Genomic DNA, 144,179 nt, shown 5'->3' with positions numbered 1-144,179 from the left:
AATAATGCATCGGAAAAGAGATACTCGGAACCCCAAAGAAAATCCTCTCGTTTCCGTAGAAACCTATCTCGATTTAGAAGGACAATGCAGGGAATCCAGAGTATTTCATATGGACGCAAATTGTGTGTTAATTCGTCAATGTGAAGGAGCGAGGGATGCAGTGAAGGAGGAATAATGCATCGGAAAATAGATACTCGGAACCCCAAAGAAAATCCTATCGTTTCCTTAGAAACGTATCTCGATTTAGAAGGACAATGCAGGGAATCCAGAGTATTTCATTTGGACACAAATTGTGTGTTAATTCGTCAATGTGAGGGAGCGAGGGATGCAGTAAAGGAGGAATAATGCATCGGAAAAGAGATACTCGGAACCCCAAAGAAAATCCTATCGTTTCCGTAGAAACGTATCTCGATTTAGAAGGACAATGCAGGGAATCCAGAGTATTTCATATGGACCCAAATTGCGTGTTAATTCGTCAATGTGAGGGAGCGAGGGATGCAGTAAAGGAGGAATAATGCATCGCAAAAGAGATACTCGGAACCCCAAAAAAAATCCTATCGTTTCCGTAGAAACGTATCTCGATTTAGAAGGACAATGCAGGGAATCCAGAGTATTTCATATGGACGCAAATTGTGTGTTAATTCGTCAATGTGAGGGAGCGAGGGATGCAGTGAATGGGGAATAATGCATCGGAAAAGAGATACTCGGAACCCCAAAGAAAATCCTATCGTTTCCGTAGAAATGTATCTCGATTTAGAAGGACAATGCAGGGAATCCAGATTATTCCATATGGACGCAAATTCTGTGTTAATTCGTCAATGTGAGGTAGCGAGGGATGCAGTAAAGGAGGAATAATGCATCGGATAAGCGATACACGGAACCCCACAGAAAATCCTATCGTTTACGTAGAAACGTATCTCGATTTATGAGGACAGTACAGGGAATCTAGAGTATTTCATATGGTCGCAAATTGTGTGTTAATTCGTCAATGTGAGGGAGCGAGAAATGCAGTAAAGGAGGAATAATGCATTGGAAAAGAGATACTCGGAACCCCAAAGAAAATCCTATCGTTTCCGTAGAAACGTATCTCGATTTAGAAGGACAATGCAGGGAATCCAGAGTATATCATATGGACGCAAATTGTGTGTTAATTCGTCAATGTGAGGGAGCGAGGGATGCAGTAAAGGAGGAATAATGCATCGGAAAAGAGATACTCGACTCCCAAAAGAAAATCCTATCGTTTCCGTAGAAACGTATCTCGATTTAGAAGGACAATGCAGGGAATCCAGAGTGTATCATATGGACGCAAATTGTGTGTTAATTCGTCAATGTGAGGGAGCGAGGGATGCGGTAAAGGATGAATAATGCATCGCAAAAGAGATACTCGGAACCCCAAAGAAAATCCTATCGTTTCCGTAGAAACGAATCCCGATTTAGAAGGTCAATGCAGGGAATCCAGAGAATTTCATATGGACGTAAATTGTGTGTTAATTTGTCAATGTGAGGGAGCGAGGTATGCAGCAAAGGAGGAATAATGCATCAGAAAAGAGATACTCGGAACTCCAAAGAAAATCCTATCGTTTCCGTAGAAACATATCTCGATTTAGAAGGACAATGCAGGGAATCCAGAGTATTTCATATGGACGCAAATTGTATGTTAATTCGTCAATGTGAGGGAGCGAGGGATGCAGTAAAGGAGGAATAATGCATCGGAAAAGAGATACTCGGAACCCCAAAGAAAATCCTATCGTTTCCGTAGAAACGTATCTCGATTTAGAAGGACAATGCAGGGAATCCAGATTATATCAAATGGACGCAAATTGTGTGTTAATTCGTCAATGTGAGGGAGCGAGGGATGCAGTGAATGGGGAATAATGCATCGGAAAAGAGATACTCGGAACCCCAAAGAAAATCCTATCGTTTCCGTAGAAATGTATCTCGATTTAGAAGGACAATGCAGGGAATCCAGATTATTCCATATGGACGCAAATTCTGTGTTAATTCGTCAATGTGAGGTAGCGAGGGATGCAGTAAAGGAGGAATAATGCATCGGATAAGCGATACACGGAACCCCACAGAAAATCCTATCGTTTACGTAGAAACGTATCTCGATTTATGAGGACAGTACAGGGAATCTAGAGTATTTCATATGGTCGCAAATTGTGTGTTAATTCGTCAATGTGAGGGAGCGAGAAATGCAGTAAAGGAGGAATAATGCATTGGAAAAGAGATACTCGGAACCCCAAAGAAAATCCTATCGTTTCCGTAGAAACGTATCTCGATTTAGAAGGACAATGCAGGGAATCCAGAGTATATCATATGGACGCAAATTGTGTGTTAATTCGTCAATGTGAGGGAGCGAGGGATGCAGTAAAGGAGGAATAATGCATCGGAAAAGAGATACTCGACTCCCAAAAGAAAATCCTATCGTTTCCGTAGAAACGTATCTCGATTTAGAAGGACAATGCAGGGAATCCAGAGTGTATCATATGGACGCAAATTGTGTGTTAATTCGTCAATGTGAGGGAGCGAGGGATGCGGTAAAGGATGAATAATGCATCGCAAAAGAGATACTCGGAACCCCAAAGAAAATCCTATCGTTTCCGTAGAAACGAATCCCGATTTAGAAGGTCAATGCAGGGAATCCAGAGAATTTCATATGGACGTAAATTGTGTGTTAATTTGTCAATGTGAGGGAGCGAGGTATGCAGCAAAGGAGGAATAATGCATCAGAAAAGAGATACTCGGAACTCCAAAGAAAATCCTATCGTTTCCGTAGAAACATATCTCGATTTAGAAGGACAATGCAGGGAATCCAGAGTATTTCATATGGACGCAAATTGTATGTTAATTCGTCAATGTGAGGGAGCGAGGGATGCAGTAAAGGAGGAATAATGCATCGGAAAAGAGATACTCGGAACCCCAAAGAAAATCCTATCGTTTCCGTAGAAACGTATCTCGATTTAGAAGGACAATGCAGGGAATCCAGATTATATCAAATGGACGCAAATTGTGTGTTAATTCGTAAATGTGAGGGAGCGAGGGATGCAGTAAAGGAGGAATAATGCATCGGAAAAGAGATACTCGGAACCCCAAGGAAAATCCTATCGTTTCCGTAGAAACATATCTCGATTTAGAAGGACAATGCAGGGAATCCAGAGTATTTCATATGGACGCAAATTGTGTGTTAATTCGTCAATGTGAGTTAGCGAGGGATGCAGTAAAGGAGGAATAATGCATCAGAAAAGAGATACTCGGAACCCCAAAGAAAATCCTATCGTTTCCGTAGAAACGTATCTTGATTTAGAAGGACAATGCAGGGAACCCAGAGTATTTCATATGGACGCAATTTGTGTGTTAATTCGGCAATGTGAGGGAGCGAGGGATGCAGTAAAGGAGGTATAATGCATCGGAAAAGAGATACTCGGAACCCCAAAGAAAATCCTGTCGTTTCCGTAGAAACGAATCCCGATTTACAAGGACAGTGCAGGGAATCCAGAGTATTTCATATGGACGCAAATTGTGTGTTAATTCGTCAATGTGAGGGAGCGAGGGATGCAGTAAAGGATGAATAATGCATCGGAAAAGAGATACTCGGAACCCCAAAGAAAATCCTATCGTTTCCGTAGAAACGTATCTCGATTTAGAAGGACAATGCAGGGAATCCAGAGTATTTCATATGGACGCAAATTGTGTGTTAATTCGTCAATGTGAGGGAGCGAGGGATGCAGTGAATGGGGAATAATGCATCGGAAAAGAGATACTCGGAACCCCAAAGAAAATCCTATCGTTTCCGTAGAAATGTATCTCGATTTAGAAGGACAATGCAGGGAATCCAGATTATTCCATATGGACGCAAATTCTGTGTTAATTCGTCAATGTGAGGTAGCGAGGGATGCAGTAAAGGAGGAATAATGCATCGGATAAGCGATACACGGAACCCCACAGAAAATCCTATCGTTTACGTAGAAACGTATCTCGATTTATGAGGACAGTACAGGGAATCTAGAGTATTTCATATGGTCGCAAATTGTGTGTTAATTCGTCAATGTGAGGGAGCGAGAAATGCAGTAAAGGAGGAATAATGCATTGGAAAAGAGATACTCGGAACCCCAAAGAAAATCCTATCGTTTCCGTAGAAACGTATCTCGATTTAGAAGGACAATGCAGGGAATCCAGAGTATATCATATGGACGCAAATTGTGTGTTAATTCGTCAATGTGAGGGAGCGAGGGATGCAGTAAAGGAGGAATAATGCATCGGAAAAGAGATACTCGACTCCCAAAAGAAAATCCTATCGTTTCCGTAGAAACGTATCTCGATTTAGAAGGACAATGCAGGGAATCCAGAGTGTATCATATGGACGCAAATTGTGTGTTAATTCGTCAATGTGAGGGAGCGAGGGATGCGGTAAAGGATGAATAATGCATCGCAAAAGAGATACTCGGAACCCCAAAGAAAATCCTATCGTTTCCGTAGAAACGAATCCCGATTTAGAAGGTCAATGCAGGGAATCCAGAGAATTTCATATGGACGTAAATTGTGTGTTAATTTGTCAATGTGAGGGAGCGAGGTATGCAGCAAAGGAGGAATAATGCATCAGAAAAGAGATACTCGGAACTCCAAAGAAAATCCTATCGTTTCCGTAGAAACATATCTCGATTTAGAAGGACAATGCAGGGAATCCAGAGTATTTCATATGGACGCAAATTGTATGTTAATTCGTCAATGTGAGGGAGCGAGGGATGCAGTAAAGGAGGAATAATGCATCGGAAAAGAGATACTCGGAACCCCAAAGAAAATCCTATCGTTTCCGTAGAAACGTATCTCGATTTAGAAGGACAATGCAGGGAATCCAGATTATATCAAATGGACGCAAATTGTGTGTTAATTCGTCAATGTGAGGGAGCGAGGGATGCAGTGAATGGGGAATAATGCATCGGAAAAGAGATACTCGGAACCCCAAAGAAAATCCTATCGTTTCCGTAGAAATGTATCTCGATTTAGAAGGACAATGCAGGGAATCCAGATTATTCCATATGGACGCAAATTCTGTGTTAATTCGTCAATGTGAGGTAGCGAGGGATGCAGTAAAGGAGGAATAATGCATCGGATAAGCGATACACGGAACCCCACAGAAAATCCTATCGTTTACGTAGAAACGTATCTCGATTTATGAGGACAGTACAGGGAATCTAGAGTATTTCATATGGTCGCAAATTGTGTGTTAATTCGTCAATGTGAGGGAGCGAGAAATGCAGTAAAGGAGGAATAATGCATTGGAAAAGAGATACTCGGAACCCCAAAGAAAATCCTATCGTTTCCGTAGAAACGTATCTCGATTTAGAAGGACAATGCAGGGAATCCAGAGTATATCATATGGACGCAAATTGTGTGTTAATTCGTCAATGTGAGGGAGCGAGGGATGCAGTAAAGGAGGAATAATGCATCGGAAAAGAGATACTCGACTCCCAAAAGAAAATCCTATCGTTTCCGTAGAAACGTATCTCGATTTAGAAGGACAATGCAGGGAATCCAGAGTGTATCATATGGACGCAAATTGTGTGTTAATTCGTCAATGTGAGGGAGCGAGGGATGCGGTAAAGGATGAATAATGCATCGCAAAAGAGATACTCGGAACCCCAAAGAAAATCCTATCGTTTCCGTAGAAACGAATCCCGATTTAGAAGGTCAATGCAGGGAATCCAGAGAATTTCATATGGACGTAAATTGTGTGTTAATTTGTCAATGTGAGGGAGCGAGGTATGCAGCAAAGGAGGAATAATGCATCAGAAAAGAGATACTCGGAACTCCAAAGAAAATCCTATCGTTTCCGTAGAAACATATCTCGATTTAGAAGGACAATGCAGGGAATCCAGAGTATTTCATATGGACGCAAATTGTATGTTAATTCGTCAATGTGAGGGAGCGAGGGATGCAGTAAAGGAGGAATAATGCATCGGAAAAGAGATACTCGGAACCCCAAAGAAAATCCTATCGTTTCCGTAGAAACGTATCTCGATTTAGAAGGACAATGCAGGGAATCCAGATTATATCAAATGGACGCAAATTGTGTGTTAATTCGTAAATGTGAGGGAGCGAGGGATGCAGTAAAGGAGGAATAATGCATCGGAAAAGAGATACTCGGAACCCCAAGGAAAATCCTATCGTTTCCGTAGAAACATATCTCGATTTAGAAGGACAATGCAGGGAATCCAGAGTATTTCATATGGACGCAAATTGTGTGTTAATTCGTCAATGTGAGTTAGCGAGGGATGCAGTAAAGGAGGAATAATGCATCAGAAAAGAGATACTCGGAACCCCAAAGAAAATCCTATCGTTTCCGTAGAAACGTATCTTGATTTAGAAGGACAATGCAGGGAACCCAGAGTATTTCATATGGACGCAATTTGTGTGTTAATTCGGCAATGTGAGGGAGCGAGGGATGCAGTAAAGGAGGTATAATGCATCGGAAAAGAGATACTCGGAACCCCAAAGAAAATCCTGTCGTTTCCGTAGAAACGAATCCCGATTTACAAGGACAGTGCAGGGAATCCAGAGTATTTCATATGGACGCAAATTGTGTGTTAATTCGTCAATGTGAGGGAGCGAGGGATGCAGTAAAGGATGAATAATGCATCGGAAAAGAGATACTCGGAACCCCAAAGAAAATCCTATCGTTTCCGTAGAAACGTATCTCGATTTAGAAGGACAATGCAGGGAATCCAGAGTATTTCATATGGACGCAAATTGTGTGTTAATTCGTCAATGTGAGGGAGCGAGGGATGCAGTAAAGGAGGAATAATGCATCGGAAAAGAGATACTCGGAACCCCAGAGAAAATCTATCGTTTCTGTAGAAACGTATCTCGATTTAGAAAGATAAGGCAGGGAACCCAGAGTATTTCATATGGACGCAATTTGTGTGTTAATTCGGCAATGTGAGGGAGCGAGGGATGCAGTAAAGGAGGAATAATGCATCGGAAAAGAGATACTCGGAACCCCAAAGAAAATCCTGTCGTTTCCGTCGAAACGAATCCCGATTTAGAAGGACAATGCAGGGAATCCAGAGTATTTCATATGGATGCAAATTGTGTGTTAATTCGTCAATGTGAGGGAGCGAGGGATGCAGTAAAGGAGGAATAATGCATCGGAAAGGAGATACTCGGAACCCCAAAGAAAATCCTATCGTTTCCGTAGAAACGTATCTCGATTTAGAAGGACAATGCAGGGATTCCAGAGTATTTCATATGGACGCAAATTGTGTGTTCATTCGTCAATGTGAGTTAGCGAGGGATGCAGTAAAGGAGGAATAATGAATCGGAAAAGAGTTACTCGGAACCCCAAAGAAAATCCTATCGTTTCCGTAGAAACGTATCTCGATTTAGAAGGTCAATGCAGGGAATCCAGAGTATTTCATATGGACGCAAATTGTGTGTTAATTCGTCAATGTGAGGGAGCGAGGGATGCAGTAAAGGAGGAATAATGCATCGGAAAAGAGATACTCGGGACCCCATAGAAAATCCTTTCGTTTCCGTAGAAACGTATCTCGATTTAGAAGGACAATGCAGGGAATCCAGAGTATTTCATATGGACACAAATTGTGTGTTAATTCGTCAATGTGAGGGAGCGAGGAATGCAGTAAAGGAGGAATAATGCATCGGAAAAGAGATACTCTTAACCCCAAAGAAAATCCTATCTTATCCGTAGAAACGTATCTCGATTTAGATGGACAATGCAGGGATTCCAGAGTATTTCATATGGACGCAAATTGTGTGTTCATTCGTCAATGTGAGTTAGCGAGGGATGCAGTAAAGGAGGAATAATGAATCGGAAAAGAGTTACTCGGAACCCCAAAGAAAATCCTATCGTTTCCGTAGAAACGTATCTCGATTTAGAAGGTCAATGCAGGGAATCCAGAGTATTTCATATGGACGCAAATTGTGTGTTAATTCGTCAATGTGAGGGAGCGAGGGATGCAGTAAAGGAGGAATAATGCATCGGAAAAGAGATACTCGGAACCCCAAAGAAAATCCTATCGTTTCCATAGAAACGTATCTCGATTTAGAAGGACAATGCAGGGTATCCAGAGTATTTCATATGGACGCAATTTGTGTGTTAATTCGTCAATGTGAGGGAGCGAGGGATGCAGTAAAGGAGGAATAATGCATCGGAAAAGAGATACTCGGAACCCCAAAGAAAATCCTATCGTTTCCGTAGAAACGAATCCCGATTTAGAAGGACAATGCAGGGAACCCAGAGTATTTCATTAGTCGCAAATTGTGTGTTAATTCGTCAATGTAAGGGAGCGAGGGATGCAGTAAAGGAGGAATAATGCATCGGAAAAGAGATACTCGGAACCCCAAAGAAAATCCTATCGTTTCCGTAGAAACGAATCCCGATTTAGAAGGACAATGCAGGGAATCCAGAGAATTTCATATGGACGTAAATTGTGTGTTAATTGTTCAATGTGAGGGAGCGAGGGATGCCGTCAAGGAGGAATAATGCATCGGAAAAGAGATACTCGGAACCCCAAATAAAATCCTATCGTTACCGTAGAAACGAATCCCGATTTAGAAGGACAATGCAGGGAACCCAGAGTATTTCATTAGACGCAATTTGTGTGTTAATTCGTCAATGTGAGGGAGCGAGGGATGCAGTAAAGGAGGAATAATGCATCGGAAAAGAGATACTCTGAACCCCAAAGGAAATCCTACCGTTTCCATAGAAACGTATCTCGATTTAGAAGGACATGCAGGGAATGCAGAGTATTTCATATGGACGCAAATTGTGTGTTAATTCGTCAATGTGAGGGAGCGAGGGATGCAGTAAAGGAGGAATAATGCATCGGAAAAGAGATACTCGGAACCCCAAACCAAATCCTATCGTTTCCGTAGAAACGTATCTCGATTTAGAAGGACAATGCAGGGAATCCAGAGTATTTCATATGGACGCAAATTGTGTGTTAATTCGTCAATGTGAGGGAGCGAGGGATGCAGTAAAGGAGGAATAATGCATCGGAAAAGAGATACTCGGAACCCCAAAGAAAATCCTCTCGTTTCCGTAGAAACCTATCTCGATTTAGAAGGACAATGCAGGGAATCCAGAGTATTTCATATGGACGCAAATTGTGTGTTAATTCGTCAATGTGAAGGAGCGAGGGATGCAGTGAAGGAGGAATAATGCATCGGAAAATAGATACTCGGAACCCCAAAGAAAATCCTATCGTTTCCGTAGAAACGTATCTCGATTTAGAAGGACAATGCAGGGAATCCAGAGTATTTCATTTGGACACAAATTGTGTGTTAATTCGTCAATGTGAGGGAGCGAGGGATGCAGTAAAGGAGGAATAATGCATCGGAAAAGAGATACTCGGAACCCCAAAGAAAATCCTATCGTTTCCGTAGAAACGTATCTCGATTTAGTAGGACAATGCAGGGAATCCAGAGTATTTCATATGGACCCAAATTGCGTGTTAATTCGTCAATGTGAGGGAGCGAGGGATGCAGTAAAGGAGGAATAATGCATCGCAAAAGAGATACTCGGAACCCCAAAAAAAATCCTATCGTTTCCGTAGAAACGTATCTCGATTTAGAAGGACAATGCAGGGAATCCAGAGTATTTCATATGGACGCAAATTGTGTGTTAATTCGTCAATGTGAGGGAGCGAGGGATGCAGTGAATGGGGAATAATGCATCGGAAAAGAGATACTCGGAACCCCAAAGAAAATCCTATCGTTTCCGTAGAAATGTATCTCGATTTAGAAGGACAATGCAGGGAATCCAGATTATTCCATATGGACGCAAATTCTGTGTTAATTCGTCAATGTGAGGGAGCGAGGGATGCAGTAAAGGAGGAATAATGCATCGGATAAGCGATACACGGAACCCCACAGAAAATCCTATCGTTTACGTAGAAACGTATCTCGATTTATGAGGACAGTACAGGGAATCTAGAGTATTTCATATGGTCGCAAATTGTGTGTTAATTCGTCAATGTGAGGGAGCGAGAAATGCAGTAAAGGAGGAATAATGCATTGGAAAAGAGATACTCGGAACCCCAAAGAAAATCCTATCGTTTCCGTAGAAACGTATCTCGATTTAGAAGGACAATGCAGGGAATCCAGAGTATATCATATGGACGCAAATTGTGTGTTAATTCGTCAATGTGAGGGAGCGAGGGATGCAGTAAAGGAGGAATAATGCATCGGAAAAGAGAAACTCGACTCCCAAAAGAAAATCCTATCGTTTCCGTAGAAACGTATCTCGATTTAGAAGGACAATGCAGGGAATCCAGAGTGTATCATATGGACGCAAATTGTGTGTTAATTCGTCAATGTGAGGGAGCGAGGGATGCGGTAAAGGATGAATAATGCATCGCAAAAGAGATACTCGGAACCCCAAAGAAAATCCTATCGTTTCCGTAGAAACGAATCCCGATTTAGAAGGACAATGCAGGGAATCCAGAGAATTTCATATGGACGTAAATTGTGTGTTAATTTGTCAATGTGAGGGAGCGAGGTATGCAGCAAAGGAGGAATAATGCATCAGAAAAGAGATACTCGGAACTCCAAAGAAAATCCTATCGTTTCCGTAGAAACATATCTCGATTTAGAAGGACAATGCAGGGAATCCAGAGTATTTCATATGGACACAAATTGTATGTTAATTCGTCAATGTGAGGGAGCGAGGAATGCAGTAAAGGGGGAATAATGCATCGGAAAAGAGATACTCTTAACCCCAAAGAAAATCCTATCTTATCCGTAGAAACGTATCTCGATTTAGATGGACATTGCAGGGAATCCAGAGTATTTCATATGGACGCAAATTGTGTGTTAATTCGTCAATGTGAGGGAGCGAGGGATGCAGTAAAGGAGGAATAATGCATCGGAAAAGAGATACTCGGAACCCCAAAGAAAATCCTATCGTTTCCGTAGAAACGTATCCCGATTTAGAAGGACAATGCAGGGAATCCAGAGAATTTCATATGGACGCAAATTGTGTGTTAATTTGTCAATGTGAGGGAGCGAGGTATGCAGCAATGGAGGAATATTGCATCGGAAAAGAGATACTCGGAACCCCAAAGAAAATCCTATCGTTTCCGTAGAAACATATCTCGATTTAGAAGGACAATGCAGGGAATCCAGAGTATTTCATATGGACGCAAATTGTGTGTTAATTGTTCAATGTGAGGGAGCGAGGGATGCAGTAAAGGAGGAATAATGCATCGGAAAAGAGATACTCGGAACCCCAAAGAAAATCCTATTGTTTCCGTAGAAACGAATCCCGATTTAGAAGGACAATGCAGGGAATCCAGAGTATTTCATATGGACGCAAATTGCGTGTTAATTCGTCAATGTGAGGGAGCGAGGGATGCTGTAAAGGAGGAATAATGCATCGGAAAAGAGATACTCGGAATCCCAAAGAAAATCCTATCGTTTCCGTAGAAACGTATTTCGATTTAGAAGAACAATGCAGGGAATCCAGAGTATTTCATATGGACGCAAATTGTGTGTTAATTCGTCAATGTGAGGGAGCGAGGGATGCAATAAAGGTGGAATAATGCATCGGAAAAGAGATACTCGGAACCCCAAAGAAAATCCTATCGTTTCCGTAGAAACGTATCTCGATTTAGAAGGACAATGCAGGGAACCCAGAGTATTCCATATGGACGCAAATTGTGTGTTAATTCGTCAATGTGAGGGAGCGAGGGATGCAGTAAAGGAGGAATAATGCATCGGATAAGCGATACACGGAACCCCAAAGAAAATCCTATCGTTTACGTAGAAACGTATCTCGATTTAGAAGGACAATACAGGGAATCCAGAGTATTTCAAATGGTCGCAAATTGTGTGTTAATTCGTCAATGTGAGGGAGCGAGAAATGCAGTAAAGGAGGAATAATGCATTGGAAAAGAGATACTCGGAACCCCAAAGAAAATCCTATCGTTTCCGTAGAAACGTATCTCGATTTAGAAGGACAATGCAGGGAATCCAGAGTATATCATATGGACTCAAATTGTGTGTTAATTCGTCAATGTGAGGGAGCGAGGGATGCAGTAAGGGAGGAATAATGCATCGGAAAAGAGATACTCGACTCCCAAAAGAAAATCCTCTCGTTTCCGTAGAAACGTATTTCGATTTAGAAGGACAATGCAGGGAATCCAGAGTATATCATATGGACGCAAATTGTGTGTTAATTCGTCAATGCGAGGGAGCGAGGGATGCAGTAAAGGAGGAATAATGCATCAGAAAAGTGATACTCGACTCCCAAAAGAAAATCCTATCGTTTCCGTAGAAACGTATCTCGATTTAGAAGGACAATGCAGGGAATCCAGAGTATTTCATATGGACGCAAATTGAGTGTTAATTCGTCAATGTGAGGGAGCGAGGGATGCGGTAAAGGAGGACTAATGGATCGGAAAAGAGATACTCGGAACCCCAAAGAAAATCCTATCGTTTCCGTAGAAACGAATCCCGATTTAGAAGGACAATGCAGGGAATCCAGAGAATTTCATATGGACGCAAATTGTGTGTTAATTTGTCAATGTGAGGGAGCGAGGTATGCAGCAAAGGAGGAATAATGCATCAGAAAAGAGATACTCGGAACCCCAAAGAAAATCCTATCGTTTCCGTAGAAACATATCTCGATTTAGATGGACAATGCAGGGAATCCAGAGTATTTCATATGGACGCAAATTGTGTGTTAATTGGCCAATGTGAGGGAGCGAGGGATGCAGTAAAGGAGGAATAATGTATCGGAAAAGAGATACTTGGAACCCCAAAGAAAATCCTCTCGTATCCGTAGAAACGTATCTCGATTTAGAAGGACAATGCAGGGAACCAGAGTATTTCATATGGACGCAATTTGTGTGTCAACTCGTCAATGTGAGGGAGCGAGGGATGCAGTAAAGGAGGAATAATGCATCGGAAAAGAGATACTCGGAATCCCAAAGAAAATCCTACCGTTTCCATAGAAACGTATCTCGATTTAGAAGGACAATGCAGGGAATCCAGAGTATTTCATATGGACGCAAATTGTGTGTTAATTCGTCAATGTGAGGGAGCGAGGGATGCAGTAAAGGAGGAATAATCCATCGGAAAAGAGATACTCGGAACCCCAAAGAAAATCCTATCGTTTCCGCAGAAACGTATCTCGATTTAGAAGGACAATGCAGGGAATACAGAGTATTTCATATGGACGCAAATTGTGTGTTAATTCGTCAATGTGAGGGAGCGAGGGATGCAGTAAAGAAGGAATAATGCATCGGAAAAGAGATACTCGGAACCCCAAAGAAAATCCTCTCGTTTCCGTAGAAACGTATCTCGATTTAGAAGGACAATGCAGGGAATCCAGAGTATTTCATATGGACGCAAATTGTGTGTTAATTCGTCAATGTGAGGGAGCGAGGGATGCAGTGAAGGAGGAATAATGCATCGCAAAAGAGATACTCGGAACCGCAAAGAAAATCCTATCGTTTCGGTAGAAACATATCTCGATGTAGAAGGACAATGCAGGGAATCCAGAGTATTTCATATGGACGCAAATTGTGTGTTAATTCGTCAATGTGAGGGAGCGAGGGTTTCAGTAAAGGAGGAATAATGCATCGGAAAAGAGATACTCGGAACCCCAAAGAAAATCCTATCGTTTCCGTAGAAACGTATCTCGATTTAGAAGGACAATGCAGGGAATCCAGAGTATTTCATATGGACGTAAATTGTTGTTAATTCATCAATGTGAGGGAGCGGGGGATGCAGTAAAGGAGGAAAAATGCATTGGAAAAGAGATACTTGGAACCCCAAAGAAAATCCTATCGTTTCCGTAGAAACGTATCTCGATTTAGAAGGACAATGCAGGGAATCCAGAGTATTTCATATGGACGCAAATTGTCTGTTAATTCGGCAATGTGAGGGAGCGAGGGATGCAGTAAAGGAGGAATAATGCATCGGATAAGCGATACACGGAACCTCAAAGAAAATCCTATCGTTTACGTAGAAACGTATCTCGATTTATAAGGACAATGCAGGGAATCCAGAGTATTTCATATGGTCGCAAATTGTGTGTTAATTCGTCAATGTGAGGGAGCGAGAAATGCAGTAAAGTAGGAATAATGCATCGGAAAAGAGATACTCGGAAACCCAAAGAAAATCCTATCGTTTCTGTAGAAAGGTATCTCGATTTAGAAGGACAATGCAAGGAACCCAGAGTATTTCATATGGACGCAATTTGTGTGTTAATTCGGCAATGTGAGGGAGCGAGGGATGCAGTAAAGGAGGAATAATGCATCGGAAAAGAGATACTCGGAACCCCAAAGAAAATCTATCGTTTCTGTAGAAACGTATCTCGATTTAGAAAGATAAGGCATGGAATCCAGAGTATTTCATATGGACGCAATTTGTGTGTTAATTCGTCGATGTGAGGGAACGAGGGATGCAGTAAAGGAGGAATAATGCATCGGAAAAGAGATACTCGGAACCCCAAAGAAAATCCTATCGTTTCCGTAGACACGTATCTCGAATTAGAAGGACAATGCAGCGAATCCAGAGTATTTCATATGGACGCAAATTGTGTGTTAATTCGTCAATGTGAGTTAGCGAGGGATGCGGGAAAGGAGGAATAATGCATCGGAAAACAGATACTCGGAACCCCAAAGAAAATCCTATCGTTTCCGTAGAAACGAATCCCGATTTAGAAGGACAATGCATGGAACCCAGAGTATTTCATATGGAAGCAATTTGTGTGTTAATTCGTCAATGTGATTGAGCGAGGGATGCAGTAAAGGAGGAATAATGCATCGGAAAAGAGATACTGGGAACCCCAAAGAAAATCCTATCGTTTCCATAGAAACGTATCTCGATTTAGAAGGACAATGCAGGGAATCCAGAGTATTTCATATGGACGCAAATTGTGTGTTAATTTGTCAATGTGAGGGAGCGAGGGATGCAGTAAAGGAGGAATAATGCATCGGGAAAGAGATACTCGGAACCCCAAAGAAAATCCTATCGTTTCCGTAGAAACGTATCTCGATTTAGAAGGACAATGCAGGGAATCCAGAGTATTTCATATGGACGCAAATTGTGTGTTAATTCGTCAATGTGAGGGAGCGAGGGATGCAGTAAAGGAGGAATAATGCATCGGAAAAGAGATACTCGGAACCCCAAAGAAAATCCTATCGTTTCCGTAGAAACGAATCCCGATTTAGAAGGACAATGCAGGGAACCCAGAGTATTTCATTAGTCGCAATATGTGTGTTAATTCGTCAATGTGAGGGAGCGAGGGATGCAGTAAAGGAGGAATAATGCATCGGAAAAGAGATACTCGGAACCCCAAAGAAAATCCTATCGTTTCCGTAGAAACGAATCCCGATTTAGAAGGACAATGCAGGGAATCCAGAGAATTTCATATGGACGCAAATTGTGTGTTAATTGTTCAATGTGAGGGAGCGAGGGATGCCGTAAAGGAGGAATAATGCATGGGAAAAGAGATACTCGGAACCCCAAAGTAAATCCTATCGTTACTGTAGAAACGAATCCCGATTTAGAAGGACAATGCAGGGAACGCAGAGTATTTCATTAGACGCAATTTGTGTGTTAATTCGTCAATGTGAGAGAGCGCGGGATGCAGTAAAGGAGGAATAATGCATCGGAAAAGAGATACTCTGAACCCCAAAGGAAATCCTATCGTTTCCATACAAACGTATCTCGATTTAGAAGGACATGCAGGGAATGCAGAGTATTTCATATGGACGCAAATTGTGTGTTAATTCGTCAATGTGAGGGAGCGAGGGATGCAGTAAAGGAGGAATATGCATCGGAAAAGAGATACTCGGAACCCCAAACAAAATCCTATCGTTTCCGTAGAAACGTATCTCGATTTAGAAGGACAATGCAGGGAATCCAGAGTATTTCATATGGACGCAAATTGTGTGTCAATTCGTCAATGTGAGGGAGCGAGGGATGCAGTAAAGGAGGAATAATGCATCGGAAAAGAGATACTCGGAACCCCAAAGAAAATCCTATCGTTTCCGTAGAAACGAATCCCGATTTAGAAGGACAATGCAGGGAATCCAGAGAATTTTATATGGACGCAAATTGTGTGTTAATTGTTCAATGTAGGGAGCGAGGGATGCCGTAAAGGAGGAATAATGCATCGGAAAAGAGATACTCGGAACCCCAAAGAAAATCCTATCGTTTCCGTAGAAACGTATCTCGATTTAGGAGGACAATGCAGGGAATCCAGAGTATTTCATATGGACCCAAATTGCGTGTTAATTCGTCAATGTGAGGGAGCGAGGGATGCAGTAAAGGAGGAATAATGCATCGGAAAAGAGATACTCGGAACCCCAAAGAAAATCCTATCGTTTCCGTAGAAACGTATCTCGATTTAGAAGGACAATGCAGGGAATACAGAGTATTTCATATGGACGCAAATTGTGTGTTAATTCGTCAATGTGAGGGAGCGAGGGATGCAGTGAAGGGGGAATAATGCATCGGAAAAGAGATACTCGGAACCCCAAAGAAAATCCTATCGTTTCCGTAGAAATGTATCTCGATTTAGAAGGACAATGCAGGGAATCCAGATTATTCCATATGGACGCAAATTGTGTGTTAATTCGTCAATGTGAGGGAGCGAGTGATGCAGTAAAGGAGGAAAAATGCATCGGATAAGCGATACACGGAACCCCAAAGGAAATCCTATCGTTTACGTAGAAACGTATCTCGATTTAGGAGGACAGTACAGGGAATCCAGAGTATTTCATATGGTCGCAAATTGTGTATTAATTCGTCAATGTGAGGGAGCGAGAAATGCAGTAAAGGAGGAATAATGCATTGGAAAAGAGATACTCGGAACCTCAAAGAAAATCCTATCGTTTCCTTGGAAACGTATCTCGATTTAGAAGGACAATGCAGGGAATCCAGAGTATATCATATGGACGCAAATTGTGTGTTAATTCGTCAATGTGAGGGAGCGAGGGATGCGGTAAAGGATGAATAATGCATCGGAAAAGAGATACTCGGAACCCCAAAGAAAATCCTATCGTTTCCGTAGAAACGAATCCCGATTTAGAAGGACAATGCAGGGAATCCAGAGAATTTCATATGGACGTAAATTGTGTGTTAATTTGTCAATGTGAGGGAGCGAGGTATGCAGCAAAGGAGGAATAATGCATCAGAAAAGAGATACTCGGAACTCCAAAGAAAATCCTGTCGTTTCCGTAGAAACATATCTCGATTTAGAAGGACAATGCAGGGAATCCAGAGTATTTCATATGGACACAAATTGTGTGTTAATTCGTCAATGTGAGGGAGCGAGGAATGCAGTAAAGGAGGAATAATGCATCGGAAAAGAGATACTCTTAACCCCAAAGAAAATCCTACTTATCCGTAGAAACGTATCTCGATTTAGATGGACATTGCAGTGAATCCAGAGTATTTCATATGGACGCAAATTGTGTGTTAATTCGTCAATGTGAGGGAGCGAGGGATGCAGTAAAGGAGGAATAATTCATCGGAAAAGAGATACTCGGAACTCCAAAGAAAATCCTATCGTTTCCATAGAAACGTAACTCGATTTAGAAGGACAATGCAGGGAATCCAGAGTATTTCATATGGACGCAAATTGTGTGTTAATTCGTCAATGTGAGGGAGCCAGGGATGCAGTAAAGGAGGAATAATGCATCGGAAAACAGATACTCGGAACACCAAAGAAAATCCTATCGTTTCCGTAGAAACGTATCCCGATTTAGAAGGACAATGCAGGGAATCCAGAGAATTTCATATGGACGCAAATTGTGTGTTAATTTGTCAATGTGAGGGAGCGAGGTATGCAGCAAAAGAGGAATATTGCATCAGAAAAGAGATACTCGGAACCCCAAAGAAAACCCTATCGTTTCCGTAGAAACATATCTCGATTTAGAAGGACAATGCAGGGAATCCAGAGTATTTCATATGGACGCAAATTGTGTGTTAATTGTTCAATGTGAGTGAGCGAGGGTTGCCGTAAAGGAGGAATAATGCATCGGAAAAGAGATACTCGGAACCCCAAACCAAATCCTATTGTTTCCGTAGAAACGAATCCCGATTTAGAAGGACAATGCAGGGAAACCAGAGTATTTCATTAGACGCAATTTGTGTGTTAATTCGTCAATGTGAGGGAGCGAGGGATGCAGTAAAGGAGGAATAATGCATCGGAAAAGAGATACTCGGAACCCCAAAGGAAATCCTATCGTTTCCATAGAAACGTATCTCGATTTAGAAGGACATGCAGGGAATCCAGAGTATTTCATATGGACGCAAATTGTGTGTTAATTCGTCAATGTGGGGGATCGAGGGATACAGTAAAGGAGGAATAATGCATCGGAAAAGAGATACTCGGAACCCCAAAGAAAATCCTATCGTTTCCGTAGAAACGTATCTCGTTTTAGAAGGACAATGCAGGGAATCCAGAGTATTTCATATGGACGCAAATTTTGTGTTAATTCGTCAATGTGAGGGAGCGAGGGATGCAGTAAAGGAGGAATAATGCATCGGAAAAGAGATACTCGGAACCCCAAAGAAAATCCTCTCGTTTCCGTAGAAACGTATCTCGATTTAGAAGGACAATGCAGGGAATCCAGAGTATTTCATATGGACGCAAATTGTGTGTTAATTCGTCAATGTGAAGGAGCGAGGGATGCAGTGAAGGAGGAATAATGCATCGGAAAAGAGATACTCGGAACCCCAAAGAAAATCCTATCGTTTCCGTAGAAACGTATCTCGATTTAGAAGGACAATGCAGGGAATCCAGAGTATTTCATATGGACGCAAATTGTGTGTTAATTCGTCAATGTGAGGGAGCGAGGGATGCAGTAAAGGAGGAATAATGCATCGGAAAAGAGATACTCGGAACCCCAAAGAAAATCCTATCGTTTCCGTAGAAACGTATCTCGATTTACAAGGACAATGCAGGGAATCCAGAGTATTTCATATGGACGCAAATTGCGTGTTAATTCGTCAATGTGGGGGAGCGAGGGATACAGTAAAGGAGGAATAATGCATCGGAAAAGAGATACTCGGAACCCCAAAGAAAATCCTATCGTTTCCGTAGAAACGTATCTCGTTTTAGAAGGACAATGCAGGGAATCCAGAGTATTTCATATGGACGCAAATTGTGTGTTAATTCGTCAATATGAGGGAGCGAGGGATGCAGTAAAGGAGGAATAATGCATCGGAAAAGATATACTCGGAACCCCAAAGAAAATCCTCTCGTTTCCGTAGAAACGTATCTCGATTTAGAAGGACAATGCCGGGAATCCAGAGTATTTCATATGGACGCAAATTGTGTGTTAATTCGTCAATGTGAAGGAGCGAGGGATGCAGTGAAGGAGGAATAATGCATCGGAAAAGAGATACTCGGAACCCCAAAGAAAATCCTATCGTTTCCGTAGAAACGTATCTCGATTTAGAAGGACAATGCAGGGAATCCTGAGTATATCATATGGACGCAAATTGTGTGTTAATTCGTCAATGTGAGGGAGCGAGGGATGCAGTAAAGGAGGAATAATGCATCGGAAAAGAGATACTCGGAACCCCAAAGATAATCCTATCGTTTCCGTAGAAACGTATCTCGATTTACAAGGACAATGCAGGGAATCCAGAGTATTTCATATGGACGCAAATTGCGTGTTAATTCGTCAATGTGAGGGAGCGAGGGATGCAGTAAAGGAGGAATAATGCATCGGAAAAGAGATACTCGGAACCCCAAAGAAAATCCTATCGTTTCCGTAGAAGCGTATCTCGATTTAGAAGGACAATGCAGGGAACCCAAAGTATTCCATATGGACGCAAATTGAGTGTTAATTCGTCAATGTGAGGCAGCGAGGGATGCAGTAAAGGAGGAATAATGCATCGGATAAGCGATACACGGAACCCCAAAGAAAATCCTATCGTTTACGTAGAAACGTATCTCGATTTAGAAGGACAATACAGGGAATCCAGAGTATTTCAAATGGTCGCAAATTGTGTGTTAATTCGTCAATGTGAGGGAGCGAGAAATGCAGTAAAGGAGGAATAATGCATTGGAAAAGAGATACTCGGAACCCCAAAGAAAATCCTATCGTTTCCGTAGAATCGTATCTCGATTTAGAAGGACAATGCAGGGAATCCAGAGTATATCATATGGACGCAAATTGTGTGTTAATTCGTCATTGTGAGGGAGCGAGGGATGCAGTAAGGGAGGAATAATGCATCGGAAAAGAGATACTCGACTCCCAAAAGAAAATCCTATCGTTTCCGTAGAAACGTATCTCGAATTTGAATTACAATGCAGGGAATCCAGAGTATATCATATGGACGCAATTTGTGTGTTAATTCGTCAATGTGAGGGAGCGAGGGATGCAGTAAAGGAGGAATAATGCATCGGAAAAGAGATACTCGACTCCCAAAAGAAAATCCTATCGTTTCCGTAGAAACGTATCTCGATTTAGAAGGACAATGCAGGGAATCCAGAGTATTTCATATGGACGCAAATTGAGTGTTAATTCGTCAATGTGAGGGAGCGAGGGATGCGGTAAAGGAGGAATAATGCATCGGAAAAGAGATACTCGGAACCCCAAAGAAAATCCTATCGTTTCCGTAGAAACGAATTCCGATTTAGAAGGACAATGCAGGGAATCCAGAGAATTTCATATGGACGCAAATTGTGTGTTAATTTGTCAATGTGAGGGAGCGAGGTATGCAGCAAAGGAGGAATAATGCATCAGAAAAGAGATACTCGGAACCCCAAAGAAAATCCTATCGTTTCCGTAGAAACATATCTCGATTTAGATGGACAATGCAGGGAATCCAGAGTATTTCATATGGACGCAAATTGTGTGTTAATTGGCCAATGTGAGGGAGCGAGGGATGCAGTAAAGGAGGAATAATGTATCGGAAAAGAGATACTTGGAACCCCAAAGAAAATCATATCGTTTCCTTAGAAACGTATCTCGATTTAGAAGGACAATGCAGGGAATCCAGAGTATTTCATATGGACGCTAATTGTGTGTTAATTCGTCAATGTGAGGGAGCGAGTGATGCAGTAAAGGAGGAAAAATGCATCGGATAAGCGATACACGGAACCCCAAAGGAAATCCTATCGTTTACGTAGAAACGTATCTCGATTTAGGAGGACAGTACAGGGAATCCAGAGTATTTCATATGGTCGCAAATTGTGTATTAATTCGTCAATGTGAGGGAGCGAGAAATGCAGTAAAGGAGGAATAATGCATTGGAAAATAGATACTCGGAACCTCAAAGAAAATCCTATCGTTTCCGTAGAAACGTATCTCGATTTAGAAGGACAATGCAGGGAATCCAGAGTATATCATATGGACGCAAATTGTGTGTTAATTCGTCAATGTGAGGGAGCGAGGGATGCGGTAAAGGATGAATAATGCATCGGAAAAGAGATACTCGGTACCCCAAAGAAAATCCTATCGTTTCCGTAGAAACGAATCCCGATTTAGAAGGACAATGCAGGGAATCCAGAGAATTTCATATGGACGTAAATTGTGTGTTAATTTGTCAATGTGAGGGAGCGAGGTATGCAGCAAAGGAGGAATAATGCATCAGAAAAGAGATACTCGGAACTCCAAAGAAAATCCTGTCGTTTCCGTAGAAACATATCTCGATTTAGAAGGACAATGCAGGGAATACAGAGTATTTCATATGGACACAAATTGTGTGTTAATTCGTCAATGTGAGGGAGCGAGGAATGCAGTAAAGGAGGAATAATGCATCGGAAAAGAGATACTCTTAACCCCAAAGAAAATCCTACTTATCCGTAGAAACGTATCTCGATTTAGATGGACATAGCAGGGAATCCAGAGTATTTCATATGGACGCAAATTGTGTGTTAATTCGTCAATGTGAGGGAGCGAGGGATGCAGTAAAGGAGGAATAATTCATCGGAAAAGAGATACTCGGAACCCCAAAGAAAATCCTATCGTTTCCATAGAAACGTAACTCGATTTAGAAGGACAATGCAGGGAATCCAGAGTATTTCATATGGACGCAAATTGTGTGTTAATTCGTCAATGTGAGGGAGCCAGGGATGCAGTAAAGGAGGAATAATGCATCGGAAAACAGATACTCGGAACACCAAAGAAAATCCTATCGTTTCCGTAGAAACGTATCCCGATTTAGAAGGACAATGCAGGGAATCCAGAGAATTTCATATGGACGCAAATTGTGTGTTAATTTGTCAATGTGAGGGAGCGAGGTATGCAGCAAAGGAGGAATATTGCATCAGAAAAGAGATACTCGGAACCCCAAAGAAAATCCTATCGTTTCCGTAGAAACATATCTCGATTTAGAAGGACAATGCAGGGAATCCAGAGTATTTCATATGGACGCAAATTGTGTGTTAATTGTTCAATGTGAGTGAGGGAGGGTTGCCGTAAAGGAGGAATAATGCATCGGAAAAGAGATACTCGGAACCCCAAAGAAAATCCTATTGTTTCCGTAGAAACGAATCCCGATTTAGAAGGACAATGCAGGGAAACCAGAGTATTTCATTAGACGCAATTTGTGTGTTAATTCGTCAATGTGAGGGAGCGAGGGATGCAGTAAAGGAGGAATAATGCATCGGAAAAGAGATACTCGGAACCCCAAAGGAATTCCTATCGTTTCGATAGAAACGTATCTCGATTTAGAAGGACATGCAGGGAATCCAGAGTATTTCATATGGACGCAAATTGTGTGTTAATTCGTCAATGTGGGGGATCGAGGGATACAGTAAAGGAGGAATAATGCATCGGAAAAGAGATACTCGGAACCCCAAAGAAAATCCTATCGTTTCCGTAGAAACGTATCTCGTTTTAGAAGGACAATGCAGGGAATCCAGAGTATTTCATATGGACGCAAATTGTGTGTTAATTCGTCAATGTGAGGGAGCGAGGGATGCAGTAAAGGAGGAATAATGCATCGGAAAAGAGATACTCGGAACCCCAAAGAAAATCCTCTCGTTTCCGTAGAAACGTATCTCGATTTAGAAGGACAATGCAGGGAATCCAGAGTATTTCATATGGACGCAAATTGTGTGTTAATTCGTCAATGTGAAGGAGCGAGGGATGCAGTGAAGGAGGAATAATGCATCGGAAAAGAGATACTCGGAACCCCAAAGACAATCCTATCGTTTCCGTAGAAACGTATCTCGATTTAGAAGGACAATGCAGGGAATCCAGAGTATTTCATATGGACGCAAATTGTGTGTTAATTCGTCAATGTGAGGGAGCGAGGGATGCAGTAAAGGAGGAATAATGCATCGGAAAAGAGATACTCGGAACCCCAAAGAAAATCCTATCGTTTCTGTAGAAACGTATCTCGATTTACAAGGACAATGCAGGGAATCCAGAGTATTTCATATGGACGCAAATTGCGTGTTAATTCGTCAATGTGGGGGAGCGAGGGATACAGTAAAGGAGGAATAATGCATCGGAAAAGAGATACTCGGAACCCCAAAGAAAATCCTATTGTTTCCGTAGAAACGTATCTCGTTTTAGAAGGACAATGCAGGGAATCCAGAGTATTTCATATGGACGCAAATTGTGTGTTAATTCGTCAATATGAGGGAGCGAGGGATGCAGTAAAGGAGGAATAATGCATCGGAAAAGATATACTCGGAACCCCAAAGAAAATCCTCTCGTTTCCGTAGAAACGTATCTCGATTTAGAAGGACAATGCAGGGAATCCAGAGTATTTCATATGGACGCAAATTGTGTGTTAATTCGTCAATGTGAAGGAGCGAGGGATGCAGTGAAGGAGGAATAATGCATCGGAAAAGAGATACTCGGAACCCCAAAGAAAATCCTATCGTTTCCGTAGAAACGTATCTCGATTTAGAAGGACAATGCAGGGAATCCTGAGTATATCATATGGACGCAAATTGTGTGTTAATTCGTCAATGTGAGGGAGCGAGGGATGCAGTAAAGGAGGAATAATGCATCGGAAAATAGATACTCGGAACCCCAAAGAAAATCCTATCGTTTCCGTAGAAGCGTATCTCGATTTAGAAGGACAATGCAGGGAACCCAAAGTATTCCATATGGACGCAAATTGAGTGTTAATTCTTCAATGTGAGGCAGCGAGGGATGCAGTAAAGGAGGAATAATGCATCGGATAAGCGATACACGGAACCCCAAAGAAAATCCTATCGTTTACGTAGAAACGTATCTCGATTTAGAAGGACAATACAGGGAATCCAGAGTATTTCAAATGGTCGCAAATTGTGTGTTAATTCGTCAATGTGAGGGAGCGAGAAATGCAGTAAAGGAGTAATAATGCATTGGAAAAGAGATACTCGGAACCCCAAAGAAAATCCTATCGTTTCCGTAGAAACGTATCTCGATTTAGAAGGACAATGCAGGGAATCCAGAGTATATCATATGGACGCAAATTGTGTGTTAATTCGTCAATGTGAGGGAGCGAGGGATGCAGTAAGGGAGGAATAATGCGTCGGAAAAGAGATACTCGACTCCCAAAAGAAAATCCTATCGTTTCCGTAGAAACGTATCTCGAATTTGAATTACAATGCAGGGAATCCAGAGTATATCATATGGACCCAATTTGTGTGTTAATTCGTCAATGTGAGGGAGCGAGGGATGCAGTAAAGGAGGAATAATGCATCGGAAAAGAGATACTCGACTCCCAAAAGAAAATCCTATCGTTTCCGTAGAAACGTATCTCGATTTAGAAGGACAATGCAGGGAATCCAGAGTATTTCATATGGACGCAAATTGAGTGTTAATTCGTCAATGTGAGGGAGCGAGGGATGCGGTAAAGGAGGAATAATGCATCGGAAAAGAGATACTCGGAACCCCAAAGAAAATCCTATCGTTTCCGTAGAAACGAATTCCGATTTAGAAGGACAATGCAGGGAATCCAGAGAATTTCATATGGACGCAAATTGTGTGTTAATTTGTCAATGTGAGGGAGCGAGGTATGCAGCAAAGGAGGAATAATGCATCAGAAAAGAGATACTCGGAACCCCAAAGAAAATCCTATCGTTTCCGTAGAAACATATCTCGATTTAGATGGACAATGCAGGGAATCCAGAGTATTTCATATGGACGCAAATTGTGTGTTAATTGGCCAATGTGAGGGAGCGAGGGATGCAGTAAAGGAGGAATAATGTATCGGAAAAGAGATACTTGGAACCCCAAAGAAAATCATATCGTTTCCTTAGAAACGTATCTCGATTTAGAAGGACAATGCAGGGAATCCAGAGTATTTCATATGGACGCTAATTGTGTGTTAATTCGTCAATGTGAGGGAGCGAGTGATGCAGTAAAGGAGGAAAAATGCATCGGATAAGCGATACACGGAACCCCAAAGGAAATCCTATCGTTTACGTAGAAACGTACCTCGATTTAGGAGGACAGTACAGGGAATCCAGAGTATTTCATATGGTCGCAAATTGTGTATTAATTCGTCAATGTGAGGGAGCGAGAAATGCAGTAAAGGAGGAATAATGCATTGGAAAATAGATACTCGGAACCTCAAAGAAAATCCTATCGTTTCCGTAGAAACGTATCTCGATTTAGAAGGACAATGCAGGGAATCCAGAGTATATCATATGGACGCAAATTGTGTGTTAATTCGTCAATGTGAGGGAGCGAGGGATGCGGTAAAGGATGAATAATGCATCGGAAAAGAGATACTCGGAACCCCAAAGAAAATCCTATCGTTTCCGTAGAAACGAATCCCGATTTAGAAGGACAATGCAGGGAATCCAGAGAATTTCATATGGACGTAAATTGTGTGTTAATTTGTCAATGTGAGGGAGCGAGGTATGCAGCAAAGGAGGAATAATGCATCAGAAAAGAGATACTCGGAACTCCAAAGAAAATCCTGTCGTTTCCGTAGAAACATATCTCGATTTAGAAGGACAATGCAGGGAATCCAGAGTATTTCATATGGACACAAATTGTGTGTTAATTCGTCAATGTGAGGGAGCGAGGAATGCAGTAAAGGAGGAATAATGCATCGGAAAAGAGATACTCTTAACCCCAAAGAAAATCCTACTTATCCGTAGAAACGTATCTCGATTTAGATGGACATAGCAGGGAATCCAGAGTATTTCATATGGACGCAAATTGTGTGTTAATTCGTCAATGTGAGGGAGCGAGGGATGCAGTAAAGGAGGAATAATTCATCGGAAAAGAGATACTCGGAACCCCATAGAAAATCCTATCGTTTCCATAGAAACGTAACTCGATTTAGAAGGACAATGCAGGGAATCCAGAGTATTTCATATGGACGCAAATTGTGTGTTAATTCGTCAATGTGAGGGAGCCAGGGATGCAGTAAAGGAGGAATAATGCATCGGAAAACAGATACTCGGAACACCAAAGAAAATCCTATCGTTTCCGTAGAAACGTATCCCGATTTAGAAGGACAATGCAGGGAATCCAGAGAATTTCATATGGACGCAAATTGTGTGTTAATTTGTCAATGTGAGGGAGCGAGGTATGCAGCAAAGGAGGAATATTGCATCAGAAAAGAGATACTCGGAACCCCAAAGAAAATCCTATCGTTTCCGTAGAAACATATCTCGATTTAGAAGGACAATGCAGGGAATCCAGAGTATTTCATATGGACGCAAATTGTGTGTTAATTGTTCAATGTGAGTGAGCGAGGGTTGCCGTAAAGGAGGAATAATGCATCGGAAAAGAGATACTCGGAACCCCAAAGAAAATCCTATTGTTTCCGTAGAAACGAATCCCGATTTAGAAGGACAATGCAGGGAAACCAGAGTATTTCATTAGACGCAATTTGTGTGTTAATTCGTCAATGTGAGGGAGCGAGGGATGCAGTAAAGGAGGAATAATGCATCGGAAAAGAGATACTCGGAACCCCAAAGGAATTCCTATCGTTTCGATAGAAACGTATCTCGATTTAGAAGGACATGCAGGGAATCCAGAGTATTTCATATGGACGCAAATTGTGTGTTAATTCGTCAATGTGGGGGATCGAGGGATACAGTAAAGGAGGAATAATGCATCGGAAAAGAGATACTCGGAACCCCAAAGAAAATCCTATCGTTTCCGTAGAAACGTATCTCGTTTTAGAAGGACAATGCAGGGAATCCAGAGTATTTCATATGGACGCAAATTGTGTGTTAATTCGTCAATGTGAGGGAGCGAGGGATGCAGTAAAGGAGGAATAATGCATCGGAAAAGAGATACTCGGAACCCCAAAGAAAATCCTCTCGTTTCCGTAGAAACGTATCTCGATTTAGAAGGACAATGCAGGGAATCCAGAGTATTTCATATGGACGCAAATTGTGTGTTAATTCGTCAATGTGAAGGAGCGAGGGATGCAGTGAAGGAGGAATAATGCATCGGAAAAGAGATACTCGGAACCCCAAAGACAATCCTATCGTTTCCGTAGAAACGTATCTCGATTTAGAAGGACAATGCAGGGAATCCAGAGTATTTCATATGGACGCAAATTGTGTGTTAATTCGTCAATGTGAGGGAGCGAGGGATGCAGTAAAGGAGGAATAATGCATCGGAAAAGAGATACTCGGAACCCCAAAGAAAATCCTATCGTTTCTGTAGAAACGTATCTCGATTTACAAGGACAATGCAGGGAATCCAGAGTATTTCATATGGACGCAAATTGCGTGTTAATTCGTCAATGTGGGGGAGCGAGGGATACAGTAAAGGAGGAATAATGCATCGGAAAAGAGATACTCGGAACCCCAAAGAAAATCCTATTGTTTCCGTAGAAACGTATCTCGTTTTAGAAGGACAATGCAGGGAATCCAGAGTATTTCATATGGACGCAAATTGTGTGTTAATTCGTCAATATGAGGGAGCGAGGGATGCAGTAAAGGAGGAATAATGCATCGGAAAAGATATACTCGGAACCCCAAAGAAAATCCTCTCGTTTCCGTAGAAACGTATCTCGATTTAGAAGGACAATGCAGGGAATCCAGAGTATTTCATATGGACGCAAATTGTGTGTTAATTCGTCAATGTGAAGGAGCGAGGGATGCAGTGAAGGAGGAATAATGCATCGGAAAAGAGATACTCGGAACCCCAAAGAAAATCCTATCGTTTCCGTAGAAACGTATCTCGATTTAGAAGGACAATGCAGGGAATCCTGAGTATATCATATGGACGCAAATTGTGTGTTAATTCGTCAATGTGAGGGAGCGAGGGATGCAGTAAAGGAGGAATAATGCATCGGAAAAGAGATACTCGGAACCCCAAAGAAAATCCTATCGTTTCCGTAGAAGCGTATCTCGATTTAGAAGGACAATGCAGGGAACCCAAAGTATTCCATATGGACGCAAATTGAGTGTTAATTCTTCAATGTGAGGCAGCGAGGGATGCAGTAAAGGAGGAATAATGCATCGGATAAGCGATACACGGAACCCCAAAGAAAATCCTATCGTTTACGTAGAAACGTATCTCGATTTAGAAGGACAATACAGGGAATCCAGAGTATTTCAAATGGTCGCAAATTGTGTGTTAATTCGTCAATGTGAGGGAGCGAGAAATGCAGTAAAGGAGTAATAATGCATTGGAAAAGAGATACTCGGAACCCCAAAGAAAATCCTATCGTTTCCGTAGAAACGTATCTCGATTTAGAAGGACAATGCAGGGAATCCAGAGTATATCATATGGACGCAAATTGTGTGTTAATTCGTCAATGTGAGGGAGCGAGGGATGCAGTAAGGGAGGAATAATGCGTCGGAAAAGAGATACTCGACTCCCAAAAGAAAATCCTATCGTTTCCGTAGAAACGTATCTCGAATTTGAATTACAATGCAGGGAATCCAGAGTATATCATATGGACCCAATTTGTGTGTTAATTCGTCAATGTGAGGGAGCGAGGGATGCAGTAAAGGAGGAATAATGCATCGGAAAAGAGATACTCGACTCCCAAAAGAAAATCCTATCGTTTCCGTAGAAACGTATCTCGATTTAGAAGGACAATGCAGGGAATCCAGAGTATTTCATATGGACGCAAATTGAGTGTTAATTCGTCAATGTGAGGGAGCGAGGGATGCGGTAAAGGAGGAATAATGCATCGGAAAAGAGATACTCGGAACCCCAAAGAAAATCCTATCGTTTCCGTAGAAACGAATTCCGATTTAGAAGGACAATGCAGGGAATCCAGAGAATTTCATATGGACGCAAATTGTGTGTTAATTTGTCAATGTGAGGGAGCGAGGTATGCAGCAAAGGAGGAATAATGCATCAGAAAAGAGATACTCGGAACCCCAAAGAAAATCCTATCGTTTCCGTAGAAACATATCTCGATTTAGATGGACAATGCAGGGAATCCAGAGTATTTCATATGGACGCAAATTGTGTGTTAATTGGCCAATGTGAGGGAGCGAGGGATGCAGTAAAGGAGGAATAATGTATCGGAAAAGAGATACTTGGAACCCCAAAGAAAATCATATCGTTTCCTTAGAAACGTATCTCGATTTAGGAGGACAGTACAGGGAATCCAGAGTATTTCATATGGTCGCAAATTGTGTATTAATTCGTCAATGTGAGGGAGCGAGAAATGCAGTAAAGGAGGAATAATGCATTGGAAAAGAGATACTCGGAACCTCAAAGAAAATCCTATCGTTTCCGTAGAAACGTATCTCGATTTAGAAGGACAATGCAGGGAATCCAGAGTATATCATATGGACGCAAATTGTGTGTTAATTCGTCAATGTGAGGGAGCGAGGGATGCGGTAAAGGATGAATAATGCATCGGAAAAGAGATACTCGGAACCCCAAAGAAAATCCTATCGTTTCCGTAGAAACGAATCCCGATTTAGAAGGACAATGCAGGGAATCCAGAGAATTTCATATGGACGTAAATTGTGTGTTAATTTGTCAATGTGAGGGAGCGAGGTATGCAGCAAAGGAGGAATAATGCATCAGAAAAGAGATACTCGGAACTCCAAAGAAAATCCTGTCGTTTCCGTAGAAACATATCTCGATTTAGAAGGACAATGCAGGGAATCCAGAGTATTTCATATGGCCACAAATTGTGTGTTAATTCGTCAATGTGAGGGAGCGAGGAATGCAGTAAAGGAGGAATAATGCATCGGAAAAGAGATACTCTTAACCCCAAAGAAAATCCTACTTATCCGTAGAAACGTATCTCGATTTAGATGGACATTGCAGGGAATCCAGAGTATTTCATATGGACGCAAATTGTGTGTTAATTCGTCAATGTGAGGGAGCGAGGGATGCAGTAAAGGAGGAATAATTCATCGGAAAAGAGATACTCGGAACCCCAAAGAAAATCCTATCGTTTCCATAGAAACGTAACTCGATTTAGAAGGACAATGCAGGGAATCCAGAGTATTTCATATGGACGCAAATTGTGTGTTAATTCGTCAATGTGAGGGAGCCAGGGATGCAGTAAAGGAGGAATAATGCATCGGAAAACAGATACTCGGAACACCAAAGAAAATCCTATCGTTTCCGTAGAAACGTATCCCGATTTAGAAGGACAATGCAGGGAATCCAGAGAATTTCATATGGACGCAAATTGTGTGTTAATTTGTCAATGTGAGGGAGCGAGGTATGCAGCAAAGGAGGAATATTGCATCAGAAAAGAGATACTCGGAACCCCAAAGAAAATCCTATCGTTTCCGTAGAGACATATCTCGATTTAGAAGGACAATGCAGGGAATCCAGAGTATTTCATATGGACGCAAATTGTGTGTTAATTGTTCAATGTGAGGGAGCGAGGGTTGCCGTAAAGGAGGAATAATGCATCGGAAAAGAGATACTCGGAACCCCAAAGAAAATCCTATTGTTTCCGTAGAAACGAATCCCGATTTAGAAGGACAATGCAGGGAAACCAGAGTATTTCATTAGACGCAATTTGTGTGTTAATTCGTCAATGTGAGGGAGCGAGGGATGCAGTAAAGGAGGAATAATGCATCGGAAAAGAGATACTCGGAACCCCAAAGGAAATCCTATCGTTTCCATAGAAACGTATCTCGATTTAGAAGGACATGCAGGGAATCCAGAGTATTTCATATGGACGCAAATTGTGTGTTCATTCGTCAATGTGGGGGATCGAGGGATACAGTAAAGGAGGAATAATGCATCGGAAAAGAGATACTCGGAACCCCAAAGAAAATCCTATCGTTTCCGTAGAAACGTATCTCGTTTTAGAAAGACAATGCAGGGAATCCAGAGTATTTCATATGGACGCAAATTGTGTGTTAATTCGTCAATGTGAGGGAGCGAGGGATGCAGTAAAGGAGGAATAATGCATCGGAAAAGAGATACTCGGAACCCCAAAGAAAATCCTCTCGTTTCCGTAGAAACGTATCTCGATTTAGAAGGACAATGCAGGGAATCCTGAGTATATCATATGGACGCAAATTGTGTGTTAATTCGTCAATGTGAGGGAGCGAGGGATGCAGTAAAGGAGGAATAATGCATCGGAAAAGAGATACTCGGAACCCCAAAGATAATCCTATCGTTTCCGTAGAAACGTATCTCGATTTACAAGGACAATGCAGGGAATCCAGAGTATTTCATATGGACGCAAATTGCGTGTTAATTCGTCAATGTGAGGGAGCGAGGGATGCAGTAAAGGAGGAATAATGCATCGGAAAAGAGATACTAGGAATCCCAAAGAAAATCCTATCGTTTCCGTAGAAACGTATTTCGATTTAGAAGGACAATGCAGGGAATCCAGAGTATTTCATATGGACGCAAATTGTGGGTTAATTCGTCAATGTGAGGGAGCGAGGGATGCAATAAAGGGGGAATAATGCATCGGAAAAGAGATACTCGGAACCCCAAAGAAAATCCTATCGTTTCCGTAGAAGCGTATCTCGATTTAGAAGGACAATGCAGGGAACCCAAAGTATTCCATATGGACGCAAATTGAGTGTTAATTCGTCAATGTGAGGGAGCGAGGGATGCAGTAAAGGAGGAATAATGCATCGGATAAGCGATACACGGAACCCCAAAGAAAATCCTATCGTTTACGTAGAAACGTATCTCGATCTAGAAGGACAATACAGGGAATCCAGAGTATTTCAAATGGTCGCAAATTGTGTGTTAATTCGTCAATGTGAGGGAGCGAGAAATGCAGTAAAGGAGGAATAATGCATTGGAAAAGAGATACTCGGAACCCCAAAGAAAATCCTATCGTTTCCGTAGAAACGTATCTCGATTTAGAAGGACAATGCAGGGAATCCAGAGTATATCATATGGACGCAAATTGTGTGTTAATTCGTCAAGGTGAGGGAGCGAGGGATGCAGTAAGGGAGGAATAATGCATCGGAAAAGAGATACTCGACTCCCAAAAGAAAATCCTATCGTTTCCGTAGAAACGTATCTCGAATTTGTATTACAATGCAGGGAATCCAGAGTATATCATATGGACGCAAATTGTGTGTTAATTCGTCAATGTGAGGGAGCGAGGGATGCAGTAAAGGAGGAATAATGCATCGGAAAAGAGATACTCGACTCCCAAAAGAAAATCCTATCGTTTCCGTAGAAACGTATCTCGATTTAGAAGGACAATGCAGGGAATCCAGAGCATTTCATATGGACGCAAATTGAGTGTTAATTCGTCAATGTGAGGGAGCGAGGGATGCGGTAAAGGAGGAATAATGCATCGGAAAAGAGATACTCGGAACCCCAAAGAAAATCCTATCGTTTCCGTAGAAACGAATCCCGATTTAGAAGGACAATGCAGGGAATCCAGAGAATTTCATATGGACGCTAATTGTGTGTTAATTTGTCAATGTGAGGGAGCGAGGTATGCAGCAAAGGAGGAATAATGCATCAGAAAAGAGATACTCGGAACCCCAAAGAAAATCCTATCGTTTCCGTAGAAACATATCTCGATTTAGATGGACAATGCAGTGAATCCAGAGTATTTCATATGGACGCAAATTGTGTGTTAATTGGCCAATGTGAGGGAGCGAGGGATGCAGTAAAGGAGGAATAATGTATCGGAAAAGAGATACTTGGAACCCCAAAGAAAATCATATCGTTTCCTTAGAAACGTATCTCGATTTAGAAGGACAATGCAGGGAATCCAGAGTATTTCATATGGACGCTAATTGTGTGTTAATTCGTCAATGTGAGGGAGCGAGGGATGCAGTAAAGAAGGAATAATGCATCGGAAAAGAGATAATCGGAACCCCAAAGAAAATCCTATCGTTTCCGTAGAAACGTATCTCGATTTAGGAGAATAATGCAGGGAATCCAGAGTATTTCATATGGACGCAAATTGTGTGTTAATTCGTCAATGTGAGGGAGCGAGGGATGCAGTAAAGGAGGCATAATGCATCGGAAAAGAGATACTCGGAACCCCAAAGAAAATCCTATCGTTTCCGTAGAAACGAATCCCGATTTAGAAGGACAATGCAGGGAACACAGAGTATTTCATATGGAAGCAATTTGTGTGTTCATTCGTCAATGTGAGGGAGCGAGGGATGCAGTAAAGGAGGAATAATGCATCGGAAAAGAGATACTCGGAACCCCAAAGAAAATCCTTTCGTTTCCATAGAAACGTATCTCGATATAGAAGGACAATACAGGGAATCCAGTGTATTTCAAATGGTCGCAAATTGTGTGTTAATTCGTCAATGTGAGGGAGCGAGAAATGCAGTAAAGGAGGAATAATGCATTGGAAAAGAGATACTCGGAACCCCAAAGAAAATCCTATCGTTTCCGTAGAAACGTATCTCGATTTAGAAGGACAATGCAGGGAATCCAGAGTATATCATATGGACGCAAATTGTGTGTTAATTCGTCAATGTGAGGGAGCGAGGGATGCAGTAAGGGAGGAATAATGCATCGGAAAAGAGATACTCGACTCCCAAAAGAAAATCCTATCGTTTCCGTAGAAACGTATCTCGATTTAGAAAGACAATGCAGGGAATCCAGAGTATATCATATGGACGCAAATTGTGTGTTAATTCGTCAATGTGAGGAAACGAGGGATGCAGTAAAGGAGGAATAATGCATCGGAAAAGAGATACTCGACTCCCAAAAGAAAATCCTATCATTTCCGTAGAAACGTATCTCGATTTAGAAGGACAATGCAGGTAATCCAGAGTATTTCATATGGACGCAAATTGAGTGTTAATTCGTCAATGTGAGGGAGCGAGGGATGCGGTAAAGGAGGAATAATGCATCGGAAAAGAGATACTCGTTACCCAAAAGAAAATCCTATCGTTTCCGTAGAAACGAATCCCGATTTAGAAGGATAATGCAGGGAATCCAGAGAATTTCATATGGACGCAAATTGTGTGTTACTTTGTCAATGTGAGGGAGCGAGGTATGCAGCAAAGGAGGAATAATGCATCAGAAAAGAGATACTCGGAACCCCAAAGAAAATCCTATCGTTTCCATAGAAACATATCTCGATTTAGATGGACAATGCAGGGAATCCAGAGTATTTCATATGGACGCAAATTGTGTGTTAATTGGCCAATGTGAGGGAGCGAGGGATGCGGTAAAGGAGGAATAATGTATCGGAAAAGAGATACTTGGAACCCCAAAGAAAATCCTATCGTTTCCGTAGAAACGTATCTCGATTTAGAAGGACAATGCAGGGAATCCAGAGTATTTCATATGGACGCAAATTGTGTGTTAATTCGTCAATGTGAGGGAGCGAGGGATGCAGTAAAGAAGGAATAATGCATCGGAAAAGAGATACTCGGAACCCCAAAGAAAATCCTATCGTTTCCGTAGAAACGTATCTCGATTTAGAAGGACAATGCAGGGAATCCAGAGTATTTCATATGGACGCAAATTGTGTGTTAAATCGTCAATGTGAGGGAGCGAGGGATGCAGTAAAGGAGGCATAATGCATCGGAAAAGAGATACTCGGAACCCCAAAGAAAATCCTATCGTATCCGTAGAAACGAATCAACATTTAGAAGGACAATGCAGGGAACACAGAGTATTTCATATGGACGCAATTTGTGTGTTACTTCGTCAATGTGAGGGAGCGAGGGATGCAGTAAAGGAGGAATAATGCATCGGAAAAGAGATACTCGGAACCCCAAAGAAAATGCTATCGTTTCCATAGAAACGTATCTCGATATAGAAGGACAATACAGGGAATCCAGAGTATTTCAAATGGTCGCAAATTGTGTGTTAATTCGTCAATGTGAGGGAGCGAGAAATGCAGTAAAGGAGGAATAATGCATTGGAAAAGAGATACTCGGAACCCCAAAGAAAATCCTATCGTTTCCGTAGAAACGTATCTTGATTTAGAAGGACAATGCAGGGAATCCAGAGTATATCATATGGACGCAAATTGTGTGTTAATTCGTCAATGTGAGGGAGCGAGGGATGCAGTAAGGGAGGAATAATGCATCGGAAAAGAGATACTCGACTCCCAAAAGAAAATCCTATCGTTTCCGTAGAAACGTATCTCGATTTAGAAGGACAATGCAGGGAATCCAGAGTATATCATATGGACGCAAATTGTGTGTTAATTCGTCAATGTGAGGGAGCGAGGGATGCAGTAAAGGAGGAATAATGCATCGGAAAAGAGATACTCGACACCCAAAAGAAAATCCTATCGTTTCCGTAGAAACGTATCTCGATTTAGAAGGACAATGCAGGGAATCCAGAGTGTATCATATGGACGGAAATTGTGTGTTAGTTCGTCAATGTGAGGGAGCGAGGGATGCAGTAAACGAGGAATAATGCATCGGAAAAGAGATACTCGACTCCCAAAAGAAAATCCTATCGTTTCCGTAGAAACGTATCTCGATTTAGAAGAACAATGCAGGGAATCCAGAGTATATCATATGGACGCAAATTGTGTGTTAATTCGTCAATGTGAGGGAGCGAGGGATGCGGTAAAGGATGAATAATGCATCGGAAAAGAGATACTCGGAACCCCAAAGAAAATCCTATCGTTTCCGTAGAAACGAATCCCGATTTAGAAGGACAATACAGGGAATCCAGAGAATTTCATATGGACGTAAATTGTGTGTTAATTTGTCAATGTGAGGGAGCGAGGTATGCAGCAAAGGAGGAATAATGCATCAGAAAAGAGATACTCGGAACTCCAAAGAAAATCCTATCGTTTCCGTAGAAACATATCTCGATTTAGAAGGACAATGCAGGGAATCCAGAGTATTTCATATGGACACAAATTGTGTGTTAATTCGTCAATGTGAGGGAGCGAGGAATGCAGTAAAGGAGGAATAATGCATCGGAAAAGAGATACTCTTAACCCCAAAGAAAATCCTACTTATCCGTAGAAACGTATCTCGATATAGATGGACATTGCAGGGAATCCAGAGTATTTCATATGGACGCAAATTGTGTGTTAATTCGTCAATGTGAGGGAGCGAGGGATGCAGTAAAGGAGGAATAATGCATCGGAAAAGAGATACTCGGAACCCCAAAGAAAATCCTATCGTTTCCATAGAAACGTAACTCGATTTAGAAGGACAATGCAGGGAATCCAGAGTATTTCATATGGACGCAAATTGTGTGTTAATTCGTCAATGTGAGGGAGCCAGGGATGCAGTAAAGGAGTAATAATGCATCGGAAAACAGATACTCGGAACCCCAAAGAAAATCCTATCGTTTCCGTAGAAACGTATCCCGATTTAGAAGGACAATGCAGGGAATCCAGAGATTTTCATATGGACGCAAATTGTGTGTTAATTCGTCAATGTGAGGGAGCGAGGGATGCAGTAAAGGAGGAATAATGCATCGGAAAAGAGATACTCGGAACCCCAAAGGAAATCCTATCGTTTCCATAGAAACGTATCTCGATTTAGAAGGACATGCAGGGAATCCAGAGTATTTCATATGGACGCAAATTGTGTGTTAATTCGTCAATGTGGGGGAGCGAGGGATACAGTAAAGGAGGAATAATGCATCGGAAAAGAGATACTCGGAACCCCAAAGAAAATCCTATCGTTTCCGTAGAAACGTATCTCGTTTTAGAAGGACAATGCAGGGAATCCAGAGTATTTCATATGGACGCAAATTGTGTGTTAATTCGTCAATGTGAGGGAGCGAGGGATGCAGTAAAGGAGGAATAATGCATCGGAAAAGAGATACTCGGAACCCCAAAGAAAATCCTCTCGTTTCCGTAGAAACGTATCTCGATTTAGAAGGACAATGCAGGGAATCCAGAGTATTTCATATGGACGCAAATTGTGTGTTAATTCGTCAATGTGAAGGAGCGAGGGATGCAGTGAATGAGGAATAATGCATCGGAAAAGAGATACTCGGAACCCCAAAGAAAATCCTATCGTTTCCGTAGAAACGTATCTCGATTTAGAAGGACAATGCAGGGAATCCAGAGTATTTCATATGGACGCAAATTGTGTGTTAATTCGTCAATGTGAGGGAGCGAGGGATGCAGTAAGGGAGGAATAATGCATCGGAAAAGAGATACTCGACTCCCAAAAGAAAATCCTGTCGTTTCCGTAGAAATGTATCTCGAATTTGAAGCACAATGCAGGGAATCCAGAGTATATAATATGGACGCAAATTGTGTGTTAATTCGTCAATGTGAGGGAGCGAGGGATGCAGTAAAGGAGGAATAATGCATCGGAAAAGAGATACTCGACTCCCAAAAGAAAATCCTATCGTTTCCGTAGAAACGTATCTCGATTTAGAAGGACAATGCAGGGAATCCAGAGTATTTCATATGGACGCAAATTGAGTGTTAATTCGTCAATGTGAGGGAGCGAGGGATGCGGTAAAGGAGGAATAATGCATCGGAAAAGAGATACTCTGAACCCCAAAGAAAATCCTATCGTTTCCGTAGAAACGAATCCCGATTTAGAAGGACAATGCAGGGAATCCAGAGAATTTCATATGGACGCAAATTGTGTGTTAATTCGTCAATGTGAGGGAGCGGGGGATGCAGTAAAGGAGGAATAATGCATCGGAAAAGAGATACTCGGAACCCCAAAGAAAATCCTATCGTTTCCATAGAAACGTAACTCGATTTAGAAGGACAATGCAGGGAATCCAGAGTATTTCATATGGACGCAAATTGTGTGTTAATTCGTCAATGTGAGGGAGCCAGGGATGCAGTAAAGGAGTAATAATGCATCGGAAAACAGATACTCGGAACCCCAAAGAAAATCCTATCGTTTCCATAGAAACGTATCTCGATATAGAAGGACAATACAGGGAATCCAGAGTATTTCAAATGGTCGCAAATTGTGTGTTAATTCGTCAATGTGAGGGAGCGAGAAATGCAGTAAAGGAGGAATAATGCATTGGAAAGGAGATACTCGGAACCCCAAAGAAAATCCTATCGTTTCCGTAGAAACGTATCTTGATTTAGAAGGACAATGCAGGGAATCCAGAGTATATCATATGGACGCAAATTGTGTGTTAATTCGTCAATGTGAGGGAGCGAGGGATGCAGTAAGGGAGGAATAATGCATCGGAAAAGAGATACTCGACTCCCAAAAGAAAATCCTATCGTTTCCGTAGAAACGTATCTCGATTTAGAAGGACAATTCAGGGAATCCAGAGTATATCATATGGACGCAAATTGTGTGTTAATTCGTCAATGTGAGGGAGCGAGGGATGCAGTAAAGGAGGAATAATGCATCGGAAAAGAGATACTCGACACCCAAAAGAAAATCCTATCGTTTCCGTAGAAACGTATCTCGATTTAGAAGGACAATGCAGGGAATCCAGAGTGTATCATATGGACGGAAATTGTGTGTTAGTTCGTCAATGTGAGGGAGCGAGGGATGCAGTAAACGAGGAATAATGCATCGGAAAAGAGATACTCGACTCCCAAAAGAAAATCCTATCGTTTCCGTAGAAACGTATCTCGATTTAGAAGAACAATGCAGGGAATCCAGAGTATATCATATGGACGCAAATTGTGTGTTAATTCGTCAATGTGAGGGAGCGAGGGATGCGGTAAAGGATGAATAATGCATCGGAAAAGAGATACTCGGAACCCCAAAGAAAATCCTATCGTTTCCGTAGAAACGAATCCCGATTTAGAAGGACAATACAGGGAATCCAGAGAATTTCATATGGACGTAAATTGTGTGTTAATTTGTCAATGTGAGGGAGCGAGGTATGCAGCAAAGGAGGAATAATGCATCAGAAAAGAGATACTCGGAACTCCAAAGAAAATCCTATCGTTTCCGTAGAAACATATCTCGATTTAGAAGGACAATGCAGGGAATCCAGAGTATTTCATATGGACACAAATTGTGTGTTAATTCGTCAATGTGAGGGAGCGAGGAATGCAGTAAAGGAGGAATAATGCATCGGAAAAGAGATACTCTTAACCCCAAAGAAAATCCTACTTATCCGTAGAAACGTATCTCGATTTAGATGGACATTGCAGGGAATCCAGAGTATTTCATATGGACGCAAATTGTGTGTTAATTCGTCAATGTGAGGGAGCGAGGGATGCAGTAAAGGAGGAATAATGCATCGGAAAAGAGATACTCGGAACCCCAAAGAAAATCCTATCGTTTCCATAGAAACATAACTCGATTTAGAAGGACAATGCAGGGAATCCAGAGTATTTCATATGGACGCAAATTGTGTGTTAATTCGTCAATGTGAGGGAGCCAGGGATGCAGTAAAGGAGTAATAATGCATCGGAAAACAGATACTCGGAACCCCAAAGAAAATCCTATCGTTTCCGTAGAAACGTATCCCGATTTAGAAGGACAATGCAGGGAATCCAGAGATTTTCATATGGACGCAAATTGTGTGTTAATTCGTCAATGTGAGGGAGCGAGGGATGCAGTAAAGGAGGAATAATGCATCGGAAAAGAGATACTCGGAACCCCAAAGGAAATCCTATCGTTTCCATAGAAACGTATCTCGATTTAGAAGGACATGCAGGGAATCCAGAGTATTTCATATGGACGCAAATTGTGTGTTAATTCGTCAATGTGGGGGAGCGAGGGATACAGTAAAGGAGGAATAATGCATCGGAAAAGAGATACTCGGAACCCCAAAGAAAATCCTATCGTTTCCGTAGAAACGTATCTCGTTTTAGAAGGACAATGCAGGGAATCCAGAGTATTTCATATGGACGCAAATTGTGTGTTAATTCGACAATGTGAGGGAGCGAGGGATGCAGTAAAGGAGGAATAATGCATCGGAAAAGAGATACTCGGAACCCCAAAGAAAATCCTCTCGTTTCCGTAGAAACGTATCTCGATTTAGAAGGACAATGCAGGGAATCCAGAGTATTTCATATGGACGCAAATTGTGTGTTAATTCGTCAATGTGAGGGAGCGAGGGATGCAATAAATGGGGAATAATGCATCGGAAAAGAGATACTCGGAATCCCAAAGAAAATCCTATCGTTTCCGTAGAAACGTATCTCGATTTAGAAGGACAATGCAGGGAATCAAGAGTATATCATATGGACGCAAATTGTGTGTTAATTCGTCAATGTGAGGGAGCGAGGGATGCAGTAAGGGAGGAATAATGCATCGGAAAAGAGATACTCGACTCCCAAAAGAAAATCCTGTCGTTTCCGTAGAAACGTATCTCGAATTTGAAGCACAATGCAGGGAATCCAGAGTATATAATATGGACGCAAATTGTGTGTTAATTCGTCAATGTGAGGGAGCGAGGGATGCAGTAAAGGAGGAATAATGCATCGGAAAAGAGATACTCGACTCCCAAAAGAAAATCCTATCGTTTCCGTAGAAACGTATCTCGATTTAGAAGGACAATGCAGGGAATCCAGAGTATTTCATATGGACGCAAATTGAGTGTTAATTCGTCAATGTGAGGGAGCGAGGGATGCGGTAAAGGAGGAATAATGCATCGGAAAAGAGATACTCTGAACCCCAAAGAAAATCCTATCGTTTCCGTAGAAACGAATCCCGATTTAGAAGGACAATGCAGGGAATCCAGAGAATTTCATATGGACGCAAATTGTGTGTTAATTCGTCAATGTGAGGGAGCGGGGGATGCAGTTAAGGAGGAATAATGCATCGGAAAAGAGATACTCGGAACCCCAAAGACAATCCTATCGTTTCCATAGAAACGTAACTCGATTTAGAAGGACAATGCAGGGAATCCAGAGTATTTCATATGGACGCAAATTGTGTGTTAATTCGTCAATGTGAGGGAGCCAGGGATGCAGTAAAGGAGTAATAATGTATCGGAAAACAGATACTCGGAACCCCAAAGAAAATCCTATCGTTTCCGTAGAAACGTATCCCGATTTAGAAGGACAATGCAGGGAATCCAGAGATTTTCATATGGACGCAAATTGTGTGTTAATTCGTCAATGTGAGGGAGCGAGGGATGCAGTAAAGGAGGAATAATGCATCGGAAAAGAGATACTCGGAACCCCAAAGGAAATCCTATCGTTTCCATAGAAACGTATCTCGATTTAGAAGGACATGCAGGGAATCCAGAGTATTTCATATGGACGCAAATTGTGTGTTAATTCGTCAATGTGGGGGAGCGAGGGATACAGTAAAGGAGGAATAATGCATCGGAAAAGAGATACTCGGAACCCCAAAGAAAATCCTATCGTTTCCGTAGAAACGTATCTCGTTTTAGAAGGACAATGCAGGGAATCCAGAGTATTTCATATGGACGCAAATTGTGTGTTAATTCGTCAATGTGAGGGAGCGAGGGATGCAGTAAAGGAGGAATAATGCATCGGAAAAGAGATACTCGGAACCCCAAAGAAAATCCTCTCGTTTCCGTAGAAACGTATCTCGATTTAGAAGGACAATGCAGGGAATCCAGAGTATTTCATATGGACGCAAATTGTGTGTTAATTCGTCAATGTGAAGGAGCGAGGGATGCAGTGAATGAGGAATAATGCATCGGAAAAGAGATACTCGGAACCCCAAAGAAAATCCTATCGTTTCCGTAGAAACGTATCTCGATTTAGAAGGACAATGCAGGGAATCCAGAGTATTTCATATGGACGCAAATTGTGTGTTAATTCGTCAATGTGAGGGAGCCAGGGATGCAGTAAAGGAGTAATAATGCATCGGAAAACAGATACTCGGAACCCCAAAGAAAATCCTATCGTTTCCATAGAAACGTATCTCGATATAGAAGGACAATACAGGGAATCCAGAGTATTTCAAATGGTCGCAAATTGTGTGTTAATTCGTCAATGTGAGGGAGCGAGAAATGCAGTAAAGGAGGAATAATGCATTGGAAAAGAGATACTCGGAACCCCAAAGAAAATCCTATCGTTTCCGTAGAAACGTATCTTGATTTAGAAGGACAATGCAGGGAATCCAGAGTATATCATATGGACGCAAATTGTGTGTTAATTCGTCAATGTGAGGGAGCGAGGGATGCAGTAAGGGAGGAATAATGCATCGGAAAAGAGATACTCGACTCCCAAAAGAAAATCCTATCGTTTCCGTAGAAACGTATCTCGATTTAGAAGGACAATTCAGGGAATCCAGAGTATATCATATGGACGCAAATTGTGTGTTAATTCGTCAATGTGAGGGAGCGAGGGATGCAGTAAAGGAGGAATAATGCATCGGAAAAGAGATACTCGACACCCAAAAGAAAATCCTATCGTTTCCGTAGAAACGTATCTCGATTTAGAAGGACAATGCAGGGAATCCAGAGTGTATCATATGGACGGAAATTGTGTGTTAGTTCGTCAATGTGAGGGAGCGAGGGATGCAGTAAACGAGGAATAATGCATCGGAAAAGAGATACTCGACTCCCAAAAGAAAATCCTATCGTTTCCGTAGAAACGTATCTCGATTTAGAAGAACAATGCAGGGAATCCAGAGTATATCATATGGACGCAAATTGTGTGTTAATTCGTCAATGTGAGGGAGCGAGGGATGCGGTAAAGGATGAATAATGCATCGGAAAAGAGATACTCGGAACCCCAAAGAAAATCCTATCGTTTCCGTAGAAACGAATCCCGATTTAGAAGGACAATACAGGGAATCCAGAGAATTTCATATGGACGTAAATTGTGTGTTAATTTGTCAATGTGAGGGAGCGAGGTATGCAGCAAAGGAGGAATAATGCATCAGAAAAGAGATACTCGGAACTCCAAAGAAAATCCTATCGTTTCCGTAGAAACATATCTCGATTTAGAAGGACAATGCAGGGAATCCAGAGTATTTCATATGGACACAAATTGTGTGTTAATTCGTCAATGTGAGGGAGCGAGGAATGCAGTAAAGGAGGAATAATGCATCGGAAAAGAGATACTCTTAACCCCAAAGAAAATCCTACTTATCCGTAGAAACGTATCTCGATTTAGATGGACATTGCAGGGAATCCAGAGTATTTCATATGGACGCAAATTGTGTGTTAATTCGTCAATGTGAGGGAGCGAGGGATGCAGTAAAGGAGGAATAATGCATCGGAAAAGAGATACTCGGAACCCCAAAGAAAATCCTATCGTTTCCATAGAAACATAACTCGATTTAGAAGGACAATGCAGGGAATCCAGAGTATTTCATATGGACGCAAATTGTGTGTTAATTCGTCAATGTGAGGGAGCCAGGGATGCAGTAAAGGAGTAATAATGCATCGGAAAACAGATACTCGGAACCCCAAAGAAAATCCTATCGTTTCCGTAGAAACGTATCCCGATTTAGAAGGACAATGCAGGGAATCCAGAGATTTTCATATGGACGCAAATTGTGTGTTAATTCGTCAATGTGAGGGAGCGAGGGATGCAGTAAAGGAGGAATAATGCATCGGAAAAGAGATACTCGGAACCCCAAAGGAAATCCTATCGTTTCCATAGAAACGTATCTCGATTTAGAAGGACATGCAGGGAATCCAGAGTATTTCATATGGACGCAAATTGTGTGTTAATTCGTCAATGTGGGGGAGCGAGGGATACAGTAAAGGAGGAATAATGCATCGGAAAAGAGATACTCGGAACCCCAAAGAAAATCCTATCGTTTCCGTAGAAACGTATCTCGTTTTAGAAGGACAATGCAGGGAATCCAGAGTATTTCATATGGACGCAAATTGTGTGTTAATTCGACAATGTGAGGGAGCGAGGGATGCAGTAAAGGAGGAATAATGCATCGGAAAAGAGATACTCGGAACCCCAAAGAAAATCCTCTCGTTTCTGTAGAAACGTATCTCGATTTAGAAGGACAATGCAGGGAATCCAGAGTATTTCATATGGACGCAAATTGTGTGTTAATTCGTCAATGTGAAGGAGCGAGGGATGCAGTGAATGAGGAATAATGCATCGGAAAAGAGATACTCGGAACCCCAAAGAAAATCCTATCGTTTCCGTAGAAACGTATCTCGATTTAGAAGGACAATGCAGGGAATCCAGAGTATTTCATATGGACGCAAATTGTGTGTTAATTCGTCAATGTGAGGGAGCGAGGGATGCATAAAGGAGGAATAATGCATCGGAAAAGAGATACTCGGAACCCCAAAGAAAATCCTATCGTTTCCGTAGAAACGTATCTCGATTTACAAGGACAATGCAGGGAATCCAGAGTATTTCATATGGACGCAAATTGTGTGTTAATTCGTCAATGTGAGGGAGCGAGGGATGCAGTAAAGGAGGAATAATGCATCGGAAAAGAGCTACTAGGAATCCCAAAGAAAATCCTATCGTTTCCGTAGAAACGTATTTCGATTTAGAAGGACAATGCAGGGAATCCAGAGTATTTCATATGGACGCAAATTGTGTGTTAATTCGTCAATGTGAGGGAGCGAGGGATGCAATAAATGGGGAATAATGCATCGGAAAAGAGATACTCGGAATCCCAAAGAAAATCCTATCGTTTCCGTAGAAACGTATCTCGATTTAGAAGGACAATGCAGGGAATCAAGAGTATATCATATGGACGCAAATTGTGTGTTAATTCGTCAATGTGAGGGAGCGAGGGATGCAGTAAGGGAGGAATAATGCATCGGAAAAGAGATACTCGACTCCCAAAAGAAAATCCTGTCGTTTCCGTAGAAACGTATCTCGAATTTGAAGCACAATGCAGGGAATCCAGAGTATATAATATGGACGCAAATTGTGTGTTAATTCGTCAATGTGAGGGAGCGAGGGATGCAGTAAAGGAGGAATAATGCATCGGAAAAGAGATACTCGACTCCCAAAAGAAAATCCTATCGTTTCCGTAGAAACGTATCTCGATTTAGAAGGACAATGCAGGGAATCCAGAGTATTTCATATGGACGCAAATTGAGTGTTAATTCGTCAATGTGAGGGAGCGAGGGATGCGGTAAAGGAGGAATAATGCATCGGAAAAGAGATACTCTGAACCCCAAAGAAAATCCTATCGTTTCCGTAGAAACGAATCCCGATTTAGAAGGACAATGCAGGGAATCCAGAGAATTTCATATGGACGCAAATTGTGTGTTAATTCGTCAATGTGAGGGAGCGGGGGATGCAGTAAAGGAGGAATAATGCATCGGAAAAGAGATACTCGGAACCCCAAAGACAATCCTATCGTTTCCATAGAAACGTAACTCGATTTAGAAGGACAATGCAGGGAATCCAGAGTATTTCATATGGACGCAAATTGTGTGTTAATTCGTCAATGTGAGGGAGCCAGGGATGCAGTAAAGGAGTAATAATGTATCGGAAAACAGATACTCGGAACCCCAAAGAAAATCCTATCGTTTCCGTAGAAACGTATCCCGATTTAGAAGGACAATGCAGGGAATCCAGAGATTTTCATATGGACGCAAATTGTGTGTTAATTCGTCAATGTGAGGGAGCGAGGGATGCAGTAAAGGAGGAATAATGCATCGGAAAAGAGATACTCGGAACCCCAAAGGAAATCCTATCGTTTCCATAGAAACGTATCTCGATTTAGAAGGACATGCAGGGAATCCAGAGTATTTCATATGGACGCAAATTGTGTGTTAATTCGTCAATGTGGGGGAGCGAGGGATACAGTAAAGGAGGAATAATGCATCGGAAAAGAGATACTCGGAACCCCAAAGAAAATCCTATCGTTTCCGTAGAAACGTATCTCGTTTTAGAAGGACAATGCAGGGAATCCAGAGTATTTCATATGGACGCAAATTGTGTGTTAATTCGTCAATGTGAGGGAGCGAGGGATGCAGTAAAGGAGGAATAATGCATCGGAAAAGAGATACTCGGAACCCCAAAGAAAATCCTCTCGTTTCCGTAGAAACGTATCTCGATTTAGAAGGACAATGCAGGGAATCCAGAGTATTTCATATGGACGCAAATTGTGTGTTAATTCGTCAATGTGAAGGAGCGAGGGATGCAGTGAATGAGGAATAATGCATCGGAAAAGAGATACTCGGAACCCCAAAGAAAATCCTATCGTTTCCGTAGAAACGTATCTCGATTTAGAAGGACAATGCAGGGAATCCAGAGTATTTCATATGGACGCAAATTGTGTGTTAATTCGTCAATGTGAGGGAGCGAGGGATGCATAAAGGAGGAATAATGCATCGGAAAAGAGATACTCGGAACCCCAAAGAAAATCCTATCGTATCCGTAGAAACGTATCTCGATTTACAAGGACAATGCAGGGAATCCAGAGTATTTCATATGGACGCAAATTGTGTGTTAATTCGTCAATGTGAGGGAGCGAGGGATGCAGTAAAGGAGGAATAATGCATCGGAAAAGAGCTACTAGGAATCCCAAAGAAAATCCTATCGTTTCCGTAGAAACGTATTTCGATTTAGAAAGACAATGCAGGGAATCCAGAGTATTTCATATGGACGCAAATTGTGTGTTAATTCGTCAATGTGAGGGAGCGAGGGATGCAATAAATGGGGAATAATGCATCGGAAAAGAGATACTCGGAACCCCAAAGAAAATCCTATCGTTTCCGTAGAAACGTATCTCGATTTAGAAGGACAATGCAGGGAATCAAGAGTATATCATATGGACGCAAATTGTGTGTTAATTCGTCAATGTGAGGGAGCGAGGGATGCAGTAAGGGAGGAATAATGCATCGGAAAAGAGATACTCGACTCCCAAAAGAAAATCCTGTCGTTTCCGTAGAAACGTATCTCGAATTAGAAGCACAATGCAGGGAATCCAGAGTATATAATATGGACGCAAATTGTGTGTTAATTCGTCAATGTGAGGGAGCGAGGGATGCAGTAAAGGAGGAATAATGCATCGGAAAAGAGATACTCGACTCCCAAAAGAAAATCCTATCGTTTCCGTAGAAACGTATCTCGATTTAGAAGGACAATGCAGGGAATCCAGAGTATTTCATATGGACGCAAATTGAGTGTTAATTCGTCAATGTGAGGGAGCGAGGGATGCGGTAAAGGAGGAATAATGCATCGGAAAAGAGATACTCTGAACCCCAAAGAAAATCCTATCGTTTCCGTAGAAACGAATCCCGATTTAGAAGGACAATGCAGGGAATCCAGAGAATTTCATATGGACGCAAATTGTGTGTTAATTTGTCAATGTGAGGGAGCGAGGTATGCAGCAAAGGAGGAATAATGCATCAGAAAAGAGATACTCGGAACCCCAAAGAAAATCCTATCGTTTCCGTAGAAACATATCTCGATTTAGATGGACAATGCAGGGAATCCAGAGTATTTCATTTGGACGCAAATTGTGTGTTAATTCGTCAATGTGGGGGAGCGAGGGATACAGTAAAGGAGGAATAATGCATCGGAAAAGAGATACTCGGAACCCCAAAGAAAATCCTATCGTTTCCGTAGAAACGTATCTCGATTTAGAAGGACAATGCAGGGAATCCAGAGTATTTCATATGGACGCAAATTGTGTGTTAATTCGTCAATGTGAGGGAGCGAGGGATGCATAAAGGAGGAATAATGCATCGGAAAAGAGATACTCGGAACCCCAAAGAAAATCCTATCGTATCCGTAGAAACGTATCTCGATTTACAAGGACAATGCAGGGAATCCAGAGTATTTCATATGGACGCAAATTGTGTGTTAATTCGTCAATGTGAGGGAGCGAGGGATGCAGTAAAGGAGGAATAATGCATCGGAAAAGAGCTACTAGGAATCCCAAAGAAAATCCTATCGTTTCCGTAGAAACGTATTTCGATTTAGAAGGACAATGCAGGGAATCCAGAGTATTTCATATGGACGCAAATTGTGTGTTAATTCGTCAATGTGAGGGAGCGAGGGATGCAATAAATGGGGAATAATGCATCGGAAAAGAGATACTCGGAACCCCAAAGAAAATCCTATCGTTTCCGTAGAAGCGTATCTCGATTTAGAAGGACAATGCAGGGAATCAAGAGTATATCATATGGACGCAAATTGTGTGTTAATTCGTCAATGTGAGGGAGCGAGGGATGCAGTAAGGGAGGAATAATGCATCGGAAAAGAGATACTCGACTCCCAAAAGAAAATCCTGTCGTTTCCGTAGAAACGTATCTCGAATTAGAAGCACAATGCAGGGAATCCAGAGTATATAATATGGACGCAAATTGTGTGTTAATTCGTCAATGTGAGGGAGCGAGGGATGCAGTAAAGGAGGAATAATGCATCGGAAAAGAGATACTCGACTCCCAAAAGAAAATCCTATCGTTTCCGTAGAAACGTATCTCGATTTAGAAGGACAATGCAGGGAATCCAGAGTATTTCATATGGACGCAAATTGAGTGTTAATTCGTCAATGTGAGGGAGCGAGGGATGCGGTAAAGGAGGAATAATGCATCGGAAAAGAGATACTCTGAACCCCAAAGAAAATCCTATCGTTTCCGTAGAAACGAATCCCGATTTAGAAGGACAATGCAGGGAATCCAGAGAATTTCATATGGACGCAAATTGTGTGTTAATTTGTCAATGTGAGGGAGCGAGGTATGCAGCAAAGGAGGAATAATGCATCAGAAAAGAGATACTCGGAACCCCAAAGAAAATCCTATCGTTTCCGTAGAAACATATCTCGATTCAGATGGACAATGCAGGGAATCCAGAGTATTTCATTTGGACGCAAATTGTGTGTTAATTGGCCAATGTGAGGGAGCGAGGGATGCAGTAAAGGAGGAATAATGTATCGGAAAAGAGATACTTGGAACCCCAAAGAAAATCCTATCGTTTCCGTAGAAACGTATCTCGATTTAGAAGGACAATGCAGGGAATCCAGAGTATTTCATATGGACGCAAATTGTGTGTTAATTCGTCAATGTGAGGGAGCGAGGGATGCATAAAGGAGGAATAATGCATCGGAAAAGAGATACTCGGAACCCCAAAGAAAATCCTATCGTTTCCGTAGAAACGTATCTCGATTTACAAGGACAATGCAGGGAATCCAGAGTATTTCATATGGACGCAAATTGTGTGTTAATTCGTCAATGTGAGGGAGCGAGGGATGCAGTAAAGGAGGAATAATGCATCGGAAAAGAGATACTAGGAATCCCAAAGAAAATCCTATCGTTTCCGTAGAAACGTATTTCGATTTAGAAGGACAATGCAGGGAATCCAGAGTATTTCATATGGACGCAAATTGTGTGTTAATTCGTCAATGTGAGGGAGCGAGGGATGCAATAAATTGGGAATAATGCATCGGAAAAGAGATACTCGGAACCCCAAAGAAAATCCTATCGTTTCCGTAGAAACGTATCTCGATTTAGAAGGACAATGCAGGGAATCCAGAGTATATCATATGGACGCAAATTGTGTGTTAATTCGTCAATGTGAGGGAGCGAGTGATGCAGTAAGGGAGAAATAATGCATCGGAAAAGAGATACTCGACTCCCAAAAGAAAATCCTGTCGTTTCCGTAGAAACGTATCTCGAATTTGAAGCACAATGCAGGGAATCCCGAGTATATCATATGGACGCAAATTGTGTGTTAATTCGTCAATGTGAGGGAGCGAGGGATGCAGTAAAGGAGGAATAATGCATCGGAAAAGAGATACTCGACTCCCAAAAGAAAATCCTATCGTTGCCGTAGAAACGTATCTCGATTTAGAAGGACAATGCAGGGAATCCAGAGTATTTCATATGGACGCAAATTGAGTGTTAATTCGTCAATGTGAGGGAGCGAGGGATGCGGTAAAGGAGGAATAATGCATCGGAAAAGAGATACTCTGAACCCCAAAGAAAATCCTATCGTTTCCGTAGAAACGAATCCCGATTTAGAAGGACAATGCAGGGAATCCAGAGAATTTCATATGGACGCAAATTGTGTGTTAATTTGTCAATGTGAGGGAGCGAGGTATGCAGCAAAGGAGGAATAATGCATCAGAAAAGAGATACTCGGAACCCCAAAGAAAATCCTATCGTTTCCGTAGAAACATATCTCGATTTAGATGGACAATGCAGGGAATCCAGAGTATTTCATATGGACGCAAATTGTGTGTTAATTGGCCAATGTGAGGGAGCGAGGGATGCAGTAAAGGAGGAATAATGTATCGGAAAAGAGATACTTGGAACCCCAAAGAAAATCCTATCGTTTCCGTAGAAACGTATCTCGATTTAGAAGGACAATGCAGGGAATCCAGAGTATTTCATATGGACGCAAATTGTGTGTTAATTCGTCAATGTGAGGGAGCGAGGGATGCAGTAAAGAAGGAATAATGCATCGGAAAAGAGATACTCGGAACCCCAAAGAAAATCCTATCGTTTCCGTAGAAACGTATCTCGATTTAGAAGGACAATGCAGGGAATCCAGAGTGTTTCATATGGACGCAAATTGTGTGTTAATTCGTCAATGTGAGGGAGCGAGGGATGCAGTAAAGGAGGCATAATGCATCGGAAAAGAGATACTCGGAACCCCAAAGAAAATCCTATCGTTTCCGTAGAAACGAATCCCCATTTAGAAGGACAATGCAGGGAACACAGAGTATTTCATATGGACGCAATTTGTGTGTTAATTCGTCAATGTGAGGGAGCGAGGGATGCAGTAAAGGAGGAATAATGCATCGGAAAAGAGATACTCGGAACCCCAAAGAAAATCCTATCGTTTCCATAGAAACGTATCTCGATATAGAAGGACAATACAGGGAATCCAGAGTATTTCAAATGGTCGCAAATTGTGTGTTAATTCGTCAATGTGAGGGAGCGAGAAATGCAGTAAAGGAGGAATAATGCATTGGAAAAGAGATACTCGGAACCCCAAAGAAAATCCTATCGTTTCCGTAGAAACGTATCTCGATTTAGAAGGACAATGCAGGGAATCCAGAGTATATCATATGGACGCAAATTGTGTGTTAATTCGTCAATGTGAGGGAGCGAGGGATGCAGTAAGGGAGGAATAATGCATCGGAAAAGAGATACTCGACTCCCAAAAGAAAATCCTATCGTTTCCGTAGAAACGTATCTCGATTTAGAAGGACAATGCAGGGAATCCAGAGTATATCATATGGACGCAAATTGTGTGTTAATTCGTCAATGTGAGGGAGCGAGGGATGCAGTAAAGGAGGAATAATGCATCGGAAAAGAGATACTCGACTCCCAAAATAAAATCCTATCGTTTCCGTAGAAACGTATGTCGATTTAGAAGGACAATGCAGGGAATCCAGAGTATTTCATATGGACGCAAATTGAGTGTTAATTCGTCAATGTGAGGGAGCGAGGGATGCGGTAAAGGAGGAATAATGCATCGGAAAAGAGATACTCGGAACCCCAAAGAAAATCCTATCGTTTCCGTAGAAACGTATCTTGATTCAGAAGGACAATGCAGGGAATCCAGAGAATTTCATATGGACGCAAATTGTGTGTTAATTTGTCAATGTGAGGGAGCGAGTTATGCAGCAAAGGAGGAATAATGCATCAGAAAAGAGATACTCGGAACCCCAAAGAAAATCCTATCGTTTCCGTAGAAACATATCTCGATTTAGATGGACAATGCAGGGAATCCAGAGTATTTCATATGGACGCAAATTGTGTGTTAATTGGCCAATGTGAGGGAGCGAGGGATGCAGTAAAGGAGGAATAATGTATCGGAAAAGAGATACTTGGAACCCCAAAGAAAATCCTATCGTTTCCGTAGAAACGTATCTCGATTTAGAAGGACAATGCAGGGAATCCAGAGTATTTCATATGGACGCAAATTGTGTGTTAATTCGTCAATGTGAGGGAGCGAGGGATGCAGTAAAGAAGGAATAATGCATCGGAAAAGAGATACTCGGAACCCCAAAGAAAATCCTATCGTTTCCGTAGAAACGTATCTCGATTTAGAAGGACAATGCAGGGAATCCAGAGTATTTCATATGGACGCAAATTGTGTGTTAAATCGTCAATGTGAGGGAGCGAGGGATGCAGTAAAGGAGGCATAATGCATCGGAAAAGAGATACTCGGAACCCCAAAGAAAATCCTATCGTTTCCGTAGAAACGAATCCCCATTTAGAAGGACAATGCAGGGAACACAGAGTATTTCATATGGACGCAATTTGTGTGTTAATTCGTCAATGTGAGGGAGCGAGGGATGCAGTAAAGGAGGAATAATGCATCGGAAAAGAGATACTCGGAACCCCAAAGAAAATCCTATCGTTTCCATAGAAACGTATCTCGATATAGAAGGACAATACAGGGAATCCACAGTATTTCAAATGGTCGCAAATTGTGTGTTAATTCGTCAATGTGAGGGAGCGAGAAATGCAGTAAAGGAGGAATAATGCATTGGAAAAGAGATACTCGGAACCCCAAAGAAAATCCTATCGTTTCCGTAGAAACGTATCTCGATTGAGAAGGACAATGCAGGGAATCCAGAGTATATCATATGGACGCAAATTGTGTGTTAATTCGTCAATGTGAGGGAGCGAGGGATGCAGTAAGGGAGGAATAATGCATCGGAAAAGAGATACTCGACTCCCAAAAGAAAATCCTATCGTTTCCGTAGAAACGTATCTCGAATTTGAAGGACAATGCAGGGAATCCAGAGTATATCATATGGACGCAAATTGTGTGTTAATTCGTCAATGTGAGGGAGCGACGGATGCAGTAAAGGAGGAATAATGCATCGGAAAAGAGATACTCGACTCCCAAAAGAAAATCCTATCGTTTCCGTAGAAACGTATCTCGATTTAGAAGGACAATGCAGGGAATCCAGAGTATTTCATATGGACGCAAATTGAGTGTTAATTCGTCAATGTGAGGGAGCGAGGGATGCGGTAAAGGAGGAATAATGCATCGCAAAAGAGATACTCGGAACCCCAAAGAAAATCCTATCGTTTCCGTAGAAACGAATCCCGATTTAGAAGGACAATGCAGGGAATCCAGAGAATTTCATATGGACGCAAATTGTGTGTTAATTTGTCAATGTGAGGGAGCGAGGTATGCAGCAAAGGAGGAATAATGCATCAGAAAAGAGATACTCGGAACCCCAAAGAAAATCCTATCGTTTCCGTAGAAACATATCTCGATTTAGATGGACAATGCAGGGAATCCAGAGTATTTCATATGGACGCAAATTGTGTGTTAATTGGCCAATGTGAGGGAGCGAGGGATGCAGTAAAGGAGGAATAATGTATCGGAAAAGAGATACTTGGAACCCCAAAGAAAATCCTATCGTTTCCGTAGAAACGTATCTCGATTTAGAAGGACAATGCAGGGAATCCAGAGTATTTCATATGGACGCAAATTGTGTGTTAATTCGTCAATGTGAGGGAGCGAGGGATGCAGTAAAGAAGGAATAATGCATCGGAAAAGAGATACTCGGAACCCCAAAGAAAATCCTATCGTTTCCGTAGAAACGTATCTCGATTTAGAAGGACAATGCAGGGAATCCAGAGTATTTCATATGGACGCAAATTGTGTGTTAATTCGTCAATGTGAGGGAGCGAGGGATGCAGTAAAGGAGGCATAATGCATCGGAAAAGATATACTCGGAACCCCAAAGAAAATCCTATCGTTTCCGTAGAAACGAATCCCCATTTAGAAGGACAATGCAGGGAACACAGAGTATTTCATATGGACGCAATTTGTGTGTTAATTCGTCAATGTGAGGGAGCGAGGGATGCAGTAAAGGAGGAATAATGCATCGGAAAAGAGATACTCGGAACCCCAAAGAAAATCCTATCGTTTCAATAGAAACGTATCTCGATATAGAAGGACAATACAGGGAATCCAGAGTATTTCAAATGGTCGCAAATTGTGTGTTAATTCGTCAATGTGAGGGAGCGAGAAATGCAGTAAAGGAGGAATAATGCATTGGAAAAGAGATACTCGGAACCCCAAAGAAAATCCTATCGTTTCCGTAGAAACGTATCTCGATTTAGAAGGACAATGCAGGGAATCCAGAGTATATCATATGGACGCAAATTGTGTGTTAATTCGTCAATGTGAGGGAGCGAGGGATGCAGTAAGGGAGGAATAATGCATCGGAAAAGAGATACTCGACTCCCAAAAGAAAATCCTATCGTTTCCGTAGAAACGTATCTCGATTTAGAAGGACAATGCAGGGAATCCAGAGTATATCATATGGACGCAAATTGTGTGTTAATTCGTCAATGTGAGGGAGCGAGGGATGCAGTAAAGGAGGAATAATGCATCGGAAAAGAGATACTCGACTCCCAAAAGAAAATCCTATCGTTTCCGTAGAAACGTATCTCGATTTAGAAGGACAATGCAGGGAATCCAGAGTATTTCATATGGACGCAAATTGAGTCTTAATTCGTCAATGTGAGGGAGCGAGGGATGCGGTAAAGGAGGAATAATGCATCGGAAAAGAGATACTCGGAACCCCAAAGAAAATCCTATCGTTTCCGTAGAAACGAATCCCGATTTAGAAGGACAATGCAGGGAATCCAGAGAATTTCATATGGACGCTAATTGTGTGTTAATTTGTCAATGTGGGGGAGCGAGGTATGCAGCAAAGGAGGAATAATGCATCAGAAAAGAGACACTCGGAACCCCAAAGAAAATCCTATCGTTTCCGTAGAAACATATCTCGATTTAGATGGACAATGCAGGGAATCCAGAGTATTTCATATGGACGCAAATTGTGTGTTGATTGGCCAATGTGAGGGAGCGAGGGATGCAGTATAGGAGGAATAATGTATCGGAAAAGAGATACTTGGAAACCCAAAGAAAATCCTATCGTTTCCGTAGAAACGTATCTCGATTTAGAAGGACAATGCAGGGAATCCAGAGTATTTCATATGGACGCAAATTGTGTGTTAATTCGTCAATGTGAGGGAGCGAGGGATGCAGTAAAGAAGGAATAATGCATCGGAAAAGAGATACTCGGAACCCCAAAGAAAATCCTATCGTTTCCGTAGAAACGTATCTCGATTTAGAAGGACAATGCAGGGAATCCAGAGCATTTCATATGGACGCAAATTGTGTGTTAATTCGTCAATGTGGAGGAGCGAGGGATGCAGTAAAGGAGGCATAATGCATCGGAAAAGAGATACTCAAAACCCCAAAGAAAATCCTATCGTTTCCGTAGAAACGAATCCCCATTTAGAAGGACAATGCAGGGAACACAGAGTATTTCATATGGACGCAATTTGTGTGTTAATTCGTGAATGTGAGGGAGCGAGGGATGCAGTAAAGGAGGAATAATGCATCGGAAAAGAGATACTCGGAACCCCAAAGAAAATCCTTTCGTTTCCATAGAAACGTATCTCGATATAGAAGGACAATGCAAGGGAATCCAGAGTATTTCATATGGACGCTAATTGTGTGTTAATTCGTCAATGTGAGGGAGCGAGGGATGCAGTAAAGGAGGAATAATGCATCGGAAAAGACATACTCGGAACCCCAAAGAAAATCCTATCGTTTCCGTAGAAACGTATCTCGATTTAGAAGGACAATGCAGGGAATCCAGAGTATTTCATATGGACGCAAATTGTGTGTTAATTCGTCAATGTGAGGGAGCGAGGGATGCAGTAAAGAAGGAATAATGCATCGGAAAAGAGATACTCGGAACCCCAAAGAAAATCCTATCGTTTCCGTAGAAACGTATCTAGATTTAGAAGGACAATGCAGGGAATCCAGAGTATTTCATATGGACGCAAATTGTGTGTTAATTGGCCAATGTGAGGGAGCGAGGGATGCAGTAAAGGAGGAATAATGTATCGGAAAAGAGATACTTGGAACCCCAAAGAAAATCCTATCGTTTCCGTAGAAACGTATCTCGATTTAGAAGGACAATGCAGGGAATCCAGAGTATTTCATATGGACGCAAATTGTGTGTTAATTCGTCAATGTGAGGGAGCGAGGGATGCAGTAAAGAAGGAATAATGCATCGGAAAAGAGATACTCGGAACCCCAAAGAAAATCCTATCGTTTCCGTAGAAACGTATCTCGATTTAGAAGGACAATGCAGGGAATCCAGAGTATTTCATATGGACGCAAATTGTGTGTTAATTCGTCAATGTGAGGGAGCGAGGGATGCAGTAATGGAGGCATAATGCATCGGAAAAGAGATACTCGGAACCCCAAAGAAAATCCTATCGTTTCCGTAGAAACGAATCCCCATTTAGAAGGACAATGCAGGGAACACAGAGTATTTCATATGGACGCAATTTGTGTGTTAATTCGTGAATGTGAGGGAGCGAGGGATGCAGTAAAGGAGGAATAATGCATCGGAAAAGAGATACTCGGAACCCCAAAGAAAATCCTTTCGTTTCCATAGAAACGTATCTCGATATAGAAGGACAATGCAAGGGAATCCAGAGTATTTCATATGGACGCTAATTGTGTGTTAATTCGTCAATGTGAGGGAGCGAGTGATGCGGTAAAGGAGGAATAATGCATCGGAAAAGAGATACTCGGAACCCCAAAGAAAATCCTATCGTTTCCGTAGAAACGTATCTCGATTTAGAAGGACAATGCAGGGAATCCAGAGTATTTCATATGGACGCAAATTGTGTGTTAATTCGTCAATGTGAGGGAGCGAGGGATGCAGTAAAGAAGGAATAATGCATCGGAAAAGAGATACTCGGAACCCCAAAGAAAATCCTATCGTTTCCGTAGAAACGTATCTAGATTTAGAAGGACAATGCAGGGAATCCAGAGTATTTCATATGGACGCAAATTGTGGGTTAATTCGTCAATGTGAGGGAGCGAGGGATGCAGTAAAGGAGGAATAATGCATCGGAAAAGAGATACTCGGAACCCCAAAAAAAATCCTATCGTTTCCGTAGAAACGAATCCCGATTTAGAAGGACAATGCAGGGAACCCAGAGTATTTCATATGGACGCAATTTGTGTGTTAATTCGTCAATGTGAGGGAGCGAGGGATGCACTAAAGGAGGAATAATGCATCGGAAAAGAGATACTCGGTACCCCAAAGAAAATCCTATCGTTTCTATAGAAACGTATCTCGATTTAGAAGGACAATGCAGGGAATCCAGAGTATTTCATATGGACGCAAATTGTGTGTTAATTCGTCAATGTGAGGGAGCGAGGAATGCAGTAAAAGAGGAATGATGCATCGGAAAAGAGATACTCGGAACCCCAAAGAAAATCCTATCGTATACGTAGAAACGTATCTCGATTTAGAAGGACAATGCAAGGAATACAGAGTATTTCATATGGACGCAAATTGTGTGTTAATTCGTCAATGTGAGGGAGCGAGGGAGGCAGTAAAGGAGGAATAATGCATCGGAAAAGAGATACTCGGAACCCCAAAAAAAATCCTATCGTTTCCGTAGAAACGAATCCCGATTTAGAAGGACAATGCAGGGAACCCAGAGTATTTCATATGGACGCAATTTGTGTGTTAATTCGTCAATGTGAGGGAGCGAGGGATGCACTAAACGAGGAATAATGCATCGGAAAAGAGATACTCGGTACCCCAAAGAAAATCCTATCGTTTCCGTAGAAACGAATCCCGATTTAGAAGGACAATGCAGGGAACCCAGAGTATTTCATATGGACGCAATTTGTGTGTTAATTCGTCAATGTGAGGGAGCGAGGGATGCACTAAAGGAGGAATAATGCATCGGAAAAGAGATACTCGGTACCCCAAAGAAAATCCTATCGTTTCCATAGAAACGTATCTCGATTTAGAAGGACAATGCAGGGAATCCAGAGTATTTCATATGGACGCAAATTGTGTGTTAATTCGTCAATGTGAGGGAGCGAGGAATGCAGTAAAGGAGGAATAATGCATCGGAAAAGAGATACTCGGAACCCCAAAGAAAATCCTATCGTTTCCGTAGAAACGTATCTCGATTTTGAAGGACAATGCAGGGAATACAGAGTATTTCATATGGACGGAAATTGTGTGTTAATTCGTCAATGTGAGGGAGCGAGGGATGCAGTAAAGGAGGAATAATGCATCGGAAAAGAGATACTCGGAACCCCAAAGAAAATCCTCTCGTTTCTGTAGAAACGTATCTCGATTTAGAAGGACATGCAGGGAATCCAGAGTATTTCATATGGACGCAAATTGTGTGTTAATTCGTCAATGTGAGGGAGCGAGCGATGCAGTGAAGGAGGAATAATGCATCGGAAAAGAGATACTCGGACCCGCAAAGAAAATCCTATCGTTTCGGTAGAAACGTATCTCGATTTAGAAGGACAATGCAGGGAATCCAGTGTATTTCATATGGACGCAACTTGTGTGTTAATTCGTCAATGTGAGGGAGCGAGGGATGCAGTAAAGGAGGAATAATGCATCGGAAAAGAGATACTCGGAACCCCAAAGAAAATCCTATCGTTTCCGTAGAAACGTATCTCGATTTAGAAGGACAATGCAGGGAATCCAGAGGATTTCATATGGACGCAAATTGTGTGTTAATTCGTCAATGTGAGGGAGCGAGGGATGCAGTAAAGGAGGAATAATGCATCGGATAAGCGATACACGGAACCTCAAAGAAAATCCTATCGTTTAAATAGAAACGTATCTCGATTTAGAAGGACAATGCAGGGAATCCAGAGTATTTCATATGGTCGCAAATTGTGTGTTAATTCGTCAATGTGAGGGAGCGAGAAATGCAGTAAAGTAGGAATAATGCACCGGAAAAGAGATACTCGGAAACCCGAAGAAAATCCTATCGTTTCTGTTGAAAGGTATCTCGATTTAGAAGGACAATGCAGGGAATCTAGAGTATTTCATATGGACGCAAATTGTGTGTTAATTCGTCAATGTGAGGGAGCGAGGGATGCAGTAAAGGAGGAATAATGCATCGGAAAAGAGATACTCGGTACCCCAAAGAAAATCCTATCGTTTCCATAGAAACGTATCTCGATTTAGAAGGACAATGCAGGGAATCCAGAGTATTTCATATGGACGCAAATTGTGTGTTAATTCGTCAATGTGAGGGAGCGAGGAATGCAGTAAAGGAGGAATAATGCATCGGAAAAGAGATACTCGGAACCCCAAAGAAAATCCTATCGTTTCCGTAGAAACGTATCTCGATTTTGAAGGACAATGCAGGGAATACAGAGTATTTCATATGGACGGAAATTGTGTGTTAATTCGTCAATGTGAGGGAGCGAGGGATGCAGTAAAGGAGGAATAATGCATCGGAAAAGAGATACTCGGAACCCCAAAGAAAATCCTCTCGTTTCTGTAGAAACGTATCTCGATTTAGAAGGACATGCAGGGAATCCAGAGTATTTCATATGGACGCAAATTGTGTGTTAATTCGTCAATGTGAGGGAGCGAGCGATGCAGTGAAGGAGGAATAATGCATCGGAAAAGAGATACTCGGACCCGCAAAGAAAATCCTATCGTTTCGGTAGAAACGTATCTCGATTTAGAAGGACAATGCAGGGAATCCAGTGTATTTCATATGGACGCAACTTGTGTGTTAATTCGTCAATGTGAGGGAGCGAGGGATGCAGTAAAGGAGGAATAATGCATCGGAAAAGAGATACTCGGAACCCCAAAGAAAATCCTATCGTTTCCGTAGAAACGTATCTCGATTTAGAAGGACAATGCAGGGAATCCAGAGGATTTCATATGGACGCAAATTGTGTGTTAATTCGTCAATGTGAGGGAGCGAGGGATGCAGTAAAGGAGGAATAATGCATCGGATAAGCGATACACGGAACCTCAAAGAAAATCCTATCGTTTAAATAGAAACGTATCTCGATTTAGAAGGACAATGCAGGGAATCCAGAGTATTTCATATGGTCGCAAATTGTGTGTTAATTCGTCAATGTGAGGGAGCGAGAAATGCAGTAAAGTAGGAATAATGCACCGGAAAAGAGATACTCGGAAACCCAAAGAAAATCCTATCGTTTCTGTAGAAAGGTATCTCGATTTAGAAGGACAATGTAGGGAATCCAGAGTATATCATATGGACGCAAATTGTGTGTTAATTCGACAATGTGAGGGAGCGAGGGATGTAGTAAAGAAGGAATAATGCATCGGAAAAGAGATACTCGGAACCCCAAAGATAATCCTATCGTTTCCGTAGAAACGTATCTAGATTTAGAAGGACAATGCAGGGAATCTAGAGTATTTCATATGGACGCAAATTGTGTGTTAATTCGTCAATGTGAGGGAGCGAGGGATGCAGTAAAGGAGGAATAATGCATCGGAAAAGAGATACTCGGAACCCCAAAAAAAAATCCTATCGTTTCCGTAGAAACGAATCCCGATTTAGAAGGACAATGCAGGGAACCCAGAGTATTTCATATGGACGCAATTTGTGTGTTAATTCGTCAATGTGAGGGAGCGAGGGATGCACTAAAGGAGGAATAATGCATCGGAAAAGAGATACTCGGAACCCCAAAGAAAATCCTATCGTTTCCATAGAAACGTATCTCGATTTAGAAGGACAATGCAGGGAATCCAGAGTATTTCATATGGACGCAAATTGTGTGTTAATTCGTCAATGTGAGGGAGCGAGGAATGCAATAAAGGAGGAATAATGCATCGGAAAAGAGATACTCGGAACCCCAAAGAAAATCCTATCGTTTCCGTAGAAACGTATCTCGATTTAGAAGGACAATGCAGGGAATACAGAGTATTTCATATGGACGGAAATTGTGTGTTAATTCGTCAATGTGAGGGAGCGAGGGATGCAGTAAAGGAGGAATAATGCATCGGAAAACAGATACTCGGAACCCCAAAGAAAATCCTCTCGTTTCTGTAGAAACGTATCTCGATTTAGAAGGACAACGCAGGGAATCCAGAGTATTTCATATGGACGCAAATTGTGTGTTAATTCGTCAATGTGAGGGAGCGAGGGATGCAGTAAAGGAGGAATAATGCATCGGAAAAGAGATACTCGGAACCCCAAAGATAAACCTATCGTTTCCGTAGAAACGTATCTCGATTTACAAGGACAATGCAGGGAATCCAGAGTATTTCATATGGACGCAAATTGCGTGTTAATTCGTCAATGTGAGGGAGCGAGGGATGCAGTAAAGGAGGAATAATGCATCGGAAAAGAGATACTAGGAATCCCAAAGAAAATCCTATCGTTTCCGTAGAAACGTATTTCGATTTAGAGGGACAATGCAGGGAATCCAGAGTATTTCATATGGACGCAAATTGTGGGTTAATTCGTCAATGTGAGGGAGCGAGGGATGCAGTAAAGGAGGAATAATGCATCGGATAAGCGATACACGGAACCTCAAAGAAAATCCTATCGTTTAAATAGAAACGTATCTCGATTTAGAAGGACAATGCAGGGAATCCAGAGTATTTCATATGGACGCAAATTGTGTGTTAATTGGCCAATGTGAGGGAGCGAGGGATGCAGTAAAGGAGGAATAATGTATCGGAAAAGAGATACTTGGAACCCCAAAGAAAATCCTATCGTTTCCGTAGAAACGTATCTCGATTTAGAAGGACAATGCAGGGAATCCAGAGTATTTCATATGGACGCAAATTGTGTGTTAATTCGTCAATGTGAGGGAGCGAGGGATGCAGTAAAGAAGGAATAATGCATCGGAAAAGAGATACTTGGAACCCCAAAGTAAAACCTATCGTTTCCGTAGAAACGTATCTCGATTTAGAAGGACAATGCAGGGAATCCAGAGTATTTCATATGGACGCAAATTGTGTGTTAATTCGTCAATGTGAGGGAGCGAGGGATGCAGTAAAGGAGGCATAATGCATCGGAAAAGAGATACTCGGAACCCCAAAGAAAATCCTATCGTTTCCGTAGAAACGAATCCCCATTTAGAAGGACAATGCAGGGAACACAGAGTATTTCATATGGACGCAATTTGTGTGTTAATTCGTGAATGTGAGGGAGCGAGGGATGCAGTAAAGGAGGAACAATGCATCGGAAAAGAGATACTCGGAACCCCAAAGAAAATCCTTTCGTTTCCATAGAAACGTATCTCGATATAGAAGGACAATGCAAGGGAATCCAGAGTATTTCATATGGACGCTAATTGTGTGTTAATTCGTCAATGTGAGGGAGCGAGGGATGCAGTAAAGGAGGAATAATGCATCGGAAAAGAGATACTCGGAACCCCAAAGAAAATCCTATCGTTTCCGTAGAAACGTATCTCGATTTAGAAGGACAATGCAGGGAATACAGAGTATTTCATATGGACGCAAAATGTGTGTTAATTCGTCAATGTGAGGGAGCGAGGGATGCAGTAAAGAAGGAATAATGCATCGGAAAAGAGATACTCGGAACCCCAAAGAAAATCCTATCTTATCCGTAGAAACGTATCTCGATTTAGAAGGACAATGCAGGGAATCCAGAGTATTTCATATGGACGCAAATTGTGTGTTATTTCGTCAATGTGAGGGAGCGAGGGATGCAGTAAAGGAGGAATAATGCATCGGAAAAGAGATACTCGGAACCCAAAAAAAAATCCTATCGTTTCCGTAGAAACGAATCCCGATTTAGAAGGACAATGCAGGGAACCCAGAGTATTTCATATGGACGCAATTTGTGTGTTAATTCGTCAATGTGAGGGAGCGAGGGATGCACTAAAGGAGGAATAATGCATCGGAAAAGAGATACTCGGAACCCCAAAGAAAATCCTATCGTTTCCATAGAAACGTATCTCGATTTAGAAGGACAATGCAGGGAATGCAGAGTATTTCATATGGACGCAAATTGTGTGTTAATTCGTCAATGTGAGGGAGCGAGGAATGCAGTAAAGGAGGAATAATGCATCGGAAAAGAGATAATCGGAACCCCAAAGAAAATCCTATCGTTTCCGTAGAAACGTATCTCGATTTAGAAGGACAATGCAGGGAATACAGAGTATTTCATATGGACGGAAATTGTGTGTTAATTCGTCAATGTGAGGGAGCGAGGGATGCAGTAAAGGAGGAATAATGCATCGGAAAAGAGATACTCGGAACCCCAAAGAAAATCCTCTCGTTTCTGTAGAAACGTATCTCGATTTAAAAGGACAACGCAGGGAATCCAGAGTATTTCATATGGACGCAAATTGTGTGTTAATTCGTCAATGTGAGGGAGCGAGCGATGCAGTGAAGGAGGAATTATGCATCGGAAAAGAGATACTCGGAACCGCAAAGAAAATAGTATCGTTTCGGTAGAAACGTATCTCGATTTAGAAGGACAATGCAGGGAATCCAGAGTATTTCATATGGACGCAAATTGTGTGTTAATTCGTCAATGTGAGGGAGCGAGGGATGCACTAAAGGAGGAATAATGCATCGGAAAAGAGATACTCGGAACCCCAAAGAAAATCCTATCGTTTCCATAGAAACGTATCTCGATTTAGAAGGACAATGCAGGGAATCCAGAGTATTTCATATGGACGCAAATTGTGTGTTAATTCGTCAATGTGAGGGAGCGAGGAATGCAATAAAGGAGGAATAATGCATCGGAAAAGAGATACTCGGAACCCCAAAGAAAATCCTATCGTTTCCGTAGAAACGTATCTCGATTTAGAAGGACAATGCAGGGAATACAGAGTATTTCATATGGACGGAAATTGTTTGTTAATTCGTCAATGTGAGGGAGCGAGGGATGCAGTAAAGGAGGAATAATGCATCGGAAAACAGATACTCGGAACCCCAAAGAAAATCCTCTCGTTTCTGTAGAAACGTATCTCGATTTAGAAGGACAACGCAGGGAATCCAGAGTATTTCATATGGACGCAAATTGTGTGTTAATTCGTCAATGTGAGGGAGCGAGGGATGCAGTAAAGGAGGAATAATGCATCGGAAAAGAGATACTCGGAACCCCAAAGATAAACCTATCGTTTCCGTAGAAACGTATCTCGATTTACAAGGACAATGCAGGGAATCCAGAGTATTTCATATGGACGCAAATTGCGTGTTAATTCGTCAATGTGAGGGAGCGAGGGATGCAGTAAAGGAGGAATAATGCATCGGAAAAGAGATACTAGGAATCCCAAAGAAAATCCTATCGTTTCCGTAGAAACGTATTTCGATTTAGAAGGACAATGCAGGGAATCCAGAGTATTTCATATGGACGCAAATTGTGGGTTAATTCGTCAATGTGAGGGAGCGAGGGATGCAGTAAAGGAGGAATAATGCATCGGATAAGCGATACACGGAACCTCAAAGAAAATCCTATCGTTTAAATAGAAACGTATCTCGATTTAGAAGGACAATGCAGGGAATCCAGAGTATTTCATATGGACGCAAATTGTGTGTTAATTGGCCAATGTGAGGGAGCGAGGGATGCAGTAAAGGAGGAATAATGTATCGGAAAAGAGATACTTGGAACCCCAAAGAAAATCCTATCGTTTCCGTAGAAACGTATCTCGATTTAGAAGGACAATGCAGGTAATCCAGAGTATTTCATATGGACGCAAATTGTGTGTTAATTCGTCAATGTGAGGGAGCGAGGGATGCAGTAAAGAAGGAATAATGCATCGGAAAAGAGATACTTGGAACCCCAAAGAAAAACCTATCGTTTCCGTAGAAACGTATCTCGATTTAGAAGGACAATGCAGGGAATCCAGAGTATTTCATATGGACGCAAATTGTGTGTTAATTCGTCAATGTGAGGGAGCGAGGGATGCAGTAAAGGAGGCATAATGCATCGGAAAAGAGATACTCGGAACCCCAAAGAAAATCCTATCGTTTCCGTAGAAACGAATCCCCATTTAGAAGGACAATGCAGGGAACACAGAGTATTTCATATGGACGCAATTTGTGTGTTAATTCGTGAATGTGAGGGAGCGAGGGATGCAGTAAAGGAGGAACAATGCATCGGAAAAGAGATACTCGGAACCCCAAAGAAAATCCTTTCGTTTCCATAGAAACGTATCTCGATATAGAAGGACAATGCAAGGGAATCCAGAGTATTTCATATGGACGCTAATTGTGTGTTAATTCGTCAATGTGAGGGAGCGAGGGATGCAGTAAAGGAGGAATAATGCATCGGAAAAGAGATACTCGGAACCCCAAAGAAAATCCTATCGTTTCCGTAGAAACGTATCTCGATTTAGAAGGACAATGCAGGGAATACAGAGTATTTCATATGGACGCAAAATGTGTGTTAATTCGTCAATGTGAGGGAGCGAGGGATGCAGTAAAGAAGGAATAATGCATCGGAAAAGAGATACTCGGAACCCCAAAGAAAATCCTATCTTATCCGTAGAAACGTATCTCGATTTAGAAGGACAATGCAGGGAATCCAGAGTATTTCATATGGACGCAAATTGTGTGTTATTTCGTCAATGTGAGGGAGCGAGGGATGCAGTAAAGGAGGAATAATGCATTGGAAAAGAGATACTCGGAACCCAAAAAAAAATCCTATCGTTTCCGTAGAAACGAATCCCGATTTAGAAGGACAATGCAGGGAACCCAGAGTATTTCATATGGACGCAATTTGTGTGTTAATTCGTCAATGTGAGGGAGCGAGGGATGCACTAAAGGAGGAATAATGCATCGGAAAAGAGATACTCGGAACCCCAAAGAAAATCCTATCGTTTCCATAGAAACGTATCTCGATTTAGAAGGACAATGCAGGGAATGCAGAGTATTTCATATGGACGCAAATTGTGTGTTAATTCGTCAATGTGAGGGAGCGAGGAATGCAGTAAAGGAGGAATAATGCATCGGAAAAGAGATACTCGGAACCCCAAAGAAAATCCTATCGTTTCCGTAGAAACGTATCTCGATTTAGAAGGACAATGCAGGGAATACAGAGTATTTCATATGGACGGAAATTGTGTGTTAATTCGTCAATGTGAGGGAGCGAGGGATGCAGTAAAGGAGGAATAATGCATCGGAAAAGAGATACTCGGAACCCCAAAGAAAATCCTCTCGTTTCTGTAGAAACGTATCTCGATTTAAAAGGACAACGCAGGGAATCCAGAGTATTTCATATGGACGCAAATTGTGTGTTAATTCGTCAATGTGAGGGAGCGAGCGATGCAGTGAAGGAGGAATAATGCATCGGAAAAGAGATACTCGGAACCGCAAAGAAAATAGTATCGTTTCGGTAGAAACGTATCTCGATTTAGAAGGACAATGCAGGGAATCCAGAGTATTTCATATGGACGCAAATTGTGTGTTAATTCGTCAATGTGAGGGAGCGAGGGATGCAGTAAAGGAGGAATAATGCATCGGAAAAGAGATACTCGGAACCCCAAAGAAAATCCTATCGTTTCCGTAGAAACGTATCTCGATTTAGAAGGACAATGCAGGGAATCCAGAGGATTTCATATGGACGCAAATTGTGTGTTAAATCGTCAATGTGAGGGAGCGAGGGATGCAGTAAAGGAGGAATAATGCATCGGATAAGCGATACACGGAACCTCAAAGAAAATCCTATCGTTCAAATAGAAACGTATCTCGATTTATAAGGACAATGCAGGGAATCCAGAGTATTTCATATGGTCGCAAATTGTGTGTTAATTCGTCAATGTGAGGGAGCGAGAAATGCAGTAAAGTAGGAATAATGCATCGGAAAAGAGATACTCGGAAACCCAAAGAAAATCCTATCGTTTCTGTAGAAAGGTATCTCGATTTAGAAGGACAATGCAGGGAATCCAGAGTATATCATATGGACGCAAATTGTGTGTTAATTCGTGAATGTGAGGGAGCGAGGGATGCAGTAAAGGAGGAATAATGCATCGGAAAAGAGATACTCGACTCCCAAAAGAAAATCCTATCGTTTCCGTAGAAACGTATCTCGCTTTAGAAAGATATGCAGGGAACCCAGAGTATTTCATATGGACGCAATTTGTGTGTTAATTCGGCAATGTGAGGGAGCGAGGGATGCAGTAAAGGAGGAATAATGCATCGGAAAAGAGATACTCGGAACCCCAAAGAAAATCCTATCGTTTCCGTAGAAACGAATCCCTATTTAGAAGGACAATGCAGGGAATCCAGAGTATTTCATATGGACGCAATTTGTGTGTTAATTCGTCGATGTGAGGGAACGAGGGATGCAGTAAAGGAGGAATAATGCATCGGAAAAGAGATACTTGGAACCCCAAAGAAAATCCTATCGTTTCCGCAGAAACGTATCTCGAATTAGAAGGACAATGCAGCGAATCCAGAGTATTTCATATGGACGCAAATTGTGTGTTAATTCGTCAATGTGAGTTAGCGAGGGATGCAGTAAAGGAGGAATAATGCATCGGAAAAGAGATACTCGGAACCCCAAAGAAAATCCTGTCGTTTCCGTAGAAACGTATCTCGATTTAGAAGGACAATGTAGGGAATCCAGAGTATTTCATATGGATGCAAAATGTGTGTTAATTCGTCAATGTGAGGGAGCGAGGGATGCAGTAAAGGAGGAATAATGCATCGGAAAAGAGAAACTCGGAACCCCAAAGAAATTCCTATCGTTTCCGTAGAAACGTATCTCGTTTTAGAAGGACAATGCAGGGAATCCAGAGTATTTAATATGGACGCAAATTGTGTGTTAATTCATCAATGTGAGGGAGCGAGGGTTGCAGTAAAGGATGAATAATGCATCGGAAAAGAGATACTCGGATCCCCAAAGACAATCCTATCGTTTCCGTAGAAACGTATCTCGATATAGAAGGACAATGCAGGGAATCCGGAGTATATCATATAGACGCAAATTGTGTGTTAATTCGTCAATGTGAGGGAGCGAGGGATGCAGTAAAGGAGGAATAGATGCAGTAAAGGAGAAATAATGCATCGGATAAGCGATACTCGACTCCCAAAAGAAAATCCTATCGTTTCCGTACAAACGTATCTCGTTTTAGAAAGATAATACAGGGAACCCAGAGTATTTCATATGGACGCCAATTGTGTGTTAATTCGGCAATGTGAGGGAGCGAGGGATGCAGTAAAGGAGGAATAATGCATCGGAAAAGAGATACTCGGAACCCCAAAGAAAATCCTATCGTTTCCGTAGAAACGAATCCCGATTTAGAAGGACAATGCAGGGAACCCAGAGTATTTCATATGGACGCAATTTGTGTGTTAATTCGTCAATGTGAGGGAGCGAGGGATGCAGTAAAGGAGGAATAATGCATCCGAAAAGAGATACTCTGAACCCCAAAGAAAATACTATCGTTTCCATAGAAACGTATCTCGATTTAGAAGGACAATGCAAGGGAATCCAGAGTATTTCATATAGTCGCAAATTGTGTGTTAATTCGTCTATGTGAGGGAGCGGGGGATGCAGTAAAGGAGGAAAAATGCATCGGAAAAGAGATACTTGGAACCCCAAAGAAAATCCTATCGTTTCCGTAGAAACGTATCTCGATTTAGAAGGACAATGCAGGGAATCCAGAGTATTTCATATGGACGCAAATTGTGTGTTAATTCGTCAATGTGAGGGAGCGAGGGATGCAGTAAAGGAGGAAAAATGCATCGGATAAGCGATACACGGAACCTCAAAGAAAATCCTATCGTTTACGTAGAAACGTATCTCGATTTATAAGGTCAATGCAGGGAATCCAGAGTATTTCATATGGTCGCAAATTGTGTGTTAATTCGTCAATGTGAGGGAGCGAGAAATGCAGTAAAGTAGGAATAATGCATCGGAAAAGAGATACTTGGAAGCCCAAAGAAAATCCTATCGTTTCTGTAGAAAGGTATCTCGATTTAGAAGGACAATGCAGGGAATCCAGAGTATATCATATGGACGCAAATTGTGTGTTAATTCGTGAATGTGAGGGAGCGAGGGATGCAGTAAAGGAGGAATAATGCATCGGAAAAGAGATACTCGACTCCCAAAAGAAAATCCTATCGTTTCCGTAGAATCGTATCTCGCTTTAGAAAGATAATGCAGGGAACCCAGAGTATTTCATATGGACGCAATTTGTGTGTTAATTCGGCAATGTGAGGGAGCGAGGGATGCAGTAAAGGAGGAATAATGCATCGGAAAAGAGATACTCGGAACCCCAAAGAAAATCCTATCGTTTCCGTAGAAACGAATCCCTATTTAGAAGGACAATGCAGGGAATCCAGAGTATTTCATATGGACGCAAATTGTTTGTTAATTCGTTAACGTGAGGGAACGAGGGATGCAGTAAAGGAGGAATAATGCATCGGAAAAGAGATACTCGGAACCCCAAAGAAAATCCTATCGTTTCCGTAGAAACGTATCTCGTATTAGAAGGACAATGCAGCGAATCCAGAGTATTTCATATGGACGCAAATTGTGTGTTAATTCGTCAATGTGAGGGAGCGAGGGATGCAGTAAAGGAGGAATAATGCATCGGAAAAGAGATACTCGGAACCCCAAAGAAATTCCTATCGTTTCCGTAGAAACGTATCTCGTTTTAGAAGGACAATGCAGGGAATCCAGAGTATTTCATATGGACACAAATTGTGTGTTAATTCATCAATGTGAGGGAGCGAGGCATGCAGTAAAGGATGAATAATGCATCGGAAAAGAGATACTCGGAACCCCAAAGAAAATCCTATCGTTTCCGTAGAAACGTATCTCGATATAGAAGGAGAATGCAGGGAATCCGGAGTATATCATATGGACGCAAATTGTGTGTTAATTCGTCAATGTGAGGGAGCGAGGGATGCAGTAAAGGAGGAATAGATGGAGTAAAGGAGAAATAATGCATCGGAAAAGAGATACTCGACTCCCAAAAGAAAATCCTATCGTTTCCGTAGAAACGTATCTCGTTTAAGAAAGATAATGCTGGGAACCCAGAGTATTTCATATGGACGCAAATTGTGTGTTAATTCGGCAATGTGAGGGAGCGAGGGATGCCGTAAAGGAGGAATAATGCATCGGAAAAGAGATACTCGGAACCCCAAAGAAAATCCTATCGTTTCCGTAGAAACGAATCCCGATTTAGAAGGACAATACAGGGAACCCAGAGTATTTCATATGGACGCAATTTGTGTGTTAATTCGTCAATGTGAGGGAGCGAGGGATGCAGTAAAGGAGGAATAATGCATCGGAAAAGAGATACTCGGAACCCCAATGAAAATCCTATCGTTTCCATAGAAACGTATCTCGATTTAGAAGGACAATGCAAGGGAATCCAGAGTATTTCATATGGACGCAAATTGTGTGTTAATTCGTCAATGTGAGGGAGCGAGGGATGCAGTAAAGGAGGAATAATGCATCGGAAAAGAGATACTCGGAACCCCAATGACAATCCTATCGTTTCCGTAGAAACGTATCTCGATTTAGAAGGACAATGCAGGGAATCCAGAGTATTTCATATGGACGCAAATTGTGTGTTAATTCGTCAATGTGAGGGGGCGAGGGATGCAGTAAAGAAGGAATAATGCATCGGAAACGAGATACTCAGAACCCCAAAGAAAATCCTATCGTTTCCGTAGAAACGTATCTCGATTTAGAAGGACAATGCAGGGAATCCAGAGTATTTCATACGGACGCAAATTGTGTGTTAATTCGTCAATGTGAGGGAGCGAGGGATGCAGTAAAGGAGGAATAATGCATCGGAAAAGAGATACTCGGAACCCCAAAGAAAATCCTATCGTTTCCGTAGAAACGAATCCTGATTTAGAAGGACAATGCAGGGAACCCAGAGTATTTCATATGGACGCTATTTGTGTGTTAATTCGTCAATGTGAGGGAGCGAGGGATGCAGTAAAGGAGGAATAATGCATCGGAAAAGAGATACTCGGAACCCCAAAGAAAATCCTATCGTTTCCGTAGAAACGTATCTCGATTTAGAAGGACAATGCAGGGAATCCAGAGTATTTCATATGGACGCAAATTGTGTGTTAATTCGTCAATGTGAGGGAGCGAGGGATGCAGTGAAGGAGGAATAATGCATCGGAAAATAGATACTCGGAACCCCAAAGAAAATCCTATCGTTTCCGTAGAAATGTATTTCATTTAGAAGGACAATGCAGGGACTCCAGAGTATTTCATATGGACGCAAATTGTGTGTTAATTCGTCAATGTGAGGGAGCGAGGGATGCAGTAAAGGAGGAATAATGCATCGGAAAAGAGATACTCGGAACCCCAAAGAAAATCCTATCGTTTCCGTAGAAACGTATCTCGATTTAGAAGGACAATGCAGGGAGTCCAGAGTATTTCATATAGACGCAAATTGTTGTTAATTCGTCAATGTGAGGGAGCGGGGGATGCAGTAAAGGAGGAACAATGCATCGGAAAAGAGATTCTCGGAACACCAAAGAAAATCCTATCGTTTCCGTAGAAACGTATCTCGAATTAGAAGGACAATCCAAGGAATCCAGAGTATTTCATATGGACGCAAATTGTGTGTTAATTCGTCAAAGTGAGGGAGCGAGGGATGCAGTAAAGGGGGAATAATGCATCGGAAAAGAGATACTCGCAACCCCAAAGAAAATCCTATCGTTTCCGTAGAAACGTATCTCGATTTAGAAGGACAATGCAGGGAATCCAGAGTATTCCTTATGGACGCAAATTGTTTGTTAATTCGTCAATGTGAGGGAGCGAGGGATGCACAAAAGGAGGAATAATGCATCGGATAAGCGATACACGGAACCCCAAAGAAAATCCTATCGTTTACGTAGAAACGTATCTCGATTTAGAAGGACAATGCAGGGAATCCAGAGTATTACATATGGTCGCAAATTGTGTATTAATTCGTCAATGTGAGGGAGCGAGAAATGCAGTAAAGTAGGAATAATGCACTGGAAAAGAGATACTCGGAACCCCAAAGAAAATCCTATCGTTTCCGTAGAAACGTATCTCGATTTAGAAGGACAATGCAGGGAATCCAGAGTATATCATATGGACGCAAATTGTGTGTTAATTCGTCAATGTGAGGGAGCGAGGGATGCAGTAAAGGAGGAATAATGCATCGGGAAAGAGATACTCGACTCCCAAAAGAAAATCCTATCGTTTCCGTAGAAACGTATCTCGTTTTAGAAAGATAATGCAGGGAACCCAGAGTATTTCATATGGACGCAAATTGTGTGTTAATTCGGCAATGTGAGGGAGCGAGGGATGCAGTAAAGGAGGAATAATGCATTGGAAAAGAGATACTCGGAACCCCAAAGAAAATCCTCTCGTTTCCGTAGAAACGTATCTCGATTTAGAAGGACAATGCAGGGAATCCAGAGTATTTCATATGGACGCAAATTGTGTGTTAATTAGTCAATGTGAGGGAGCGAGGGATGCAGTGAAGGAGGAATAATGCATCGGAAAAGAGATACTCGGAACCCCAAAGAAAATCCTATCGTTTCCGTAGAAACGTATCTCGATTTAGAAGGACAATGCAGGGAATCCAGAGTATTTCATATGGACGCAAATTGTTGTTAATTCGTCAATGTGAGGGAGCGGGGGATGCAGTAAAGGAGGAACAATGCATCGGAAAAGAGATTCTCGGAACCCCAAAGAAAATCCTATCGTTTCCGTAGAAACGTATCTCGATTTAGAAGGACAATGCAGGGAATCCAGAGTATTTCATATGGACGCAAATTGTGTGTTAATTCGTCAATGTGAAGGAGCGAGGGATGCAGTAAAGGGGGAATAATGCATCGGAAAAGAGATACTCGCAACCCCAAAGAAAATCCTATCGTTTCCGTAGAAACGTATCTCGATTTAGAAGGACAATGCAGGGAATCCAGAGTATTCCATATGGACGCAAATTGTGTGTTAATTCGTCAATGTGAGGCAGCGAGGGATGCAGTAAAGGAGGAATAATGCATCGTATAAGCGATACACGGAACCCCAAAGAAAATCCTATCGTTTACGTAGAAACGTATCTCGATTTAGAAGGACAATGCAGGGAATCCAGAGTATTACATATGGTCGCAAATTGTGTGTTAATTCGTCAATGTGAGGGAGCGAGGGATGCAGTAAAGGAGGAATAATGCATCGGAAAAGAGATACTCGACTCCCAAAAGAAAATCCTATCGTTTGCGTAGAAACTTATCTCGTTTTAGGAAGATAATACAGGGAACCCAGAGTATATCATATGGACGCAAATTGTGTGTTAATTCGGCAATGTGAGGGAGCGAGGGATGCAGTAAAGGAGGAATAATGCATTGGAAAAGAGATACTCGGAACCCCAAAGAAAATCCTATCGTTTCCGTAGAAACGTATTTCGATTTAGAAGGACAATGCAGGGAATCCAGAGTATTTCATATGGACGCAAATTGTGTGTTAATTCGTCAATGTGAGGGAGCGAGGGATGCAGTAAAGGAGGAATAATGCATCGGAAAAGAGATACTCGGAACCCCAAAGAAAATCCTATCGTTTCCGTAGAAACGTATCTCGATTTAGAAGGACAATGCAGGGAATCCAGAGTATTTCATATGGACGCAAATTGTGTGTTAATTCGTCAATGTGAGGGAGCGAGGGATGCAGTAAAGGAGGAATAATGCATCGGAAAAGAGATACTCGGAACCCCAAAGAAAATCCTATCGTTTCCGTAGAAACGTATCTCGATTTAGAAGGACAATGCAGGGAATCCAGAGTATTTCATATGGACGCAAATTGTGTGTTAATTAGTCAATGTGAGGGAGCGAGGGATGCAGTGAAGGAGGAATAATGCATCGGAAAAGAGATACTCGGAACCCCAAGGAAAATCCTATCGTTTCCGTAGAAACGTATCTCGATTTAGAAGGACAATGCAGGGAATCCAGAGTATTTCATATGGACGCAAATTGTGTGTTAATTCGTCAATGTGAGGGAGCGAGGGATGCAGTAAAGGAGGAATAATGCATCGGAAAAGAGATACTCGGAACCCCAAAGAAAATCCTATCGTTTCCGTAGAAACGTATCTCGATTTAGAAGGACAATGCAGGGAATCCAGAGTATTTCATATGGACGCAAATTGTTGTTAATTCGTCAATGTGAGGGAGCGGGGGATGCAGTAAAGGAGGAACAATGCATCGGTAAAGAGATTCTCGGAACCCCAAAGAAAATCCTATCGTTTCCGTAGAAACGTATCTCGATTTAGAAGGACAATGCAGGGAATCCAGAGTATTTCATATGGACGCAAATTGTGTGTTTATTCGTCAATGTGAGGGAGCGAGGGATGCAGTAAAGGGGGAATAATGCATCGGAAAAGAGATACTCGCAACCCCAAAGAAAATACTATCGTTTCCGTAGAAACGTATCTCGATTTAGTAGGACAATGCAGGGAATCCAGAGTATTCCATATGGACGCAAATTGTGTGTTAATTCGTCAATGTGAGGGAGCGAGGGATGCAGTAAAGGAGGAATAATGCATCGGATAAGCGATACACGGAACCCCAAAGAAAATCCTATCGTTTACGCAGAAACGTATCTCGATTTAGAAGGACAATGCAGGGAATCCAGGGTATTACATATGGTCGCAAATTGTGTGTTAATTCGTCAATGTGAGGGAGCGAGAAATGCAGTAAAGTAGGAATAATGCATTGGAAAAGAGATACTCGGAACCCCAAAGAAAATCCTATCGTTTCCGTAGAAACGTATCTCGATTTAGAAGGACAATGCAAGGAATCCAGAGTATATCATATGGACGCAGATTGTGTGTTAATTCGTCAATGTGAGGGAGCGAGGGATGCAGTAAAGGAGGAATAATGCATCGGGAAAGAGATACTCGACTCCCAAAAGAAAATCCTATCGTTTCCGTAGAAACGTATCTCGTTTTAGAAAGATAATGCAGGGAACCCAGAGTATTTCATATGGACGCAAATTGTGTGTTAATTCGGCAATGTGAGGGAGCGAGGGATGCAGTAAAGGAGGAATAATGCATTGGAAAAGAGATACTCGGAACCCCAAAGAAAATCCTCTCGTTTCCGTAGAAACGTATCTCGATTTAGAAGGACAATGCAGGGAATCCAGAGTATTTCATATGGACGCAAATTGTGTGTTAATTAGTCAATGTGAGGGAGCGAGGGATGCAGTGAAGGAGGAATAATGCATCGGAAAAGAGATACTCGGAACCCCAAAGAATATCCTATCGTTTCCGTAGAAACGTATCTCGATTTAGAAGGACAATGCAGGGAATCCAGAGTATTTCATATGGACGCAAATTGCGTGTTAATTCGTCAATGTGAGGGAGCGAGGGATGCAGTAAAGGAGGAATAATGCATTGGAAAAGAGATACTCGGAATCCCAAAGAAAATCCTATCGTTTCCGTAGAAACGTATCTCGATTTAGAAGGACAATGCAGGGAATCCAGAGTAATTCATATGGACGCAAATTGTTGTTAATTCGTCAATGTGAGGGAGCGGGGATGCAGTAAAGGAGGAACAATGCATCGGAAAAGAGATTCTCGGAACCCCAAAGAAAATCCTATCGTTTCCGTAGAAACGTATCTCGATTTAGAAGGACAATGCAGGGAATCCAGAGTATTTCATATGGACGCATATTGTGTGTTAATTCGTCAATGTGAGGGAGCGAGGGATGCAGTAAAGGGGGAATAATGCATCGGAAAAGAGATACTCGCAACCCCAAAGATAATCCTATCGTTTCCGTAGAAACGTATCTCGATTTAGAAGGACAATGCAGGGAATCCAGAGTATTCCATATGGACGCTAATTGTGTGTTAATTCGTCAATGTGAGGCAGCGAGGGATGCAGTAAAGGAGGAATAATGCATCGGATAAGCGATACACGGAACCCCAAAGAAAATCCTATCGTTTACGTAGAAACGTATCTCGATTTAGAAGGACAATGCAGGGAATCCAGAGTATTACATATGGTCGCAAATTGTGTGTTAATTCGTCAATGTGAGGGAGCGAGGGATGCAGTAAAGGAGGAATAATGCATCGGAAAAGAGATACTCGACTCCCAAAAGAAAATCCTATCGTTTGCGTAGAAACTTATCTCGTTTTAGGAAGATAATACAGGGAACCCAGAGTATATCATATGGACGCAAATTGTGTGTTAATTCGGCAATGTGAGGGAGCGAGGGATGCAGTAAAGGAGGAATAATGCATTGGAAAAGAGATACTCGGAACCCCAAAGAAAATCCTATCGTTTCCGTAGAAACGTATTTCGATTTAGAAGGACAATGCAGGGAATCCAGAGTATTTCATATGGACGCAAATTGTGTGTTAATTCGTCAATGTGAGGGAGCGAGGGATGCAGTAAAGGAGGAATAATGCATCGGAAAAGAGATACTCGGAACCCCAAAGAAAATCCTATCGTTTCCGTAGAAACGTATCTCGATTTAGAAGGACAATGCAGGGAATCCAGAGTATTTCATATGGACGCAAATTGTGTGTTAATTCGTCAATGTGAGGGAGCGAGGGATGCAGTAAAGGAGGAATAATGCATCGGAAAAGAGATACTCGGAACCCCAAAGAAAATCCTATCGTTTCCGTAGAAACGTATCTCGATTTAGAAGGACAATGCAGGGAATCCAGAGTATTTCATATGGACGCAAATTGTTGTTAATTCGTCAATGTGAGGGAGCGGAGGATGCAGTAAAGGAGGAACAATGCATAGGTAAAGAGATTCTCGGAACCCCAAAGAAAATCCTATCGTTTCCGTAGAAACGTATCTCGATTTAGAAGGACAATGCAGGGAATCCAGAGTATTTCATATGGACGCAAATTGTGTGTTAATTCGTCAATGTGAGGGAGCGAGGGATGCAGTAAAGGGGGAATAATGCATCGGAAAAGAGATACTCGCAACCCCAAAGAAAATCCTATCGTTTCCGTAGAAACGTATCTCGATTTAGAAGGACAATGCAGGGAATCCAGAGTATTCCATATGGACGCAAATTGTGTGTTAATTCGTCAATGTGAGGGAGCGAGGGATGCAGTAAAGGAGGAATAATGCATCGGATAAGCGATACACGGAACCCCAAAGAAAATCCTATCGTTTACGTAGAAACGTATCTCGATTTAGAAGGACAATGCAGGGAATCCAGGGTATTACATATGGTCGCAAATTGTGTGTTAATTCGTCAATGTGAGGGAGCGAGAAATGCAGTAAAGTAGGAATAATGCATTGGAAAAGAGATACTCGGAACCCCAAAGAAAATCCTATCGTTTCCGTAGAATCGTATCTCGATTTAGAAGGACAATGCAAGGAATCCAGAGTATATCATATGGACGCAAATTGTGTGTTAATTCGTCAATGTGAGGGAGCGAGGGATGCAGTAAAGGTTGAATAATGCATCGGGAAAGAGATACTCGACTCCCAAAAGAAAATCCTATCGTTTCCGTAGAAACGTATCTCGTTTTAGAAAGATAATGCAGGGAACCCAGAGTATTTCATATGGACGCAAATTGTGTGTTAATTCAGCAATGTGAGGGAGCGGGGGATGCAGTAAAGGAGGAATAATGCATTGGAAAAGAGATACTCGGAACCCCAAAGAAAATCCTCTCGTTTCCGTAGAAACGTATCTCGATTTAGAAGGACAATGCAGGGAATACAGAGTATTTCATATGGACGCAAATTGTGTGTTAATTAGTCAATGTGAGGGAGCGAGGGATGCAGTGAAGGAGGAATAATGCATCGGAAAAGAGATACTCGGAACCCCAAAGAAAATCCTATCGTTTCCGTAGAAACGTATCTCGATTTAGAAGGACAATGCAGGGAATCCAGAGTATTTCATATGGACGCAAATTGTTGTTAATTCGTCAATGTGAGGGAGCGGGGGATGCAGTAAAGGAGGAACAATGCATCGGAAAAGAGATACTCGGAACCCCAAAGAAAATCCTATCGTTTCCGTAGAAACGTATCTCGATTTAGAAGGACAATGCAAGGAATCCAGAGTATTTCATATGGACGCAAATTGTGTGTTAATTCGTCAATGTGAGGGAGCGAGGGATGCAGTAAAGGAGGAATAATGCATCGGAAAAAAGATACTCGACTCCCAAAAGAAAATCCTATCGTTTCCGTAGAAACGTATCTCGTTTTAGGAAGATAATGCAGGGAACCCAGAGTATTTCATATGGACGCGAATTGTGTGTTAATTCGGCAATGTGAGGGAGCGAGGGATGCAGTAAAGGAGGAATAATGCATTGGAAAAGAGATACTCGGAACCCCAAAGAAAATCCTATCGTTTCCGTAGAAACGTATCTCGATTTAGAAGGACAATGCAAGGAATCCAGAGTATTTCATATGGACGCAAATTGTGTGTTAATTCGTCAATGTGAGGGAGCGAGGGATGCAGTAAAGGAGGAATAATGCATCGGAAAAGAGATACTCGGAACCCCAAAGAAAATCCTATCGTTTCCGTAGAAACGTATCTTGATTTAGAAGGACAATGCAGGGAATCCAGAGTATTTCATATGGACGCAAATTGTGTGTTAATTCGTCAATGTGAGGGAGCGAGGGATGCAGTAAAGGAGGAATAATGCATCGGAAAAGAGATACTCGGAACCCCAAAGAAAATCCTATCGTTTCCGTAGAAACGTATCTCGCTTTAGAAAGGTTATGCAGGGAACCCAGAGTATTTAATATGGACGCAATTTGTGTGTTAATTCGGCAATGTGAGGGAGCGAGGGATGTAGTAAAGGAGGAAAAATGCATCGGAAAAGAGATACTCGGAACCCCAAAGAAAATCCTATCGTTTCCGTAGAAACGAATCCCGATTTAGAAGGACAATGCAGGGAATCCAGAGTATTTCATATGGACGCAAATTGTGTGTTATTTCGTCAATGTGAGGGAACGAGGGACGCAGTAAAGGAGGAATAATGCATAGGAAAAGAGATACTCGGAACCCCAAAGAAAATCCTATCGTTTCCGTAGAAACGTATCTCGAATTAGAAGGACAATGCAGGGAATCCAGAGTATTTCATATGGTCGCAAATTGTGTGTTAATTAGTCAATGTGAGTTAGCGAGGGATGTAGTAAAGGAGGAATAATGCATCGGAAAAGAGATACTCGGGACCCCAAAGAAAATCCTGTCGTTTCCGTAGAAACGTATCTCGATTTAGAAGGACAATGCAGGGAATCCAGAGTATTTCATATGGACGCAAATAGTGTGTTAATTCGTCAATGTGAGGGAGCGAGGGATGCATTAAAGGAGGAATAATGCATCGGAAAAGAGATACTCGACTCCCAAAAGAAAATCCTATCGTTTCCGTAGAAACGTATCTCGTTTTAGAAAGATAATGCATGGAACCCAGAGTATTTCAAATGGACGCAAATTGTGTGTTAATTCGGCAATGTGAGGGACCGAGGGATGCAGTAAAGGAGGAATAATGCATTGGAAAAGAGATACTCGGAACCCCAAAGAAAATCCTCTCGTTTCCGTAGAAACGTATCTCGAATTAGAAGGACAATGCAGGGAATCCAGAGTATTTCATATGGTCGCAAATTGTGTGTTAATTCGTCAATGTGAGTTAGCGAGGGATGTAGTAAAGGAGGAATAATGCATCGGAAAAGAGATACTCGGAACCCCAAAGAAAATCCTATCGTTTCCGTAGAAACGTATCTTGATTTAGAAGGACAATGCAGGGAATCCAGAGTATTTCATATGGACGCAAATTGTTGTTAATTCGTCAATGTGAGGGAGCGGGGGATGCAGTAAAGGAGGAACAATGCATCGGAAAAGAGATTCTCGGAACCCCAAAGAAAATCCTATCGTTTCCGTAGAAACGTATCTCGATTTAGAAGGACAATGCAGAGAATCCAGAGTATTTCATATGGACGCAAATTGTGTGTTAATTCGTCAATGTGAGGGAGCGAGGGATGCAGTAAAGGGGGAATAAAGCATCGGAAAAGAGATACTCGCAACCCCAAAGAAAATCCTACCGTTTCCGTAGAAACGTATCTCGATTTAGAAGGACAATGCAGGGAATCCAGGGTATTACATATGGACGCAAATTGTGTGTTAATTCGTCAATGTGAGGGAGCGAGGGATGCAGTAAAGGAGGAATAATGGATCGGATAAGCGATACACGGAACCCCAAAGAAAATCCTATCGTTTACGTAGAAACGTATCTCGATTTAGAAGGACAATGCAGGGAATCCAGAGTATTAGATATGGTCGCAAATTGTGTGTTAATTCGTCAATGTGAGGGAGCGAGAAATGCAGTAAAGTAGGAATAATGCATTGGAAAAGAGATACTCGGAACCCCAAAGTAAATCCTATCGTTTCTGTAGAAACGTATCTCGATTTAGAAGGACAATGCAGGGAATCCAGAGTATATCATATGGACGCAAACTGTGTGTCAATTCGTCAATGTGAGGGAGCGAGGGATGCAGTAAAGGAGGAATAATGCATCGGGAAAGACATACTCGACTCCCAAAAGAAAATCCTATCGTTTCCGTAGAAACGTATCTCGTTTTAGAAAGATAATGCAGGGAACCCAGAGTATTTTATATGGACGCAAATTGTGTGTTAATTCGGCAATGTGAGGGAGCGAGGGATGCAGTAAAGGAGGAATAATGCATTGGAAAAGAGATACTCGGAACCCCAAAGAAAATCCTCTCGTTTCTGTAGAAACGTATCTCGATTTAGAAGGACAATGCAGGGAATCCAGAATATTTCATATGGACGCAAATAGTGTGTTAATTAATCAATGTGAGGGAGCGAGGGATGCAGTGAAGGAGGAATAATGCATCGGAAAAGAGATACTCGGAACCCCAAAGAAAATCCTATCGTTTCCGTAGAAACGTATCTCGATTTACAAGGACAATGCAGGGAATCCAGAGTATTTCATATGGACGCAAATTGTTGTTAATTCGTCAATGTGAGGGAGCGGGGGATGCAGTAAAGGAGGAACAATGCATCGGAAAAGAGATTCTCGGAACCCCAAAGAAAATCCTATCGTTTCCGTAGAAACGTATCTCGATTTAGAAGGACAATGCAGGGAATCCAGAGAATTTCATATGGACGCAAATTGTGTGTTAATTCGTCAATGTGAGGGAGCGAGGGATGCAGTAAAGGGGGAATAATGCATCGGAAAAGAGATACTCGCAACCCCAAAGAAAATCCTATCGTTTCCGTAGAAACGTATCTCGATTTAGAAGGACAATGCAGGGAATCCAGAGTATTCCATATGGACGCAAATTGTGTGTTAATTCGTCAATGTGAGGGAGCGAGGGATGCAGTAAAGGAGGAATAATGCATCGGATAAGCGATACACGGAACCACAAAGAAAATCCTATCGTTTACGTAGAAACGTATCTCGATTTAGAAGGACAATGCAGGGAATCCAGAGTATTACATATGGTCGCAAATTGTGTGTTAATTCGTTAATGTGAGGGAGCGAGAAATGCAGTAAAGTAGGAATAATGCATTGGAAAAGAGATACTCGGAACCCCAAAGAAAATCCTATCGTTTCCGTAGAAACGAATCTCGATTTAGGACAATGCAGGGAATCCAGAGTATATCATATGGACGCAAATTGTGTGTTAATTCGTCAATGTGATGGAGCGAGGGATGCAGTAATGGAGGAATAATGCATCGGAAAAAAGATACTCGACTCCCAAAAGAAAATCCTATCGTTTCCGTAGAAACGTATCTCGTTTTAGGAAGATAATGCAGGGAACCCAGAGTATTTCATATGGACGCAAATTGTGTGTTAATTCGGCAATGTGAGGGAGCGAGGGATGCAGTAAAGGAGGAATAATGCATTGGAAAAGAGATACTCGGAACCCCAAAGAAAATCCTATCCTTTCCGTAGAAACGTATCTCGAATTAGAAGGACAATGCAGGGAATCCAGAGTACTTCATATGGTCGCAAATTGTGTGTTAATTCGTCAATGTGAGGGAGCGAGGGATGCAGTAAAGGAGGAATAATGCATCGGAAAAGAGAAACTCGGAACCCCAAAGAAAATCCTATCGTTTCCGTAGAAACGTATCTCGAATTAGAAGGACAATGCAGGGAATCCAGAGTATTTCATATGGTCGCAAATTGTGTGTTAATTCGTCAATGTGAGTTAGCGAGGGATGTAGTAAAGGAGGAATAATGCATCGGAAAAGAGATACTCGGGACCCCAAAGAAAATCCTCTCGTTTCTGTAGAAACGTATCTCGAATTAGAAGGACAATGCAGGGAATCCAGAGTACTTCATATGGTCGCAAATTGTGTGTTAATTCGTCAATGTGAGGGAGCGAGGGATGCAGTAAAGAAGGAATAATGCATCGGAAAAGAGATACTCGCAACCCCAAAGAAAATCCTATCGTTTCCGGAGAAACGTATCTCGATTTAGAAGGACAATGCAGGGAATCCAGAGTATTCCATATGGACGCAAATTGTGTGTTAATTCGTCAATGTGAGGGAGCGAGGGATGCAGTAAAGGAGGAATAATGCATCGGATAAGCGATACACGGAACCCCAAAGAAAATCCTATCGTTTACGTAGAAACGTATCTCGATTTAGAAGGACAATGCAGGGAATCCAGAGTATTACATATGGTCGCAAATTGTGTGTTAATTCGTTAATGTGAGGGAGCGAGAAATGCAGTAAAGTAGGAATAATGCATTGGAAAAGAGATACTCGGACCCCCAAAGAAAATCCTATCGTTTCCGTAGAAACGTATCTCGATTTAGAAGGACAATGCAGGGAATCCAGAGTATATCATATGGACGCAAATTGTGTGTTAATTCGTCAATGTGAGGGAGCGAGGGATGCAGTAAAGGAGGAATAATGCATCGGAAAAAAGATACTCGACTCCCAAAAGAAAATCCTATCGTTTCCGTAGAAACGTATCTCGTTTTAGGAAGATAATGCAGGGAACCCAGAGTATTTCATATGGACGCAAATTGTGTGTTAATTCGGCAATGTGAGGGAGCGAGGGATGCAGTAAAGGAGGAATAATGCATTGGAAAAGAGATACTCGGAACCCCAAAGAAAATCCTATCGTTTCCGTAGAAACGTATCTCGAATTAGAAGGACAATGCAGGGAATCCAGAGTATTTCATATGGTCGCAAATTGTGTGTTAATTCGTCAATGTGAGGGAGCGAGGGCTGCAGTAAAGGAGGAATAATGCATCGGAAAAGAGATACTCGGAACCCCAAAGAAAATCCTATCGTTTCCGTAGAAACGTATCTTGATTTAGAAGGACAATGCAGGGAATCCAGAGTATTTCATATGGACGCAAATTGTGTGTTAATTCGTCAATGTGAGGGAGCGAGGGATGCAGTAAAGGAGGAATAATGCATCGGAAAAGAGATACTCGGAACCCCAAAGAAAATCCTATCGTTTCCGTAGAAACGTATCTCGCTTTAGAAAGATTATGCAGGGAACCCAGAGTATTTAACATGGACGCAATTTGTGTGTTAATTCGGCAATGTGAGGGAGCGAGGGATACAGTAAAGGAGGAAAAATGCATCGGAAAAGAGATACTCGGAACCCCAAAGAAAATCCTATCGTTTCCGTAGAAACGAATCCCGATTTAGAAGGACAATGCAGGGAATCCAGAGTATTTCATATGGACGCAAATTGTGTGTTATTTCGTCAATGTGAGGGAACGAGGGATGCAGTAAAGGAGGAATAATGCATAGGAAAAGAGATACTCGGAACCCCAAAGAAAATCCTCTCGTTTCCGTAGAAACGTATCTCGATTTAGAAGGACAATGCAGGGAATACAGAGTATTTCATATGGACGCAAATTGTGTGTTAATTAGTCAATGTGAGGGAGCGAGGGATGCAGTGAAGGAGGAATAATGCATCGGAAAAGAGATACTCGGAACCCCAAAGAAAATCCTATCGTTTCCGTAGAAACGTATCTCGATTTAGAAGGACAATGCAGGGAATCCAGAGTATTTCATATGGACGCAAATTGTTGTTAATTCGTCAATGTGAGGGAGCGGGGGATGCAGTAAAGGAGGAACAATGCATCGGAAAAGAGATTCTTGGAACCCCAAAGAAAATCCTATCGTTTCCGTAGAAACGTATCTCGATTTAGAAGGACAATTCAGGGAATCCAGAGTATTTCATATGGACGCAAATTGTGTGTTAATTCGTCAATGTGAGGGAGCGAGGGATGCAGTAAAGGGGGAATAATGCATCGGAAAAGAGATACTCGCAACCCCAAAGAAAATCCTATCGTTTCCGTAGAAACGTATCTCGATTTAGAAGGACAATGCAGGGAATCCAGAGTATTCCATATGGACGCAAATTGTGTGTTAATTCGTCAATGTGAGGGAGCGAGGGATGCAGTAAAGGAGGAATAATGGATCGGATAAGCGATACACGGAACCCCAAAGAAAATCCTTTCGTTTACGTAGAAACGTATCTCGATTTAGAAGGACAATGCAGGGAATCCACAGTATTACATATGGTCGCAAATTGTGTGTTAATTCGTTAATGTGAGGGAGCGAGAAATGCAGTAAAGTAGGAATAATGCATTGGAAAAGAGATACTCGGAACCCCAAAGAAAATCCTATCGTTTCCCTAGAAACGTATCTCGATTTAGAAGGACAATGCAGGGAATCCAGAGTATATCATATGGACGCAAATTGTGTGTTAATTCGTCAATGTGAGGGAGCGAGGGATGCAGTAAAGGAAGAATAATGCATCGGAAAAAAGATACTCGACTCCCAAAAGAAAATCCTATCGTTTCCGTAGAAACGTATCTCGTTTTAGGAAGATAATGCAGGGAACCCAGAGTATTTCATATGGACGCAAATTGTGTGTTAATTCGGCAATGTGAGGGAGCGAGGGATGCAGTAAAGGAGGAATAATGCATTGGAAAAGAGATACTCGGAACCCCAAAGAAAATCCTATCGTTTCCGTAGAAACGTATCTCGATTTAGAAGGACAATGCAAGGAATCCAGAGTATTTCATATGGACGCAAATTGTGTGTTAATTCGTCAATGTGAGGGAGCGAGGGATGCAGTAAAGGAGGAATAATGCATCGGAAAAGAGATACTCGGAACCCCAAAGAAAATCCTATCGTTTCCGTAGAAACGTATCTTGATTTAGAAGGACAATGCAGGGAATCCAGAGTATTTCATATGGACGCAAATTGTGTGTTAATTCGTCAATGTGAGGGAGCGAGGGATGCAGTAAAGGAGGAATAATGCATCGGAAAAGAGATACTCGGAACCCCAAAGAAAATCCTATCGTTTCCGTAGAAACGTATCTCGCTTTAGAAAGGTTATGCAGGGAACCCAGAGTATTTAATATGGACGCAATTTGTGTGTTAATTCGGCAATGTGAGGGAGCGAGGGATGTAGTAAAGGAGGAAAAATGCATCGGAAAAGAGATACTCGGAACCCCAAAAAAAATCCTATCGTTTCCGTAGAAACGAATCCCGATTTAGAAGGACAATGCAGGGAATCCAGAGTATTTCATATGGACGCAAATTGTGTGTTATTTCGTCAATGTGAGGGAACGAGGGACGCAGTAAAGGAGGAATAATGCATAGGAAAAGAGATACTCGGAACCCCAAAGAAAATCCTATCGTTTCCGTAGAAACGTATCTCGAATTAGAAGGACAATGCAGGGAATCCAGAGTATTTCATATGGTCGCAAATTGTGTGTTAATTAGTCAATGTGAGTTAGCGAGGGATGTAGTAAAGGAGGAATAATGCATCGGAAAAGAGATACTCGGGACCCCAAAGAAAATCCTGTCGTTTCCGTAGAAACGTATCTCGATTTAGAAGGACAATGCAGGGAATCCAGAGTATTTCATATGGACGCAAATAGTGTGTTAATTCGTCAATGTGAGGGAGCGAGGGATGCATTAAAGGAGGAATAATGCATCGGAAAAGAGATACTCGACTCCCAAAAGAAAATCCTATCGTTTCCGTAGAAACGTATCTCGTTTTAGAAAGATAATGCATGGAACCCAGAGTATTTCAAATGGACGCAAATTGTGTGTTAATTCGGCAATGTGAGGGACCGAGGGATGCAGTAAAGGAGGAATAATGCATTGGAAAAGAGATACTCGGAACCCCAAAGAAAATCCTCTCGTTTCCGTAGAAACGTATCTCGAATTAGAAGGACAATGCAGGGAATCCAGAGTATTTCATATGGTCGCAAATTGTGTGTTAATTCGTCAATGTGAGTTAGCGAGGGATGTAGTAAAGGAGGAATAATGCATCGGAAAAGAGATACTCGGAACCCCAAAGAAAATCCTATCGTTTCCGTAGAAACGTATCTTGATTTAGAAGGACAATGCAGGGAATCCAGAGTATTTCATATGGACGCAAATTGTTGTTAATTCGTCAATGTGAGGGAGCGGGGGATGCAGTAAAGGAGGAACAATGCATCGGAAAAGAGATTCTCGGAACCCCAAAGAAAATCCTATCGTTTCCGTAGAAACGTATCTCGATTTAGAAGGACAATGCAGAGAATCCAGAGTATTTCATATGGACGCAAATTGTGTGTTAATTCGTCAATGTGAGGGAGCGAGGGATGCAGTAAAGGGGGAATAAAGCATCGGAAAAGAGATACTCGCAACCCCAAAGAAAATCCTACCGTTTCCGTAGAAACGTATCTCGATTTAGAAGGACAATGCAGGGAATCCAGAGTATTCCATATGGACGCAAATTGTGTGTTAATTCGTCAATGTGAGGGAGCGAGGGATGCAGTAAAGGAGGAATAATGGATCGGATAAGCGATACACGGAACCCCAAAGAAAATCCTATCGTTTACGTAGAAACGTATCTCGATTTAGAAGGACAATGCAGGGAATCCAGAGTATTAGATATGGTCGCAAATTGTGTGTTAATTCGTCAATGTGAGGGAGCGAGAAATGCAGTAAAGTAGGAATAATGCATTGGAAAAGAGATACTCGGAACCCCAAAGAAAATCCTATCGTTTCTGTAGAAACGTATCTCGATTTAGAAGGACAATGCAGGGAATCCAGAGTATATCATATGGACGCAAATTGTGTGTTAATTCGTCAATGTGAGGGAGCGAGGGATGCAGTAAAGGAGGAATAATGCATCGGGAAAGACATACTCGACTCCCAAAAGAAAATCCTATCGTTTCCGTAGAAACGTATCTCGTTTTAGAAAGATAATGCAGGGAACCCAGAGTATTTTATATGGACGCAAATTGTGTGTTAATTCGGCAATGTGAGGGAGCGAGGGATGCAGTAAAGGAGGAATAATGCATTGGAAAAGAGATACTCGGAACCCCAAAGAAAATCCTCTCGTTTCTGTAGAAACGTATCTCGATTTAGAAGGACAATGCAGGGAATCCAGAATATTTCATATGGACGCAAATAGTGTGTTAATTAGTCAATGTGAGGGAGCGAGGGATGCAGTGAAGGAGGAATAATGCATCGGAAAAGAGATACTCGGAACCCCAAAGAAAATCCTATCGTTTACGTAGAAACGTATCTCGATTTACAAGGACAATGCAGGGAATCCAGAGTATTTCATATGGACGCAAATTGTTGTTAATTCGTCAATGTGAGGGAGCGGGGGATGCAGTAAAGGAGGAACAATGCATCGGAAAAGAGATTCTCGGAACCCCAAAGAAAATCCTATCGTTTCCGTAGAAACGTATCTCGATTTAGAAGGACAATGCAGGGAATCCAGAGAATTTCATATGGACGCAAATTGTGTGTTAATTCGTCAATGTGAGGGAGCGAGGGATGCAGTAAAGGGGGAATAATGCATCGGAAAAGAGATACTCGCAACCCCAAAGAAAATCCTATCGTTTCCGTAGAAACGTATCTCGATTTAGAAGGACAATGCAGGGAATCCAGAGTATTCCATATGGACGCAAATTGTGTGTTAATTCGTCAATGTGAGGGAGCGAGGGATGCAGTAAAGGAGGAATAATGCATCGGATAAGCGATACACGGAACCACAAAGAAAATCCTATCTTTTACGTAGAAACGTATCTCGATTTAGAAGGACAATGCAGGGAATCCAGAGTATTACATATGGTCGCAAATTGTGTGTTAATTCGTTAATGTGAGGGAGCGAGAAATGCAGTAAAGTAGGAATAATGCATTGGAAAAGAGATACTCGGAACCCCAAAGAAAATCCTATCGTTTCCGTAGAAACGTATCTCGATTTAGGACAATGCAGGGAATCCAGAGTATATCATATGGACGCAAATTGTGTGTTAATTCGTCAATGTGAGGGAGCGAGGGATGCAGTAAAGGAGGAATAATGCATCGGAAAAAAGATACTCGACTCCCAAAAGAAAATCCTATCGTTTCCGTAGAAACGTATCTCGTTTTAGGAAGATAATGCAGGGAACCCAGAGTATTTCATATGGACGCAAATTGTGTGTTAATTCGGCAATGTGAGGGAGCGAGGGATGCAGTAAAGGAGGAATAATGCATTGGAAAAGAGATACTCGGAACCCCAAAGAAAATCCTATCCTTTCCGTAGAAACGTATCTCGAATTAGAAGGACAATGCAGGGAATCCAGAGTACTTCATATGGTCGCAAATTGTGTGTTAATTCGTCAATGTGAGGGAGCGAGGGATGCAGTAAAGGAGGAATAATGCATCGGAAAAGAGATACTCGGAACCCCAAAGAAAATCCTATCGTTTCCGTAGAAACGTATCTCGAATTAGAAGGACAATGCAGGGAATCCAGAGTATTTCATATGGTCGCAAATTGTGTGTTAATTCGTCAATGTGAGTTAGCGAGGGATGTAGTAAAGGAGGAATAATGCATCGGAAAAGAGATACTCGGGACCCCAAAGAAAATCCTGTCGTTTCTGTAGAAACGTATCTCGATTTAGAAGGACAATGCAGGGAATCCAGAGTATTTCATATGGACGCAAATTGTGTGTTAATTCGTCAATGTGAGGGAGCGAGGGATGCAGTAAAGGAGGAATAATGCATCGGAAAAGAGATACTCGACTCCCAAAAGAAAATCCTATCGTTTCCGTAGAAACGTATCTCGTTTTAGAAAGATAATGCATGGAACCCAGAGTATTTCATATGGACGCAAATTGTGTGTTAATTCGGCAATGTGAGGGAGCGAGGGATGCAGTAAAGAAGGAATAATGCATCGGAAAAGAGATACTCGCAACCCCAAAGAAAATCCTATCGTTTCCGGAGAAACGTATCTCGATTTAGAAGGACAATGCAGGGAATCCAGAGTATTCCATATGGACGCAAATTGTGTGTTAATTCGTCAATGTGAGGGAGCGAGGGATGCAGTAAAGGAGGAATAATGCATCGGATAAGCGATACACGGAACCCCAAAGAAAATCCTATCGTTTACGTAGAAACGTATCTCGATTTAGAAGGACAATGCAGGGAATCCAGAGTATTACATATGGTCGCAAATTGTGTGTTAATTCGTTAATGTGAGGGAGCGAGAAATGCAGTAAAGTAGGAATAATGCATTGGAAAAGAGATACTCGGAACCCCAAAGAAAATCCTATCGTTTCCGTAGAAACGTATCTCGATTTAGAAGGACAATGCAGGGAATCCAGAGTATATCATATGGACGCAAATTGTGTGTTAATTCGTCAATGTGAGGGAGCGAGGGATGCAGTAAAGGAGGAATAATGCATCGGAAAAAAGATACTCGACTCCCAAAAGAAAATCCTATCGTTTCCGTAGAAACGTATCTCGTTTTAGGAAGATAATGCAGGGAACCCAGAGTATTTCATATGGACGCAAATTGTGTGTTAATTCGGCAATGTGAGGGAGCGAGGGATGCAGTAAAGGAGGAATAATGCATTGGAAAAGAGATACTCGGAACCCCAAAGAAAATCCTATCGTTTCCGTAGAAACGTATCTCGAATTAGAAGGACAATGCAGGGAATCCAGAGTATTTCATATGGTCGCAAATTGTGTGTTAATTCGTCAATGTGAGGGAGCGAGGGCTGCAGTAAAGGAGGAATAATGCATCGGAAAAGAGATACTCGGAACCCCAAAGAAAATCCTATCGTTTCCGGAGAAACGTATCTTGATTTAGAAGGACAATGCAGGGAATCCAGAGTATTTCATATGGACGCAAATTGTGTGTTAATTCGTCAATGTGAGGGAGCGAGGGATGCAGTAAAGGAGGAATAATGCATCGGAAAAGAGATACTCGGAACCCCAAAGAAAATCCTATCGTTTCCGTAGAAACGTATCTCGCTTTAGAAAGATTATGCAGGGAACCCAGAGTATTTAACATGGACGCAATTTGTGTGTTAATTCGGCAATGTGAGGGAGCGAGGGATACAGTAAAGGAGGAAAAATGCATCGGAAAAGAGATACTCGGAACCCCAAAGAAAATCCTATCGTTTCCGTAGAAACGAATCCCGATTTAGAAGGACAATGCAGGGAATCCAGAGTATTTCATATGGACGCAAATTGTGTGTTATTTCGTCAATGTGAGGGAACGAGGGATGCAGTAAAGGAGGAATAATGCATAGGAAAAGAGATACTCGGAACCCCAAAGAAAATCCTATCGTTTCCGTAGAAACGTATCTCGAATTAGAAGGACAATGCAGGGAATCCAGAGTATTTCATATGGTCGCAAATTGTGTGTTAATTCGTCAATGTGAGTTAGCGAGGGATGTAGTAAAGGAGGAATAATGCATCGGAAAAGAGATACTCGGGACCCCAAAGAAAATCCTATCGTTTCCGTAGAAACGTATCTCGTTTTAGAAAGATAATGCATGGAACCCAGAGTATTTCATATGGACGCAAATTGTGTTTTAATTCGGCAATGTGAGGGTGCGAGGGATGCAGTAAAGAAGGAATAATGCATCGGAAAAGCGATACTCGCAACCCCAAAGAAAATCCTATCGTTTCCGTAGAAACGTATCTCGATTTAGAAGGACAATGCAGGGAATCCAGAGTATTCCATATGGACGCAAATTGTGTGTTAATTCGTCAATGTGAGGGAGCGAGGGATGCAGTAAGGGAGGAATAATGGATCGGATAAGCGATACACGGAACCCCAAAGAAAATCCTATCGTTTACGTAGAAACGTATCTCGATTTAGAAGGACAATGCAGGGAATCCAGAGTATTACATATGGTCGCAAATTGTGTGTTAATTCGTCAATGTGAGGGAGCGAGAAATGCAGTAAAGTAGGAATAATGCATTGGAAAAGAGATACTCGGAACCCCAAAGAAAATCCTATCGTTTCCGTAGAAACGTATCTCGATTTAGAAGGACAATGCAGGGAATCCAGAGTATATCATATGGATGCAAATTGTTGTTAATTCGTCAATGTGAGGGAGCGAGGGATGCAGTAAAGGAGGAATAATGCATCGGGAAAGAGATACTCGACTCCCAAAAGAAAATCCTATCGTTTCCGTAGAAACGTATCTCGTTTTAGAAAGATAATGCAGGGAACCCAGAGTATTTCATATGGACGCAAATTGTGTGTTAATTCGGCAATGTGAGGGAGCGAGGGATGCAGTAAAGGAGGAATAATGCATTGGAAAAGAGATACTCGGAACCCCAAAGAAAATCCTCTCGTTTCCGTAGAAACGTATCTCGATTTAGAAGGACAATGCAGGGAATCCAGAGTATTTCATATGGACGCAAATTGTGTGTTAATTAGTCAATGTGAGGGAGCGAGGGATGCAGTGAAGGAGGAATAATGCATCGGAAAAGAGATTCTCGGAACCCCAAAGAAAATCCTATCGTTTCCGTAGAAACGTATCTCGATTTAGAAGGACAATGCAGGGAATCCAGAGTATTTCATATGGACGCAAATTGTTGTTAATTCGTCAATGTGAGGGAGCGAGGGATGCAGTAAAGGAGGAATAATGCATTGGAAAAGAGATACTCGGAACCACAAAGAAAATCCTATCGTTTCCGTAGAAACGTATCTCGATTTAGAAGGACAATGCAAGGAATCCAGAGTATTTCATATGGACGCAAATTGTGTGTTAATTCGTCAATGTGAGGGAGCGAGGGATGCAGTAAAGGAGGAATAATGCATCGGAAAAAGGCTACTCGGAACCCCAAAGAAAATCCTATCGTTTCCGTAGAAACGTATCTCGCTTTAGAAGGATTATGCAGGTAACCCAGTGTATTTAATATGGACGCAAATTGTGTGTTAATTCGGCAATGTGAGGGAGCGAGGGATGCAGTAAAGGAGGAAAAATGCATCGGAAAAGAGATACTCGGAACCCCAAAGAAAATCCTATCGTTTCCGTAGAAACGAATCCCGATTTAGAAGGACAATCCCGGGAATCCAGAGTATTTCATATGGACGCAAATTGTGTGTTATTTCGTCAATGTGAGGGAACGAGGGATGCAGTGAAGGAGGAATAATGCATAGGAAAAGAGATACTCGGAACCCCAAAGAAAATCCTATCGTTTCCGTAGAAACGTATCTCGAAATAGAAGGACAATGCAGGGAATCCAGAGTATTTCATATGGTCGCAAATTGTGTGTTAATTCGTCAATGTGAGTTAGCGAGGGATGTAGTAAAGGAGGAATAATGCATCGGAAAAGAGATACTCGGAACCCCAAAGAGAATCCTGTCGTTTCCGTAGAAACGTATCTCGATTTAGAAGGACAATGCAGGGAATCCAGAGTATTTCATATGGACGCAAATTGTGTGTTAATTCGTCAATGTGAGGGAGCGAGGGATGCAGTAAAGGAGGAATAATGCATCGGAAAAGAGATACTCGACTCCCAAAAGAAAATCCTATCGTTTCCGTAGAAACGTATCTCGTTTTAGAAAGATAATGCAGGGAACCCAGAGTATTTCATATGGACGCAAATTGTGTGTTAATTCGGCAATGTGAGGGAGCGAGGGATGCAGTAAAGGAGGAATAATGCATTGGAAAAGAGATACTCGGAACCCCAAAGAAAATCCTCTCGTTTCCGTAGAAACGTATCTCGATTTAGAAGGACAATGCAGGGAATCCAGAGTATTTCATATGGACGCATATTGTGTGTTAATTAGTCAATGTGAGGGAGCGAGGGATGCAGTGAAGGAGGAATAATGCATCGGAAAAGAGATACTCGGAACCCCAAAGAAAATCCTATCGTTTCCGTAGAAACGTATCTCGATTTAGAAGGACAATGCAGGGAATCCAGAGTATTTCATATGGACGCAAATTTTTGTTAATTCGTCAATGTGAGGGAGCGGGGGATGCAGTAAAGGAGGAACAATGCATCGGAAAAGAGATTCTCGGAACCCCAAAGAAAATCCTATCGTTTCCGTAGAAACGTATCTCGATTTAGAAGGACAATGCAGGGAATCCAGAGTATTTCAAATGGACGCAAATTGTGTGTTAATTCGTCAATGTGAGGGAGCGAGGGATGCAGTAAAGGGGGAATAATGCATCGGAAAAGAGATACTCGCAACCCCAAAGAAAATCCTATCGTTTCCGTAGAAACGTATCTCGATTTAGAAGGACAATGCAGGGAATCCAGAGTATTCCATATGGACGCAAATTGTGTGTTAATTCGTCAATGTGAGGGAGCGAGGGATGCAGTAAAGGAGGAATAATGCATCGGATAAGCGATACACGGTACCCCAAAGAAAATCCTATCGTTTACGTAGAAACGTATCTCGATTTAGAAGGACAATGCAGGGAATCCAGAGTATTACATATGGTCGCAAATCGTGTGTTAATTCGTTAATGTGAGGGAGCGAGAAATGCAGTAAAGTAGGAATAATGCATTGGAAAAGAGATACTCGGATCCCCAAAGAAAATCCTATCGTTTCCGTAGAAACGTATCTCGATTTAGAAGGACAATGCAGGGAATCCAGAGTATATCATATGGACGCAAATTGTGTGTTAATTCGTCAATGTGAGGGAGCGAGGGATGCAGTAAAGGAGGAATAATGCATCGGAAAAAAGATACTCGACTCCCAAAAGAAAATCCTATCGTTTCCGTAGAAACGTATCTCGTTTTAGGAAGATAATGCAGGGAACCCAGAGTATTTCATATGGACGCAAATTGTGTGTTAATTTGGCAATGTGAGGGAGCGAGGGATGCAGTAAAGGAGGAATAATGCATTGGAAAAGAGATACTCGGAACCCCATCGTTTCCGTAGAAACGTGAGGGAGCGAGGGATGCAGTAAAGGAGGAAAAATGCATCGGAAAAGAGATACTCGGAACCCCAAAGAAAATCCTATCGTTTCCGTAGAAACGAATCCCGATTTAGAAGGACAATGCAGGGAATCCAGAGTATTTCATATGGACGCAAATTGTGTGTTATTTCGTCAATGTGAGGGAACGACTGATGCAGTAAAGGAGGAATAATGCATAGGAAAAGAGATACTCGGAACCGCAAAGAAAATCCTATCGTTTCCGTAGAAACGTATCTCGAATTAGAAGGACAATGCAGGGAATCCAGAGTATTTCATATGGTCGCAAATTGTGTGTTAATTCGTCAATGTGAGTTAGCGAGGGATGTAGTAAAGGAGGAATAATGCATCGGAAAAGAGATACTCGGAACCCCAAAGAAAATCCTGTCGTTTCCGTAGAAACGTACCTCGATTTAGAAGGACAATGCAGGGAATCCAGAGTATTTCATATGGACGCAAATTGTGTGTTAATTCGTCAATGTGAGGGAGCGAGGGATGCAGTAAAGGAACCCAGAGTATTTCATATGGACGCAAATTGTGTGTTAATTCGTCAATGTGAGGGAGCGAGGGATGCAGTAAAGGAGGAATAATGCATCGGAAAAGAGATACTCGGAACCCCAAAGAAAATCCTATCGTTTCCATAGAAACGTATCTCGATTTAGAAGGACAATGCAGGGAATCCAGAGTATTTCATATGGACGCAAATTGTGTGTTAATTCGTCAATGTGAGGGAGCGAGGGATGCAGTAAAGGATGAATAATGCATCGGAAAATAGATACTCGGAACCCCAAAGAAAATCCTATCGTTTCCGTAGAAACGTATCTCGATAGAGGAGGACAATGCAGGGAATCCGGAGTATATCATATGGACGCAAATTGTGTGTTAATTCGTCAATGTGAGGGAGCGAGGGATGCAGTAAAGGAGTAATAGATGCAGTAAAGGAGAAATAATGCATCGGAAAAGAGATACTCGTCTCCCAAAAGAAAATCCTTTCGTTTCCGTAGAAACGTATCTCGTTTTAGAAAGATAATGCAGGGAACACAGAGTATTTCATATGGACGCAAAGTGTGTGTTAATTCGTCAATGTGAGGGAGCAAGGGATGCAGTAAAGGAGGAATAATGCATCAGAAAAGAGACACTCGGAACCCCAAAGAAAATCCTATCGTTACCATAGAAACGTATCTCGATTTAGAAGGACAATGCAAGGGAATCCAGAGTATTTCATATGGACGCAAATTGTGTGTTAATTCGTCAATGTGAGGGACCGAGAAATGCAGTAAAGTAGGAATAATGCATTTGAAAAGAGCTACTCGGAACCCCAAAGAAAATCCTATCGTTTCTCGATTTAGAAGGACAATGCAGGGAATCCAGTGTATATCATATGGACGCAAATTGTGTGTTAATTCGTCAATGTGAGGGAGCAAGGGATGCAGTAAAGGAGGAATAATGCATCAGAAAAGAGACACTCGGAACCCCAAAGAAAATCCTATCGTTACCATAGAAACGTATCTCGATTTAGAAGGACAATGCAAGGGAATCCAGAGTATTTCATATGGACGCAAATTGTGTGTTAATTCGTCAATGTGAGGGAGCGAGGGATGCAGTAAAGGAGGAATAATGCATCGGAAAAGAGATACTCGGAACCCCAAAGAAAATCCTATCGTTTCCATAGAAACGTTTCTCGATTTAGAAGGACAATTCAGGGAATCCAGAGTATTTCATATGGACGCAAATTGTGTGTTAATTCGTCAATGTGAGGGAGCGAGGGATGCAGTGAAGGAATAATAATGCATCGGAAAAGAGATACTCGGAACCCCAAAGAAAATCCTATCGTTTCCGTAGAAACGTATCTCGATTTAGAAGGACAATGCAGGGAATCCAGAGTATTTTATATGGACGCAAATTGTTGTTAATTCGTCAATGTGAGGGAGCGGAGGATGCAGTAAAGGAGGAACAATGCATCGGAAAAGAGATACTTGGAACCCCAAAGAAAATCCTATCGTTTCCGTAGAAACGTATCTCGATTTAGAAGGACAATGCAGGGAATCCAGAGTATTTCGTATGGACGCAAATTGTGTGCTTATTCGTCATTGTGAGGGAGCGAGGGATGCAGTAAAGGGGGAATAATGCATCGGAAAAGAGATACTCGGAACCCAAAAGAAAATCCTATCGTTTCCGTAGAAAAGTATCTCGATTTAGAAGGACAATGCAGGGAATCCAGAGTATTCCATATGGACGCAAATTGTGTGTTAATTCGTCAATGTGAGGGAGCGAGGGATGCAGTAAAGGAGGAATAATGCATCGGATAAGCGATACACGGAACCCCAAAGAAAATCCTATCGTTTACGTAGAAACGTATCTCGATTTAGAAGGACAATGCAGGGAATACAGAGTATTTCATATGGTCGCAAATTGTGTGTTAATTCGTCAATGTGAGGGACCGAGAAATGCAGTAAAGTAGGAATAATGCATTGGAAAAGAGATATTTGGAACCCCAAAGAAAATCCTATCGTTTCCGTAGAAACGTATCTCGATTTAGAAGGACAATGCAGGGAATCCAGAGTATTTCATATGGACGCAAATTGTGTGTTAATTCGTCAATTTGAGGGAGCGAGGGATGCAGTAAAGAAGGAATAATGCATCGGAAAAGAGACACTCGGAACCCCAAAGAAAATCCTATCGTTTCCGTAGAAACGTATCTCGATTTAGAAGGACAATGCAGGGAATCCAGAGTATTTCATATGGACGCAAATTGTGTGTTAATTCGTCAATGTGAGGTAGCGAGGGATGCAGTAAAAGAGGAATGATGCATCGGAAAAGAGATACTCGGAACCCCAAAGAAAATCCTCTCGTTTCCGTAGAAACGTATCTCGATTTAGAAGGACAATGCAAGGGAATCCAGAGTATTTCATATGGACGCAAATTGTGTGTTAATTCGTCAATGTGAGGGAGCGAGGGATGCCGTATAGGAGGAATAATGCATCGGAAAAGAGATACTCGGAACCCCAAAGAAAATCCTATCGTTTCCATAGAAACGTATCTCGATTTAGAAGGACAATTCAGGGAATCCAGAGTATTTCATATGGACGCAAATTGTGTGTTAATTCGTCAATGTGAGGGAGCGAGGGATGCAGTGAAGGAGGAATAATGCATCGGAAAAGAGATACTCGGAACCCCAAAGAAAATCCTATCGTTTCCGTAGAAACGTATCTCGATTTAGAAGGACAATGCAGGGAATCCAGAGTATTTCATATGGACGCAAACTGTGTGTTAATTCGTCAATGTGAGGGAGCGAGGGATGCAGTAAAGGAGGAATAATGCATCGGAAAAGAGATACTCGGAACCCCAAAGAAAATCCTATCGTTTCCGTAGAAACGTATCTCGATTTAGAAGGACAATGCAGGGAATCCAGAGTATTTCATATGGACTCAAATTGTTGTTAATTCGTCAATGTGAGGGAGCGGGGGATGCAGTAAAGGAGGAACAATGCATCGGAAAAGAGATACTTGGAACCCCAAAGAAAATCCTATCGTTTCCGTAGGAACGAATCTCGATTTAGAAGGACAATGCAGGGAATCCAGAGTATTTCATATGGTCGCAAATTGTGTGTTAATTCGTCAATGTGAGGGAGCGAGGGATGCAGTAAAGGAGGAATAATGCATCGGATAAGCGATACACGGAACCCCAAAGAAAATCCTATCGTTTACGTAGAAACGTATCTCGATTTAGAAGGACAATGCAGGGAATCCAGAGTATTTCATATGGACGCAAATTGTGTGTTAATTCGTCAATGTGAGGGAACGAGGGATGCAGTGAAGGAGGAATAATGCATCGGAAAAGAGATACTCGGAACCCCAAAGAAAATCCTATCGTTTCCGTAGAAACGTATCTCGATTTAGAAGGACAATGCAGGGAATCCAGAGTATTTCATATGGACGCAAACTGTGTGTTAATTCGTCAATGTGAGGGAGCGAGGGATGCAGTAAAGGAGGAATAATGCATCGGAAAAGAGATACTCGGAACCCCAAAGAAAATCCTATCGTTTCCGTAGAAACGTATCTCGATTTAGAAGGACAATGCAGGGAATCCAGAGTATTTCATATGGACTCAAATTGTTGTTAGTTCGTCAATGTGAGGGAGCGGGGGATGCAGTAAAGGAGGAACAATGCATCGGAAAAGAGATACTTGGAACCCCAAAGAAAATCCTATCGTTACCGTAGGAACGAATCTCGATTTAGAAGGACAATGCAGGGAATCCAGAGTATTTCATATGGTCGCAAATTGTGTGTTAATTCGTCAATGTGAGGGAGCGAGGGATGCAGTAAAGGAGGAATAATGCATCGGATAAGCGATACACGGAACCCCAAAGAAAATCCTATCGTTTACGTAGAAACGTATCTCGATTTAGAAGGACAATGCAGGGAATCCAGAGTATTTCATATGGTCGCAAATTGTGTGCTAATTCGTCAATGTGAGGGACCGAGAAATGCAGTAAAGTAGGAATAATGCATTGGAAAAGAGATACTCGGAACCCCAAAGAAAATCCTATCGTTTCCGTAGAAACGTATCTCGATTTATAGGGACAATGCAGGGAACCCAGAGTATATCATATGGACGCAAATTGTGAGTTAATTCGTCAATGTGAGGGAGCGAGAGATGCAGTAAAGGAGGAATAATGCATCGAAAAAGAGATACTCGGAACCCCAAAGAAAATCCTATCGTTTCCATAGAAACGTATCTCGATTTAGATTGACAATGCAAGGGAATCCAGAGTATTTCATATGGACGCAAATTGTGTGTTAATTCGTCAATGTGAGGGAGCGAGGGATGCAGTAAAGGAGGAATAATGCATCGGAAAAGAGATATTTGGAACCCCAAAGAAAATCCTATCGTTTCCGTAGAAACGTATCTCGATTTAGAAGGACAATGCAGGGAATCCAGAGTATTTCATATGGACGCAAATTGTGTGTTAATTCGTCAATTTGAGGGAGCGAGGGATGCAGTAAAGAAGGAATAATGCATCGGAAAAGAGACACTCGGAACCCCAAAGAAAATCCTATCGTTTCCGTAGAAACGTATCTCGATTTAGAAGGACAATGCAGGGAATCCAGAGTATTTCATATGGAGGCAAATTGTGTGTTAATTCGTCAATGTGAGGTAGCGAGGGATGCAGTAAAAGAGGAATGATGCATCGGAAAAGAGATACTCGGAACCCCAAAGAAAATCCTCTCGTTTCCGTAGAAACGTATCTCGATTTAGAAGGACAATGCAAGGGAATCCAGAGTATTTCATATGGACGCAAATTGTGTGTTAATTCGTCAATGTGAGGGAGCGAGGGATGCCGTATAGGAGGAATAATGCATCGGAAAAGAGATACTCGGAACCCCAAAGAAAATCCTATCGTTTCCATAGAAACGTATCTCGATTTAGAAGGACAATTCAGGGAATCCAGAGTATTTCATATGGACGCAAATTGTGTGTTAATTCGTCAATGTGAGGGAGCGAGGGATGCAGTGAAGGAGGAATAATGCATCGGAAAAGAGATACTCGGAACCCCAAAGAAAATCCTATCGTTTCCGTAGAAACGTATCTCGATTTAGAAGGACAATGCAGGGAATCCAGAGTATTTCATATGGACGCAAACTGTGTGTTAATTCGTCAATGTGAGGGAGCGAGGGATGCAGTAAAGGAGGAATAATGCATCGGAAAAGAGATACTCGGAACCCCAAAGAAAATCCTATCGTTTCCGTAGAAACGTATCTCGATTTAGAAGGACAATGCAGGGAATCCAGAGTATTTCATATGGACTCAAATTGTTGTTAATTCGTCAATGTGAGGGAGCGGGGGATGCAGTAAAGGAGGAATAATGCATCGGAAAAGAGATACTTGGAACCCCAAAGAAAATCCTATCGTTTCCGTAGGAACGAATCTCGATTTAGAAGGACAATGCAGGGAATCCAGAGTATTTCATATGGTCGCAAATTGTGTGTTAATTCGTCAATGTGAGGGAGCGAGGGATGCAGTAAAGGAGGAATAATGCATCGGATAAGCGATACACGGAACCCCAAAGAAAATCCTATCGTTTACGTAGAAACGTATCTCGATTTAGAAGGACAATGCAGGGAATCCAGAGTATTTCATATGGACGCAAATTGTGTGTTAATTCGTCAATGTGAGGGAACGAGGGATGCAGTGAAGGAGGAATAATGCATCGGAAAAGAGATACTCGGAACCCCAAAGAAAATCCTATCGTTTCCGTAGAAACGTATCTCGATTTAGAAGGACAATGCAGGGAATCCAGAGTATTTCATATGGACGCAAACTGTGTGTTAATTCGTCAATGTGAGGGAGCGAGGGATGCAGTAAAGGAGGAATAATGCATCGGAAAAGAGATACTCGGAACCCCAAAGAAAATCCTATCGTTTCCGTAGAAACGTATCTCGATTTAGAAGGACAATGCAGGGAATCCAGAGTATTTCATATGGACTCAAATTGTTGTTAATTCGTCAATGTGAGGGAGCGGGGGATGCAGTAAAGGAGGAACAATGCATCGGAAAAGAGATACTTGGAACCCCAAAGAAAATCCTATCGTTTCCGTAGGAACGAATCTCGATTTAGAAGGACAATGCAGGGAATCCAGAGTATTTCATATGGTCGCAAATTGTGTGTTAATTCGTCAATGTGAGGGAGCGAGGGATGCAGTAAAGGAGGAATAATGCATCGGATAAGCGATACACGGAACCCCAAAGAAAATCCTATCGTTTACGTAGAAACGTATCTCGATTTAGAAGGACAATGCAGGGAATCCAGAGTATTTCATATGGTCGCAAATTGTGTGCTAATTCGTCAATGTGAGGGACCGAGAAATGCAGTAAAGTAGGAATAATGCATTGGAAAAGAGATACTCGGAACCCCAAAGAAAATCCTATCGTTTCCGTAGAAACGTATCTCGATTTAGAAGGACAATGCAGGGAATCCAGAGTATATCATATGGACGCAAATTGTGTGTTAATTCGTCAATGTGAGGGAGCAAGGGATGCAGTAAAGGAGGAATAATGCATCGGAAAAGAGACACTCGGAACCCCAAAGAAAATCCTATCGTTACCATAGAAACGTATCTCGATTTAGAAGGACAATGCAAGGGAATCCAGAGTATTTCATATGGACGCAAATTGTGTGTTAATTCGTCAATGTGAGGGAGCGAGGGATGCAGTAAAGGAGGAATAATGCATCGGAAAAGAGATACTCGGAACCCCAAAGAAAATCCTATCGTTTCCATAGAAACGTATCTCGATTTAGAAGGACAATTCAGGGAATCCAGAGTATTTCATATGGACGCAAATTGTGTGTTAATTCGTCAATGTGAGGGAGCGAGGGATGCAGTAAAGGAGGAATAATGCATCGGATAAGCGATACACGGAACCCCAAAGAAAATCCTATTGTTTACGTAGAAACGTATCTCGATTTAGAAGGACAATGCAGGGAATACAGAGTATTTCATATGGTCGCAAATTGTGTGTTAATTCGTCAATGTCAGGGAGCGAGAAATGCAGTAAAGTAGGAATAATGCATTGGAAAAGAGATACTCGGAACCCCAAAGAAAATCCTATCGTTTCCGTAGAAACGTATCTCGATTTAGAAGGACAATGCAGGGAATCCAGAGTATTTCATAAGGACTAAAATTGTGTGTTAATTCGTCAATGTGAGGGAGCGCGGGATGCAGTAAAGAAGGAATAATGCATCGGAAAAGAGACACTCGGAACCCCAAAGAAAATCCTATCGTTTCCGTAGAAACGTATCTCGATTTAGAAGGACAATGCAGGGAATCCAGAGTATTTCAAATGGACGCAAATTGTGTGTTAATTCGTCAATGTGAGGGAGCGAGGGATGCAGTAAAAGAGGAATGATGCATCGGAAAAGAGATACTCGGAACCCCAAAGAAAATCCTCTCGTTTCCGTAGAAACGTATCTCGATTTAGAAGGACAATGCAAGGGAATCCAGAGTATTTCATATGGACACAAATTGTGTGTTAATTCGTCAATGTGAGGGAGCGAGGGATGCAGTAAAGGAGGAATAATGCATCGGAAAAGAGATACTCGGGACCCCAAAGAAAATCCTATCGTTTCCATAGAAACGTATCTCGATTTAGAAGGACAATTCAGGGAATCCAGAGTATTTCATATGGACGCAAATTGTGTGTTAATTCGTCAATGTGAGGGAGCGAGGGATGCAGTGAAGGAGGAATAATGCATCGGAAAAGAGATACTCGGAACCCCAAAGAAAATCCTATCGCTTCCGTAGAAACGTATCTCGATTTAGAAGGACAATGCAGGGAATCCAGAGTATTTCATATGGACGCAAATTGTGTGTTAAGTCGTCAATGTGAGGGAGCGAGGGATGCAGTAAAGGAGGAATAATGCATCGGAAAAGAGATACTCGGAACACCAAAGAAAATCCTATCGTTTCCGTAGTAACGTATCTCGATTTAGAAGGACAATACAGGGAATCCAGAGTATTTCCTATGGCCGCAAATTGTTGTCAATTCGTCAATGTGAGGGAGCGGGGGATGCAGTAAAGGAGGAACAATGCATCGGAAAAGAGATACTTGGAACCCCAAAGAAAATCCTATCGTTCCCGTAGAAACGTATCTCGATTTAGAAGGACAATGCAGGGAATCCGGAGTATTTCGTATGGACGCAAATTGTGTGTTAATTCGTCAATGTGAGGGAGCGAGGGATGCAGTAAAGGGGGAAAAATGCATCGGAAAAGAGATACTCGGAACCCAAAAGAAAATCATGTCGTTTCCGTAGAAAAGTATCTCGATTTAGAAGGACAATGCAGGGAATCCAGAGTATTCCATATGGACGCAAATTGTGTGTTAATTCGTCAATGTGAGGGAGCGAGGGATGCAGTAAAGGAGGAATAATGCATCGGATAAGCGATACACGGAACCCCAAAGAAAATCCTATCGTTTACGTAGAAACGTATCTCGATTTAGAAGGACAATGCAGGGAATCCAGAGTATTTCATATGGTCGCAAATTGTGTGTTAATTCGTCAATGTGAGGGAGCGAGAAATGCAGTAAAGTAGGAATAATGCATTGGAAAAGAGATACTCGGAACCCCAAAGAAAATCCTATCGTTTCTGTAGAAACGTATCTCGATTTATAAGGACAATGCAGGGAACCCAGAGTATATCATATGGACGCAAATTGTGAGTTAATTCGTCAATGTGAGGGAGCGAGGGATGCAGTAAAGGAGGAATAATGCATCGAAAAAGAGATACTCGGAACCCCAAAGAAAATGCTATCGTTTCCATAGAAACGTATCTCGATTTAGATTGACAATGCAAGGGAATCCAAAGTATTTCATATGGACGAAAATTGTGTGTTAATTCGTCAATGTGAGGGAGCGAGGGATGCAGTAAAGGAGGAATAATGCATCGGAAAAGAGATACTCGGAACCCCAAAGAAAATCCTATCGTTTCCGTAGAAACGTATCTCGATTTAGAAGGACAATGCAGGGAATCCAGAGTATTTCATATGGACGCAAATTGTGTGTTAATTCGTCAATGTGAGGGAGCGAGGGATGCAGTAAAGAAGGAATAATGCATCGGAAAAGAGACACTCGGAACCCCAAAGAAAATCCTATCGTTTCCGTAGAAACGTATCTCGATTTAGAAGGACAATGCAGGGAATCCAGAGTATTTCATATGGACGCAAATTGTGTGTTAATTCGTCAATGTGAGGGAGCGAGGGATGCAGTAAAAGAGGAATGATGCATCGGAAAAGAGATACTCGGAACCCCAAAGAAAATCCTATCGTTTACGTAGAAACGTATCTCGATTTAGAAGGACAATGCAGGGAATACAGGGTATTTCATATGGTCGCAAATTGTGTGTTAATTCGTCAATGTCAGGGAGCGAGAAATGCAGTAAAGTAGGAATAATGCATTGAAAAAGAGATACTCGGAACCCCAAAGAAAATCCTATCGTTTCCGTAGAAACGTATCTCGATTTATAAGGACAATGCAGGGAACCCAGAGTATATCATATGGACGCAAATTGTGAGTTAATTCGTCAATGTGAGGGAGCGAGGGATGCAGTAAAGGAGGAATAATGCATCGGAAAAGAGATACTCGGAACCCCAAAGAAAATCCTATCGTTTCCATAGAAACGTATCTCGATTTAGATTGACAATGCAAGGGAATCCAGAGTATTTCAAATGGACGCAAATTGTGTGTTAATTCGTCAATGTGAGGGAGCGAGGGATGCAGTAAAGGAGGAATAATGCATCGGAAAAGAGATACTCGGAACCCCAAACAAAATCCTATCGTTTCCGTAGAAACGTATCTCGATTTAGAAGGACAATGCAGGGAATCCAGAGTATTTCATATGGACGCAAATTGAGTGTTAATTCGTCAATTTGAGGGAGCGAGGGATGCAGTAAAGAAGGAATAATGCATCGGAAAAGTGACACTCGGAACCCCAAAGAAAATCCTATCGTTTCCGTAGAAACGTATCTCGATTTAGAAGGAGTATGCAGGGAATCCAGAGTATTTCATATGGACGCAAATTTTGTGTTAATTCGTCAATGTGAGGGAGCGAGGGATGCAGTAAAGGAGGAATAATGCATCGAAAAAGAGATACTCGGAACCCCAAAGAAAATGCTATCGTTTCCATAGAAACGTATCTCGATTTAGATTGACAATGCAAGGGAATCCAGAGTATTTCATATGGACGCAAATTGTGTGTTAATTCGTCAATGTGAGGGAGCGAGGGATGCAGTAAAGGAGGAATAATGCATCGGAAAAGAGATACTCGGAACCCCAAAGAAAATCCTATCGTTTCCGTAGAAACGTATCTCGATTTAGAAGGACAATGCAGGGAATCCAGAGTATTTCATATGGACGCAAATTGTGTGTTAATTCGTCAATGTGAGGGAGCGAGGGATGCAGTAAAGAAGGAATAATGCATCGGAAAAGAGACACTCGGAACCCCAAAGAAAATTCTATCGTTTCCGTAGAAACGTATCTCGATTTAGAAGGACAATGCAGGGAATCCAGAGTATTTCATATGGACGCAAATTGTGTGTTAATTCGTCAATGTGAGGGAGCGAGGGATGCAGTAAAAGAGGAATGATGCATCGGAAAAGAGATACTCGGAACCCCAAAGAAAATCCTATCGTTTACGTAGAAACGTATCTCGATTTAGAAGGACAATGCAGGGAATACAGAGTACTTCATATGGTCGCAAATTGTGTGTTAATTCGTCAATGTTAGGGAGCGAGAAATGCAGTAAAGTAGGAATAATGCATTGGAAAAGAGATACTCGGAACCCCAAAGAAAATCCTATCGTTTCCGTAGAAACGTATCTCGATTTATAAGGACAATGCAGGGAACCCAGAGTATATCATATGGACGCAAATTGTGAGTTAATTCGTCAATGTGAGGGAGCGAGGGATGCAGTAAAGGAGGAATAATGCATCGAAAAAGAGATACTCGGAACCCCAAAGAAAATCCTATCGTTTCCATAGAAACGTATCTCGATTTAGATTGACAATGCAAGGGAATCCAGAGTATTTCATATGGACGCAAATTGTGTGTTAATTCGTCAATGTGAGGGAGCGAGGGATGCAGTAAAGGAGGAATAAAGCATCGGAAAAGAGATACTCGGAACCCCAAACAAAATCCTATCGTTTCCGTAGAAACGTATCTCGATTTAGAAGGACAATGCAGGGAATCCAGAGTATTTCATATGGACGCAAATTGTGTGTTAATTCGTCAATGTGAGGGAGCGAGGGATGCAGTAAAGAAGGAATAATGCATCGGAAGAGTGACACTCGGAACCCCAAAGAAAATCCTATCGTTTCCGTAGAAACGTATCTCGATTTAGAAGGACAATGCAGGGAATCCAGAGTATTTCATATGGACGCAAATTTTGTGTTAATTCGTCAATGTGAGGGAGCGAGGGATGCAGTAAAAGAGGAATGATGCATCGGAAAAGAGATACTCGGAACCCCAAAGAAAATCCTCTCGTTTCCGTAGAAACGTATCTCGATTTAGAAGGACAATGCAAGGGAATCCAGAGTATTTCATATGGACGCAAATTGTGTGTTAATTCGTCAATGTGAGGGAGCGAGAAATGCAGTAAAGTAGGAATAATGCATTGGAAAAGAGATACTCGGAACCCCAAAGAAAATCCTATCGTTTCCGTAGAAACGTATCTCGATTTATAAGGACAATGCAGGGAACCCAGAGTATATCATATGGACGCAAATTGTGAGTTAATTCGTCAATGTGAGGGAGCGAGGGATGCAGTAAAGGAGGAATAATGCATCGAAAAAGAGATACTCGGAACCCCAAAGAAAATCCTATCGTTTCCATAGAAACGTATCTCGATTTCGATTGACAATGCAAGGGAATCCAGAGTATTTCATATGGACGCAAATTGTGTGTTAATTCGTCAATGTGTGGGAGCGAGGGATGCAGTAAAGGAGGAATAATGCATCGGAAAAGAGATACTCGGAACCCCAAACAAAATCCTATCGTTTCCGTAGAAACGTATCTCGATTTAGAAGGACAATGCAGGGAATCCAGAGTATTTCATATGGACGCAAATTGTGTGTTAATTCGTCAATGTGAGGGAGCGAGGGATGCAGTAAAGAAGGAATAATTCATCGGAAAAGTGACACTCGGAACCCCAAAGAAAATCCTATCGTTTCCGTAGAAACGTATCTCGACTTAGAAGGACAATGCAGGGAATCCAGAGTATTTCATATGGACGCAAATTGTGTGTTAATTCGTCAATGTGAGGGAGCGAGGGATGCAGTAAAGGAGGAATAATGCATCGAAAAAGAGATACTCGGAACCCCAAAGAAAATGCTATCGTTTCCATAGAAACGGATCTCGATTTAGATTGACAATGCAAGGGAATCCAGAGTATTTCATATGGACGCAAATTGTGTGTTAATTCGTCAATGTGAGGGAGCGAGGGATGCAGTAAAGGAGGAATAATGCATCGGAAAAGAGATACTCGGAACCCCAAAGAAAATCCTATCGTTTCCATAGAAACGTATCTCGATTTAGAAGGACAATGCAGGGAATCCAGAGTATTTCATATGGACGCAAATTGTGTGTTAATTCGTCAATGTGAGGGAGCGAGGGATGCAGTAAAGAAGGAATGATGCAACGGAAAAGGGACACTCGGAACCCCAAAGAAAATCCTATCGTTTCCGTAGAAACGTATCTCGATTTAGAAGGACAATGCAGGGAATCCAGAGTATTTCATATGGACGCAAATTGTGTGTTAATTCGTCAATGTGAGGGAGCGAGGGATGCAGTAAAAGAGGCATGATGCATCGGAAAAGAGATACTCGGAACCCCAAAGAAAATCCTATCGTTTACGTAGAAACGTATCTCGATTTAGAAGGACAATGCAGGGAATACAGAGTATTTCATATGGTCGCAAATTGTGTGTTAATTCGTCAATGTCAGGGAGCGAGAAATGCAGTAAAGTAGTTATAATGCGTTGGAAAAGAGATACTCGGAACCCCAAAGAAAATCCTATCGTTTCCGTAGAAACGTATCTCGATTTATAAGGACAATGCAGGGAACCCAGAGTATATCATATGGACGCAAATTGTGAGTTAATTCGTCAATGTGAGGGAGCGAGGGATGCAGTAAAGGAGGAATAATGCATCGAAAAAGAGACACTCGGAACCCCAAAGAAAATCCTATCGTTTCCATAGAAACGTATCTCGATTTAGATTGACAATGCAAGGGAATCCAGAGTATTTCATATGAACGCAAATTGTGTGTTAATTCGTCAATGTGAGGGAGCGAGGGATGCAGTAAAGGAGGAATAATGCATCGGAAAAGAGATACTCGGAACCCCAAACAAAATCCTATCGTTTCCGTAGAAACGTATCTCGATTTAGAAGGACAATGCAGGGAATCCAGAGTATTTCATATGGACGCAAATTGTGTGTTAATTCGTCAATGTGAGGGTGCGAGGGATGCAGTAAAGAAGGAATAATGCATCGGAAAAGTGACACTCGGAACCCCAAAGAAAATCCTATCGTTTCCGTAGAAACGTATCTCGATTTAGAAGGACAATTCAGGGAATCCAGAGTATTTCATATGGACGCAAATTTTGTGTTAATTCGTCAATGTGAGGGAGCGAGGGATGCAGTAAAAGAGGAATGATGCATCGGAAAAGAGATACTCGGAACCCCAAAGAAAATCCTCTCGTTTCCGTAGAAACGTATCTCGATTTAGAAGGACAATGCAAGGGAATCCAGAGTATTTCATATGGTGGCAAATTGTGTGTTAATTCGTCAATGTGAGGGAGCGAGGGATGCAGTAAAGGAGGAATAATGCATCGGAAAAGAGATACTCGGAACCCCAAAGAAAATCCTATCGTTTCCATAGAAACGTATCTCGATTTAGAAGGACAATTCAGGGAATCCAGAGTATTTCATATGGACGCAAATTGTGTGTTAATTCGTCAATGTGAGGGAGCGAGGGATGCAGTAAAGGAGGAATAATGCATCGGAAAAGAGATACTCGGAACCCCAAAGAAAATCCTATCCTTTCCGTAGAAACGTATCTCGATTTAGAAGGACAATGCAGGGAATCCAGAGTATTTCATATGGACGCAAATTGTTGTTAATTCGTCGATGTGAGGGAGCGGGGGATGCAGTAAAGGAGGAACAATGCATCGGAAAAGAGATACTTAGAACCCCAAAGATAATCCTATCGTTTCCGTAGAAACGTATCTCGATTTAGAAGGACAATGCAGGGAATCCAGAGTATTTCGTATGGACGCAAATTGTGTGTTAATTCGTCAATGTGAGGGAGCGAGGGATGCAGTAAAGGGGGAATAATGCATCGGAAAAGAGATACTCGGAACCCCAAAGAAAATCCTATCGTTTCCGTAGAAAAGTATCTCGATTTAGAAGGACAATGCAGGGAATCCAGAGTATTCCATATGGACGCAAATTGTGTGTTAATTCGTCAATGTGAGGGAGCGAGGGATGCAGTAAAGGAGGAATAATGCATCGGATAAGCGATACACGGAACCCCAAAGAAAATCCTATCGTTTACGTAGAAACGTATCTCGATTTAGAAGGACAATGCAGGGAATACAGAGTATTTCATATGGTCGGTAATTGTGTGTTAATTCGTCAATGTCAGGGAGCGAGAAATGCAGTAAAGTAGGAATAATGCATTGGAAAAGAGATACTCGGAACCCCAAAGAAAATCCTATCGTTTCCACAGAAACGTATCTCGATTTATAAGGACAATGCAGGGAACCCAGAGTATATCATATGGACGCAAATTGTGAGTTAATTCGTCAATGTGAGGGAGCGAGGGATGCAGTAAAGGAGGAATAATGCATCGAAAAAGAGATACTCGGAACCCCAAAGAAAATCCTATCGTTTCCATAGAAACGTATCTCGATTTAGATTGACAATGCAAGGGAATCCAGAGTATTTCATATGGACGCAAATTGTGTGTTAATTCGTCAATGTGAGGGAGCGAGGGATGCAGTAAAGAAGGAATAATGCATCGGAAAAGAGACACTCGGAACCCCAAAGGAAATCCTATCGCTTCCGTAGAAACGTATCTCGATTTAGAAGGACAATGCAGGGAATCCAGAGTATTTCATATGGACGCAAATTGTGAGTTAATTCGTCAATGTGAGGGAGCGAAGGATGCAGTAAAGGAGGAATAATGCATCGAAAAAGAGATACTCGGAACCCCAAAGAAAATCCTATCGTTTCCATAGAAACGTATCTCGATTTAGATTGACAATGCAAGGGAATCCAGAGTATTTCATATGGACGCAAATTGTGTGTTAATTCGTCAATGTGAGGGAGCGAGGGATGCAGTAAAGGAGGAATAATGCATCGGAAAAGAGATACTCGGAACCCCAAAGAAAATCCCATCGTTTCCGTAGAAACGTATCTCGATTTAGAAGGACAATGCAGGGAATCCAGAGTATTTCATATGGACGCAAATTGTGTGTTAATTCGTCAATGTGAGGGAGCGAGGGATGCAGTAAAGAAGGAATAATGCATCGGAAAAGAGACACTCGGAACCCCAAAGGAAATCCTATCGCTTCCGTAGAAACGTATCTCGATTTAGAAGGACAATGCAGGGAATCCAGAGTATTTCATATGGACGCAAATTGTGTGTTAATTCGTCAATGTGAGGGAGCGAGGGATGCAATAAAAGAGGAATGATGCATCGGAAAAGAGATACTCGGAACCCCAAAGAAAATCCTCTCGTTTCCGTAGAAACGTATCTCGATTTAGAAGGACAATGCAAGGGAATACAGAGTATTTCATATGGACGCAAATTGTGTTAATTCGTCAATGTGAGGGAGCGAGGGATGCAGTAAAGGAGGAATAATGCATCGGAAAAGAGATACTCGGAACCCCAAAGAAAATCCTATCGTTTCCATAGAAACGTATCTCGATTTAGAAGGACAATTCAGGGAATCCAGAGTATTTCATATGGACGCAAATTGTGTGTTAATTCGTCAATGTGAGGGAGCGAGGGATGCAGTGAAGGAGGAATAATGCATCCGAAAAGAGATACTCGGAACCCCAAAGAAAATCCTATCGTTTCCGTAGAAACGTATCTCGATTTAGAAGGACAATGCAGGGAATCCAGAGTATTTCATATGGACGCAAATTGTGTGTTAATTCGTCAATGTGAGGGAGCGAGGGATGCAGTAAAGGAGGAATAATGCATCGGAAAAGAGATACTCGGAACCCCAAAGAAAATCCTATCGTTTCCGTAGAAACGTATCTCGATTTAGAAGGACAAAGCAGGGAATCCAGAGTATTTCGTATGGTCGCAAATTGTGTGTTAATTCGTCAATGTGAGGGAGCGAGGGATGCAGTAAAGGGGGAATAATGCATCGGAAAAGAGATACTCGGAACCCCAAAGAAAATCCTATCGTTTCCGTAGAAACGTATCTCGATTTAGAAGGACAATGCAGGGAATCCAGAGTATTTCATATGGACGCAAATTGTTGTTAATTCGTCAATGTGAGGGAGCGGGGGATGCAGTAAAGGAGGAATAATGCATCGGAAAAGAGATACTTGGAACCCCAAAGAAAATCCTATCGTTTCCGTAGAAACGTATCTCGATTTAGAAGGACAATGCAGGCAATCCAGAGTATTTCGTATGGACGCAAATTGTGTGTTAATTCGTCAATGTGAGGGAGCGAGGGATGCAGTAAAGGGGGAATATTGCATCGGAAAAGAGATACTCGGAACCCAAAAGAAAATCCTATCGTTTCCGTAGAAAAGTATCTCGATTTAGAAGGACAATGCAGGGAATCCAGAGTATTCCATATGGACGCAAATTGTGTGTTAATTCGTCAAAGTGAGGGAGCGAGGGATGCAGTAAAGGAGGAATAATGCATCGGATAAGCGATACACGGAACCCCAAAGAAAATCCTATCGTTTACGTAGAAACGTATCTCGATTTAGAAGGACAATGCAGGGAATACAGAGTATTTCATATGGTCGCAAATTGTGTGTTAATTCGTCAATGTCAGGGAGCGAGAAATGCAGTAAAGTAGGAATAATGCATTGGAAAAGAGATACTCGGAACCCCAAAGAAAATCCTATCGTTTCCGTAGAAACGTATCTCGATTTAGAAGGACAATGCAGGGAATCCAGAGTATTTCATATGGACTAAAATTGTGTGTTAATTCGTCAATGTGAGGGAGCGCGGGATGCAGTAAAGAAGGAATAATGCATCGGAAAAGAGACACTCGGAACCCCAAAGAAAATCCTATCGTTTCCGTAGAAACGTATCTCGATTTAGAAGGACAATGCAGGGAATCCAGAGTATTTCATATGGACGCAAATCGTGTGTTAATTCGTCAATGTGAGGGAGCGAGGGATGCAGTAAAAGAGGAATGGTGCATCGGAAAAGACATACTCGGAACCCCAAAGAAAATCCTCCCGTTTCCGTAGAAACGTATCTCGATTTAGAAGGACAATGCAAGGGGATCCAGAGTATTTCATATGGACACAAATTGTGTGTTAATTCGTCAATGTGAGGGAGCGAGGGATGCAGTAAAGGAGGAATAATGCATCGAAAAAGAGATACTCGGAACCCCAAAGAAAATCCTATCGTTTACGTAGAAACGTATCTCGATTTAGAAGGACAATGCAGGGAATACAGAGTATTTCATATGGTCGCAAATTGTGTGTTAATTCGTCAATGTCAGGGAGCGAGAAATGCAGTAAAGTAGGAATAATGCATTGGAAAAGAGATACTCGGAACCCCAAAGAAAATCCTATCGTTTCCGTAGAAACGTATCTCGATTTAGAAGGACAATGCAGGGAATCCAGAGTATTTCATATGGACTAAAATTGTGTGTTAATTCGTCAATGTGAGGGAGCGCGGGATGCAGTAAAGAAGGAATAATGCATCGGAAAAGAGACACTCGGAACCCCAAAGAAAATCCTATCGTTTCCATAGAAACGTATCTCGATTTAGATTGACAATGCAAGGGAATCCAGAGTATTTCATATGGACGCAAATTGTGTGTTAATTCGTCAATGTGAGGGAGCGAGGGATGCAGTAAAGAAGGAATAATGCATCGGAAAAGAGACACTCGGAACCCCAAAGGAAATCCTATCGCTTCCGTAGAAACGTATCTCGATTTAGAAGGACAATGCAGGGAATCCAGAGTATTTCATATGGACGCAAATTGTGAGTTAATTCGTCAATGTGAGGGAGCGAAGGATGCAGTAAAGGAGGAATAATGCATCGAAAAAGAGATACTCGGAACCCCAAAGAAAATCCTATCGTTTCCATAGAAACGTATCTCGATTTAGATTGACAATGCAAGGGAATCCAGAGTATTTCATATGGACGCAAATTGTGTGTTAATTCGTCAATGTGAGGGAGCGAGGGATGCAGTAAAGGAGGAATAATGCATCGGAAAAGAGATACTCGGAACCCCAAAGAAAATCCCATCGTTTCCGTAGAAACGTATCTCGATTTAGAAGGACAATGCAGGGAATCCAGAGTATTTCATATGGACGCAAATTGTGTGTTAATTCGTCAAAGTGAGGGAGCGAGGGATGCAGTAAAGAAGGAATAATGCATCGGAAAAGAGACACTCGGAACCCCAAAGGAAATCCTATCGCTTCCGTAGAAACGTATCTCGATTTAGAAGGACAATGCAGGGAATCCAGAGTATTTCATATGGACGCAAATTGTGTGTTAATTCGTCAATGTGAGGGAGCGAGGGATGCAATAAAAGAGGAATGATGCATCGGAAAAGAGATACTCGGAACCCCAAAGAAAATCCTCTCGTTTCCGTAGAAACGTATCTCGATTTAGAAGGACAATGCAAGGGAATACAGAGTATTTCATATGGACGCAAATTGTGTTAATTCGTCAATGTGAGGGAGCGAGGGATGCAGTAAAGGAGGAATAATGCATCGGAAAAGAGATACTCGGAACCCCAAAGAAAATCCTATCGTTTCCATAGAAACGTATCTCGATTTAGAAGGACAATTCAGGGAATCCAGAGTATTTCATATGGACGCAAATTGTGTGTTAATTCGTCAATGTGAGGGAGCGAGGGATGCAGTGAAGGAGGAATAATGCATCCGAAAAGAGATACTCGGAACCCCAAAGAAAATCCTATCGTTTCCGTAGAAACGTATCTCGATTTAGAAGGACAATGCAGGGAATCCAGAGTATTTCATATGGACGCAAATTGTGTGTTAATTCGTCAATGTGAGGGAGCGAGGGATGCAGTAAAGGAGGAATAATGCATCGGAAAAGAGATACTCGGAACCCCAAAGAAAATCCTATCGTTTCCGTAGAAACGTATCTCGATTTAGAAGGACAAAGCAGGGAATCCAGAGTATTTCGTATGGTCGCAAATTGTGTGTTAATTCGTCAATGTGAGGGAGCGAGGGATGCAGTAAAGGGGGAATAATGCATCGGAAAAGAGATACTCGGAACCCCAAAGAAAATCCTATCGTTTCCGTAGAAACGTATCTCGATTTAGAAGGACAATGCAGGGAATCCAGAGTATTTCATATGGACGCAAATTGTTGTTAATTCGTCAATGTGAGGGAGCGGGGGATGCAGTAAAGGAGGAATAATGCATCGGAAAAGAGATACTTGGAACCCCAAAGAAAATCCTATCGTTTCCGTAGAAACGTATCTCGATTTAGAAGGACAATGCAGGCAATCCAGAGTATTTCGTATGGACGCAAATTGTGTGTTAATTCGTCAATGTGAGGGAGCGAGGGATGCAGTAAAGGGGGAATATTGCATCGGAAAAGAGATACTCGGAACCCAAAAGAAAATCCTATCGTTTCCGTAGAAAAGTATCTCGATTTAGAAGGACAATGCAGGGAATCCAGAGTATTCCATATGGACGCAAATTGTGTGTTAATTCGTCAAAGTGAGGGAGCGAGGGATGCAGTAAAGGAGGAATAATGCATCGGATAAGCGATACACGGAACCCCAAAGAAAATCCTATCGTTTACGTAGAAACGTATCTCGATTTAGAAGGACAATGCAGGGAATACAGAGTATTTCATATGGTCGCAAATTGTGTGTTAATTCGTCAATGTCAGGGAGCGAGAAATGCAGTAAAGTAGGAATAATGCATTGGAAAAGAGATACTCGGAACCCCAAAGAAAATCCTATCGTTTCCGTAGAAACGTATCTCGATTTAGAAGGACAATGCAGGGAATCCAGAGTATTTCATATGGACTAAAATTGTGTGTTAATTCGTCAATGTGAGGGAGCGCGGGATGCAGTAAAGAAGGAATAATGCATCGGAAAAGAGACACTCGGAACCCCAAAGAAAATCCTATCGTTTCCGTAGAAACGTATCTCGATTTAGAAGGACAATGCAGGGAATCCAGAGTATTTCATATGGACGCAAATCGTGTGTTAATTCGTCAATGTGAGGGAGCGAGGGATGCAGTAAAAGAGGAATGGTGCATCGGAAAAGACATACTCGGAACCCCAAAGAAAATCCTCCCGTTTCCGTAGAAACGTATCTCGATTTAGAAGGACAATGCAAGGGGATCCAGAGTATTTCATATGGACACAAATTGTGTGTTAATTCGTCAATGTGAGGGAGCGAGGGATGCAGTAAAGGAGGAATAATGCATCGGAAAAGAGATACTCGGAACCCCAAAGAAAATCCTATCGTTTCCATAGAAACGTATCTCGATTTAGAAGGACAATTCAGGGAATCCAGAGTATTTCATATGGACGCAAATCGTGTGTTAATTCGTCAATGTGAGGGAGCGAGGGATGCAGTGAAGGAGGAATAATGCATCGGAAAAGAGATACTCGGAACCCCAAAGAAAATCCTATCGTTTCCGTAGAAGCGTATCTCGATTTAGAAGGACAATGCAGGGAATCCAGAGTATTTCATATGGACGCAAATTGTGTGTTAATTCGTCAATGTGAGGGAGCGAGGGATGCTGTAAAGGAGGAATAATGCATCGGAAAAGAGATACTCGGAACCCCAAAGAAAATCCTATCGTTTCCGTAGAAACGTATCTCGATTTAGAAGGACAATGCAGGGAATCCAGAGTATTTCATATGGACGCAAATTGTTGTTAATTCGTCAATGTGAGGGAGCGGGGGATGCAGTAAAGGAGGAACAATGCATCGGAAAAGAGATACTTGGAACCCCAAAGAAAATCCTATCGTTTCCGTAGAAACGTATCTCGATTTAGAAGGACAATGCAGGGAATCCAGAGTATTTCGTATGGACGCAAATTGTGTGTTAATTCGTCAATGTGAGGGAGCGAGGTATGCAGTAAAGAAGGAATAATGCATCGGAAAAGAGACACTCGGAACCCCAAAAAAAATCCTATCGTTTCCGTAGAAACGTATCTCGATTTAGAAGGACAATGCAGGGAATCCAGAGTATTTCATATGGACGCAAATTGTGTGTTAATTCGTCAATGTGAGGGAGCGAGGGATGCAGTAAAAGAGGAATGATGCATCGGAAAAGAGATACTCGGAACCCCAAAGAAAATCCTATCGTTTACGTAGAAACGTATCTCGATTTAGAAGGACAATGCAGGGAATCCAGAGTATTTCATATGGACGCAAATTGTGGGTTAATTCGTCAATGTGAGGGAGCGAGGGATGCAGTAAAGAAGGAATAATGCATCGGAAAAGTGACACTCGGAACCCCAAAGAAAATCCTATCGTTTCCGTAGAAACGTATCTCGATATAAAAGGACAATGCAGGGAATCCAGAGTATTTCATATGGACGCAAATTTTGTGTTAATTCGTCAATGTGAGGGAGCGAGGGATGCAGTAAAAGAGGAATGATGCATCGGAAAAGAGATACTCGGAACCCCAAAGAAAATCCTCTCGTTTCCGTAGAAACGTATCTCGATTTAGAAGGACAATGCAAGGGAATCCAGAGTATTTCATATGGACGCAAATTGTGTGTTAATTCGTCAATGTGAGGGAGCGAGGGATGCAGTAAAGGAGGAATAATGCATCGGAAAAGAGATACTCGGAACCCCAAAGAAAATCCTATCGTTTCCATAGAAACGTATCTCGATTTAGAAGGACAATTCAGGGAATCCAGAGTATTTCATATGGACGCAAATTGTGTGTTAATTCGTCAATGTGAGGACCGAGGGATGCAGTAAAGGAGGAATAATGCATCGGAAAAGAGATACTCGGAACCTCAAAGAAAATCCTATCGTTTCCGTAGAAACGTATCTCGATTTAGAAGGACAATGCAGGGAATCCAGAGTATTTCATATGGACGCAAATTGTTGTTAATTCGTCAATGTGAGGGAGCGGGGGATGCAGTAAAGGAGGAACAATGCATCGGAAAAGAGATACTTGGAACCCCAAAGAAAATCCTATCGTTTCCGTAGAAACGTACCTCGATTTAGTAGGACAATGCAGGGAATCCAGAGTATTTCGTATGGACGCAAATTGTGTGTTAATTCGTCAATGTGAGGGAGCGAGGGATGCAGTAAAGGGGGAATAATGCATGGGAAAAGAGATACTCGGAACCCAAAAGAAAATCCTATCGTTTCCGTAGAAAAGTATCTCGATTTAGAAGGACAATGCAGGGAATCCAGAGTATTCCATATGGACGCAAATTGTGTGTTAATTCGTCAATGTGAGGGAGCGAGGGATGCAGTAAAGGAGGAATAATGCATCGGATAAGCGATACACGGAACCCCAAAGAAAATCCTATCGTTTACGTAGAAACGTATCTCGATTTAGAAGGACAATGCAGGGAATACAGAGTATTTCATATGGTCGGTAATTGTGTGTTAATTCGTCAATGTCAGGGAGCGAGAAATGCAGTAAAGAAGGAATAATGCATCGGAAAAGAGACACTCGGAACCCCAAAGAAAATCCTATCGTTTCCGTAGAAACGTATCTCGATTTAGAAGGACAATGCAGGGAATCCAGAGTATTTCATATGGACGCAAATTGTGTGTTAATTCGTCAATGCGAGGGAGCGAGGGATGCAGTAAAAGAGGAATGATGCATCGGAAAAGAGATACTCGGAACCACAAAGAAAATCCTCTCGTTTCCGTAGAAACGTGACTTAGAAGGATAATGCAAGGGAATCCAGAGTATTTCATATGGACGCAAATTGTGTGTTAATTCGTCAATGTGAGGGAGCGAGGGATGCAGTAAAGGAGGAATAATGCATCGGAAAAGAGATACTCGGAACCCCAAAGAAAATCCTATCGTTTCCATAGAAACGTATCTCGATTTAGAAGGACAATTCAGGGAATCCAGAGTATTTCATATGGACGCAAATTGTGTGTTAATTCGTCAATGTGAGGGTGCGAGGGATGCAGTGAAGGAGGAATAATGCATCCGAAAAGAGATACTCGGAACCCCAAAGGAAATCCTGTAGTTTCCGTAGAAACGTATCTCGATTTAGAAGGACAATGCAGGGAATCCAAAGTATTTCATATGGACGCAAATTGTGTGTTAATTCGTCAATGTGAGGGAGCGAGGGATGCAGTAAAGGAGGAATAATGCATCGGAAAAGAGATACTCGGAACCCCAAAGAAAATCCTATCGTTTCCGTAGAAACGTATCTCGATTTAGAAGGACAATGCAGGGAATCCAGAGTATTTCATATGGACGCAAATTGTTGTTAATTCGTCAATGTGAGGGAGCGGGGGATGCAGTAAAGGAGGAACAATGCATCGGAAAAGAGATACTTGGAACCCCAAAGAAAATCCTATCGTTTCCGTAGAAACGTATCTCGATTTAGAAGGACAATGCAGGGAATCCAGAGTATTTCGTATGGACGCAAATTGTGTGTTAATTCGTCAATGTGAGGGAGCGAGGGATGCAGTAAAGGGGGAAAAATGCATCGGAAAAGAGATACTCGGAACCCAAAAGAAAATCCTGTCGTTTCCGTAGAAAAGTATCTCGATTTAGAAGGACAATGCAGGGAATCCAGAGTATTCCATATGGACGCAAATTGTGTGTTAATTCGTCAATGTGAGGGAGCGAGGGATGCAGTAAAGGAGGAATAATGCATCGGATAAGCGATACACGGAACCCCAAAGAAAATCCTATCGTTTACGTAGAAACGTATCTCGATTTAGAAGGACAATGCAGGGAATCCAGAGTATTTCATATGGGCGCAAATTGTGTGTTAATTCGTCAATGTGAGGGAGCGAAAAATGCAGTAAAGTAGGAATAATGCATTGGAAAAGAGATACTCGGAACCCCAAAGAAAATCCTATCGTTTTCGTAGAAACGTATCTCGATTTATAAGGACAATGCAGGGAACCCAGAGTATATCATATGGACGCAAATTGTGAGTTAATTCGTCAATGTGAGGGAGCGAGGGATGCAGTAAAGGAGGAATAATGCATCGAAAAAGAGATACTCGGAACCCCAAAGAAAATGCTATCGTTTCCATAGAAACGTATCTCGATTTAGATTGAAGTGCAAGGGAATCCAGAGTATTTCATATGGACGCAAATTGTGTGTTAATTCGTCAATGTGAGGGAGCGAGGGATGCAGTAAAGGAGGAATAATGCATCGGAAAAGAGATACTCGGAAACCCCAAAGAAAATCCTATCGTTTCCGTAGAAACGTATCTCGATTTAGAAGGACAATGCAGGGAATCCAGAGTATTTCATATTAAGCAAATTGTGTGTTAATTCGTCAATGTGAGGGAGCGAGGGATGCAGTAAAGATGGAATAATGCATCGGAAAAGAGACACTCGGAACCCCAAAGAAAATCCTATCGTTTCCGTAGAAACGTATCTCGATTTAGAAGGACAATGCAGGGATTCCAGAGTATTTCACATGGACGCAAATTGTGTGTTAATTCGTCAATGTGAGGGAGCGAGGGATGCAGTAAAAGAGGAATGATGCATCGGAAAAGAGATACTCGGAACCCCAAAGAAAATCCTATCGTTTACGTAGATACGTATCTCGATTTAGAAGGACAATGCAGGGAATACAGAGTATTTCATATGGTCGCAAATTGTGTGTTAATTCGTCAATGTCAGGGAGCGAGAAATGCAGTAAAGTAGGAATAATGCATTGGAAAAGAGATACTCGGAACCCCAAAGAAAATCCTATCGTTTCCGTAGAAACGTATCTCGATTTATAAGGACAATGCAGGGAACCCAGAGTATATCATACGGACGCAAATTGTGAGTTAATTCGTCAATGTGAGGGAGCGAGGGATGCAGTAAAGGAGGAATAATGCATCGAAAAAGAGATACTCGGAACCCCAAAGAAAATCCTATCGTTTCCATAGAAACGTATCTCGATTTAGATTGACAATGCAAGGGAATCCAGAGTATTTCATATGGACGCAAATTGTGTGTTAATTCGTCAATGTGAGGGAGCGAGGGATGCAGTAAAGGAGGAATAATGCATCGGAAAAGAGATACTCGGAACCCCAAACAAAATCCTATCGTTTCCGTAGAAACGTATCTCGATTTAGAAGGAGAATGCAGGGAATCCAGAGTATTTCATATGGACGCAAATTGTGTGTTAATTCGTCAATGTGAGGGAGCGAGGGATGCAGTAAAGGAGAAATAATGCATCGGAAAAGAGATACTCGGAACCCCAAAGAAAATCCCATCGTTTCCGTAGAAACGTATCTCGATTTAGAAGGACAATGCAGGGAATCCAGAGTATTTCATATGGACGCAAATTGTGTGTTAATTCGTCAATGTGAGGGAGCGAGGGATGCAGTAAACAAGGAATAATGCATCGGAAAAGAGACACTCGGAACCCCAAAGGAAATCATATCGCTTCCGTAGAAACGTATCTCGATTTAGAAGGACAATGCAGGGAATCCAGAGTATTTCATATGGACGCAAATTGTGTGTTAATTCGTCAATGTGAGGGAGCGAGGGATGCAATAAAAGAGGAATGATGCATCGGAAAAGAGATACTCGGAACCCCAAAGAAAATCCTCTCGTTTCCGTAGAAACGTATCTCGATTTAGAAGGACAATGCAAGGGAATACAGAGTATTTCATATGGACGCAAATTGTGTGTTAATTCGTCAATGTGAGGGAGCGAGGGATGCAGTAAAGGAGGAATAATGCATCGGAAAAGAGATACTCGGAACCCCAAAGAAAATCCTATCGTTTCCATAGAAACGTATCTCGATTTAGAAGGACAATTCAGGGAATCCAGAGTATTTCATATGGACGCAAATTGTGTGTTAATTCGTCAATGTGAGGGAGCGAGGGATGCAGTGAAGGAGGAATAATGCATCCGAAAAGAGATACTCGGAACCCCAAAGAAAATCCTATCGTTTCCGTAGAAACGTATCTCGATTTAGAAGGACAATGCAGGGAATCCAGAGTATTTCATATGGACGCAAATTGTGTGTTAATTCGTCAATGTGAGGGAGCGAGGGATGCAGTAAAGGAGGAATAATGCATCGGAAAAGAGATACTCGGAACCCCAAAGAAAATCCTATCGTTTCCGTAGAAACGTATCTCGATTTAGAAGGACAATGCAGGGAATCCAGAGTATTTCGTATGGACGCAAATTGTGTGTTAATTCGTCAATGTGAGGGAGCGAGGGATGCAGTAAAGGGGGAATAATGCATCGGAAAAGAGATACTCGGAACCCCAAAGAAAATCCTATCGTTTCCGTAGAAACGTATCTCGATTTAGAAGGACAATGCAGGGAATCCAGAGTATTTCATATGGACGCAAATTGTTGTTAATTCGTCAATGTGAGGGAGCGGGGGATGCAGTAAAGGAGGAATAATGCATCGGAAAAGAGATACTTGGAACCCCAAAGAAAATCCTATCGTTTCCGTAGAAACGTATCTCGATTTAGAAGGACAATGCAGGCAATCCAGAGTATTTCGTATGGACGCAAATTGTGTGTTAATTCGTCAATGTGAGGGAGCGAGGGATGCAGTAAAGGGGGAATATTGCATCGGAAAAGAGATACACGGAACCCAAAAGAAAATCCTATCGTTTCCGTAGAAAAGTATCTCGATTTAGAAGGACAATGCAGGGAATCCAGAGTATTCCATATGGACGCAAATTGTGTGTTAATTCGTCAAAGTGAGGGAGCGAGGGATGCAGTAAAGGAGGAATAATGCATTGGAAAAGAGATACACGGAACCCCAAAGAAAATCCTATCGTTTACGTAGAAACGTATCTCGATTTAGAAGGACAATGCAGGGAATACAGAGTATTTCATATGGTCGCAAATTGTGTGTTAATTCGTCAATGTCAGGGAGCGAGAAATGCAGTAAAGTAGGAATAATGCATTGGAAAAGAGATACTCGGAACCCCAAAGAAAATCCTATCGTTTCCGTAGAAACGTATCTCGATTTAGAAGGACAATGCAGGGAATTTAGAGTATTTCATATGGACTACAATTGTGTGTTATTTCGTCAATGTGAGGGAGCGCGGGATGCAGTAAAGAAGGAATAATGCATCGGAAAAGTGACACTCGGAACCCCAAAGAAAATCCTATCGTTTCCGTAGAAACGTATCTCGATTTAGAAGGACAATGCAGGGAATCCAGAGTATTTCATATGGACGCAAATTGTGTGTTAATTCGTCAATGTGAGGGAGCGTGGGATGCAGTAAAAGAGGAATGATGCATCGGAAAAGAGATACTCGGAACCCCAAAGAAAATCCTCCCGTTTCCGTAGAAACGTATCTCGATTTAGAAGGACAATGCAAGGGAATCCAGAGTATTTCATATGGACACAAATTGTGTGTTAATTCGTCAATGTGAGGGAGCGAGGGATGCAGTAAAGGAGGAATAATGCATCGGAAAAGAGATACTCGGAACCCCAAAGAAAATCCTATCGTTTCCATAGAAACGTATCTCGATTTAGAAGGACAATTCAGGGAATCCAGAGTATTTCATATGGACGCAAATTGTGTGTTAATTCGTCAATGTGAGGGAGCGAGGGATGCAGTGAAGGAGGAATAATGCATCGGAAAAGAGATACTCGGAACCCCAAAGAAAATCCTATCGTTTCCGTAGAAACGTATCTCGATTTAGAAGGACAATGCAGGGAATCCAGAGTATTTCATATGGACGCAAATTGTGTGTTAATTCGTCAATGTGAGGGAGCGAGGGATGCTGTAAAGGAGGAATAATGCATCGGAAAAGAGATACTCGGAACCCCAAAGAAAATCCTATCGTTTCCGTAGAAACGTATCTCGATTTAGAAGGACAATGCAGGGAATCCAGAGTATTTCATATGGACGCAAATTGTTGTTAATTCGTCAATGTGAGGGAGCGGGGGATGCAGTAAAGGAGGAACAATGCATCGGAAAAGAGATACTTGGAACCCCAAAGAAAATCCTATCGTTTCCGTAGAAACGTATCTCGATTTAGAAGGACAATGCAGGGAATCCAGAGTATTTCGTATGGACGCAAATTGTGTGTTAATTCGTCAATGTGAGGGAGCGAGGGATGCAGTAAAGGGGGAAAAATGCATCGGAAAAGAGATACTCGGAACCCAAAAGAAAATCCTGTCGTTTCCGTAGAAAAGTATCTCGATTTAGAAGGACAATGCAGGGAATCCAGAGTATTCCATATGGACGCAAATTGTGTGTTAATTCGTTAATGTGAGGGAGCGAGGGATGCAGTAAAGGAGGAATAATGCATCGGATAAGCGATGCACGGAACCCCAAAGAAAATCCTATCGTTTACGTAGAAACGTATCTCGATTTAGAAGGACAATGCAGGGAATCCAGAGTATTTCATATGGTCGCAAATTGTGTGTTAATTCGTCAATGTGAGGGAGCGAGTAATGCAGTAAAGTAGGAATAATGCATTGGAAAAGAGATACTCGGAACCCCAAAGAAAATCCTATCGTTTCCGTAGAAACGTATCTCGATTTATAAGGACAATGCAGGGAACCCAGAGTATATCATATGGACGCAAATTGTGAGTTAATTCGTCAATGTGAGGGAGCGAGGGATGCAGTAAAGGAGGAATAATGCATCGAAAAAGAGATACTCGGAACCCCAAAGAAAATGCTATCGTTTCCGTAGAAACGTATCTCGATTTAGAAGGACAATGCAGGGAATCCAGAGTATTTCATATGGACGCAAATTGTGTGTTAATTCGTCAATGTGAGGGAGCGAGGGATGCAGTAAAAGAGGAATGATGCATCGGAAAAGAGATACTCGGAACCCCAAAGAAAATCCTCTCGTTTCCGTAGAAACGTATCTCGATTTAGAAGGACAATGCAAGGGAATCCAGAGTATTTCATATGGACGCAAATTGTGTGTTAATTCGTCAATGTGAGGGAGCGAGGGATGCAGTAAAGGAGGAATAATGCATCGGAAAAGAGTTACTCGGAACCCCAAAGAAAATCCTATCGATTCCATAGAAACGTATCTCGATTTAGAAGGACAATTCAGGGAATCCAGAGTATTTCATATGGACGCAAATTGTGTGTTAATTCGTCAATGTGAGGGAGCGAGGGATGCAGTAAAGGAGGAATAATGCATCGGAAAAGAGATACTCGGAACCCCAAAGAAAATCCTATCGTTTCCGTAGAAACGTATCTCGATTTAGAAGGACACTGCAGGGAATCCAGAGTATTTCATATGGACGCAAATTGTTGTTAATTCGTCAATGTGAGGGAGCGGGGGATGCAGTAAAGGAGGAACAATGCATCGGAAAAGAGATACTTGGAACCCCAAAGAAAATCCTATCGTTTCCGTAGAAACGTATCTCGATTTAGTAGGACAATGCAGGGAATCCAGAGTATTTCGTATGGACGCAAATTGTGTGTTAATTCGTCAATGTGAGGGAGCGAGGGATGCAGTAAAGGGGGAATAATGCATGGGAAAAGAGATACTCGGAACCCAAAAGAAAATCCTATCGTTTCCGTAGAAAAGTATCTCGATTTAGAAGGACAATGCAGGGAATCCAGAGTATTCCATATGGACGCAAATTGTGTGTTAATTCGTCAATGTGAGGGAGCGAGGGATGCAGTAAAGGAGGAATAATGCATCGGATAAGCGATACACGGAACCCCAAAGAAAATCCTATCGTTTACGTAGAAACGTATCTCGATTTAGAAGGACAATGCAGGGAATACAGAGTATTTCATATGGACGCAAATTGTGTGTTAATTCGTCAATGTGAGGGAGCGAGGGATGCAGTAAAAGAGGAATGATGCATCGGAAAAGAGATACTCGGAACCACAAAGAAAATCCTCTCGTTTCCGTAGAAACGTATCTCGACTTAGAAGGACAATGCAAGGGAATCCAGAGTATTTCATATGGACGCAAATTGTGTGTTAATTCGTCAATGTGAGGGAGCGAGGGATGCAGTAAAGGAGGAATAATGCATCGGAAAAGAGATACTCGGAACCCCAAAGAAAATCCTATCGTTTCCATAGAAACGTATCTCGATTTAGAAGGACAATTCAGGGAATCCAGAGTATTTCATATGGACGCAAATTGTGTGTTAATTCGTCAATGTGAGGGTGCGAGGGATGCAGTGAAGGAGGAATAATGCATCCGAAAAGAGATACTCGGAACCCCAAAGGAAATCCTGTAGTTTCCGTAGAAACGTATCTCGATTTAGAAGGACAATGCAGGGAATCCAGAGTATTTCATATGGACGCAAATTGTGTGTTAATTCGTCAATGTGAGGGAGCGAGGGATGCAGTAAAGGAGGAATAATGCATCGGAAAAGAGATACTCGGAAACCCAAAGAAAATCCTATCGTTTCCGTAGAAACGTATCTCGATTTAGAAGGACAATGCAGGGAATCCAGAGTATTTCATATGGACGCAAATTGTTGTTAATTCGTCAATGTGAGGGAGCGGGGGATGCAGTAAAGGAGGAACAATGCATCGGAAAAGAGATACTTGGAACCCCAAAGAAAATCCTATCGTTTCCGTAGAAACGTATCTCGATTTAGAAGGACAATGCAGGGAATCCAGAGTATTTCGTATGGACGCAAATTGTGTGTTAATTCGTCAATGTGAGGGAGCGAGGGATGCAGTAAAGGGGGAAAAATGCATCGGAAAAGAGATACTCGGAACCCAAAAGAAAATCCTGTCGTTTCCGTAGAAAAGTATCTCGATTTAGAAGGACAATGCAGGGAATCCAGAGTATTCCATATGGACGCACATTGTGTGTTAATTCGTCAATGTGAGGGAGCGAGGGATGCAGTAAAGGAGGAATAATGCATCGGATAAGCGATACACGGAACCCCAAAGAAAATCCTATCGTTTACGTAGAAACGTGTCTCGATTTAGAAGGACAATGCAGGGAATCCAGAGTATTTCATATGGTCGCAAATTGTGTGTTAATTCGTCAATGTGAGGGAGCGAAAAATGCAGTAAAGTAGGAATAATGCATTGGAAAAGAGATACTCGGAACCCCAAAGAAAATCCTATCGTTTCCGTAGAAACGTATCTCGATTTAGAAGGACAATGCAGGGAATCCAGAGTATTCCATATGGACGCAAATTGTGTGTTAATTCGTCAATGTGAGGGAGCGAGGGATGCAGTAAAGGAGGAATAATGCATCGAAAAAGAGATACTCGGAACCCCAAAGAAAATGCTATCGTTTCCATAGAAACGTATCTCGATTTAGATTGAAGTGCAAGGGAATCCAGAGTATTTCATATGGACGCAAATTGTGTGTTAATTCGTCAATGTGAGGGAGCGAGGGATGCAGTAAAGGAGGAATAATGCATCGGAAAAGAGATACTCGGAACCCCAAAGAAAATCCTATCGTTTCCGTAGAAACGTATCTCGATTTAGAAGGACAATGCAGGGAATCCAGAGTATTTCATATGGACGCAAATTGTGTGTTAATTCGTCAATGTGAGGGAGCGAGGGATGCAGTAAAGAAGGAATAATGCATCGGAAAAGAGACACTCGGAACCCCAAAGAAAATCCTATCGTTTCCGTAGAAACGTATCTCGATTTAGAAGGACAATGCAGGGAATCCAGAGTATTTCACATGGACGCAAATTGTGTGTTAATTCGTCAATGTGAGGGAGCGAGGGATGCAGTAAAAGAGGAATGATGCATCGGAAAAGAGATACTCGGAACCCCAAAGAAAATCCTATCGTTTACGTAGAAACGTATCTCGATTTAGAAGGACAATGCAGGGAATACAGAGTATTTCATATGGTCGCAAATTGTGTGTTAATTCGTCAATGTCAGGGAGCGAGAAATGCAGTAAAGTAGGAATAATGCATTGGAAAAGAGATACTCGGAACCCCAAAGAAAATCCTATCGTTTCCGTAGAAACGTATCTCGATTTATAAGGACAATGCAGGGAACCCAGAGTATATCATATGGACGCAAATTGTGAGTTAATTCGTCAATGTGAGGGAGCGAGGGATGCAGTAAAGGAGGAATAATGCATCGAAAAAGAGATACTCGGAACCCCAAAGAAAATCCTATCGTTTCCATAGAAACGTATCTCGATTTAGATTGACAATGCAAGGGAATCCAGAGTATTTCATATGGACGCAAATTGTGTGTTAATTCGTCAATGTGAGGGAGCGAGGGATGCAGTAAAGGAGGAATAATGCATCGGAAAAGAGATACTCGGAACCCCAAAGAAAATCCTCTCGTTTCCGTAGAAACGTATCTCGATTTAGAAGGACAATGCAAGGGAATCCAGAGTATTTCATATGGACGCAAATTGTGTGTTAATTCGTCAATGTGAGGGAGCGAGGGATGCAGTAAAGGAGGAATAATGCATCGGAAAAGAGATACTCGGAACCCCAAAGAAAATCCTATCGTTTCCATAGAAACGTATCTCGATTTAGAAGGACAATTCAGGGAATCCAGAGTATTTCATATGGACGCAAATTGTGTGTTAATTCGTCAATGTGAGGGAGCGAGGGATGCAGTAAAGGAGGAATAATGCATCGGAAAAGAGATACTCGGAACCCCAAAGAAAATCCTCTCGTTTCCGTAGAAACGTATCTCGATTTAGAAGGACAATGCAAGGGAATCCAGAGTATTTCATATGGACGCAAATTGTGTGTTAATTCGTCAATGTGAGGGAGCGAGGGATGCAGTAAAGGAGGAATAATGCATCGGAAAAGAGATACTCGGAACCCCAAAGAAAATCCTATCGTTTCCATAGAAACGTATCTCGATTTAGAAGGACAATTCAGGGAATCCAGAGTATTTCATATGGACGCAAATTGTGTGTTAATTCGTCAATGTGAGGGAGCGAGGGATGCAGTAAAGGAGGAATAATGCATCGGAAAAGAGATACTCGGAACCCCAAAGAAAATCCTATCGTTTCCGTAGAAACGTATCTCGATTTAGAAGGACAATGCAGGGAATCCAGAGTATTTCATATGGACGCAAATTGTTGTTAATTCGTCAATGTGAGGGAGCGGGGGATGCAGTAAAGGAGGAACAATGCATCGGAAAAGAGATACTTGGAACCCCAAAGAAAATCCTATCGTTTCCGTAGAAACGTATCTCGATTTAGTAGGACAATGCAGGGAATCCAGAGTATTTCGTATGGACGCAAATTGTGTGTTAATTCGTCAATGTGAGGGAGCGAGGGATGCAGTAAAGGGGGAATAATGCATCGGAAAATAGATACTCGGAACCCAAAAGAAAATCCTATCGTTTCCGTAGAAAAAATGTATCTCGATTTAGAAGGACAATGCAGGGAATCCAGAGTATTCCATATGGACGCAAATTGTGTGTTAATTCGTCAATGTGAGGGAGCGAGGGATGCAGTAAAGGAGGAATAATGCATCGGATAAGCGATACACGAACCCCAAAGAAAATCCTATCGTTTACGTAGAAACGTATCTCGATTTAGAAGGACAATGCAGGGAATACAGAGTATTTTATATGGTCGGTAATTGCGTGTTAATTCGTCAATGTCAGGGAGCGAGAAATGCAGTAAAGTAGGAATAATGCATTGGAAAAGAGATACTCGGAACCCCAAAGAAATTCCTATCGTTTCCGCAGAAACGTATCTCGATTTAGTAGGACAATGCAGGGAATCCAGAGTATTTCGTATGGACGCAAGTTGTGTGTTAATTCGTCAATGTGAGGCAGCGAGGGATGCAGTAAAGGGGGAATAATGCATCGAAAAAGAGATACTCGGAACCCCAAAGAAATTCCTATCGTTTCCATAGAAACGTATCTCGATTTAGATTGACAATGCAAGGGAATCCAGAGTATTTCATATGGACGCAAATTGTGTGTTAATTCGTCAATGTGAGGGAGCGAGGGATGCAGTAAAGGAGGAATAATGCATCGGAAAAGAGATACTCGGAACCCCAAAGAAAATCCTATCGTTTCCGTAGAAACGTATCTCGATTTAGAAGGACAATGCAGGGAATCCAGAGTAATTCATATGGACGCAAATTGTGTGTTAATTCGTCAATGTGAGGGAGCGAGGGATGCAGTAAAGAAGGAATAATGCATCGGAAAAGAGACACTCGGAACCCCAAAGAAAATCCTATCGTTTCCGTAGAAACGTATCTCGATTTAGAAGGACAATGCAGGGAATCCAGAGTATTTCATATGGACGCAAATTGTGTGTTAATTCGTCAATGTGAGGGAGCGAGGGATGCAGTAAAAGAGGAATGATGCATCGGAAAAGAGATACTCGGAACCCCAAAGAAAATCCTCTCGTTTCCGTAGAAACGTATCTCGACTTAGAAGGACAATGCAAGGGAATCCAGAGTATTTCATATGGACGCAAATTGTGTGTTAATTCGTCAATGTGAGGGAGCGAGGGATGCAGTAAAGGAGGAATAATGCATCGGAAAAGAGATACTCGGAACCCCAAAGAAAATCCTATCGTTTCCATAGAAACGTATCTCGATTTAGAAGGACAATTCAGGGAATCCAGAGTATTTCATATGGACGCAAATTGTGTGTTAATTCGTCAATGTGAGGGAGCGAGGGATGCAGTGAAGGAGGAATAATGCATCCGAAAAGAGATACTCGGAACCCCAAAGAAAATCCTATCGTTTCCGTAGAAACGTATCTCGATTTAGAAGGACAATGCAGGGAATCCAGAGTATTTCGTATGGACGCAAATTGTGTGTTAATTCGTCAATGTGAGGGAGTGAGGGATGCAGTAAAGGAGGAATAATGCATCGGAAAAGAGATACTCGGAACCCAAAAGAAAATCCTATCGTTTCCGTAGAAAAGTATCTCGAGTTAGAAGGACAATGCAGGGAATCCAGAGTATTCCATATGGACGCAAATTGTGTGTTAATTCGTCAATGTGAGGGAGCGAGGGATGCAGTAAAGGAGGAATAATGCATCGGATAAGCGATACACGGAACCCCAAAGAAAATCCTATCGTTTACGTAGAAACGTATCTCGATTTAGAAGGACAATGCAGGGAATCCAGAGTATTTCATATGGTCGCAAATTGTGTGTTAATTCGTCAATGTGAGGGAGCGAGAAATGCAGTAAAGTAGGAATAATGCATTGGAAAAGAGATACTCGGAACCCCAAAGAAAATCCTATCGTTTCCGTAGAAACGTATCTCGATTTATAAGGACAATGCAGGGACCCCGAGGTTACCATATGGACGCAAATTGTGAGTTAATTCGTAATGTGAGGGAGCGAGGAATGCAGTAAAGGAGGAATAATGCATCGAAAAAGAGATACTCGGAACCCCAAAGAAAATCCTATCGTTTCCATAGAAACGTATCTCGATTTAGATTGACAATGCAAGGGAATCCAGAGTATTTCATATGGACGCAAATTGTGTGTTAATTCGTCAATGTGAGGGAGCGAGGGATGCAGTAAAGGAGGAATAATGCATCGGAAAAGAGATACTCGGAACCCCAAAGAAAATCCTATCGTTTCCGTAGAAACGTATCTCGATTTAGAAGGACAATGGAGGGAATCCAGAGTATTTCATATGGACGCAAATTGTGTGTTAATTCGTCAATGTGAGGGAGCGAGGGATGCAGTAAAGAAGGAATAATGCATCGGAAAAGAGACACTCGGAACCCCAAAGAAAATCCTATCGTTTCCGTAGAAACGTATCTCGATTTAGAAGGACAATGCAGGGAATTCAGAGTATTTCATATGGACGCAAATTGTGTGTTAATTCGTCAATGTGAGGGAGCGAGGGATGCAGTAAAAGAGGAATGATGCATCGGAAAAGAGATACTCGGAACCCCAAAGAAAATCCTCTCGTTTCCGTAGAAACGTATCTCGACTTAGAAGGACAATGCAAGGGAATCCAGAGTATTTCATATGGACGCAAATTGTGTGTTAATTCGTCAATGTGAGGGAGCGAGGGATGCAGTAAAGGAGGAATAATGCATCGGAAAAGAGATACTCGGAACCCCAAAGAAAATCCTATCGTTTCCATTGAAACGTATCTCGATTTAGAAGGACAATTCAGGGAATCCAGAGTATTTCATATGGACGCAAATTGTGTGTTAATTCGTCAATGTGAGGGAGCGAGGGATGCAGTGAAGGAGGAATAATGCATCCGAAAAGAGATACTCGGAACCCCAAAGGAAATCCTGTAGTTTCCGTAGAAACGTATCTCGATTTAGAAGGACAATGCAGGGAATCCAGAGTATTTCATATGGACGCTAATTGTGTGTTAATTCGTCAATGTGAGGGAGCGAGGGATGCAGTAAAGGGGGAATAATGCATCGGAAAAGAGATACTCGGAACCCAAAAGAAAATCCTATCGTTTCCGTAGAAAAGTATCTCGATTTAGAAAAACAATGCAGGGAATCCAGAGTATTCCATATGGACGCAAATTGTGTGTTAATTCGTCAATGTGAGGGAGCGAGGGATGCAGTAAAGGAGGAATAATGCATCGGATAAGCGATACACGGAACCCCAAAGAAAATCCTATCGTTTACGTAGAAACGTATCTCGATTTAGAAGGACAATGCAGGGAATCCAGAGTATTTCATATGGTCGCAAATTGTGTGTTAATTCGTCAATGTGAGGGAGCGAGAAATGCAGTAAAGTAGGAATAATGCATTGGAAAAGAGATACTCGGAACCCCAAAGAAAATCCTATCGTTTCCGTAGAAACGTATCTCGATTTATAAGGACAATGCAGGGAACCCAGAGTATATCATATGGACGCAAATTGTGAGTTAATTCGTCAATGTGAGGGAGCGAGGGATGCAGTAAAGGAGGAATAATGCATCGAAAAAGAGATACTCGGAACCCCAAAGAAAATCCTATCGTTTCCATAGAAACGTATCTCGATTTAGATTGACAATGCAAGGGAATCCAGAGTATTTCATATGGACGCAAATTGTGTGTTAATTCGTCAATGTGAGGGAGCGAGGGATGCAGTAAAGGAGGAATAATGCATCGGAAAAGAGATACTCGGAACCCCAAAGAAAATCCTATCGTTTCCGTAGAAACGTATCTCGATTTAGAAGGACAATGCAGGGAATCCAGAGTATTTCATATGGACGCAAATTGTGTGTTAATTCGTCAATGTGAGGGAGCGATGGATGCAGTAAAGAAGGAATAATGCATCGGAAAAGAGACACTCGGAACCCCAAAGAAAATCCTATCGTTTCCGTAGTAACGTATCTCGATTTAGAAGGACAATGCAGGGAATCCAGAGTATTTCATACGGACGCAAATTTTGTGTTAATTCGTCAATGTGAGGGAGCGAGGGATGCAGTAAAAGAGGAATGATGCATCGGAAAAGAGATACTCGGAACCCCAAAGAAAATCCTCTCGTTTCCGTAGAAACGTATCTCGATTTAGAAGGACAATGCAAGGGAATCCAGAGTATTTCATATGGACGCAAATTGTGTGTTAATTCGTCAATGTGAGGGAGCGAGGGATGCAGTAAAGGAATAATAATGCATCGGAAAAGAGATACTCGGAACCCCAAAGAAAATCCTATCGTTTCCATAGAAACGTATCTCGATTTAGAAGGACAATTCAGGGAATCCAGAGTATTTCATATGGACGCAAATTGTGTGTTAATTCGTCAATGTGAGGGAGCGAGGGATGCAGTAAAGGAGGAATAATGCATCGGAAAAGAGATACTCGGAACCCCAAAGAAAATTCTATCGTTTCCGTAGAAACGTATCTCGATTTAGAAGGACAATGCAGGGAATCCAGAGTATTTCATATGGACGCAAATTGTTGTTAATTCGTCAATGTGAGGGAGCGGGGGATGCAGTAAAGGAGGAACAATGCATCGGAAAAGAGATACTTGGAACCCCAAAGAAAATCCAATCGTTTCCATAGAAACGTATCTCGATTTAGAAGGACAATGCAGGGAATCCAGAGTATTTCGTATGGACGCAAATTGTGTGTTAATTCGTCAATGTCAGGGAGCGAGGGATGCAGTAAAGGGGGAATAATGCATCGGAAAAGAGATACTCGGAACCCAAAAGAAAATCCTATCGTTTCCGTAGAAAAGTATCTCGATTTAGAAGGACAATGCAGGGAATCCAGAGTATTCCATATGGACGCAAATTGTGTGTTAATTCGTCAATGTGAGGGAGCGAGGGATGCAGTAAAGGAGGAATAAGCATCGGATAAGCGATACACGGAACCCCAAAGAAAATCCTATCGTTTACGTAGAAACGTATCTCGATTTAGAAGGACAATGCAGGGAATACAGAGTATTTCATATGGACGGAAATTGTGTGTTAATTCGTCAATGTCAGGGAGCGAGAAATGCAGTAAAGTAGGAATAATGCATTGGAAAAGAGATACTCGGAACCCCAAAGAAAATCCTATCGTTTCCGTAGAAACGTATCTCGATTTATAAGGACAATGCAGGGAACCCAGAGTATATCATATGGACGCAAATTGTGAGTTAATTCGTCAATGTGAGGGAGCGAGGGATGCAGTAAAGGAGGAATAATGCATCGAAAAAGAGATACTCGGAACCCCAAAGAAAATCCTATCGTTTCCATAGAAACGTATCTCGATTTAGATTGACAATGCAAGGGAATCCAGAGTATTTCAAATGGACGCAAATTGTGTGTTAATTCGTCAATGTGAGGGAGCGAGGGATGCAGTAAAGGAGGAATAATGCATCGGAAAAGAGATACTCGGAACCCCAAAGAAAATCCTATCGTTTCCGTAGAAACGTATCTCGATTTAGAAGGACAATGCAGGGAATCCAGAGTATTTCATATGGACGCAAATTGTGTGTTAATTCGTCAATGTGATGGAGCGAGGGATGCAGTAAAGAAGGAATAATGCATCGGAAAAGAGACACTCGGAACCCCAAAGAAAATCCTGTCGTTTCCGTAGAAACGTATCTCGATTTAGAAGGACAATGCAGGGAATCCAGAGTATTTCATATGGACGCAAATTGTGTGTTAATTCGTCAATGTGAGGGAGCGAGGGATGCAGTAAAGGAGGAATAATGCATCGGAAAAGAGATACTCGGAACCCCAAAGAAAATCCTATCGTTTCCGTAGAAACGTATCTCGATTTAGAAGGACAATGCAGGGAATCCAAGTATTTCATATGGACGCAAATTGTTGTTAATTCGTCAATGTGGGGGAGCGGGGGATGAAGTAAAGGAGGAACAATGCATCGGAAAAGAGATACTTGAAACCCCAAAGAAAATCCTATCGTTTCCGTAGAAACGTATCTCGATTTAGAAGGACAATGCAGGGAATCCAGAGTATTTCGTATGGACGCAAATTGTGTGTTAATTCGTCAATGTGAGGGAGCGAGGGATGCAGTAAAGGGGGAATAATGCATCGGAAAAGAGATACTCGGAACCCAAATGAAAATCCTATCGTTTCCGTAGAAAAGTATCTCGATTTAGAAGGACAATGCAGGGAATCCAGAGTATTCCATATGGACGCAAATTGTGTGTTAATTCTTCAATGTGAGGGAGCGAGAAATGCAGTAAAGTAGGAATAATGCATTGGAAAAGAGATACTCGGAACCCCAAAGAAAATCCTATCGTTTCCGTAGAAACGTATCTCGATTTATAAGGACAATGCAGGGAACCCAGAGTATATCATATGGACGCAAATTGTGAGTTAATTCGTCAATGTGAGGGAGCGAGGGATGCAGTAAAGGAGGAATAATGCATCGAAAAAGAGATACCCGGAACCCCAAAGAAAATCCTATCGTTTCCATAGAAACGTATCTCGATTTAGTTTGACAATGCAAGGGAATCCAGAGTATTTCATATGGACGCAAATTGTGTGTTAATTCGTCAATGTGAGGGAGCGAGGGATGCAGTAAAGGAGGAATAATGCATCGGAAAAGAGATACTCGGAACCCCAAAGAAAATCCTATCGTTTCCGTAGAAACGTATCTCGATTTATAAGGACAATGCAGGGAACCCAGAGTATATCATATGGACGCAAATTGTGAGTTAATTCGTCAATGTGAGGGAGCGAGGGATGCAGTAAAGGAGGAATAATGCATCGAAAAAGAGATACTCGGAACCCCAAAGAAAATCCTATCGTTACCATAGAAACGTATCTCGATTTAGATTGACAATGCAAGGGAATCCAGAGTATTTCATATGGACGCAAATTGTGTGTTAATTCGTCAATGTGAGGGAGCGAGGGATGCAGTAAAGGAGGAATAATGCATCGGAAAAGAGATACTCGGAACCCCAAAGAAAATCCTATCGTTTCCGTAGAAACGTATCTCGATTTAGAAGGACAATGCAGGGAATCCATAGTATTTCATATGGACGCAAATTGTGTGTTAATTCGTCAATGTGAGGGAGCGAGGGATGCAGTAAAGAAGGAATAATGCATCGGAAAAGAGACACTCGGAACCCCAAAGAAAATCCTATCGTTTCCGTAGTAACGTATCTCGATTTAGAAGGACAATGCAGGGAATCCAGAGTATTTCATACGGACGCAAATTTTGTGTTAATTCGTCAATGTGAGGGAGCGAGGGATGCAGTAAAAGAGGAATGATGCATCGGAAAAGAGATACTCGGAACCCCAAAGAAAATCCTCTCGTTTCCGTAGAAACGTATCTCGATTTAGAAGGACAATGCAAGGGAATCCAGAGTATTTCATATGGACGCAAATTGTGTGTTAATTCGTCAATGTGAGGGAGCGAGGGATGCAGTAAAGGAGGAATAATGCATCGGAAAAGAGATACTCGGAACCCCAAAGAAAATCCTATCGTTTCCATAGAAACGTATCTCGATTTAGAAGGACAATTCAGGGAATCCAGAGTATTTCATATGGACGCAAATTGTGTGTTAATTCGTCAATGTGAGGGAGCGAGGGATGCAGTAAAGGAGGAATAATGCATCGGAAAAGAGATACTCGGAACCCCAAAGAAAATCCTATCGTTTCCGTAGAAACGTATCTCGATTTAGAAGGACAATGCAGGGAATCCAGAGTATTTCATATGGACGCAAATTGTTGTTAATTCGTCAATGTGAGGGAGCGGGGGATGCAGTAAAGGAGGAACAATGCATCGGAAAAGAGATACTTGGAACCCCAAAGAAAATCCAATCGTTTCCATAGAAACGTATCTCGATTTAGAAGGACAATGCAGGGAATCCAGAGTATTTCGTATGGACGCAAATTGTGTGTTAATTCGTCAATGTCAGGGAGCGAGGGATGCAGTAAAGGGGGAATAATGCATCGGAAAAGAGATACTCGGAACCCAAAAGAAAATCCTATCGTTTCCGTAGAAAAGTATCTCGATTTAGAAGGACAATGCAGGGAATCCAGAGTATTCCATATGGACGCAAATTGTGTGTTAATTCGTCAATGTGAGGGAGCGAGGGATGCAGTAAAGGAGGAATAAGCATCGGATAAGCGATACACGGAACCCCAAAGAAAATCCTATCGTTTACGTAGAAACGTATCTCGATTTAGAAGGACAATGCAGGGAATACAGAGTATTTCATATGGACGGAAATTGTGTGTTAATTCGTCAATGTCAGGGAGCGAGAAATGCAGTAAAGTAGGAATAATGCATTGGAAAAGAGATACTCGGAACCCCAAAGAAAATCCTATCGTTTCCGTAGAAACGTATCTCGATTTATAAGGACAATGCAGGGAACCCAGAGTATATCATATGGACGCAAATTGTGAGTTAATTCGTCAATGTGAGGGAGCGAGGGATGCAGTAAAGGAGGAATAATGCATCGAAAAAGAGATACTCGGAACCCCAAAGAAAATCCTATCGTTTCAATAGAAACGTATCTCGATTTAGATTGACATTGCAAGGGAATCCAGAGTATTTCAAATGGACGCAAATTGTGTGTTAATTCGTCAATGTGAGGGAGCGAGGGATGCAGTAAAGGAGGAATAATGCATCGGAAAAGAGATACTCGGAACCCCAAAGAAAATCCTATCGTTTCCGTAGAAACGTATCTCGATTTAGAAGGACAATGCAGGGAATCCAGAGTATTTCATATGGACGCAAATTGTGTGTTAATTCGTCAATGTGAGGGAGCGAGGGATGCAGTAAAGAAGGAATAATGCATCGGAAAAGAGACACTCGGAACTCCAAAGAAAATCCTGTCGTTTCCGTAGAAACGTATCTCGATTTAGAAGGACAATGCAGGGAATCCAGAGTATTTCATATGGACGCAAATTGTGTGTTAATTCGTCAATGTGAGGGAGCGAGGGATGCAGTAAAGGAGGAATAATGCGTCGGAAAAGAGATACTCGGAACCCCAAAGAAAATCCTATCGTTTCCGTAGAAACGTATCTCGATTTAGAAGGACAATGCAGGGAATCCAAGTATTTCATATGGACGCAAAATGTTGTTAATTCGTCAATGTGGGGGAGCGGGGGATGCAGTAAAGGAGGAACAATGCATCGGAAAAGAGATACTTGAAACCCCAAAGAAAATCCTATCGTTTCCGTAGAAACGTATCTCGATTTAGAAGGACAATGCAGGGAATCCAGAGTATTTCGTATGGACGCAAATTGTGTGTTAATTCGTCAATGTGAGGGAGCGAGGGATGCAGTAAAGGGGGAATAATGCATCGGAAAAGAGATACTCGGAACCCAAATGAAAATCCTATCGTTTCCGTAGAAAAGTATCTCGATTTAGAAGGACAATGCAGGGAATCCAGAGTATTCCATATGGACGCAAATTGTGTGTTAATTCTTCAATGTGAGGGAGCGAGAAATGCAGTAAAGTAGGAATAATGCATTGGAAAAGAGATACTCGGAACCCCAAAGAAAATCCTATCGTTTTCGTAGAAACGTATCTCGATTTATAATGACAATGCAGGGAACCCAGAGTATATCATATGGACGCAAATTGTGAGTTAATTCGTCAATGTGAGGGAGCGAGGGATGCAGTAAAGGAGGAATAATGCATCGAAAAAGAGATACTCGGAACCCCAAAGAAAATCCTATCGTTTCCATAGAAACGTATCTCGATTTAGATTGACAATGCAAGGGAATCCAGAGTATTTCATATGGACGCAAATTGTGTGTTAATTCGTCAATGTGAGGGAGCGAGGGATGCAGTAAAGGAGGAATAATGCATCGGAAAAGAGATACTCGGAACCCCAAAGAAAATCCTATCGTTTCCGTAGAAACGTATCTCGATTTAGAAGGACAATGCAGGGAATCCAGAGTATTTCATATGGACGCAAATTGTGTGTTAATTCGTCAATGTGAGGGAGCGAGGGATGCAGTAAAGAAGGAGTAATGCATCGGAAAAGAGACACTCGGAACCCCAAAGAAAATCCTATCGTTTCCGTAGAAACGTATCTCGATTTAGAAGGACAATGCAGGGAATCCAGAGTATTTCATATGGACGCAAATTGTGTGTTAATTCGTCAATGTGAGGGAGCGAGGGATGCAGTAAAAGAGGAATGATGCATCGGAAAAGAGATACTCGGAACCCCAAAGAAAATCCTATCGTTTACGTAGAAACGTATCTCGATTAAGAAGGACAATGCAGGGAATACAGAGTATTTCATATGGTCGCAAATTGTGTGTTAATTCGTCAATGTCAGGGAGCGAGAAATGCAGTAAAGTAGGAATAATGCATTGGAAAAGAGATACTCGGAACCCCAAAGAAAATCCTATCGTTTCCATAGAAAGGAATCTCGATTTATAAGGACAATGCAGGGAACCCAGAGTATATCATATGGACGCAAATTGTGAGTTAATTCGTCAATGTGAGGGAGCGAGGGATGCAGTAAAGGAGGAATAATGCATCGAAAAAGAGATACTCGGAACCCCAAAGAAAATCCTATCGTTTCCATAGAAACGTATCTCGATTTAGATTGACAATGCAAGGGAATCCAGAGTATTTCATATGGACGCAAATTGTGTGTTAATTCGTCAATGTGAGGGAGCGAGGGATGCAGTAAAGGAGGAATAATGCATCGGAAAAGAGATACTCGGAACCCCAAAGAAAATCCTATCGTTTCCGTAGAAACGTATCTCGATTTAGAAGGACAATGCAGGGAATCCAGAGTATTTCATATGGACGCAAATTGTGTGTTAATTCGTCAATGTAAGGGAGCGAGGGATGCAGTAAAGAAGGAATAATGCATCGGAAAAGAGACACTCGGAACCCCAAAGAAAATCCTATCGTTTCCGTAGAAACGTATCTCGATTTAGAAGTACAATGCAGGGAATCCAGAGTATTTCATATGGACGCAAATTTTGTGTTAATTCGTCAATGTGAGGGAGCGAGGGATGCAGTAAAAGAGGAATGATGCATCGGAAAAGAGATACTCGGAACCCCAAAGAAAATCCTCTCGTTTCCGTAGAAACGTATCTCGATTTAGAAGGACAATGCAAGGGAATCCAGAGTATTTCATATGGATGCAAATTGTGTGTTAATTCGTCAATGTGAGGGAGCGAGGGATGCAGTGAAGGAGGAATAATGCATCGGAAAAGAGATACTCGGAACCCCAAAGAAAATCCTATCGTTTCCGTAGAAACGTATCTCGATTTAGAAGGACAATGCAGGGAATCCAGAGTATGTCATATGGACGCAAATTGTGTGTTAATTCGTCAATGTGAGGGAGCGAGGGATGCAGTAAAAGAGGAATGATGCATCGGAAAAGAGATACTCGGAACCCCAAAGAAAATCCTATCGTTTACGTAGAAACGTATCTCGATTAAGAAGGACAATGCAGGGAATACAGAGTATTTCATATGGTCGCAAATTGTGTGTTAATTCGTCAATGTCAGGGAGCGAGAAATGCAGTAAAGTAGGAAAAATGCATTGGAAAAGAGATACTCGGAACCCCAAAGAAAATCCTATCGTTTCCGTAGAAACGTATCTCGATTTAGAAGGACAATGCAGGGAATCCAGAGTATGTCATATGGACGCAAATTGTGTGTTAATTCGTCAATGTGAGGGAGCGAGGGATGCAGTAAAGGAGGAATAATGCATCGGAAAAGAGATACTCGGAACCCCAAAGAAAATCCTATCGTTTCCGTAGAAACGTATCTCGATTTAGAAGGACAATGCAGGGAATCCAGAGTATTTCATATGGACGCAAATTGTGTGTTAATTCGTCAATGTGAGGGAGCGAGGGATGCAGTAAAGAAGGAATAATGCATCGGAAAAGAGACACTCGGAACCCCAAAGAAAATCCTATCGTTTCCGTAGAAACGTATCTCGATTTAGAAGTACAATGCAGGGAATCCAGAGTATTTCATATGGACGCAAATTTTGTGTTAATTCGTCAATGTGAGGGAGCGAGGGATGCAGTAAAAGAGGAATGATGCATCGGAAAAGAGATACTCGGAACCCCAAAGAAAATCCTCTCGTTTCCGTAGAAACGTATCTCGATTTAGAAGGACAATGCAAGGGAATCCAGAGTATTTCATATGGATGCAAATTGTGTGTTAATTCGTCAATGTGAGGGAGCGAGGGATGCAGTAAAGGAGGAATAGTGCATCGGAAAAGAGATACTCGGAACCCCAAAGAAAATCCTATCGTTTCCATAGAAACGTATCTCGATTTAGAAGGACAATTCAGGGAATCCAGAGTATTTCATATGGACGCAAATTGTGTGTTAATTCGTCAATGTGAGGGAGCGAGGGATGCAGTGAAGGAGGAATAATGCATCGGAAAAGAGATACTCGGAACCCCAAAGAAAATCCTATCGTTTCCGTAGAAACGTATCTCGATTTAGAAGGACAATGCAGGGAATCCAGAGTATTTCTTATGGACGCAAATTGTGTGTTAATTCGTCAATGTGAGGGAGCGAGGGATGCAGTAAAGGAGGAATAATGCATCGGAAAAGAGATACTCGGAACCCCAAAGAAAATCCTATCGTTTCCGTAGAAACGTATCTCGATTTAGAAGGACAATGCAGGGAATCCAGAGTATTTCATATGGACGCAAATTGTTGTTAATTCGTCAATATGAGGGAGCGGGGGATGCAGTAAAGGAGGAACAATGCATCGGAAAAGAGATACTTGGAACCCCAAAGAAAATCCTATCGTTTCCGTAGAAACGTATCTCGATTTAGAAGGACAATGCAGGGAATCCAGAGTATTTCGTATGGACGCAAATTGTGTGTTAATTCGTCAATGTGAGGGAGCGAGGGATGCAGTAAAGGGGGAATAATGCATCGGAAAAGAGATACCCGGAACCCAAAAGAAATTCCTATCGTTTCCGTAGAAAAGTATCTCGATTTAGAAGGACAATGCAGGGAATCCAGAGTATTCCATATGGACGCAAATTGTGTGTTAATTCGTCAATGTGAGGGAGCGAGGGATGCAGTAAAGGAGGAATAATGCATCGGATAAGCGATACACGGAACCCCAAAGAAAATCCTATCGTTTACGTAGAAACGTATCTCGATTTAGAAGGACAATGCAGGGAATCCAGAGTATTTCATATGGTCGCAAATTGTGTGTTAATTCGTCAATGTGAGGGAGCGAGAAATGCAGTAAAGTAGGAATAATGCATTGGAAAAGAGATACTCGGAACCCCAAAGAAAATCCTATCGTTTCCGTAGAAACGTATCTCGATTTATAAGGACAATGCATGGAACCCCAGAGTATATCATATGGACGCAAATTGTGAGTTAATTCGTCAATGTGAGGGAGCGAGGGATGCAGTAAAGGAGGAATAATGCATCGAAAAAGAGATACTCGGAACCCCAAAGAAAATCCTATCGTTTCCATAGAAACGTATCTCGATTTAGATTGACATTGCAAGGGAATCCAGAGTATTTCATATGGACGCAAATTGTGTGTTAATTCGTCAATGTGAGGGAGCGAGGGATGCAGTAAAGGAGGAATAATGCATCGGAAAAGAGATACTCGGAACCCCAAAGAAAATCCTATCGTTTCCGTAGAAACGTATCTCGATTTAGAAGGACAATGCAGGGAATCCAGAGTATTTCAAATGGACGCAAATTGTGTGTTAATTCGTCAATGTGAGGGAGCGAGGGATGCAGTAAAGAGGGAATAATGCATCGGAAAAGAGACACTCGGAACCCCAAAGAAAATCCTATCGTTTCCGTAGAAACGTATCTCGATTTAGAAGGACAATGCAGGGAATCCAGAGTATTTCATATGGACGCAAATTGTGTGTTAATTCGTCAATGTGAGGGAGCGAGGGATGCAGTAAAAGAGGAATGATGCATCGGAAAAGAGATACTCGGAACCCCAAAGAAAATCCTATCGTTTCCGTAGAAACGTATCTCGATTTAGAAGGACAATGCAGGGAATCCAGAGTATTTCATATGGACGCAAATTGTGTGTTAATTCGTCAATGTGAGGGAGCGAGGGATGCAGTAAAGGAGGAATAATGCATCGGAAAAGAGTTACTCGGAACCCCAAAGAAAATCCTATCGTTTCCGTAGAAACGTATCTCGATTTAGAAGGACAATGCAGGGAATCCAGAGTATTTCATATGGACGCAAATTGTTGTTAATTCGTCAATGTGAGGGAGCGGGGGATGCAGTAAAGGAGGAACAATGCATCGGAAAAGAGATACTTGGAACCCCAAAGAAAATCCTATCGTTTCCGTAGAAACGTATCTCGATTTAGAAGGACAATGCAGGGAATCCAGAGTATTTCATATGGACGCAAATTGTGTGTTAATTCGTCAATGTGAGGGAGCGAGGGATGCAGTAAAGGGGGAACAATGCATCGGAAAAGAGATACTCGGAACCCCAAAGAAAATCCTATCGTTTCCGTAGAAACGTATCTCGATTTAGAAGGACAATGCAGGGAATCCAGAGTATTCCATATGGACGCAAATTGTGTGTTAATTCGTCAATGTGAGGGAGCGAGGGATGCAGTAAAGGAGGAATAATGCATCGGAAAAGAGATACTCGGAACCCCAAAGAAAATCCTATCGTTTCCATAGAAACGTATCTCGATTTAGAAGGACAATTCAGGGAATCCAGAGTATTTCATATGGATCTAAATTGTGTGTTAATTCGTCAATGTGAGGGAGCGAGGGATGCAGTAAAGGAGGAATAATGCATCGGAAAAGAGATACTCGGAACCCCAAAGAAAATCCTATCGTTTCCGTAGAAACGTATCTCGATTTAGAAGGACAATGCAGGGAATCCCGAGTATTTCATTTGGACGCAAATTGTTGTTAATTCGTCAATGTGAGGGAGCGGGGGATGCAGTAAAGGAGGAACAATGCATCGGAAAAGAGATACTTGGAACCCCAAAGAAAATCCTATCGTTCCCGTAGAAACGTATCTCGATTTTAAAGGACAATGCAGGGAATCCAGGGTATTTCGTATGGACGCAAATTCTGTGTTAATTCGTCAATGTGAGGGAGCGAGGGATGCAGTAAAGGGGGAATAATGCATCGGAAAAGAGATACTCGGAACCCAAAAGAAAATCCTATCGTTTACGTAGAAACGTATCTCGATTTAGAAGGACAATGCAGGGAATACAGAGTATTTCATATGGACGGAAATTGTGTGTTAATTCGTCAATGTCAGGGAGCGAGAAATGCAGTAAAGTAGGAATAATGCATTGGAAAAGAGATACTCGGAACCCCAAAGAAAATCCTATCGTTTCCGTAGAAACGTATCTCGATTTATAAGGACAATGCAGGGAACCCAGAGTATATCATATGGACGCAAATTGTGAGTTAATTCGTCAATGTGAGGGAGCGAGGGATGCAGTAAAGGAGGAATAATGCATCGAAAAAGAGATACTCGGAACCCCAAAGAAAATCCTATCGTTTCCATAGAAACGTATCTCGATTTAGATTGACAATGCAAGGGAATCCAGAGTATTTCATATGGACGCAAATTGTGTGTTAATTCGTCAATGTGAGGGAGCGAGGGATGCAGTAAAGGAGGAATAATGCATCGGAAAAGAGATACTCGGAACCCCAAAGAAAATCCTATCGTTTCCGTAGAAACGTGTCTCGATTTAGAAGGACAATGCAGGGAATCCAGAGTATTTCATATGGACGCAAATTGTGTGTTAATTCGTCAATGTGAGGGAGCGAGGGATGCAGTAAAGAAGGAATAATGCATCGGAAAAGAGACACTCGGAACCCCAAAGAAAATCCTGTCGTTTCCGTAGAAACGTATCTCGATTTAGAAGGACAATGCAGGGAATCCAGAGTATTTCATATGGACGCAAATTCTGTGTTAATTCGTCAATGTGAGGGAGCGAGGGATGCAGTAAAGGAGGAATAATGCATCGGAAAAGAGATACTCGGAACCCCAAAGAAAATCCTATCGTTTCCGTAGAAACGTATCTAGATTTAGAAGGACAATGCAGGGAATCCAAGTATTTCATATGGACGCAAATTGTTGTTAATTCGTCAATGTGGGGGAGCGGGGGATGCAGTAAAGGAGGAACAATGCATCGGAAAAGAGATACTTGGA

Source organism: Schistocerca nitens, chromosome 2 (genome assembly GCF_023898315.1).
Source record: "Schistocerca nitens isolate TAMUIC-IGC-003100 chromosome 2, iqSchNite1.1, whole genome shotgun sequence".
Lineage (NCBI taxonomy): Eukaryota > Metazoa > Arthropoda > Insecta > Orthoptera > Acrididae > Schistocerca > Schistocerca nitens.
The sequence above is the reverse complement of the archived record's forward strand: the minus strand, read 5'-3'. Positions refer to the sequence as shown.